The following is a 117,647-nucleotide window of genomic DNA, read 5'->3' on the forward strand; positions in this document are numbered from 1 at the left end:
TATACTCCAGAGCTGTACTCACTATTCTGCTGGTGGAGTCACTGTGTACATACATTACATCACTTATCCTGTACTGATCCTGAGTTACATCCTGTATTATACTCCAGAGCTGCACTCACTATTCTGCTGGTGGAGTCACCGTGTACATATATTACATTACTTATCCTGTACTGATCCTGAGTTATAGCCTGTATTATACTCCAGAGCTGCACTCACTATTCTGCTGGTGGAGTCACTGTGTACATACATTACTTATCCTGTACTGATCCTGAGTTACATTATGTATTATACTCCAGAGCTGCACTCACTATTCTGCTCGTGGAGTCACTGTGTACATACATTATATTACTTATCCGGTACTGATCCTGAGTTATATCCTGTATTATACTCCAGAGCTGCACTCACTATTCTGCTGGTTGAGTCACTGTGTACATACATTACATTACTTATCCTGTACTGATCCTGAGTTACATCCTGTATTATACTCCAGAGCTGCACTCACTATTCTGCTGGTGGAGTCACTGTGCACATACATTACTTATCCTGTACTGATCCTGAGTTATAACCTGTATTATACTCCAGAGCTGCACTCACTATTCTGCTGGTGGAGTCACTGTATACATACATTACATTACTTATCTTGTACTGATCCTGAGTTATATCCTGTATTATACTCCAGAGCTGCACTCACTATTCTGCTGGTGGAGTCACTGTGTACATACATTACATTACTTATCCTGTACTGATCCTGAGTTACATCCTGTATTATACTCCAGAGCTGCACTCACTATTCTGCTGGTGGAGTCACTGTGTACATACATTACATTACTTATCCTGTACTGATCCTGAGTTACATCCTGTATTATACTCCAGAGCTGCACTCACTATTCTGCTGGTGGAGTCACTGTGTACATACATTACTTATCCTGTACTGATCCTGAGTTACATCCTGTATTATACACCAGAGCTGCACTCACTATTCTGCTTGTGGAGTCACTGTGTACATACATTACATTACTTATCTTGTACTGATCCTGAGTTACATCCTGTATTATACTCCAGAGCTGCACTCACTATTCTGCTGGTGGAGTCACTGTGTACATACATTACTTATCCTGTACTGATCCTGAGTTACATCCTGTATCTCTTTATTTTATATAAATTTACAAAACATAAACTGAAAAACAAATACATAACTAATTCCATATAACCAAAAAGTCACAACCAAATTCTTATAAACACATTTTCTTCTATACATCTCTGTATATGAGAAGAGAAATCTATACCAGACCCGGCCACATACACCCCACTCTTATATACTTACATCTACACTTCATCCGAAACAAAACAATAACTAGAATATATACAAACATCATATAAACGTAATCAAAAGTACTAACAGAAAATCCCCCGACCCGCGTCACCCGAGGGCCTAAAGAAACAACATAATAATAGCAAATAAAATAATAATAATAATAATAATAATAATAATAACAAAAACAATCCAAAATATAATAATACTAATCCCAATTATTTTTTTTTTTTATCTTTTTTTTTTTTTAACATTTTTTATTTTTTTTATTTTTTAATCACACTATACACATCCTGACTTTCCCTAACCTTACCCTTCTTACCTAAACTCCACCACCCCAGCCAGCATCTCGCCTCATGTCCTCTCACGTCCGCATAGTCCAGATGCTGGCCCCAACCACCACACCCAACACCCCAGCCCAGCCCCCCGCCCCATGTCCTCCCATGTCCGCATAGTCCGGGGCTGGGTCAGGCAAACCCCCCCCCCCCCGACCCCCTCCCAACCTATCTATTAACCCCCTTAAGTCTATCCCTATTCTAACAACATTTCTACAATATAATACAATACACATCACCAACTTGTCCAAATACCAAACCATATACAAAATACACCGTACCCGAAAGCACCAAGTTCGGTCGCTTGTAAACCTTTTTCCTGCCATTTCAATCCTAAACAAAACAAAAATCTTCCAGTGCTTACCTAGCCCATCACCAGATAGAGAGAAGGGAAAGCCCCCCCCAGCTCCCCCCCAGAGGCCAAGGTACCACGTCCACCGCTGCACCCTCCCTATCGCTTGCCCTATCTCCTTACCCTATTACTAGCCCTTTCTTGACCCTATTGAAAGCTGACCCTATGCTGACCCTCACCTTTCCCTTATTCCGAGCCCTATCGCTATATATTTTTATTTATTTATTTATTTTATTTTTTTTGGTGCCTCAGCGGAACGCAGACCCCCACCCCCAGTTGAGCACCGGTGACGACCCCCCCCTCCCTCATGAAGGCAGACACATTAAGGCACCCAAAAGGAAAAGCCCCTCCAAAGACGAGAGGCTTTGGATGCTCCCAATCTGCCAACCTCCAAAGAATGCACCTTCACCAGGTCACCCATGATATTGCTAACAACCTCATCCACTAGGAGGATTTTCTTCTGGGTAGAAACTAGACATCGTGCATTCCACATAAAGTGCCTGACCACTATACTGACTAGAAACAAGGTGCAATGGTCTCTACCACCGAGGTCTCCGAACACTCCATAGGCCCACCCAGCATAGGAGAGGCTGGTTAGGCCTGGCCAACCAATGGAGGCTCCCACCCTTTTGTATACCTCTGTATTGAAAGGGCAATGAAGCAGGAAATGCTCCATGCTTTCCAGCACTCCGCCGCACTCCTCCCGGGGGCAATCCCGATCATCAGAGCTTCTGCACTTTAGATTGCCCCTCACATACAGTCTCCCATGGAAGCAACGCCAAGCCAGATCCCAAAACTTCTGGGGAATCCTCGCTGAATTTAAAAGTTTTAATCCCACCCCGAGGTCACTACTTGGGCAGTCTTTGAGCGCCAGGGGCTTCTGGAAGTGGGTCATCAGGACCCTCCTGTCAAGAAATTTTCTCGACATGGTCCTGATCTCCCACACCTCCAGACCCCACCGGCGAACAATCTTCAGCGCCAGGGTGGCATAAGCCGGGAGATGTCCGTGAGGTGTACGCAGGTCTTTCACTTGCCCTCCTCTCTCCCATTCCTGGAAGAAAGGCCGAAACCACCCCCTGCAGGAGGATATCCACCAAGGAGCCCTCTCTTGCCAGAGGTTTGCCAGGTTGATCTTAACAAAGGTGTTCACTAGGAACACCACCGGGTTAACCATACCTAACCCGCCTAGTGTCCTTGGTAGGTAAGTAACCTCCCTCTTGATTAGGTTGAGCCTGTTCCCCCATAACAGCTGGAAGAACAGGCTATAGACCCGAGTCCAGAGAGGTTCTGGCAAGATGCACACACTGCCCAGGTAAAGCAACATGGGCACCAGGTAGGCCTTGGCCAAGTGAACCCTTTCCCTCAGGGTTAAGGACCAACCCTTCCATTGGTCGACCTTCTGGGCAACTAGATTCAGCCTATCCTCCCAGTTCTTCTTGGGGTAATCACCCGGGCCAAATTCGACTCCTAAGATCTTAGCAGACTCCTGAGGCTCTGGAAGGGTGTCCGGGAGATCAAAACCAGGATCTCCTCCTCCCAGCCAGAGACTTTTGCACTTATCCCGGTTGATCTTGGACCCAGATGCCAATGAGTAACGCTCCACTTCCGACATCACCCACTCTGCCTCCCCTCTCGAGGAGAAAAAAATGGAGACGTCGTCTGCGTACGCAACCACCCTCTGAGTGGCCTCCGGCCCCTCCAGGCCGGCCCCGACTCCCGCCAATGGCCCACGATCGATCCTTTTAAGAAAAGGATCAATTGCGAACGCATATAGCAAAGGGCTCAAGGGACAACCCTGGCGGACACCAGACCCAACCTCAAAGGGGGTTCCAACCCAACCGTTCACCAGCGCAAAAGTCTCAGCCCCAGTGTATAAGGTCTGTAGCCAATTGACAAACCCCCCCGGTAGGCCGTACCTCGGAAGGACCGACCAGAGGTACTCGTGGTCCACCCGGTCAAAAGCCTTGGCCTGGTCCAAGGACAGGATGTACCCCTCCCACCGACCAGAATTTCCCTGCTCCACTGCCTCTCTGACACTGAGGACAGCACTAAATGTGCTGCGGCCTGGAACAGAGCAATGCTGGACCGGCGAAAGGAGCCGGGATGCAAACTTCACCAGCCGATTAAACAGCACCTTTGCGAGAACCTTTCTGTCCGTATTGAGCAGCGCTATGGGACGCCAATTCTCAATACGGGTCGAGTCTTTACCCTTCGATAAAATGATCAAGGCCGACCTCCTCATTAACATTGGCAAAGTACCCGAGGAAAGGCACTCATTAAACACCTCAGTCAAGAGGGGAACTAGGGTTCCTTTAAAAGTCTTCTAAAACTCGGATGTTAAGCCATCCGGCCCTGGCGATTTTTTGAGGGCAAGCCCATCAATCGCCAATCCAACTTCCTCTTCCTTGATCGAGTCTATCAAAACACCGAGAGAGGGGTCTACCCCTGGCTCAGGGATGGTTTCAGCCAGGAAAGCCGACATCTCGTCTCGGTTTGGATCTTGCTTCCCCAAGAGGTGCGAGTAGAAGGATCTGACGACCTCCAAGATCCCTGATTTGGATCTCTTCAGAGATTCTGTACTATCAATCAGTCCTGTCACAACCTTACGACTCACTGACATCTTACAGTTCCTGTAGGGGTCGGGCGAGCGGTACTTCCCGAAATCCCTCTCAAGAACTAAAGATGTGTGCCTATCATACTGACACCTCCTGAGCAAAGCTTTCACCACGGAGATCTCCTCCCCACTACCCCCGGTTGAGACCAGATGTTCGAGTTTCCTCCTCAGTTCCTGATATAGGCGGTACCTACTCATGGACCTGAGGCTTGAGAGCCTGCGGAAAAATCCTGCCACCCGGACTTTAAACAACTCCCACCACTCAGACTTAGTACCACTGAGATCCAACAAAGGTACCTGGCTCTGAAGAAAATCCTCAAAGGCCTGTCTTATCTCCGCTTCTTCCAAGAGAGTAGAATTCAGCCTCCATATACCTCTTCCCATCTGGAGGGACTCTGCAATGTTCAAAGAGAAAATAATCATACAGTGATCGGAGAACTCCACCTCAACAACGGACACTGGTGAAGAGATGGCTTCCTCCTTCAAAAAAAACCTGTCTATCCTAGACCTACAACTACCTCTACGATAGGTGAAACCTGAGTGGCCTGGGGTATGCCTGATGTGGATATCCACCAGGCGAGCATCGCTAACTATATTTTTTAATGCTACACTATCATAGGTCAATTTTTTATCTCCGGAACCTCCTCTATCTCGGGGCCTCACGACAGTATTGAAGTCCCCTCCAAAGATAACTTGTCGACCTGAAAAAAGGAAAGGTTTAATCCTCATGAAGAGACTTTTACGGTCCCATTTGCTCTGGGGTCCGTATATATTGATTAGTCTTAATTCCTGTCCCCTCATGAGGACATCTAAGATCAAGCACCTCCCCATTTCTAACTCAATCATCCGTCGGCATGTTACCGGTGCGGTGAAAAGGACCGCCACTCCGCTATAGGGCTCAGCCGCAAGAGACCAGTAGGAGGGCCCGCGTCGCCACTCCCTCCTAGATTTAACGACGTCTGCCAAAAGTGACAGCCTGGTCTCCTGCAAAAACAAAATGTCGGCTTCAACTCGGCCAAGAAAATCAAAGGCTGCAAATCTCGCCCTATCTGACTTAATGCTGGCAACGTTAATTGATGCCAGCGTCAACGGAGTGGGTGCCGCCATCATGGATGTTTGAGTTAGACGGCTTTCTTCTTCCCACCCCCCCTCTATCTGATGAGGACCCCCCTTCTTTGCCTCGCTTCTTGCAAACTGAGGAGTCCATACTCACCACCCTATTCCCATCTTCATCCCCAAGTTCCGGGTCAATCTCCCCCTCTGGGGGCAATGGCCCCTGCAGCAGGGGAGGCTCAACGACTCTAGGGTGCCCTACCATGCCCTCCCTCTTAGTATGAGAGGCTGGAATGTCCACGAGAGCATAGTATCGATCAGTAGAGCGCACCAGGGGGGTACAGGATTTACCTTCCTGGGCCAGGGCGGGGCCAGATGTATTTGGCCCTTGGGTTTTGCCCGGTGTCCCTTTTGCTGTAGGCTGAGTCCTCTCTTCCTCTCCCACACTTTCATAGTGGGAGGACTGAGAGTCCTCAGCCCTCTGCTCCCTTTGGATCCTCCTCATCTCCCCGTTCAATTCGGCCTCCCCAGGGGCATCAGCTTCAGGGGGGGCATCCAGATCCGAATCAGAGGTCGTCCCAGTTTCCTGGAGCGCCCTCCAAATCCTCTCCTTCCTTCGCTTCTCCGCCCTTCTCTGGCGAGAAGGGGGACCCTTCTTTGCATTCTTCCCTTGCCCCTGTGCCCCATCGTCCCTGCCCGCACCCTCACCCACGGAGGCCTCCCTCCTTTCATCCTCCGCAGGTTTGGAACAAGCATTGACAACAGAGCGAGGACACCGACTGAACGGGTGACCTAAGTCACCACACAGGTTGCAGCGAATACGGTCACACGATGCGGCTAGATGACCAATCCCCCCACAATGAGCACACTTCTGCACCTTGCAGCCTGCACTCAAATGTGAGGGGTCGCCACACCGGTGACACAACTTCGGCTGCCCCTGGTAGAAGACAAGGATCCGATCTCTTCCCAGGAAAGCAGACGATGGTATGTGGGACACCGTCTGTCCCAGACGCTTTAGTTTAACCATGAACGTCCAGGCCCCTGACCAGATGCCAAACTCATCCATGTTCTTCCGTGGCATCTCAACTACCTCTCCGTACCTTCCCAACCAGGTCATGATATCAATACAAGAGAGTGACTCGTTACGGGTAAGAACGGTCACTCTCTTGGGACCACTTTGGCGAGAAATTGCTTGTGCAGCAAAGTCTCGCCAGCCAGGCTCGTCCTTCATCAGCTCGTAGTTCCCCCAGAAGACCTCAAGGCCCCCTAGGTGAACAAAGCTGATGTCAAACTCGACCGAGCCATGAGGATGTATCAAGGCAAAGATGTCACTCGCCTTGAAGCCCATCCCCAGCAGCAGCTCCACCACCCTCTTTCTGGGAGGGCACGCATCATTGCCACGCCACCGGAGACGGACCACATTCCTCCTGGCTACAGCCTGCCCGGCTGTTGGGAGCGACCACTGATCTCCTTGTTGCTCTCGGAAGGCATTTAGACCATATCTGTCTATCCAGAAAGACAGGTCCTTCTGCACTCCCCCTATGGTTAGGGTTTGCTTTCCCTCTCTTAAAGCGTCCAAGAGACGTTGTTGCAAGTTACCGTCCCCGGACCTTGAGGATGAAGATGGGTGGGCCCGCTGTCCCCCCGCTGCCACACCAGCATAAGACCTGCCAGATGTCACAGCAAGAGGAGCGCCAGGCCCATTGCCCCTGGTTGATACCCCATCCCCACCACCCACAGACACAGCACTCAACACCCCATTACCAGCAGACACTCCAGCAACTTTATTTATAGACACCTGCATACCCCCAGCAGTTTCCACATCCACAGCCGCAACTTTTTCATTTAACCCACCAGGTCCCCCTGCAGTCATCCTTCTGGCCAGGCCTGGTTCTATGTTATGTATTTTTTCTGTACATTTTGTGTGGGTAGACACTGCTTCAGTCTCCGCATCATCAGGCACCTTTGCAGGGACGCCACCAGATGTTATAAGCGGTGTCCCCGCTGTGCCCTCCGCCTCATTAACCTCCATCTGTTCTATGCACGGAACATTTTTGGGAAAGGGGCCACCGTCGCCCCCGACGCCAGCAGCCCCCTTCTCGCCTACACCACTTTTCAGCGATGCGGACGAAGGAGCCACTGACGTCACTGGAGCCGCCTCCGGACCACTCCCCCCTCCCACAGAGGAGTGGCCAACAGAGCCGGAGCCCCCTCTGTGACCGCCCTTGTCCGGAACGTCTGACGGCTTTACTGCGACACCGACAGACTTCCGGCTTTCATTCACCACATCCGGTTTCTGGTTTACCCGTTCTCCCGACCCCTGACTCGCATCAAAGACCAGTTTCCCGGGCTCGCCATTCACCGGACACGGGGACACACCCCCTGGCGTCACCAGGCCACCAGTACCGCCCCCTTTGCAGGGGTTGGCGTCCGGCGCCATTTTGACCACCACGTGTTCTAATGCCGGACCCGTAACACTCTCCCCGCATTCCCGCTCCAGCCCCACTGCAGAGGCTTGAGCTGGGGGTCTTGCGGGACCTGCGCCCTGATCCTGACTTTCATCTGGCTCAGAGCACAGGAAGGATCTTGATGTATACACCATTTTAAATGAACCTTTAGCAGATTTTTTTTCCTTTTCCTTTTTTTTCTTCTTTAATTTTTTTTTCTTTTCCTTTTCCTCCTCTGCGGGTAACTCCGCACCAAAACAAAATCCCTGGAAGGATACCGGCGACTCCACATTACGGATCTGAGTGAGTAATCCTGGAGGCCGCTCACTGTCTGTTTCAAAACACTCCTGATTATTCCCAGCTGTGAGTCCACCCTCCTCCTCCTCACTGCTCCTGGGTGCCTCAGAATCTGTGCCTTCTCTGGACTTTACATTCTCATGCTCCATTGTCTCCACCACATTTTCCTTTGCTGTATCTTCCTCCATACTTTCTATTTTTATAGGTGCTGCCATCTCGGCAAACCTCTCTTCGTTTTTTAACTTTTCTCCAAACACCCCTCCGCCTGCCACAATCTCCTCACGTCTCTCTTCCACTTCTTTTATTTCCTCCAACAAGGATTTCACATTTAAACGGTATCGGGACCTCTTACCTCCTGTGGCTTTTGCAGCCCTTCCTCTGGCGACCGCCAAGTCCGCACGGAGCCGTTGCAGCGACTTCCTGAGGTCCCGATACTCCTCCAACCGCATAGCCAGACGGGAGCTGAAGTTCTCCACCGTCTCTCCGGTCCTCAGCTGTCCCCATTCCTCCACACGACCGTCATCCAAATGTCCGGACAGTGCTGGTCCTTCTCCAGACGACAACACCTCTATCACCATGCCGGACCGCGTCTCCATACCCTTATCCAGGGTTCCAGCCACGGGGGGAGCCAGGATAGCCTTGCCCCGAGATGATCTCCTCACCCCCGCGACCGTTTGCATATTCCCAGCCAGCTGGGATGACCCTCTACCCCCCGCTGGCATGCTCCGGGAGGTAGAGGTCTGAGGCTCCATCCTAGGATGGAACCCCCCTCAGGGTACTTTCCAAGCCCAGGCAGATGGTATGAGGCCTGGGCAGATAGGATAAGGAAAGTCCCTGGATCCAAGGCCTGCACGGAAGTCTCAGCAGCTCTCTCCACACCTCCTACTCCACCCACTCCAGAGCTGCACTGACTATTCTGCTGGTGGAGTCACTGTGTACATACATTACTTATCCTGTACTGATCCTGAGTTACATCCTGTATTATACTCCAGAGCTGCACTCACTATTCTGCTGGTGGAGTCACTGTGTACATACATTATATTACTTATCCGGTACTGATCCTGAGTTATATCCTGTATTATACTCCAGAGCTGCACTCACTATTCTGCTGGTTGAGTCACTGTGTACATACATTACATTACTTATCCTGTACTGATCCTGAGTTACATCCTGTATTATACTCCAGAGCTGCACTCACTATTCTGCTGGTGGAGTCACTGTGTACATACATTACATTACTTATCCTGTACTGATCTTGAGCTACATCCTGTATTATACTCCAGAGCTGCACTCACTATTCTGCTGGTGGAGTCACTGTGTACATACATTACATTACTTATCCTGTACTGATCCTGAGTTACATCCTGTATTATACTCCAGAGCTGCACTCACTATTCTGCTGGTGGAGTCACTGTGTACATACATTACTTATCCTGTACTGATCCTGAGTTATATCCTGTATTATACTCCAGAGCTGCACTCACTATTCTGCTGGTGGAGTCACTGTGTACATACATTACATTACTTATCCTGTACTGATCCTGAGTTACATCCTGTATTATACTCCAGAGCCGCACTCACTATTCTGCTGGTGGAGTCACTGTGTACATACATTACTTATCCTGTGCTGATCCTGAGTTACATCCTGTATTATACTCCAGAGATGCACTCACTATTCTGCTGGTAGAGTCACTGTGTACATACATGACATTACTTATCCAGTACTGATCCTGAGTTATATCCTGTATTATACTCCAGAGCTGCACTCACTATTCTGCTGGTGGAGTCACTGTGCACATACATTACATTACTTATCCTGTACTGATCCTGAGTTACATCCTGTATTATACTCCAGAGCTGTACTCACTATTCTGCTGGTGGAGTCACTGTGTACATACATTACATTACTTATCCAGTACTGATCCTGAGTTATATCCTGTATTATACTCCAGAGCTGCACTCACTATTCTGCTGGTGGAGTCACCGTGTACATATATTACATTACTTATCCTGTACTGATCCTCAGTTACAGCCTGTATTATACTCCAGAGCTGCACTCACTATTCTGCTGGTAGAGTCACTGTGTACATACATTACATTACTTATCCTGTACTGATCCTGAGTTACATCCTGTATTATACTCCAGAGCGGCACTCACTATTCTGCTGGTGGAGTCACTGTGTACATACATTACTTATCCTGTACTGATCCTGAGTTATATCCTGTATTATACTGCAGAGCTGCACTCACTATTCTGCTGGTGGAGTCACTGTGTACATACATGACATTACTTATCCTGTACTGATCCTGAGTTACATCCTGTATTATACTGCAGAGCTGCACTCACTATTCTGCTGGTGGAGTCACGGTGTACATACATTACATTACTTGTCCTGTACTGATCCTGAGTTACATCCTGTATTATATCCCAGAGCTGCACTCACTATTCTGCTGGTGGAGTCACTGTGTACATACATTAGTTATCCTGTACTGATCCTGAGTTATATCCTGTATTACACTCCAGAGCTGCACTCACTATTCTGCTGGTGGAGTCACCATGTACATACATTACTTATCCTGTACTGATCCTGAGTTACATCCTGTATTATACTCCAGAGCTGCACTCACTATTCTGCTGGTGTAGTTAGTCACTGTGTACATACATTACATTACTTATCCTGTACTGATCCTGAGTTACATCCTGTATTATATCCCAGAGCTGCACTCACTATTCTGCTGGTGGAGTCACTGTGTACATACATTACATTACATATCCTGTACTGATCCTGAGTTATATCCTGTATTATACTCCAGAGATACAATGTATTACTAGATGTATCACTAATAAGCCCTGTGTGGCTGAAACATTGCTATTTTCGAATCCACTGCCGTAGTGGATAGATACAGTTGCTGTTTTATTTCCTATACGGTGATTGGATGTCTGGATGTGGGGTGACCTTATCTGCTGCTTAGCCGTGATCCCAGAACTCCATGGCTTGCAGATCGCTACAATGTTTCACTGGACACCAATATGGCTGATCTATTGCTATTTTATGCTATTCTATGGTCTTTGGTGTCATTTCGATGTGGTATTTTTATGGGGGATCAGGTGGAATCACTTTGGATTAGTGGTGCTGAGGATCCAATAAAAGACGAATCTGCAGCCAGGGAAAGGTAATCTACAGTCTGATAAAAAATGAAAACGATGCAACTTTCTCTTAATAAGATATATTACAAAGTTTTATGTATTCGCGTGTACTGCTGATTCATGCAGGAAAAAATATATATGGATTAGAGAACTTTAAAATAGCATTTTAGTTCATAAAAAAATTACATTTAAAAAAAAAACATTTTAATATATTCTGTATTTAGTATATTCAGGACTGTACAGATAAAATAAATGAATGTACAATAACTGGATTGGGTGAATGAGAAAATACCTACAGGCATTGGGAATTTGAGATCATTGAAGTGCTAAACGCCTCTGCTGTTCACTATAACAGGAGTGCGGGGATAAAGAAATCTCTTCAAAATGGTGAGAAATGAATACACAAAGTTTATAGGAAAGTTACAGAACTCTTTGTCATACAATGATTAAAATGATTGCCCACTTTTTAACCCATCCACCACTAGGGGGAGCTTAGGAGCGTTCTGCATACTGATCATACATTGAATACAATAATAACACTGTATACAGGAATTTCCTGAGCTCCCCCTAGTGGTGGTTGCAGGCAGGGAGAATGTATTCATGTAACTCTATGCATGGGATTTGGAGCTCTGGATCAGAAAATTGGAGCTAGGACAGCTACAAAAACATAATAAAAAATTAATCAGCACAGAATTTTTTATCTATTTAGAGTGAAATAACAAAATGTTATTCAAGGATGGACATTCACCTACCGCTTTACTTACATAAAACCTGATGTGTTCAGGCATTGGGGTTACTGCAAGGGTATGTGCACACACACTAATTACGTCCGTAATTGACGGACGTATTTCGGCCGCAAGTCCCGGACCGAACACAGTGCAGGGAGCCGGGCTCCTAGCATCATACTTATGTACGATGCTAGGAGTCCCTGCCTCGCTGCAGGACAACTGTCCCGTACTGTAATCATGTTTTCAGTACGAGACAGTTGTCTTGCAGCGAGGCAGGGACTCCTAGCATCGTACATAACTATGATGCTAGGAGCCCGGCTCCCTGCACTGTGTTCGGTCCGGGACTTGCGGCCGAAATACGTCCGTCAATTACGGACGTAATTAGTGTGTGTGCACATACCCTTGGAGTGAAGCTCTGAGACCCTGAAGTAAAATATATACCAGGGCCCCCCAACCACCACATGCCATATGAATTGCTGCTGTCCACTTATTTGTCAGAGGGGCTATAGATAAGCAAAGGCCCAATGCCTGAGAGCTAAAATAACGTAGTCATCCCACTACAGAGCCTAGTCATGGGTTAATGATCATATGTGTAGCAAATAGCCGGGATAATGCAGTTGAAAAAGAGAAGTCTCTATATGCAAAAATACCCATAAAAATAACATCATAGAATCATTTAGTATACGAAATTTTTTGCAAAAAATTCCAGGTCTGGATTATATTTTATTGTTGTTATGCTCAGTATATTTCATTTTTATAGAAGGTGCAGTGCCTCATAATGCCTATAGATGTCAGTGTTGCAGTTTCTGGATAGAGGCCATATTTTATTTACTTAGCAGTCTTTACATAATCTACGTCCTGATCTTGAGTTCGCTCTTGTCTTCGGGTATGTTCACATGGGCTATTTTCGGCCGTTTTTCGGGCAGTAAACGGTAGCAGAACGCTTCCAAACATCTGCCCATTGATTTCAATGGGAAATACGGCGTTCTGTTCCGATGGGCTGTTTTTTTGCGCGGCCGTTTTGACCGTGCAGGTCACTTCTTGGGACGTTTCTGGAGCCGTTTTTCATAGACTCTATTGAAAACAGCTCCAAAAACGGCCGTAAAAAACGCAGCGAAAAAACGCGAGTAGCTTAAAAACCGTCTGAAAATCAGGAGCTCTTTTCCCTTGAAAACAGCTCCGTATTTTCAGACGTTTTTGAGTTTGCGTGTGAACATACTCTTATACTCCAGTCACATCTAAAACTGCAGTCACAATCCGGGCTCCCAGTAGAATCTCTCTGAACGGTGCTGGCAGCTGCGCACTAAACAGCCGGGCTGTGGTCTGATAATGAGCTGCACTCTTATACATTGCATTCTGGAAGATGTTGTTCTTTCTATATGTTCCTGATCTAAACATCAGATCCCCAGGAGGCATAGCAGCAGAACAGACTCTTCTGTACAGACACTGAAGCAGCAGGGGAGACTCTGAAATGTGAAGTCAGAGGAATGAGGATCAGTACAAGTAATGTATGTGGAGCAGTAACCTGTATAATGATGCTATAATGCTACTTTGTTGTTCGCTATAACCCAGTCTTTACAACGGACGCCATTTTTAGTGCACGTATTTTGTGCCGACAGACAAGAAATAAATAACCAATGACTTTGTGTGACACATCTCCTTAGGAACAGAATTTTAATGAACCGCATGGCAGACATGGTTCTGTACAGATACCTTAAGAAAAAAGTTGCATACTGGATATTTGTAAACAGAATCACAAAAAAAAAAAAGCTAAATTGTGTCAGAATATGAATCTCCAGAGCTCGAGATCAGAGGTAAAAAAATAAAGTGCCTTTAATTAGTATGTGCTTTATATTTGAATATTCCTATATAATGACCCCTAACCTTTCCTGCAGGGTTTGTTGTAACCCTGTATCTCCTCTGCACCACAGTTCAGTATCCGAAATGTACAACATGGCTCCTTCCTTCCTTTATTCAACAGTAACGAAATGTCAGCTGAAACGCACATCCGGTACTCGCCTCTCGCTGTGCCCCTCCGAGAGGACAGGAGACAGACAGAGGAAATCTCTGCTCTGAAGATCCCTCTGATGAGCCGCTGAATCAAAATGACAAACTATGTGAAACAAAGTCCTATTGCAAAGATGGAATATACAACAGCCTCCTGTGATATAAGCCCCGAGAGAGCGGGACGTATGGAGGTGCTACAGGACCCCGGGAGATGGGGGGACAGAAGGGAAGCGGGTAGAGCACCCTACCAAAAAAAGAGAGAGAACAATGAATTACAGGCAAGGAATCGTGTCTGCTTACGAATCTGGGTCAATGCAACTGTACAATTCAGACTTCGACTTGACGGAGCAAGTGCCATACAATCACCTTCACATTCAACTACTGCAGGTGCGGATCCGCATTAAATACACACCCGATATATAGAAGCAGAGGGACAACCAAAGCTCCCAAAAATGGCCCCATGAGATGCCTGCCTCCATTGTTGTAGGTAATGGGCGCCCTGAGGTCTTTGCTCATGGACACCTCAGCTGCGGTTCAGTGAAGGCAACCAACCAATTTATTCATTTCTTCCAATCTACATAGGAACAGGTTATAAATTGCATGTGCAAGTGCATTGCTATTGGTTGCCCTCGGCCGGTCATCGTCGCTTCAGAATTATTCTACCATCCGGTCAAGGATATTTTTGAAATGCCATAGTCGGTGCTGTCCGTAGCAATCAGATTTTAGAGATATTCCTTTAAGTGCAATTATAGAATTAAAAACAGAAATTAAAAAACAAAAGTTTTTTCATTTGCGGCACTTTACGTAAGCGTCCCCCATCGACGTTCATCTCCCACCGATCCAGTTGCTCCTCAACCCTTTGATGGTCACTTTCTAAATGGGCTGGACTTCATGATCCTGGTCGTCTTCTTCTTGTGTATTTGGGCAATTCTCATGGGTATCGTCTCCCATTATACGTTCATGGATCGTCCGACTGAAGTGGTTCAGTCAAGTGTAGAAAACCACAAACAAGTCCCTTATCAGCAGCCGCCTGTAAATTGTACCCTAAACCATAGTCAAAAATGAAAAAAATAAAACAAAAATCCCATTCTGTCTGTTATCGTCTTACAATCACCCTGCACCTAGATCATAACGGGCGATACAATGATGATTGTGCCAACAGGAATCAACACGGCTGCCACCCGGCTCCACGGGTTCCCTGCACTTCTTATGCTCATAACAAAAGACCCTGAGTTTTCAGTGTTCTTTAAATTGATGATATGAAATGGTATCAATGGGCTAACCAGGCATTCTCCTTATTATACGTCCCCCCTCTCCGTGTGGTTCCTAAAAAAAGATCTAGGTACAGTCATTTTTGTATAAGCTCTAGGTATCCTATGAGAACGTTCTAGGTATCCTATGAGAACGTTCTAGGTATCCTATGAGAACGTTCTAGGTATATCATACATCGTAGCCCCTGTAGGAAGCTTTTTACACTCTCTGCAATATATATATATATTTATAGATTATTTTTTCCACTTGGATAATTAAGAACATTCATAACTTAAGGTATTATATAAACATATTGGAGGCTCCAGACTCCATTGTCTCTTTGTAGGCAGGTCACTTTTCACATGAGTCAAGTGGTGACATCGTCCAAAGCCAACATACAGTGCTGGAAGTAGCTGATATAAATGGCATTGTACATGGATCACGTGGCCGGTCATGACTGCAGATGCTTATAAAGGAGGTCCTGTCAATCCCCAAAAACTCTGCTCAATGTCAATGCTAGGATTTGAACCCTGGTTCCCAAATTCTATAAAGATCAAGGTCTTTGCTTCCAAACTACAAACCAGAAATATTTTTCATCCATTGATCCAGAAAGCTAAAATTTATATTCAAATTTCATAAATGCTAAATGTTCATAGAACATCCGGACTTTGGATCCTCAAGATGATCTGCTTAGCATGGAAACATCTCAGGAACGTTCTATTCTATCTATTCATTGACCATAGAAGAGGATTCACCTTCTATAGGAGACCAGGACCTCTTCCCACCGTTCATAGGCTAAAAAAATCGACTCATTGTCCAAGGTGGAAGAGGAATGACCTTCCACAGGCGATCAGGAACTCTTACCGCTATTCATAAATAAGAATAGATCTACTCAATGATAGTTCCACCTCCTGTAGGGTTATAGGAACTCTCTGAAAATTAGAATATTGACTTATTCTCCAAATCATATGTGAACTGACCTTCTGCAAGAGATCAAGCACGTTCCCACCATTCATAAGAACATTAGGGATTGTCTGTAACAATGGATGATCTACCCTTTATATGGGATCAGTAACTCTTCCAACAATCCATAATCAAGATATCTACTCATTGTCCATTTCCAGAAGATCAGAACCTATTCCCACTATCCAGAATGATAAAATGTACTCACTACCTATATAAGATCCATGATATATGATCCATAACATTTCCCACCAATCATAATCATCACCAAAGTGAATGGACCTTTCATAGGAGATCAGGAACTCATCCCATCGTTGGAACATCTACTCATTGTCTATCACAGTATAGGATCCACCTACTTATTATATAGGATCAGGAACGTTCCCAAACATTTATAAACAAGACATCTACTTACTGTAGATAACCGAGGATGACCTATTCCATATATGAGATTGGAAGCTTTTCCAATATTTATAATCTTAATATCTATCATCATACACAATCCAAGAGGATCCACCTCCTATATGAGAACGGGAACTCTTCCCACCATCCATATACTGAATATCTACTCTATATCGACAATCAAAGAGAATCCACCTTCTAGGGAATATCGGGAACTCTTCCCACCTTCCAACTCTGAATCTACTCTTTATTTGCCACCAAAGAGGATCCACCTTCTATAGGAGATTGGGAACTCTGATCACCATCCACAACAGATGAGCCGCCTTCTATAGTAGCTCAGGAACCATTTCCACCACCAACAGTTTATTCATTGTCCATTAACTTTTCCCATAACCAGATTGTCTACTCATTGTGAATAATGGAAGAGGACCTCTAACCCCTCAATCCCTGTCCCCCAAGATGAGAACCTCCCTATATAGTCTAGTATGTGAAAGTTATGGAAACAAAGCACTTATCTGAAAAGAATGAAAAATTCTCACGTGAATCAAAATTTGTCCCTAGTGTAGCCAAAGGGATGGAATGGCCGACACCAAGGTTCTGCTTGACCTGGTCCTAACTTATTGATTACACAGCCCGCTAAAAATAACCTTTCCCCGTGAGAAACCATTTTAGCCTCAACCCCCATGATGGTCTTCTGTGTGTTCAAGACCCGCCATTTCTTTATGGCCATGATGCCTCAGCTGTTGGAAAGTTCAGGACCAGGCATTGCTTTATGGTCAGGACTCCTCAGCTTTGGGCAGGTTCAGGACCAGGCATTGCTTTATGGTCAGGACTCCTCAGCTTTGGGCAGGTTCAGGACCAAGCATCGCTTTATGGTCAGGACTCCTCAGCTTTGGGCAGGTTCAGGACCAGGCATCGCTTTATGGTCATGACTCCTCAGCTTTGGGCAGGTTCAGGACCAGGCATCGCTTTATAGTCATGACTCCTCAGCTTTGGGCAGGTTCAGGACCAGGCATTGCTTTATGGCCATGACGCCTCAGCTTTGGGCAGGTTCAGGACCAGGCATTGCTTTATGGCCATGACGCCTCAGCTTTGGGCAGGTTCAGGACCAGGCATTGCTTTATGGTCAGGACTCCTCAGCTTTGGACAGGTTCAGGACCAGGCATTGCTTTATGGTCATGACTCCTCAGCTTTGGGCAGGTTCAGGACCAAGCATCGCTTTATGGTCAGGACTCCTCAGCTTTGGGCAGGTTCAGGACCAGGCATCGCTTTATGGTCATGACTCCTCAGCTTTGGGCAGGTTCAGGACCAGGCATTGCTTTATGGTCAGGACTCCTCAGCTTTGGGCAGGTTCAGGACCAGGCATTGCTTTATGGTTATGGGCAGGGTCGGTCAGGAGATGTGAAATATAAAGAGACAGCATATAAAATATTCTAGTCCTGGGTCATTGAAGGTGAAGGAGGAGAGAGGAGAGTTGTATGAGACACCTGCAGCATTTTACAGCAAAAAACGTATATATCTACATCATGTTAACCTTAAAAAACTCTATAAAACACTAGATATTAAGAATAAAAAATATGCATATACGGCATGTAAACTGCTTTGGTAACATCATATTCCAGATGTCGTCAGTGCATAAAATCCTCCCCGTAGGGAGAGGAGGAAGCTCAAAAGCTGAGGGCAATCTCAGGATATTCCATAAGGAGCCATCGTCTGTGGAGGATATTCCTGGTCCACCGTCCGAGAGTCAGATGAGAGTCTCTGGGAGTCTTAGAAGCTCGAGGTCATAAGCTGGAGCGTGCCGTGAGGGAGATCATCAAGGTGCTGATGGCGGATAAGGTGCAGGCGTTTGACGTGGAAGCACCGGATCCTTGCGCGTAGGCATCTGGACAAAATAAAAGGGCAAATGGGTGAAGACCCGAAGAGATTGATTACAGGTCTCCCGTGGAAAGAGCTTCTCCCTCTGTATCCCCATGACAACACTTCTGGTTCTTTAATAGTTCACTTCTAATAAAAGTTTACTAAACTTAAGGGCATGACCACACGTGGCGGATTTCCTCCGCAACTGTCCGCATCAATGCCGCACCTAATCCGGGTTGCGGATTACGGCTGCGGATCTGCACAAAATGTGCAGAAAATTGATGCGGACTAGCTGCTGCGGACTGCGGGAAAAGTGCTTCCCTTCTCCCTATCAGTGCAGGATAGAGAGAAGGGACAGCACTTTCCCTAGTGAAAGTAAACGAAATTCATACTTACCGGCCGTTGTCTTGGTGACGCGTCCCTCTTTCGGCATCCAGCCCGACCTCCCTGGATGACGCGCCAGTCCATGTGACCGCTGCTGCCTGTGCTTGGCCTGTGATTGGCTGCAGCCGTCACTTAGACTCAAACGTCATCCTGGGAGGCCGGACTGGAGACAGACGCAGGGAGTTCTCGGTAAGTACGAACTTATATATTTTTTTACAGATACATGTATATTGAGATCGGTAGTCACTGTCCCGGGTGCAGAAACAGTTACTGCCGATCGCTTAACTCTTTCAGCACCCTGGACAGTGACTATTTACAGACGTCTCCTAGCAACGCTCCCGTCATTACGGGAGCCCCATTGACTTCCTCAGTCTGGCTGTAGACCTAGAAATACATAGGTCCAGCCAGAATGAAGAAATGTCAAGTTAAAAAAGCAAGACGCATCCGCAGCACACATGACATGTGCATGACAGCTGCGGACTTCATTGCGGAAATTTGAATCTCCATTGAAGTCAATGGAGAAATTCCGCCATGAGTCCGCCACTGCTCCGCAACAGACAGAGCATGCTGCGGACACCAAATTCCGCTCCGCAGCCTATGCTCCGCAGCGGAATTTTACGCCTCGTCTAAACGAACACTGCTAAATTAAAGTGTAAGTCAATGGACAAACGGCACCGCTGCGGATTAACGCTGCGGAGTGTCCGCAGCGGAATTTAAGTGAAATTCCGCCACGTGTGAACCCAGCCTAATAGTAACCAATCAGGATGTAACTTTTATTTTTATAGCACTAGTAAGTCAATGAAAGGGGAGATCTAATTGGTTGATATGAAGCCTAGTGGCTCTATTGTAACATTGAGCTGCCAGGGCAATGAAGTAGGAAGTGTTGTCATGGGGACACAGGCAGAGAAGCGCTTCTCAGGAGACTGTAAGTTCATCAGTTGAGAACTATGTAGAGAATTTATTAAATACAACACAGAACAGGAGCTTTGATGCTTCTTCTGAGTATTCGCCTTTAACCCCTTCATGACCCAAAGTTTTTATTTATTTTGCCTTCCCACGTCTGACCCTCATAACTTTTACTTTTACTCTGACCTCGCTGGATGAAGCCTTGATTTTTGCAGGATAAGTTGCACCTTTTTAGGGCACAGTTTTGGGTTATTCACATTTTCGTGATACATTTTTATGAATTTATAATACGGTGGAAATGTAGACCAAAAAAAATGTTGCTTTTGAATTTTTTACGCTGCTCATCAATCATCTTCTATAGCGTTCTAAATGTATTGTGCAGGTCATTACAGTTATGGGGATACCAAATCTGTCTTGGCTATACATTACTGGGTCTTACAATTCATATTTAATAAAATGTATTTATTGTAAAAAATGGTCTTTTATGTTTTTCTCTTTTCACTTTTTCATTGATCTTTTTTTTCTTACTTTGGAATATTCCAGTGTAGGACACGTATGTTATATACAGGCAGTTACTATAGAATCCATAACTATGACCTAACAACTGGCTACATTAAGGCCGGGTTCCCGCGGTTCGGATAAGCTGCGTAAAAACCACGCAGCGTATTCGACCTGGATACCGCAGTACATTCCGTCCGAAAACCGTACCACACTGTTGTGCATTTTTTCAGACAGAATTTCCGCTGAGGAAAGCAGCGGTAAAAACTGTTCATACTTACGTAGGTCCCTGTTATGGCGACTCGTCCCTCCATCGCAGTCCAGTCCGGCCTCCCTGGATGACGCTGCAGCCCATCTGATTGGCTGCAGTGGTCACATGGGACGCAACGTCATCCAAGGAGGCCGGACTGCAGGAAGGAGGAGGGCGCTCTGGAAAGGTAGGATTTGTTTTATCTTCCGCAGTTGCGATATTTGCGGGGTAATACGCAGCAAAAGTCGCAACACTGGGCTTCCTGTTGCGGGTTTTGCATCCACATTGAATTTAATGGGGAAAACCCGCAACAGAAGAATCAACAAAAACGCAGCATAAATGGACTTAGAATTAAATTCTGCACCGCAGGTCAATCCTTTAGGCTACGTGCACGCGTTGCGTATTTTGCTGCCGCATCAATATGCAGGGAGTTCGCAGGTACGTTTTGATGCATTTTTTGGTGCGTTTTCATGCCGCGGATTTTGGTGCGATTTTCCTCAGCACTAGCATATACAATTTGCAATCGGAAACGCAAGATACATTGACATGCTGCAGATTTTAAAATCCGCACCGGAGGTCAATTTACTTGTAGAAAAATACTGCAGCGTGTACGTGAGATTTCCTGGAATCTCATTGACTAGGCTCGTACTGCATTATGCTGCAGTTTGGCCACGCGGAAAAAACGGACGTAATACGCATTGTGTGCATTGACCCTAAATGCTGCGGAATTTCCGCACAACATTCCGTTGCGGAAGTTCCGCAGCGTTTACGCTACGTGGGAAACCGGCCTAAAAGACCTTGAATGGACCGTGAGCTGCCTCCCTATACGTTGTATGTGTAGTGACCGCGGCACCGGGAATCCCAGCAATACACATAAAGGACATGATCGCCTTTGATCTACCTCTATCTGCATTGACTGCTACGGCATAGAAGGGGTTAAACGACGGAGGTCAGAGATCTCTATGATCTCTGCTGCTAGAGTGGGAGTGCATATATATATATATATATAATTGGCAGCCACATTCCGCTCCTGATCTCCTGGGCAAAGTTTATTTTCCCACGCGTTATTGGCGCCAGAACCTTATCACCACTGCTCTACGTGCCAACAGGTTGTGTCAATAACCTTAAAAGTAAAGTGGATAAAGATGTAAAGAAAGTTTCATTATTGTAGGATAACAAGTCCTGCAACTTTCTAATATGGTTTGGGTTTCATTTCCACATCATTTTCAAGATCTCTGCTTGCTGTTAGTGAATGGGGACATTATTTTTTTTACGCCCAGGGGCTAAAAACCCATCAAGACCTAGTTCTACTTACACAGTTGAGGGCACAGAAGCTCCTGTGCTACTGTGTACTGATTGTCTAGACTGGATACAATTGTAACAAACCCCCAGCTGTGAGAGGTATTAGGTTAGGACAGGTTTTCACCCTCAGGGTGTAAATAAGAATGTTTCCGTTCACTGACAACAAGCAGAGCTCCTGAAAATGGTGAGGAATTGAAACACAAGGTCTAATAGAAAGTTGCAGACATTTATTTACAGAACGCTGGGCGTATTCTATACATTTTATATAGGGTTGAACATATTATTTTAACGATTAATTGTCAATTCTAGGGATGAGTGGGGGCAGGGATCGGACTCCGGATGATTGAGGGGATTTTCACCTTCAGTTTTAACTTCTCCTAATTTTTATTGGGTTTTAATTCTCACCGACCACTCACTGGATATCCGAGGGATACGGATTGGCTCGCTGCTGCTGCCTTCTCCTCCATCGCTGATTGGTCGGATCTCGATGATGTAATCTTCATCGTACGGCAACGACAGCTCGACGGATGTCTGATTGGTCTCGATCAGGGCGGCGCCTCCCTGTCTGTTCCACCGATAGAAAACCTGCAGGAAAATCGTCTCATGTGATGCATTGAACATCGGCTGAACCCCGGAGTTTGACGGAGAACGTGGCGCCCCGCACAACACTCACTCTGTACCCCTTAACCTCGGACTCGTCCTCCTGCGCCGTCACCTGGTCCCAGTTCAGGATGATTTTGGAGTTTGAGGAGTTCCATGTGATGTTTCCCGGCGGTTGACTTGGGGCTGAAAGGAGAAGACCAGAAGTCGGCGTCAGGTTTAACGGTCCCCATATGGCCGCGGGATCTATAGGCTCCAGAAGCTTTTAATAAATGCTTTTCATCCTTGTTGCTACATGATGGGGCTGCGGGTACTTCTGGCCTCCTCCATACTTTCATGATAACGATAATGAACTCACGCGGTTTCCTGGTGGTCACGTTGACCGTAGAACTGGCGGGGCCGGTGCCGGCGCTGTTGTACGCCCGTACATTCAGGTAATACAGCGTGTGCCCCTGTAGGTGGGTCAGTTTGGTGGACGTTTGATTCCCCAGAGTCCGTAGTTTCCGGGCACTTTGCTCTTTCTCATTTTGTTTCCAGTATCGAACCTAAGACACAAATAATTACAATGTATCTAATGAAAGCTTCATCCTCATCTATGAACAGTTCTAATAGATGAGATCTGATGATTGATGGGTGATAAATACCTCATAACCCTGTATCCTCCCCTTGCTGAGAGTCCCAGGTACCCCAATCCATGAAACCTCAATGTCCCATGCGGTCAGACTCCGAGCAAAGACACCTGCTGGGGCCCGGCCTGGCTCTGCAGTACACAAAGGGTTACTTTGCATCAGTATAAAAAAATGTAACAAAACAATATATTAATGTAATACGAGGCAGTCTAATATAAACTAATGATACACTATAGCAATATAATAAAACATAAGCGCAGAATACAATATAATAATATAATAATACAATATAACATAAGAGTATAATAATTTGGCCCCATGCACACGTATACAAAGTATGGGAGCACGGCCCGCAAAAGAACGGACATGTTCCATAATTCCCGGAACATTTCCACGGCACGGACACCCTTCCGTAGTGCTACGGAAAGGTGTCAGCGTTCAATGAAAGTGAATGGCTCCATTTTTGCGGTCCGCAAAAACGGAGGTTTTTTACGGTCGGGTGCGCATGGGGCCTAAGACATAATGTATCAGTATAACTAAGGCATCATTTACACGAGCGTAATATACGCGCGTGCTTTTCACGCGTGTCGTACGCACCTGTATTACTCTATGGGGCAGTGCAGCGTGTGTCCGCTGCGTAAAACTCACGACATGTTCTATATTTCAGCATTTTTCGCGCATCTCGCACCCATTGAAGTCAATGGGTGCGTGAAAAGCACGCATGCCGCACAGAAGCACTTCCGTGCGAACTGCGTGATTCGCGCAACAGCTGTCAAACTCTGAATGTAAACAGAAAAGCACCATTACAAACATACAGAGTGTCATAATGATGGCGGCCGCGAGAAAATCACTCAGCCGCGCATCATACGCTGATGACACACGGAGCTGGTAAGTGCATTTTGCGCACACAAAACGCCGCGTTTAAATCAGGCCTTACTATGATACATAATATAATATAACAATGCAATAGATTCAGCAGCAGCAGCCGCCATGCGATCACAGATCAGCTCCCCGATCACTGTAGATCCTATGACCGGTCCAGGCTCTTACCTTCCTCCGCAGTGTAGACCACGGTCAGGGGGCTGAAGGGACCCTCTCCTCTGTTGTTGAACACTCCAACCTTCACCTCATAAGGAGAGAAAGATGGCAGACTCTCATTCCGATAAATGTAGCGCGAGGAGTCCGCTGACGCCACCACTGTCTGCATCCAGCTAATTGTTCCAAAAGGCCGGAACGCTACAACGTAACCAAACCCTCCGCCATTCTGGAATTCCTCCGGTGCAGGCTGAAAAGACACAGACATATAATGCACGGAGCAACAACCAGCGGGAGCGCACAGGCTCTACTCCACATCCAAGTCAGGCGGGATAATCCTGCAGTGTATAAATCTGTGCCCCCCAGGGCAATGTGGGAGTAACGTGAAATAGCGGGGCTTTTTTATAGGACTCTCTAACACTTAAAGGAATTGTCCATCCATATCAAACTGCTAATAATCACCCTCCCCCCTCAAGGATCACAGTGATAAGAGTCTACAGGGCCACCTGGAGGGATCCGCACCTATTCATGTGACTCTCCAGCACTTAAAGGAATTGTCCATCCATATCAAACTGCTTATAAATCACTCTCCCTCCTCTGGGATCCCAATGTCAGGGGTCTGGGGGAAGTGGAGGGACCCTCTCATCCCCCTTGCCATTAGTCTCCAGTATAAAACCACGGGACACAGATAAATATGGGGTCACTGCATCTAAACCTCAGGCTATTGAATAACCGCATGGTGAACCCGGAATAGACGGCGGCTCTCACCTCCCAGGTGATGACCAGTTCACTCTTACTCCCGCCACCACCGCTGACGTTAGCCGGCGTCACCTCCGGAACTGCCAAAGAGAAGAGATTAGGACAAGTGAGAGGCGTCAGATACCAGAGACGGATCGTTATGGGACAGCGGTGATGGTCTGGATCATAGGTGAGATTTTATCATCTCCATTATTTATGGGGTTAATTGTATGTTCTGTGGGGTATTAGGATTTATTTCAGCTGCAAACGGATCCCTAACTTATATGTAACCAGTTCAAATACTTTTTCCCAGCACTTTAGAACACTTTGCTTATTAAAGAATTTGAGGGGGTCCCACACTCAGGACCTCCCTTTTTGCCATAATTACTCCCGGGGATGGCTGTTCTATTAAAACCAATTGACAGCGCTTGTTTCCAGCGGGTGCCTTTAGTGCATCATTCTGCAGAGAAAAACTCAATTTGCATTGTGGTTCCTTCGGGAACAGACGTTGATCCCAGGGGGTCCTTATTGTGGGTCACCTTGTCCCTAGGGCTTTCTGGGCCCCTTTCAGTATTATTAAACATGGCTGCCATCTTGTGGTCAGAAGTGATATTGCAGCTTTAGGTTTCTTTATTTAGAAATTGAGGGCAATTGTTTGCGCTGCTTTCCCTTCTCCTTCATCTTCCAGAGTCCCGAGTCCTGTGTACAATGCTCTGGGTATGAGGCTGTTACTTTATAAACACCCCGGTGTCTGGACTTCTGCATTCACAGCCGCTTGTTATTGTATGGGGATAACATTCCTGGGTTTCATCTTGAACAGAATTGATTTCTCGCAGATCTTACGGTTTGCTCTAAGGTTATCTCCGCCATTGTCAAGCTGCATTCAGACAGACATGAAAGGCAGACTCCAGACCGGGCGCACTTAACCTGTGACTGCCATGAATTGACAGGTCCCAGCATGCACTGGCGGTCTTGGCATTATAAAATGTGCGCTCGCTATGTAGCCGTCAATTATATTTCCCTATTAAACCACAATGTCCTCGTTTATTACTCACTTTTTATATTTTGTAATGGAATATTAACATTTGTCCTTTATTCCGCGTTGTACAGACAGAGCGCTACTCACGAGCTTCTTCTGTTCTCCTCTTGTCGGAGGGGGGGCTGGGCTCTCCGATACCAATCTGATTGATGGCGATGACACGGAACTCGTACTCAACCCATGGACTCAGGCCGACCACAGTGGATGTGAAGGATCGTCCATCCACAACCTCAGGCACTAGAATAACATAGATACAAATATACATCTATTCTAGAAGCAGATAATGTATTCTACTGCTCCCTGTTATCAGCCATTTCAGGCTGGGGTAGGCTGACTGTAAAGGTGAGTAGAATATATTGCTTTCTGGTATCAGCTACTTCAGCCTGGGGAGAGGCGGACTGTCGGACAGGTGAATACAATCTATTGCTTCCCGTTATCTGACTTTATCTGCTGACTGTCTGTTGTTCAATGAGAGGAGGGACAGGCAGTATAGAAACCTCCCCTCCCCCATGATCCCCACTTGATGTCACATATCTCCAGTGCGGAGAACCTCCAGATACGTTACATCATATATGTGACTGATATCAGCCGCTCCTCATATAACGATGCTGCACTTTAGGGTTAGTGGCCCTTTAAGTAAACGCACATTATTTTGAAGGGCAGAGGCTCATTATCCAGGGGCACAAGAAATTAAGGGACTGTTCTCACCTGTGCTGACCGCTTGCCAGCCCACCGAGAATGGGGTCCGAGCTTGTACGACATACATGGTGATGGGGCTATGATTGTCCACTCCTGGCATCCAGGATAACTGAGCGGTGGTGTCTGTGATTTCCTCCACAGTGAGAGCATCTGGTGGTCCCGGGGGTCCTGCACAGTACACAGCTCAGGATATTAATCCCACCATAAAGTCTAGTCCCATGTCCTGAACTACAGGCAGAACCTCATAGGTCATAAGAATAACCAACATGCAATTGTTCTTGAGAGGTAACCTGCTTATTCTAACCATAATGTAATAGTCTTAAAGGAGAACTCTATGTAGCTTCAATACCGCCATCGCCCTGGAAGTGACATAGAGCAGGGTGAGGATGGTCCCTGGATCTTAGCCCAGAATGACACAATGATAACTTCTTGACAGTCTAAACATGTCTGTAAAATTCTCCGAGCCCCTTCAGACACAAGCAGTGACAAGGAGCTGCACCGAGGCCTGACAAATGCCCCCATTGCGGTCCCTCTCGTGATTAATAGATAGGATAATGGGATCGGATGCAATCAGTTTGTAGCCACATAGGAGACCACAGACCAAGTCACATTGGGGGAGGGGGCAGGAGATTAATTTTTAGCTTCTGGGTGGAGTTTCCCTTTACAACAATAGTAACATTGACTGTATGATAACTCTGATTGTACCTCTGACGATGAGATCAGCTCCAGCAGACAGTTTATCTACACTCGTATGGACCAGGCAGATGTATTTCCCAGCATGCTTCAGTTGGATGCTCCTGATCATTAAGTCGCCAGCGGAGTCTTGCTGATAATGGAAACATTTAGGATAAGATATAAGGAGAAGAGAGCAGCGGCTCAGACTATACACAAGGTCAGGACACAGAAACGTCTCTGAGGTCACAATATACGCTAACTTTTTTCTACCTCCGTGATAGAAGAAGTGGAAATATTGTGGCCGTACCTAATAACACAACAGCGGAGCGCAGTCTCCTTTTATTGACCATTCCGGGTGGGGTCATACTTACTCCTCCAACTCGCTCAAAATGTTCTCCATCTTTCTGGAAGTCAATCAGTTGTCCATTGAAGACCCAGGAGAAGGAGATGTCCAGGGAATGGTCGTGGGAGACCTGACAGGGCAGGACGATGCTCTCTCCGACGGTGACATCCATGCTTGAAGGAGGCACCAAAACATGTGTGGGATCTGAGAACAGAGACGATGACATCACGCTGGGATCTACCTCACATGGATCTCTACATTATCTTGTACATTTAAAGGAACACTCAAGGCAATACTGACTTCTGACTGGTGCAGGACCTGAGTGGGCGGGGCATGACACAGGGATTCTTTCTTTGGTCGTTTTTGAATCCTTGGGTCATGCCCCGTCCCCTCAGGCCATAACACAGTCCATCAGTTTTGTCTGGAGTGTTCCTTTAAGTAGCTCAGTTGTGAATGGAGGCTTAGCTCAAAGGTCAGGTGACTTATGACTTCACATTTGCAAACAATCGCATTTGTTAATTTTAATCTAAATGTTTATTCTTCTGTCTGATTATTATATTCTGTCCTACCATGAAGACATTATATGCCTCCCTGATGCATTTTACATCTATATGAAAATAATCTCCACTTCTGCTGACATATTCGTGAAAGCATTAAAGGGGCTGTCCATTATCAGAAAAACATGGCTGCAATACCACAAATAACCTGTGGACAGATGTAGCGCTGTTTATGGAAAAAAAGCAGCCATGTTTTTCTTATCCTGGACAGCCCCTTTAGTGGTGACATAGACCATCCAATACCTTATTAGGTAAATCAGTTAGTAAACAGGGGTCCCCCCTTTCCAGACCCTCATCTACTAGGATATGTTCACATTTCCCATATAGATGTGGCTGTATGTTCATAGTGGAAGCCACAACACTTTGCTGAATCCATCGTACAACCGATACGGCCAGCGTCTGACGGACCTCATAATGCGGTACGACGAGTTCTGGTGCGGTGCCCGTCATTACATACAGCGCTAGGATGGCAGACACAGATGTAAACAAAGCAATAGCCAGAGTGGAGAGCAGTTACCAAGAGCGTCTCTCTCTGGAGGACCCAGCATTAGGCCTCATTTACACGAGCGTAATATACGCGCGTGCTTTTCACGCGTGTCGTACGCACCTATATTACTCTATGCGGCAGTGCAGACAATGCGTGAATTTTGCGCAGCGCGAGTGCGTTGCGTAAAACTCACGACATGTTCTATATTTCGCCGTTTTTCGCGCATCAATGAAGTCAATGGGTGCGTGAAAACCACGTATGCCGTACGGAAGCACTTCCGTGCGAACTGCGTGATTCGCGCAAGAGCTGTCAAACTGAATGTAAACAGAAAAGCACCACGTGCTTTTCTGTTTACAAACATCCAAACGGAGTGTCAGAATTTAGAGATGAGCGCACCGAACTTCACCGGGTTCGGCCGAACTCGTTTTGACCGAACCCGGCAAAAAAAATTCCGCTACGCGACGTCAGGAGACAGTCACTGTCCAGGGTGCTGAAAGAGTTAAACTGGTTCAGCACCCTGGACAGTGACTTCCGGTCCCAATATACATGAACGTGTAAAAAAAAAAAGAAGTTCTGACTTACCGATAACTCCCGGCTTCTTCCTCCAGTCTGACCTCCCGGGATGACAATTCAGTCCAAGTGACAGCTGCAGCCAACCACAGGCCAAGCACAGGCTGCAGCCAATCACAGGCTGCAGCGGTCACATGGACTGCCGCGTCATCCAGGGAGGTGGGGCCGGATGTCAAGAGCGGGACGCGTCACCAAGGCAACGGCCGGGAGACCGGACTGGAGGAAGCAGGAAGTTCATGGTAAGTATGAACGTCTTTTTTTTATTCACAGGTTGCTGTATATTGTGTTCGGCATTCACTGTCGAGGGTGCTGAAAGAGTTACTGCCGATCAGTTAGCTCTTTCAGCACCCTGGACAGTGACTGACGTCGACTAGCCTCATCTCTATGATGGCGGCTGCGCAAAAATCACGCAGCCGCGCATCATACACGGATGACACACGGAGCTGTCAAGTGCCTTTTGCGCACGCAAAACGCTGCCTTTTTTTGCGTGCGCAAAACGCACACGCTCGTGTAAATGAGGCCTTATACTGCATTACATTGACAGCTCATTGATTTCAAAGGTAACTGTGTAATGCTTCATTTCTCCTGTGGAGGCGCTGCAGGAGAACTAAACAATTGCTGATAGGATTCTTCTACGGATTACAGCTGATTATTGTGGGTTCCAGCAGCGGGACGCCCTGTGATTGCCTAATCATGGGAGGACCCTTCCAACAAAAAGGTATTTCCATGGTCTACAACCCCTTACAGAAAGAAAACATCTATTTCTGACAGATTATACATTATAATATCAAAACCAATGAGTGAAAATCTCACTTACCCTTCACCACCAGAGTTCCAGTGCTGCTGGCAGTCCCAAAGTGATTGGTGGCCGTACACGTATAGCTCCCGGCGTCTGCTTTGGTGAGGTTAAAAATCTTCAGGCTTCCGTCATCCAAAATTGAAATTCTGCAAAAATAAACAATTGGATCATGAGCCTTAAAGTGAACCTTCACTTTTTAACAAGTCATTTTCTCGACTAATATTCGGTGAGGAATCTCCTAATTTATCTTTATACTGGTGGGAGCTTTGTTTTATTGATACAGAGATCCAAATACCCAGCATAGACTAAGAGTTACATGATAAAATTCTGCTACCTGCAGCCACCACTAGAGGGAGCTCAGATTTATTATTAAGGTTCAATGAAAGATGTATAAATCTGTAGTAAGCACCCCCTACTGGTGGCTGAAGGTAGACTGAATTTTATCATGTAACTAAGGGAGCTGTATACTTCTGTATGTAGTGAGCTCCCTCTAGTGGTGGCTGCATATAGCAAAATGTTATCATGTAACTCCATGGGAGCTGTATATATCTGTATGTAGTGAGCTGTATATATCTGTATGTAGTGAGCTCCCCCTAGTGGTGGCTGCATGCAGCAGAATATTATCATGTAACTATGGGAGCTGTATATATCTGTATGTAGTGAGCTCCCCCTAGTGGTGGCTGCAGGCAGCAGATTATCATGTAACTCTATGGGAGCTGTATATATCTGTATGTATTGAGCTCCCCCTAGTGGTGGCTGCAGGCAGCAGTGTCTTATCATGTAACTGTCTATGCAGGGGATTTGGAGCTCTGTTTCAGAAAAATGGGGATCCGATCATTATCAAGATATATAAAAGAGAGTAATCAGCACAGAATTATAGACCTGAAAATTGAACGGTTTTCACTTTAAATTGTACAATTAACTCCAAATCAGAACGATGTGTTTATTCTTATGTAGCAGAGCCCATTGAGCCCTTTAGGGTAAGAACAGATCGGTGCCCATACGCTTCTATTTTCTACACAGTCTATGAAGATTCAGTCATTTATTGGGTTAATAAGAATTATGGACGGCGTTGGATACGTTTTGGCGAGAACCTTCAGGAAATGCGTTTTAAACAAAAATTCTCTGAGAGCTTCTAATGAGACTGAAATAGCTGGGCTGAAATGACAGACATTCATCCCCGGCCAAATCCCAGCCACGGACTGCGCCGAGTCTTTTCTGTGTCACAGCTGCAGATCGTTTGCAAATAAACGCCATTAACTCCCTGGCTAAAGCGCGCAATTTCTTCCGGAGTCTAAAATCTGTATCAGCCTTGAAAAACACACGTCCCCGTCAGACGCCTCTCATCAGACGGTATTTCTCCTACGGACGATTAATTAGTCTTGCTCTGTTCATGAGTCTCAGCAAAACAACATGAAGGGACTCGTACGGTGATCCACAGCGACAAAACAGATAACGGGCCCCAAAACCGGAGCAGTCGCTATTACAATGACGGGCGTTGGAATCGACACGGATGCAAAATCCCATGAAATTCTGCTTAAAGGTACATTAAATTTGGTCAATCGTTTCCCCTTTTGCTGTGCCTTTTATTACCATCTATTGTTCCCTGTTATCAGCCATTTCAGTATAGGGTAATGTTGACGGTTGGGTTTACTGGGTTTCTTGGCGTCTTAGAGACCGGAATGGCGGTCCTGCTATGGGTGATAGCGCCGATCATATTGGTTGTCACTCAGGTTCCCCTTAGCAGGTTTTATTGTGTATCAGCTTTGACTCCTAGTAGGTTTAATCATTCCTTTAGCTTTAAGGGGGGCTCTGCTCTGGACAATCTGTTTTTGTTAGAAGGGTCCCCCAGTGATAAGTTGGTCACACGTTGTTCTACTGCTGGGTCCCTCAGCGATCATTTGGAATCTGTGGAGAAACTCAGCAAGTGTTTAATTCTCCTGCAGCGCCTCCACAGGTGAAATTAAGCATTACATAGTTCTTATTAAAATCAATGGGCTGTCTGTGTGATGCAGGAGCGGAGAAGTCCTCCAGAGTGAGGGAGACGCTTTTTGTAGCCGCCCTTCGCTCAGTCTAATAAAGGAGATTCCCCGTTCAGGTTCCTTATCTATGAAGGGTACTTGTGGGTTTTATGGGCATCCACTTTAACACTTTAACAAAGAAGAATGAGGAGAAGCGGACAGAGACCAATTCACACATAATCAAGCCGGGAATTACAGCCAAGTGCTGAGTTGGAGGGGTGAAAACTTTTGCATTCTGTTATTTTGTGTTTAATAGTAATATTTGTGATTCTCTGTCGTCCCAAAATAAAACATAAAAAACTCCAAGGGTGTGAATACTTTTTTTTTTTTTAACTAAAAAAACAGCTAAATTGGATTTTGTAAAACTCGACAGAAGAAGGCAACACAAGAGCTCGTAAAGGCTTTATAATCTCCAACACGCAGAGGTCAAACAGCTGAAGGCAGATCACGTCCGGACCTCCGGTGACCTCGGCTCGTGGAGATGACAGCTATTGGACGGGATCCATATTTGAACATGATCCAGGAACGGTGAGGAGAGGAATATTATAAACTGATCAAGCACAAGCTTTCGAGATGCGGTTCCAGTGAAGACATTTGCAGACTTGTTGCAGCAGATGGTCACATTACGGGAGCAGATGGCATAAAACAAGTTACAAGTGAACATCGAGTTTCTGGAAAATGGAGAGACGGTTGAGCAATGACCTCCGAGCTGGAAACCAACACTTCAAAGACATTACATCCAATCATGAGGAGATGAGCGCTCAGTGATCAGGGTCTCTCTCCATGGATGGCTCCCTGTGCACCAAGGTTCTTGGCCAGTGCCCTTGAAGGAACTTATGGAAGTCCACCATAGATATGGCAATGCCAACAGAGGAAGCCAAGTCAATGTAGCATCTCAATCAAGATTGCGGTTGGAAACAAGACATTCCGGAAGTTCGTAAGGTCCATTTCGTACGGCGTCGGCTTCATGGATACAATTCACCAGTCTTTTATACGCAGTCACATTTATGGCAACGTAAACTACAACCTCTTAGTTGAGTCGGGCATTTGGCGGCCAATCATATTTTCATTAGATTCCCACTTGATGCCTCAAACCTCAGCTGTTCCTTGCGACCTGGGGAAAACACATTATCCAACATTATTCGTCTCGCTTCATTACCTACTCACCTAGAGTTCGGCCGCACCAAGTCCCTTCCTTTCTTCCAGTTGATGGTGGGTTTAGGGGAGGCTTTAGGTTTGCACTCAATCAGGACAAACCCGCCGACTTTTCCTAAGGTCACTCTTCTAACAAAGGCCGAAGAAAAGTCCGGACCCACCGCTGAAACAAGGCAAAAATCAAATCCATAACTTTATTATAAATTGAAGAGAGCTCCACTACTCTACACTCACAACCGGCCATGGTTGGAGATTTTAGGACTTTTCCAACCCCAGCATTTTTAACCCCCAATGATTGGAGTTTATTCCTCGCTCTCAGCACCCCTGCTGTCTTTTCGGTTGGGGTTGCCACTGGCTATCCCTGGTGACATGGAGCGTGCTCAGGCCTGACAAATGACCCCATTACGGTCCCTGTTACTTCTTGAGCTGCAGGATAGTAGAAACCAGGCAGCCCATTATATACAGAATATTATGGGATGTTTATTGGGAGATTCAGATACGCAGGGAGACAATTCTTATCTGTAATAGGCTCAGTATTATTCAGACGTCAGATATAAACGACTTCTCACCGATAACCCGCAGCTCAGCGCTGGAGTATACGGTCCCGTGTCTATTTTCTGCCAAGCACTGATACATTCCGGAGTCTGAACTGTTCACAGAGGTGATGGTGAGGCTCCCGTGCTCAATCTGAAGACGTCCCTGAGGAAGGAAGAAGGCGAACGAAGAGTTAACAAAATAAGCAAATAAACTGGGAAGAGACCAATCACGAAAGTGACAAAAGAGCGACCTCCAAACAAACGACTTCCCAGGGACAGTGTGCTGCCCTCATGTGTGATACTGTCTGCTGTGCCTCTGTATCTAATCCTATCATGTGTGATACTGTCTGCTGAGCTGCTGTATCTAATCCGATCATGTGTGATACCGTCTGCTGTGCCTCTCTATCTAATCCTATCATGTGTGATACTGTCTGCTGAGCTGTGTATCTAATCCTATCATGTGTGATACTGTCTGCTGAGCCTGTGTATCTAATCCTATCATGTGTGATACTGTCTGCTGAGCTGTGTATCTAATCCTATCATGTGTGATACTGTCTGCTGAGCTGTGTATCTAATTCTATCATGTGTGATACTGTCTGCTGAGCTGTGTATCTAATCCTATCATGTGTGATACTGTCTGCTGAGCTGCTGTATCTAAATCTATTATGTGTGATACTGTCTGCTGAGCTGTGTATCTAATCCTATCATGTGTGATACTGTCTGCTAAATTGCTGTGTCTAATCCTATCATGTGTGATATGGTCTGCTGATCCGGTGTATCTAATCCTATATGTGTGATACTGTCTGCTAAATCGCTGTATCTAATCCTATCATGTGTGATACTGTCTGCTGAGCTGTGTATCTAATCCTATCATGTGTGATACTGTCTGCAGAGCTGTGTATCTAATTCTATCATGTGTGTATCTAATTCTATCGTGTGATACTGTCTGCTGAGCTGTGTATCTAATCCTATCATGTGTGATACTGTCTGCTGAGCTGCTGTATCTAAATCTATTATGTGTGATACTGTCTGCTGAGCCACTGTATCTAATCCCATCATGTGTGATACTGTCTGCTGAGCTGCTGTATCTAATCCCATCATGTGTGATAATGTTGGCTGAGCTGTGTATCTAATCCCATCATGTGTGATACGGTTTACCACTAATCTCCCCTCAGTCCTTACTTTGCTCTGCAGGCGTTGTCCGTTTTTCAGCCAGGCGTATGTCGGCTTCGGTCGCCCGCTGGCTTTACATTCTAATAAGATGTTTTCTTCGATTGCTATGTGTGCGTCGTTGATTTTCTGGATCCAGGCGGGAGGAGCTGCAATTAAAATGTATTGTCATTTCAATCCTATAATGTATTTACAAGAATACCCAGAATTCCCCTCTGCAGGAACAGTCAGATATATCGCCCATCATTTCTGTACTAGAAAAACTAGAATCCTGGAGTCGTCTATGGCATTAAGAATTCGATTATATCTGCTCCTGAGAAAGCTGGGTGACAACCAATATGGCCGCCATTACACCTCCAGACGGGCTTTCCCGTGCTTCTGAATGTCACATCTGTCTTTTTATTGAGTGATACATTCCTCCTCCTCCAATCGCTGCATACTGATACAATATTTACCATTCAGGATTCTGGGAAAGTTGGGTGACAACTTTTTTGGCGCCATATTGGTAGTCAGCCACTTTTGCAGAAACAAATATCACAAAAAAAGCTCATTGGATTTTTAACCCCTTGATGCCTCCAGGACTGACACACCCCGGGATCCTCATCAGTCAGTGTATAACGGCCCCACATTCTGCTATTATGCCCTAATCATACCAAAGTACGTGAGCTGCCCTCGCACCATGTTCTTCCCCCGCGTATTCTCCGCCACACACTCATAGGGACCGGCGTCTTCCTGCTGGAAGTTTGGAATCTCCAACACTCCGCTGGAGCGATACCGCCGCACTTTACGGGATATGGCTTTACCGTCCGCTCGCCTCCAGGTGATTGTTGGGACTGGACTATGGGGGAAAAGATACAGACAGAAATTTACAGGCGGGGATCATTTTATAATAAATATGAAGCGACACGGATTAATATTATGTCATGGCTGCCATTACGTCATTCAGAAAAGTTGTCACCCAACTTTCCTAGAGTCCTGATTGGAAACCGGCTTAGTGAATTGGAGTGGGCAAAATTAGGTGATTTGCGCTACAAGACTCAGGAATAGTCCTTACGGGGACTGCAAAAGCACCCAAATTGGTTGCCACCCAGCTTTCCCAGGAACAGATAATTATTTTTTGTGATTTCGCAGCTAGACTGCGGAGGACGACCCAAGATCATCTAATTACTAAGGATTTGGAACTTGCGTCTGGTTACTACAACAGTAAATAAAAGGACCCCGACAACAACAGTAATTGGATCCCTAAAAACATGGAAACTATTTATTAGATGTTATTATTATTGTTATTATTGTTATTATTATTGTTATTATTGTTGTTATTATTGTTATTATTATTATTATTATTATTATTGTTATTATTAGACGTTTGGTGACATTTTTGTTGCTTGTGATCGGGGCGATTTCTTCTTACACTTGTAACTTTATTACTCAATTTGGAACGTGCGGCTGAACTAATCAACAGCAAGAATTCATTCTGTTTCCTTAATTTAATGGAACGTTCTTTGTGTAATCCGCCCGGTGAACAGATCTAAACAATGTGTCGCCCGGTATCCGAACGTATCCACGGTCAATACTCTGTAAAGATGCACTGGGAGGGGACTAGAAGATTGTTCATCCAGTGCCTCCTGGTTCATGAATATAATACCAAAAGTGCAGTGAAGACTGACACTTAGACAGAAAATAGCTAATGAAGGTGTGTAATGCTTTACTATGGCATGGATGTAAATACCATGCAGGGTTGATAGAAAGCTGGGTGATAATCTCTATTGGCTCTGTAGCGGCTGCATTAATGGTGGTGACCCAGCACCTGCTAGGGAAATTATCAAAAAAAAGGAGAAGACGTCTCAGGATTACGGCTCATTCTGGGGAAATGCTCTTTAAAATTTAACCCTCACGTTTCCAAATTGCTCAGCTAAAAATGTAAACATCGTTTTGTCTAAATTGAGACTTACTTCCCCAGTGCAAAACATTCCAGTTTGGCGGTGGAGCCCTTCGCCGCGGCCACAGACTCCGGAAAATGTACCTCAATTTTTGGCTCATATTCTCCCATCACTCCTGTAGACAGAAGAGAACAGTGAGCAGATGCTGCGTACCGGAAACGACCATTCAGGGAAAGGACACAATTTATTACAAGATGCCGAAACTTCTCATTTAAAAAGAAAAAGTTTGTCTCACTTTGCGCTGCTCGCCGCTGCTCGCCACGTACCGTCTGTTTTGAGTGTGAGCGGCGTGCTGGGCCCCAGCTCTCGCGTGTTCGTCACTGTGTTTGTCACCACACAGGTGTAGTTTCCGGCATCAGACGGTTCCACTTTGGCGATGTAGAGATTCCCGGTGACTTGTGACACGAATCTGCGGTTGTCTTGTTGCACGAATGGCGGATACTCATTAAAGATCCAGGCATAGACCAGATCTGTGTAAAGACGGGGGGACTGTTACCCAACAATGCAGCCGCCATTGATAACGTGACGCCAACTTAGTGAAGCTACGTTGCACAACTTTTTGTTTTTCATTTTGTCCCCATTTTTAAAATCTCTGCTAGCTGTCAAGGAATGTAAACGTTTACATTCAGAAGTCCGCAGTTAGCTAAACAGCCTGGACTCCAAGATGATACGTATTACCTGCACTGACACATTGTAACAACTCTCTGTATCAGGAGAGGAGAGACAGTTGTCACAGAGGATTGTATAAACTTGATACAATTGTAACAAACCCTCAGATGAGAAGTATTAGGTCAGGATGGGTTTTCAGCCTATGGATGTAAACAAGTTTGTTCCATTTCACTGACAGAAAACAGAGATCTTTAAAATGGTGAGCAATGCTAAGTGTATTGGAAAGATGAATATCAAATGGCACGCTAGTCTCTGTGGAACTACCAGACGTGGACGGAGCCACGGGCTTATTAGAAGACGTGACGAGTGATTGATAAGATTGTCACGAAAGATGGCAGCAACCTCCTCAGCTGCCGGAGTTACACCTTAAAGTGACTATAAGTCATGTGACCAGATATAAAGGAGGCTCAATCTATAGATGAAGCTCTAAATTTGATAGTGGACAATACAGAGAATAAACAGCAGAGGGCGCTCCAACATATGTAATAAATAGAGACACTAAACCAGACTCACCTCCAGAAAAAGCAGGTGGACCACAAAGCAGCACCATCCCCTGTCCCTCCCGTACAAACACCGTATTGCGGGGCCGGGTCTGGAACGAATCGAGATCTGCAGAGAAGAAACATTCAAAGATTATATCGAATCAGAATATAAACTGATGGGAGAAAACCACAGAAAACGTATTCTGCCATTCACTAGACAACGCACAAAATATGAATAGAGGATAGAAGTTTTATAGAAATTATATTCTTGTATATAGGGGGCAGTATTATAGTAGTTATATTCTTGTATATAGGGGGCAGTGTTATAGTAGTTATATTCTTGTATATAGGGGGCAGTGTTATAGTGGTTATATTCTTGTATATAGGGGCAGTATTATAGTAGTTATATTCTTGTATATAGGGGCAGTATTATAGTAGTTATATTCTTGTATATAGGGGCAGTATTATAGTAGTTATATTCTTGTATATAGGGGCAGTATTATAGTAGTTATATTCTTGTATATAGGGGCAGTATTATAGTAGTTATATTCTTGTATATAGGGGCAGTATTATAGTAGTTATATTCTTGTATATAGGAGCAGTATTATAGTAGTTATATTCTTGTATATAGGGGCAGTATTATAGTAGTTATATTCTTGTATATAGGGGCAGTATTATAGTAGTTATATTCTTGTATATAGGGGCAGTATTATAGTAGTTATATTCTTGTATAAAGGGGGCAGTATTATAGTAGTTATATTCTTGTATATAGGGGGCAGTATTATAGTAGTTATATTCTTGTATATAGGGGGCAGTATTATATTAGTTATATTCTTGTATATAGGGGCAGTATTATAGTAGTTATATTCTTGTATATAGGAGGCAGTATTATAGTTGTTATATTCTTGTATATAGGGGGCAGTATTATAGTAGTTATATTCTTGTATATAGGGGCAGTATTATAGTAGTTATATTCTTGTATATAGGAGCAGTATTATAGTAGTTATATTCTTGTATATAGGGGCAGTATTATAGTGGTTATATTCTTGTATATAGGGGCAGTATTATAGTAGTTATATTCTTGTATATAGCGGCAGTATTATAGTAGTTATATTCTTGTATATAGGAGCAGTATTATAGTAGTTATATTCTTGTATATAGGGGCAGTATTATAGTGGTTATATTCTTGTATATAGGGGCAGTATTATAGTAGTTATATTCTTGTATATAGGGGCAGTATTATAGTGGTTATATTCTTGTATATAGCGGCAGTATTATAGTAGTTATATTCTTGTATATAGGGGTAGTGTTATAGTAGTTCTATTCTTGTATATAGGGGGCAGTATTATAGTAGTTATATTCTTGTATATAGCGGCAGTATTATAGTAGTTATATTCTTGTATATAGGAGCAGTATTATAGTAGTTATATTCTTGTATATAGGGGGCAGTATTATAGTAGTTATATTCTTGTATATAGGAGCAGTATTATAGTAGTTATATTCTTGTATATAGGGGCAGTATTATAGTAGTTATATTCTTGTATATAGGGGCAGTATTATAGTGGTTATATTCTTGTATATAGGGGCAGTATTATAGTAGTTATATTCTTGTATATAGGGGCAGTGTTATAGTAGTTATATTCTTGTATATAGGAGCAGTATTATAGTAGTTATATTCTTGTATATAGGAGCAGTATTATAGTAGTTATATTCTTCTATATAGGAGCAGTATTATAGTAGTTATATTCTTGTATATAGGGGGCAGTATTATAGTAGTTATATTCTTGTATATCGGGGCAGTATTATAGTAGTTATATTCTTGTATATAGGGGGCAGTAGTATAGTAGTTATATTCTTGTATATAGGGGGCAGTATTATAGTAGTTATATTCTTGTATATAGCGGCAGTATTATAGTAGTTATATTCTTGTATATAGGAGCAGTATTATAGTAGTTATATTCTTGTATATAGGGGGCAGTATTATAGTAGTTATATTCTTGTATATAGGGGCAGTATTAGGCTGGGTTCACACGTGGCGGAATTTCACTTAAATTCCGCTGCGGACACTCCGCAGCGTTAATCCGCAGCTGAGCCGTTTGTCCATTGACTTACACTTTAATTTAGCAGTGTTCGTTTAGACGAGGCGTAAAATTCCGCTGCGGAGCATAGGCTGCGGAGCGGAATTTGGTGTCCGCAGCATGCTCTGTCTGTTGCGGAGCAGTGGCGGACTCATGGCGGAATTTCTCCATTGACTTCAATGGAGAGTCAAAATTCCGCAATGAAGTCCGCAGATCTTATGTGTGCTGCGGAGCGTATTGGTTTTACTACCATGACATTTCTTCATTCTGGCTGGACCTATGTATTTCTAGGTCTACAGCCAGACTGAGGAAGTCAATGGGGCTCCCGTAATGACGGGAGCGTTGCTAGGAGACGTCTGTAAATAGTCACTGTCCAGGGTGCTGAAAGAGTTAAGCGATCGGCAGTAACTGTTTCTGCACCAGGGACAGTGACTACCGATCCCAATATACATGTATCTGTTAAAAAAAAAGAAGTTCATACTTACCGAGAACTCCCTGCTTCTGTCTCCAGTCCGGCCTCCCAGGATGACGTTTCAGTCTAAGTGACGGCTGCAGCCAATCACAGGCCAAGCACAGGCTGCAGCGGTCACATGGACTGGCGCGTCATCCAGGGAGGTCGGGCTGGATGCCGAAAGAGGGACGCATCACCAAGACAACGGGCGGTAAGTATGAAAATCGTTTTCTTTCACTAGGGAAAGTGCTGTCCCTTCTCTCTATCCTGCACTGATAGGGAGAAGGGAAGCACTTTTCCCGCAGTCCGCAGCAGCTAGTCCGCATCAATGTACTGCACATTTTGTGCAGATCCGCAGCAGAATCTGCAACGCAGATTCTGTGCGGCATTGATGCGGACAGTTGCGGAGGAAATCCGCCACGTGTGGTCATGCCCTTATAGTAGTTATATTCTTGTGTATGGGGGGCAGTATTATAGTAGTTATATTCTTGTATATAGGAGTAGTATTATAGTAGTTATATTCTTGTATATAGGAGCAGTATTATAGTAATTATATTCTTGTATATAGGAGCAGTATTATAGTAGTTATATTCTTGTATATAGGAAGCAGTATTATAGTAGTTATATTCTTGTATATAGGGGGCAGTATTATAGTAGTTATATTCTTGTATATAGGAGCAGTATTATAGTAGTTATATTCTTGTATATAGGGGACAGTATTATAGTAGTTATATTCTTGTATATAGGAGGCAGTATTATAGTAGTTATAATCTTGTATATAGGGGCAGTATTATAGTAGTTATATTCTTGTATATAGGAGCAGTATTATAGTAGTTATATTCTTGTATATAGGGGGCAGTATTATAGTAGTTATATTCTTGTATATAGGGGCAGTATTATAGTAGTTATATTCTTGTATATAGGAGCAGTATTATAGTAGTTATATTCTTGTAAATAGGGGCAGTATTATAGTAGTTATATTCTTGTATATAGGGGGCAGTATTATAGTAGTTATATTCTTGTATATAGGGGGCAGTATTATAGTAGTTATATTCTTGTATATAGGGGCAGTATTATAGTAGTTATATTCTTGTATATAGGGGCAGTATTATAGTAGTTATATTCTTGTATATAGGGGGCAGTATTATAGTAGTTATATTCTTGTATATAGGGAGCAGTATTATAGTAGTTATATTCTTGTATATAGGGGGCAGTATTATAGTAGTTATATTCTTGTATATAGAGGCAGTATTATAGTAGTTATATTCTTATTCTTGTATATAGGAGCAGTATTATAGTAGTTATATTCTAGTATACAGGAGGCAGTATTATAGTAGTTATATTCTTGTATATAGGGGACAGTATTATAATAGTTATATTCTTGTATATATGAGCAGTATTATAGTAGTTATATTCTTGTATATAGGGGGGCAGTATTATAGTAGTTATATTCTTGTATATAGGGGGCAGTATTATAGTAGTTATATTCTTGTATATAGGGAGCAGTATTATAGTAGTTATATTCCTGTATATAGAGGCAGTATTATAGTAGTTATATTCTTGCATATAGGGGGCAGTATTATAGTAGTTATATTCTTGTATATAGGAGGCAGTATTAGGCTGGGTTCACACGTGGCGGAATTTCACTTGAATTCCGCTGCGGACACTCCGCAGCGTTAATCCGCAGCGGAGCCGTTTCTGCATTGACTTCCACTTCTATTTAGAAGTGTTCGTTTAGACGATGCGTAAAATTCCGCTGCGGAGCATAGGCTGCGGAGCGGAATTTGGTGTCCGCAGCATGCTCTGTCTGTTGCGGAGCAGTGGCGGACTCATGGCGGAATTTCTCCATTGACTTCAATGGAGATTCTAAGTTCCGCAATGAAGTCTGCAGCTGTCATGCACATGTTATGTGTGCTGCGGATGCGTCTTGCTTTTTTGGCATGACATTTCTTCATTCTGGCTGGACCTATGTATTTCTAGGTCTACAGCCAGACTGAGGAATTCAATGGGGCTCCCGTAATTACGGGAGCGTTGCTAGGAGACGTCAGTAAATAGTCACTGTCCAGGGTGCTGAAAGAGTTAAGCGATCGGCAGTAACTGTTTCTGCACCCTGGACAGTGACTACCGATCCCAATATACAGCAACCTGTAACAAAAATAGAAGTTCATACTTACCGAGAACTCCCTGCTTCTGTCTCCAGTCCGGCTTCCCAGGATGACGTTTCAGTCTAAGTGACGGCTGCAGCCAATCACAGGCTGCAGCGGTCACATGGACTGCCGCGTCATCCAGGGAGGTCGGGCTGGATGCCGAAAGAGGGACGCGTCACCAAGACAACGGCCGGTAAGTATGAAATTCGTTTATTTTCACTAGGGAAAGTGCTGGCCCTTCTCTCTATCCTGCACTGAATAGAGAGAAGGGAAGCACTTTTCCCGCAGTCCGCAGCAGCTAGTCCACATCAATTTACTGCACATATTGGGCAGATCCGCCGCAGAATCTGCAACGCAGATTCTGTGCGGCATTGATGCGGACAGCTGCGGAGGAAATCCGCCACGTGGGGCCATGCCCTTATAGTAGTTATATTCTTGTATATAGGGGTAGTATTATAGTAGTTATATTTTTGTATATAGGGGGCAGTATTATAGTAGTTATATTCTTGTATATAGGAGCAGTATTATAGTAGTTATATTCTTGTATATAGGGGGCAGTATTATAGTAGTTATATTCTTGTATATAGGGGGCAGTATTATAGTAGTTATATTCTTGTATATAGGGGTAATATTATAGTAGTTATATTCTTGTATATAGGAGCAGTATTATAGTAGTTATATTCTTGTATATAGAGGCAGTATTATAGTAGTTATATTCTTGTATATAGGGGCAGTATTATAGTAGTTATATTCTTGTATATAGGGGCAGTATTATAGTAGTTATATTCTTGTATATAGGGGGCAGTATTATAGTAGTTATATTCTTGTATATAGGAGCAGTATTATAGTAGTTATATTCTTGTATATAGGGGGCAGTATTATAGTAGTTATATTCTTGTATATAGGGGCAGTATTATAGTAGTTATATTCTTGTATATAGGGGCAGTATTATAGTAGTTATATTCTTGTATATAGGGGCAGTATTATAGTAGTTATATTCTCGTATATAGGGGGCAGTATTATAGTAGTTATATTCTTGTATATAGGAGAAGTATTATAGTAGTTATATTCTTGTATATAGGGGGCAGTATTATAGTAGTTATATTCTTGTATATAGAGGGCAGTATTATAGTAGTTATATTCCTGTATATAGGGGGCAGTATTATAGTAGTTATATTCCTGTATATAGGGGGCAGTATTATAGTAGTTATATTCCTGTATATAGGGGGCAGTATTATAGTAGTTATATTCCTGTATATAGGGAGCAGTATTATAGTAGTTATATTCTTGTACATAGAAGCAGTATTATAGTAGTTATATTCTTGTACATAGGGAGCAGTATTATAGTAGTTATATTCTTGTATATAGAGGGCAGTATTATAGTAGTTATATTCTTGTATATAGTAGCAGTATTATAGTAGTTATATTCTTGTATATAGGAGCAGTATTATAGTAGTTATATCCTTGTATATAGGAGCAGTATTATAGTAGTTATATTCTTGTATATAGGAGCAGTATTATAGTAGTTATATTCTTGTATATAGGGGTAGTATTCTAGTAGTTATATTCTTGTATATAGGGGCAGTATTATAGTAGTTATATTCTTGTATATAGGGGGCAGTATTATAGTAGTTATATTCTTGTATATAGGAGCAGTATTATAGTAGTTATATTCTTGTATATAGGGGGCAGTATTATAGTAGTTATATTCTTGTATATAGGAGCAGTATTATAGTAGTTATATTCTTGTATATAGGGGCAGTATTATAGTAGTTATATTCTTGTATATAGGGGGCAGTATTATAGTAGTTATATTCTTGTATATAGGGGGCAGTATTATAGTAGTTATATTCTTGTATATAGGGGCAGTATTCTAGTAGTTATATTCTCGTATATAGGGGCAGTATTATAGTAGTTATATTCTCGTATATAGGGGGCAGTATTATAGTAGTTATATTCTTGTATATAGGGGGCAGTATTATAGTAGTTATATTCTTGTATATAGGTGCATTATTATAGTAGTTATATTCTTGTATATAGAGGGCAGTATTATAGTAGTTATATTCTTGTATATAGTAGCAGTATTATAGTAGTTATATTCTTGTATATAGGAGAAGTATTATAGTAGTTATATCCTTGTATATAGGAGCAGTATTATAGTAGTTATATTCTTGTATATAGGGGTAGTATTATAGTAGTTATATTCTTGTATATAGGGGCAGTATTATAGTAGTTATATTCTTGTATATAGGGGCAGTATTATAGTAGTTATATTCTTGTATATAGGGGCAGTATTATAGTAGTTATATTCTTGTATATAGGGGGCAGTATTATAGTAGTTATATTCTTGTCCATAGGAGAGGATAGATGTGTGCTTGTGAGCTCCCTGTTAGGACTATGCATGGCTTCTGACCCAGGTGGAGGGGAGGGGTCCTGGGCTGATGATCCTGGGAAAGCCCAGAGTCTGGAATTTGGCCTGCAGCATGGAGATGGTGGAGGTGAAGATCTGGAAATGGTGGCTGGTGAGTCAACTGAATCTCATGATGTTGGTGAATTGTGCACAAAAATGACAAAGAAAAATATCTTTAAAATGGAAATGCAAGTTCGCAAATTGAGAACTGAAATTAACCAAGAGACTGATCCAAAGGCAAAGCTGATGAAATGTGAGTGTCTGGATGTTTGCACACGTGAGCTGGTTATATTGAAGGAGAGATTGCAGAAAGAATCATGCACAGTACCCAAAATAAAGAACTGGGCAATGGAGAACAAAAGGGAGACCAGAGCCCAAACTGTGAAGAGAAAAAATATCATTGCAAAAAAAGACACTGACTATAAGACTGTGTATAATATTGTGGAGCAGGGAAACCCTGGAAGATATGAGTGTGCAGTGGCTGGAGGCTCACATCTCTCATCATGTGTGGGGTCTGTGCAATCAGTCAACAAAAATGCTGCTAAATCTACAGAGAAATGTGTGGCAGCTGACGAGGGGTTAACTGCAGTAGACTCTATGTGCAGTACTGATGAAGTGAATGCGAGTGGCACTCCTGGGAGTGAGCAAGAAAGTGCCGCATGTCCTGATATTATAAGTGTGACTTCGCTCAGCGCGGTGATTGACAGTCTGATATCTGATGAACCAGCGGCACAGGCTGAGGCGGACATTGCAGACCCTGTTCTGGAGGTTCAGCCGCCCGCAGTGTCAGTGAATGGAGTGCAGGTTACACAGCGATCAGGAGCAGACACAGGAGGATCTGCAGTACAATCAGCTGAGGAGAGGTCCAGTCCTGACCCACCTGCTGACAGACCTCAGTACAGGAGACTGTTTTCCAGCGTCACAAGACCGACTAACCCCGCACCTCAGAGGAGGAACGCGGTCAGAATCAGGTACTCCGGACCAGAGGAAAACCTCCCCTCCAGACTCCACATTGGGAAAGTTTTATTGAAGGAGTTTATGAAGTTTAAAGCTTCTGAGGTGTTCGCTCTGATCCACGTTCCCTCCAGCAGGAATTATGACATCAGTTTCAAGCTGCAATATAGTCTAGACTTATTCTGGAGTATTTATAACGATACAAAGGAGCACGCGATGTGGGAGCATCTACATGTCATCCAGCTGACTAAACCCCAGGTAGTCACCGCCACCGTCCTGTTCCAGTCTGAGGTGGTGGCTCTGGCAGATTTGCAGCACTGGTTGAGCAGATATTGTGAGGTGAAGAGACTGCCAACAAAGATCTATGATGAGGAGGAGATCTGGAATGGAGGATATTCTGTCAAGATCCAGCTGGTTCAGGAGAATGGAGTGACCAGACATCTGCCGCACTCCTTCTACCTGGGCTCGGAGAGAGGCGTATGTTACTACCCTGGTCAACCGCGACTGTGCCATAGATGTGGGGGCAGGCACCTGGCATTCAACTGTTCCCGTATTAAGTGCTCACTATGTGGTCAGTTTGGGCATGTGAAGGACGATTGTACAGGACCTGTCATCTGTAACCTGTGCTTAGGACCTGGACATACATTCCGGGAGTGTCCACATGCAGAACATAATAAGGAGGAGACCTTTAAAGGAGCCATGGAGGAAGAGCAGGAGGATATCTCCATATGTGTAGATATGACCCCAGAACCTGGAAGTCCCAGCGATGATGTGAGCCGAAGTACCAGAGACCCTGCTCCAGAGACGAATGTCCCATCTGTGGATGCTGCACAAGTGTCACCAGCCACTGAAAATAGAGGTCATGCTAAAAGCAAAATATCCAGTCACTCTGTCACCAAACATCTGCCCGACACCAGTAAGGAACCAGCTGATCCAGCCACAGCGACCAGTAAGGAACCAGCTGATCCAGCCGCAGCGACCAGTAAAAAAGCAGCTGGGCCAGCCGCAGCGGCCAGTAAAAAACCAGCTGATCCAGCCGCAGCGACCAGTAAAAAACCAGCTGGGCCAGCCGCAGCGAACAGTAAGGAACCAGCTGATACAGCCGCAGCGACCAGTAAAAAACCAGCTGATCCAGCCGCAGCGGCCAGTAATAAACCAGCTGATCCAGCCGCAGTGACCAGTAAGGAACCAGCTGATCCAGCCGCAGCGACCAGTATCGATGAGGAGGGATTTCAGACGGTTAAAAGGAGAAGTAAAACAGATGATTCTTCCAAGAAAAAAATCACTGCTGCAAAGAAATCACCGGAGATTCCAGTGCTGGCGATAACTGGGGGACGTTACTGTGCGCTGGGAGAAGATGACCAGGAAGAAGAAGCAGAGATGGAGCAAGTCTCCTCACACATCCCAGACAACGAACCTCAGGATGAAGATGCTGACCCCCCAATGTTCCCCAAAAGATGGGGTGTTACAGGACATAGCAGTGGAAGAAGGAAAAAAAGTAGGAAAGACATGTAACCAGGATGAGGCTGAAAATCACCTCCTATTAATGTGAACAGCGTGAAGAATAGGAGCAGGCGGCGGGCGATATTCCAGCGTCTGTCTGACAACAAAACCAATGTCCTCTTTATACAAGAGACTTATCTACAGAGTAATGTCCCTGCTGTGTCCCTGCAGTCACCACATCTAGTGGGACAGTGAAGCTCTTTGCTGCTGTATGGAGACTTCTACCCCGAACTCCGTTTATATCATAGAGGTTCACTATATGTCATAAATGTGGTGACCGTGTACCCTCTGTGGTGTGCGCGATGCAGCCCGGTCACCAATAAAGAAGAACTCTCCTGTAATACTGCTTAGAATAATATCATGAAAAATAGTTGAAACAATCTATACTGGAGCAATATTCATATATTATGGTTTGTTTAATGATTGTGACGTTATTAAGAGACATACGTTTATTTTCTTTATCTGTTATGAGTGTATTGCAAAGGTATTGTAATATTTTGTTGCAAGTTTTCAAATAAAAAAGATAATTATAGTAGTTCTATTCTTGTATATAGGAGCAGTATTATAGTAGTTATATTCTTGTATATAGGGTCAGTATTATAGTAGTTATATTCTTGTATATAGAGGCCGTATTATAGTAGTTATATTCTTGTATATAGGAGGCAGTATTATAGTAGTTATATTCTTGTATATAGGGGCAGCATTATAGTAGTTATATTCTTGTATATAGGGGCAGTATTATAGTAGGTATATTCTTGTATATAGGGGCAGTATTATAGTAGGTATATTCTTGTATATAGGGAGCAGTATTATAGTAGATATATTCTTGTATATAGGGGGCAGTATTATAGTAGTTATATTCTTGTATATAGGGGCAGTATTATAGCAGTTATATTCTTGTATATAGGAGGCAGTATTATAGCAGTTATATTCTTGTATATAGGGGGCAGTATTATAGTAGTTATATTCCTGTATATAGGGGCAGTATTATAGTAGTTATATTCTTGTATATAGGAGCAGTATAATAGTAGTTATATTCTTGTATATAGGAGCAGTATTATAGTAGCTATATTCTTGTATATAGGAGGCAGTATTATAGTAGTTATATTCTTGTATATAGGAGCAGTATTATAGTAGTTATATTCTTGTATATAGGAGCAGTATTATAGTAGTTATATTCTTGTATATAGAGCAGTATTATAGTAGTTATATTCTTGTATATAGGGGGCAGTATTATAGTGGTTATATTCTTGTACATAGGGGCAGTATTATAGTAGTTATATTCTTGTATATAGGGGGCAGTATTATTGTAGTTATATTCTTGTATATAGGGGCAGTATTATAGTAGTTATATTATTGTATATAGGGGGCAGTATTATAGTAGTTATATTCTTGTATATAGGGGGCAGTATTATAGTAGTTATATTCTTGTATATAGGGGCAGTATTATAGTAGTTATATTCTTGTATATAGGAGCAGTATTATAGTAGTTATATTCTTGTATATAGGGGGCAGTATTATAGTAGTTATATTCTTGTATATAGGGGCAGCATTATAGTAGTTATATTCTTGTATATAGGGGCAGTATTGTAGTAGTTATATTCCTGTATATAGGGGCAGTATTATAGTAGTTATATTCTTGTATATAGGAGCAGTATTATAGTAGTTATATTCTTGTATATAGGAGCAGTATTATAGTAGTTATATTCTTGTATATAGAGCAGTATTATAGTAGTTATATTCTTGTATATAGGGGGCAGTATTATAGTAGTTATATTCTTGTACATAGGGGCAGTATTAGGCTGGGTTCACACGTGGCGGAATTTCACTTAAATTCCGCTGCGGACACTCCGCAGCGTTAATCCGCAGCGGTGCCGTTTGTCCATTGACTTACACTTTAATTTAGCAGTGTTCGTTTAGACGAGGCGTAAAATTCCGCTGCGGAGCATAGGCTGCGGAGCGGAATTTGGTGTCCGCAGCATGCTCTGTCTGTTGCGGAGCAGTGGCGGACTCATGGCGGAATTTCTCCATTGACTTCAATGGAGAGTCAAAATTCCGCAATGAAGTCCGCAGATCTTATGTGTGCTGCGGAGCGTATTGGTTTTACTACCATGACATTTCTTCATTCTGGCTGGACCTATGTATTTCTAGGTCTACAGCCAGACTGAGGAAGTCAATGGGGCTCCCGTAATGACGGGAGCGTTGCTAGGAGACGTCTGTAAATAGTCACTGTCCAGGGTGCTGAAAGAGTTAAGCGATCGGCAGTAACTGTTTCTGCACCCGGGACAGTGACTACCGATCCCAATATACATGTATCTGTTAAAAAAAAAAAGAAGTTCATACTTACCGAGAACTCCCTGTTTCTGTCTCCAGTCCGGCCTCCCAGGATGACGTTTCAGTCTAAGTGACGGCTGCAGCCAATCACAGGCTAATGACAGGCTGCAGCGGTCACATGGACTGGCGCGTCATCCAGGGAGGTCGGGCTGGATGCCGAAAGAGGGACGCGTCACCAAGACAACGGCCGGTAAGTATGAAAATCGTTTACTTTCACTAGGGAAAGCGCTGTCCCTTCTCTCTTTCCTGCACTGATAGGGAGAAGGGAAGCACTTTTCCCGCAGTCCGCAGCAGCTAGTCCGCATCAATGTACTGCACATTTTGTGCAGATCCGCAGCAGAATCTGCAACGCAGATTCTGTGCGGCATTGATGCGGACAGTTGCGGAGGAAATCCGCCACGTGTGGTCATGCCCTTATAGTAGTTATATTCTTGTGTATAGGGGCAGTATTATAGTAGTTATATTCTTGTATATAGGAGGCAGTATTATAGTAGTTATATTCTTGTATATAGGAGCAGTATTATAGTAGTTATATTCTTGTATATAGGAGCAGTATTATAGTAGTTATATTCTTGTATATAGAGCAGTATTATAGTAGTTATATTCTTGTATGTAGGGGGCAGTATTATAGTAGTTATATTCTTGTACATAGGGGCAGTATTATAGTAGTTATATTCTTGTATATAGGGGCAGTATTATAGTAGTTATATTCTTGTATATAGGGGGCAGTATTATAGTAGTTATATTCTTGTATATAGGGGGCAGTATTATAGTAGTTATATTCTTGTATATAGGAACAGTATTATAGTTGTTATATTCTTGTATATAGGGGCAGTATTATAGTAGTTATATTCTTGTATATAGGGGCAGTATTATAGTAGTTATATTCTTGTATATAGGAGAAGTATTATAGTAGTTATATTCTTGTATATAGGGGGCAGTATTATAGTAGTTATATTCTTGTATATAGGAGCAGTATTATAGTTGTTATATTCTTGTATATAGGGGCAGTATTATAGTAGTTATATTCTTGTATATAGGGGCAGTATTATAGTAGTTATATTCTTGTATATAGGAGAAGTATTATAGTAGTTATATTCTTGTATATAGGGGGCAGTATTATAGTAGTTATATTCTTGTATATAGGAGGCAGTATTATAGAAGTTATATTCTTGTATATAGGGGCAGCATTATAGTAGTTATATTCTTGTATATAGGGGCAGTATTATAGTAGGTATATTCTTGTATATAGGGAGCAGTATTATAGTAGATATATTCTTGTATATAGGGGGCAGTATTATAGTAGTTATATTCTTGTATATAGGAGGCAGTATTATAGCAGTTATATTCTTGTATATAGGGGCAGCATTATAGTAGTTATATTCTTGTATATAGGGGGCAGCATTATAGTAGTTATATTCTTGTATATAGGGGCAGCATTATAGTAGTTATATTCTTGTATATAGGAGGCAGTACTATAGTAGTTATATTCTTGTATATAGGAGCAGTATTATAGTAGTTATATTCTTGTATATAGGAGCAGTATTATAGTAGTTATATTCTTGTATATAGAGCAGTATTATAGTAGTTATATTCTTGTATATAGGGGGCAGTATTATAGTAGTTATATTCTTGTACATAGGGGCAGTATTATAGTAGTTATATTCTTGTGTATAGGGGCAGTATTATAGTAGTTATATTCTTGTATATAGGAGGCAGTATTATAGTAGTTATATTCTTGTATATAGGAGCAGTATTATAGTAGTTATATTCTTGTATATAGGAGCAGTATTATAGTAGTTATATTCTTGTATATAGAGCAGTATTATAGTAGTTATATTCTTGTATATAGGGGGCAGTATTATAGTAGTTATATTCTTGTACATAGGGGCAGTATTATAGTAGTTATATTCTTGTATATAGGGGCAGTATTATAGTAGTTATATTCTTGTATATAGGGAGCAGTATTATAGTAGTTATATTCTTGTATATAGGGGGCAGTATTATAGTAGTTATATTCTTGTATATAGGAGCAGTATTATAGTTGTTATATTCTTGTATATAGGGGCAGTATTATAGTAGTTATATTCTTGTATACAGGGGCAGTATTATAGTAGTTATATTCTTGTATATAGGAGAAGTATTATAGTAGTTATATTCTTGTATATAGGGGGCAGTATTATAGTAGTTATATTCTTGTATATAGGAGCAGTATTATAGTGTTATATTCTTGTATATAGGGGCAGTATTATAGTAGTTATATTCTTGTATATAGGGGCAGTATTATAGTAGTTATATTCTTGTATATAGGAGAAGTATTATAGTAGTTATATTCTTGTATATAGGGGGCAGTATTATAGTAGTTATATTCTTGTATATAGGAGCAGTATTATAGTAGTTATATTCTTGTATATAGGGGCAGTATAATAGTAGTTATATTCTTGTATATAGGGGCAGTATTATAGTAGTTATATTCTTGTATATAGGAGCAGTATTATAGCAGTTATATTCTTGTATATAGGAGGCAGTATTATAGTAGTTATATTCTTGTATATAGGGGCAGCATTATAGTAGTTATATTCTTGTATATAGGGGCAGCATTATAGTAGTTTATATTCTTGTATATAGGGGGTAGTATTATAGTAGTTATATTCCTGTATATAGGGGCAGTATTATAGTAGTTATATTCTTGTATATAGAGGCAGTATTATAGTAGTTATATTCTTGTATATAGGAGGCAGTATTATAGCAGTTATATTCTTGTATATAGGGGCAGCATTATAGTAGTTATATTCTTGTATATAGGGGCAGTATTATAGTAGGTATATTCTTGTATATAGGGAGCAGTATTATAGTAGATATATTCTTGTATATAGGGGGCAGTATTATAGTAGTTATATTCCTGTATATAGGGGCAGTATTATAGCAGTTATATTCTTGTATATAGGAGGCAGTATTATAGCAGTTATATTCTTGTATATAGGGGCAGCATTATAGTAGTTATATTCTTGTATATAGGGGGCAGTATTATAGTAGTTATATTCTTGTACATAGGGGCAGTATTATAGTAGTTATATTCTTGTATATAGGGGCAGTATTATAGTAGTTATATTCTTGTGTATAGGGGCAGTATTATAGTAGTTATATTCTTGTATATAGGAGGCAGTATTATAGTAGTTATATTCTTGTATATAGGAGCAGTATTATAGTAGTTATATTCTTGTATATAGGAGCAGTATTATAGTAGTTATATTCTTGTATATAGAGCAGTATTATAGTAGTTATATTCTTGTATATAGGGGGCAGTATTATAGTAGTTATATTCTTGTACATAGGGGCAGTATTATAGTAGTTATATTCTTGTATATAGGGGCAGTATTATAGTAGTTATATTCTTGTATATAGGGGGCAGTATTATAGTAGTTATATTCTTGTATATAGGGGCAGTATTATAGTAGTTATATTCTTCTATATAGGGGGCAGTATTATAGTAGTTATATTCTTGTATATAGGGGGCAGTATTATAGTAGTTATATTCTTGTATATAGGGGCAGTATTATAGTAGTTATATTCTTGTATATAGGAGCAGTATTATAGTAGTTATATTCTTGTATATAGGGGGCAGTATTATAGTAGTTATATTCTTGTATATAGGGGGCGGTATTATAGTAGTTATATTCTTGTATATAGGGGGCAGTATTATAGTAGTTATATTCTTGTATATAGGGGCAGTATTATAGTAGTTATATTCTTGTATATGGGGAGCAGTATTATAGTAGTTATACTTTTGTATATAGGGGGCAGTATTATAGTAGTTATATTCTTGTATATAGGGGCAGTATTATAGTAGTTATATTCTTGTATATAGGAGCAGTATTATGGTAGTTATATTCTTGTATATAGGAGCAGTATTATAGTATATATTCTTGTATATAGGGGGCAGTATTATAGTAGTTATATTCTTGTATATAGGGGGCGGTATTATAGTAGTTATATTCTTGTATATAGGGGGCAGTATTATAGTAGTTATATTCTTGTATATAGGAGCAGTATTATAGTAGTTATATTCTTGTATATAGGAGCAGTATTATAGTAGTTATATTCTTGTATATAGGAGCAGTATTATAGTAGTTATATTCTTGTATATAGGGGGCAGTATTATAGTAGTTATATTCTGTATATAGGGGCAGTATTATAGTAGTTATATTCTTGTATATAGGAGCAGTATTATAGTAGTTATATTCTTGTATATAGGGGGCAGTATTATAGTAGTTATATTCTTGTATATAGGAGGCAGTATTCTAGTAGTTATATTCTTGTATATAGGGGCAGTATTATAGTAGTTATATTGTATATAGCGAACAGTATTATAGTAGTTATATTCTTGTATATAGGAGCAGTATTATAGTAGTTATATTCTTGTATATAGGGGCAGCATTATAGTAGTTATATTCTTGTATATAGGGGTAGTATTATAGTAGTTATATTCTTGTATATAGGGGCAGTATTATAGTAGGTATATTCTTGTATATAGGGGGCAGTATTATAGTAGTTATATTCTTGTATATAGGGGTAGTATTATAGTAGTTATATTCTTGTATATAGGGGGCAGTATTATAGTAGTTATATTCTTGTATATAGGAGCAGTATTATAGTAGTTATATTCTTGTATATAGGGGCAGTATTATAGTAGGTATATTCTTGTATATAGGGGGCAGTATTATAGTAGTTATATTCTTGTATATAGGGGTAGTATTATAGTAGTTATATTCTTGTATATAGGGGGCAGTATTATAGTAGTTATATTCTTGTATATAGGAGCAGTATTATAGTAGTTATATTCTTGTATATAGGAGCAGTATTATAGTAGTTATATTCTTGTATATAGGGGGCAGTATTATAGTAGTTATATTCTTGTATATAGGGGCAGTATTATAGTAGTTATATTCTTGTATATAGGAGCAGTATTATAGTAGTTATATTCTTGTATATAGGGGCGGTATTATAGTAGTTATATTCTTGTATATAGGAGCAGTATTATAGTAGTTATATTCTTGTATATAGGGGGCGGTATTATAGTAGTTATATTCTTGTATATAGGGGCAGTATTATAGTAGTTATATTCTTGTATATAGGGGCAGTATTATAGTAGTTATATTCTTGTATATAGGGGCAGTATTATAGTAGTTATATTCTTGTATATAGGGAGCAGTATTATAGTAGTTATATTCTTGTATATAGGGGGCAGTATTATAGTAGTTATATTCTTGTATATAGGGGCCGTATTATAGTAGTTATATTCTTGTATATAGGGGACAATATTGTAGTAGATATTACTGCATTATTCAGCAGGGGGCGACATTGGACAGAGGTGACGCTGCTTTCAGGTTATGAAATATGCGCACCATCTATTATAACGGATTAGAAGTGAAGCAAAGATGTAGGGTAAAGGAGTTATTATTACACTGCATCTATAGGAGATCATCTATGAGGCTTCTGTGTGGATTATGTATGGACGGGGCTGACAGATATCAGTGATGTGCGTATTCACATAATGGAGACTGGGAATGGAGGATTAATAGGAGGTGGATATATGAGGCAGCGGGGGGGGGGGGGGGCGCAATTCCCGGGACTGGCTCTATGGTGGAGAATCTACGGGAGACATTATTGTGACATATGTAGATCGCCTGAGCCTGGACAAAATAAACTACTGTGAAGACCAATATGAATTATAGCCGGGGGTAATAATACATTATTCTCATGATTTATTCCTGTTATTACATGAGGAGGTCACAGATAACTGCACAATGTGGAGAATCACCCCCCTTGACCTTTACATTTCTTAAATGTATATTTAATGAGGAACAATGCAATGTCAGCGGGATCGCTCTGAACATACATTAGCTCTGGGTTTCACCTTGCACCTGCTGTCTCTATATACATTCTATATACTGTGCTCTATATATAAAGTCATGTCTGCTGTCTCTATATACATTCTATATACTGTGCTCTATATATACAGTCATATGTCTGCTGTCTCTATATACATTCTATATACTGTGCTCTATATATACAGTCATATGTCTGCTGTCTATATATATTGTGTATACTGCGCTCCTCATATATAGTCATGTCTGCTGCCTTTATATACATTCTATATGCTGTGCTTCTCTTATATACAGTGATATGTCTGCTGTCCCTGAATGCATTTAATATACTATGCTCTATATATATATATATATATATATATATATATATATTCTCTTTTTTATGTATATGTGTATATATATATATATATATATACACACACATACATCCCAACTTACAAGTCTCAAAGAGGGAAAGCCGATGTGGCGCATGTAGCACGCCAATTGTTTTGCTTTTAAGGCACGCCATTAACCCCACCCAATACACGCATAACCCCCGCTAATACACATCCAGTTCAGCCCACACAGTATCATGCTCCCATAGTGCCTCCCCGCAGTATAATACCCCAATAGTGCCCCCACACAGTATAATGCCACTATAGCTTCCTCCACCCAGTAAAATGCCCCATAGATACACCCATACAGTATAACGCTCCATAGTGCCACAATGCCGTTCTAGATAGTGGTACAAAGATGGTGCCAGTGCCCTGTAGATGGTGCCACAGTGCCCACATATTAAGTGCCAGTGCCCACATAGTGCCATAGTGCCCTTGTAGATAGTGCCAAACCCCACATGAAGATAGCGCCACCCTGCCTGTAGATAGCGCTAACCCCCCCCCCCCCTTCCTGTAGATAGCGCTATGTGGACTCCCTCTCGAAGCAGAATCCCCAGCCAGAGCATCCACCACACTCTGCCCGGGGATTCCTCTCCAGGAGGAGCACCTGACGTCACTGTTCATATATGGACAGTGACGTCAAGGGCTTTTCCAAGACATGAGTCCTTGGCCAGAGAGCTAGCGCGGCTCTGGCCTGGGATTCCATAGTTGAATGCTGAAGCAGACAGTTCCCTGATTCAGTATTGGTTTCAACTGTATCTCCGGAGGACGTAGATACAGTTGAAACGGGGACATACCCCCGGCCGCCTGGGACAGCAGGACACCGCGCAGAATCCGGGGGGTGGAGGCAGGTAGGTATGTAATATATAGTCAGATGTCTGCTGTCCCTGCATACATTTTATATACTGTGCGCCTTATATATAGTCAGATGTATGCTGTCCCTATATGCATTTTATATACTGTGCTCCTCATATATAGTCAGATGTCTGCTGTCCCTATATGCATTTTATATACTGTGCTCCTCATATATAGTCAGATGTCTGCTGTCCCTGTAGACATTTCATATACTGTGCTCCTCATATATATAGTCAGATATCTGCTGTACCTGCATACATTTTATATACCGTGCTCCTCATATATAGTCAGATAACTACTGTCCCTATATACATTTTATACACTGTGCTCCTCATATATATCGTCAGAGGTCTGCCTTCCCTATATACATTTTATATACTGTGCTCTTCATATATATATATATATATATATATATATAGTCAGATTTTTTCTGTCCCTGTATACATTTTATATACCGTGCTCCTCATAGTCAGATGTCTGCTGTCCCTGCATACATTTTATACACTGTGCTCCTCATATATATAGTGAGATGTCTGCTGTCCCTATATACATTTTACATACTGTGCTCCTCATATATATATATATATATATATAGTCAGATGTCTGCTGTCCCTATATACATTTTACACATTGTGCTCCTCATATATATAGTGAGATGTCTGCTGTCCCTATATACATTTTACATACTGTGCTCCTCATATATATATATATATATAGTCAGATGTCTGCTGTCCCTATATACATTTTACACATTGTGCTCCTCATATATATATATATATATATATATATATATATATAGTCAGATGTCTGCTATCCCTGTATACATTTCATATACTGTGCTCCTCATATAGATATATATATAATCAGATGCCTGCTATCCCTGTATACATTTTATATACTGTGCTCCCCATATATAATCAGATGTCTGCTATCCCTGTATACATTTCATATACTGTGCTCCTCATATATAGTCAGATGTCTGCTGTCCCTATAATACATTTTATACACTGTGCTCTTCATATATATAGTCAGATGTCTGCTGTCCCTATATACGTTTCATATACTGTGCTCCTCATATATATCATCAGATGTCTGCTGTCCCTATATACATTTTATATCCTGTGCTCCTCATATATATAGTCAGATGTCTGCTGTCCCTAAATACATTTTACATATTGTGCTCCTCATATATATATATATATATATATATATATAGTCAGATGTCAGCTATCCCTGTATACATTTTATATACTGTGCTCCTCATATCATCAGATGTCTGCTGTCCCTATATACATATTATATCCTGTGCTCCTCATATATAGTCAGATGTCTGCTATCCCTATATACATTTTATATACTGTGCTCTTTATATAGACAGTGATATGTCTGATGTCCCTGTATACATTTTATATACTGTGCTCCCCATATATATAGTCAGATGTCTGCTGTCCCTGTATACATATTATATACTGTGCTCTTTATATAGACAGTGATATGTCTGATGTCCCGTATACTGTGATCTCTCTCCTATGTGTGTAGCTTTCTGTTTGCTGTCTCTTTATTTTCCTTCCACTCTCCTGCAATCTCTGTTACCTTGGGTCCGGTAGTCTCTCTCTATCTGGCTGTTACCTTGGGTCCGGCAGTCTCTCTCTATCTGGCTGTTACCTTGGGTCCGGCAGTCTCTCTCTATCTGGCTGTTACCTTGGGTCCGGCAGTCTCTCTCTATCTGGCTGTTACCTTGGGTCCGGCAGTCTCTCTCTATCTGGCTGTTACCTTGGGTCCGGCAGTCTCTCTCTATCTGGCTGTTACCTTGGGTCCGGCAGTCTCTCTCTCTATCTGGCTGTTACCTTGGGTCCGGCAGTCTCTCTCTCTCTCTCTATCTGGCTGTTACCTTGGGTCCGGCAGTCTCTCTCTCTATCTGGCTGTTACCTTGGGTCCGGCAGTCTCTCTCTCTCTATCTGGCTGTTACCTTGGGTCCGGCAGTCTCTCTCTATCTGGCTGTTACCTTGGGTCCGGCAGTCTCTCTCTATCTGGCTGTTACCTTGGTCCGGCAGTCTCTCTCTCTCTATCTGGCTGTTACCTTGGGTCCGGCAGTCTCTGTCTATCTGGCTGTTACCTTGGGTCCGGCAGTCTCTCTCTATCTGGCTGTTACCTTGGGTCCGGCAGTCTCTGTCTATCTGGCTGTTACCTTGGGTCCGGCAGTCTCTGTCTCTATCTGGCTGTTACCTTGGGTCCGGCAGTCTCTCTCTATCTGGCTGTTACCTTGGGTCCGGCAGTCTCTCTCTATCTGGCTGTTACCTTGGGTCCGGCAGTCTCTCTCTATCTGGCTGTTACCTTGGGTCCGGCAGTCTCTCTCTATCTGGCTGTTACCTTGGGTCCAGCAGTCTCTCTCTATCTGGCTGTTACCTTGGGTCCGGCAGTCTCTCTCTATTTGGCTGTAACCTTGGTCCGGCAGTCTCTCTCTATCTGGCTGTTACCTTGGGTCCGGCAGTCTCTCTCTGGCTGTTACCTTGGGTCCGGCAGTCTCTCTCTCTCTATCTGGCTGTTACCTTGGTCCGGCAGTCTCTCTCTCTATCTGGCTGTTACCTTGTGTCCGGCAGTCTCTCTCTCTCTATCTGGCTGTTACCTTGGGTCCGGCAGTCTCTCTCTCTCTCTCTCTATCTGGCTGTTACCTTGGGTCCGGCAGTCTCTCTCTCTCTATCTGGCTGTTACCTTGGGTCCGGCAGTCTCTCTCTCTATCTGGCTGTTACTTAGTGCTTTGCTGTTTCAGTCTCTTCCTTGCGCTCTATGTGCTGATGTCTCTTTGGCAGTATCACCAGCTGTCACTCTCTGTGTCCTGCGGTCTACGTCATGTCACATTGCAGTCTCTCCCGCTGTGTGATCTCGCTTCTGACAGACGGGTGTAGGTTGAAATGGACTTATTTTCAGGGGCCTCGGCGCAGTGTCGCAGCGGGCGAGGACAGAGGCCGCCACGTCCTTCTCACTTGATTTGTTGATGTTAAATTACGGCATAATGTAGTGTGATTGTCACTGTAACAAACGATTCCTAATTAATTGACCTGAACACAATAGCACGCTGATTATTTAATTAGCTCCAATCTGGGAGGGGGGGGGAAGGAGCGCAGGAGTGGGGGGGCAGTAATTGCGGACTCCTTATACAGGTCTCCTAGCAACTCCTGTCCCATCAACCAGGGAACATAGCACTGAGAGGACGGATCTGCTGCGACAGCCCGACTCCTCGCCAGTCCTGGATTTACAGCTTATTTCCTGAGCCGCAACGGCTAACGACTTCTACTCCAGTCACATCCAGAGCTGTATTCACAATCTTGCTGGCTGGCACTGTGCATCCAAACCCAAATAACTTAGCTGTGTTCCCATAATGCAATGCATGCTGCTGCACTGTATTGTGGGAAATGTTCTCCAATACCGGTCAGTATACCTCCCAACATTTATATCCCCATTTGTGGCTCATATTATGCCCTGTCCCCGATCAGCCTAGGAATGCCCACAAAACCGCCCAGAAACAAAACCACCCACTTTTTGGAACATTTGCATTAGCTTCGCCCCTAAAGGTCCAATTTATGGGACAATCCCACATTAGAATGAGACAGTTGCAAGGTAAGCCGTTCAGTGCGTGACATAAACACCTCATGTCCCTATATATATATATAACCCATTTAACTGAAGTGCAGCAGAATTATAAATGCAGCTCTGGATGTGACTGGAGTATAAGATATGATTTAAAGATCTGTACAATGTAAGTAAACTTTATTTTGAATGGATGCCCAGTAAGGGAAGAGATAAAAAAATATAAAAATGGAATAATCGATTATTTCCGCGCCACCCTTTCACGCATCCGTGCCGAACGCATTATACACATCTGTCGCCAGTATTTCAATTTAGGACTCACAAGCAAATTGCAGCAAAGCCTCCCGGCTGAGGATGGTCCCGAAAGAGTTGGTGGCTTCACACTGGAAGGTGCCGACATCCCGCACCCGATCCGGGTTACTGATAATTAAACTTCTGTCCAGCACTCGGTATCGGTAATCCTGCGCTTCATCCAGAAGAGTCCCGTTCACTCTCCACCTAGAAAAAGGAGAAGCCGCAAACATCAGACTCCAACATACCGCAGATGTTTCCTTGTAAAAATCATTCTACAAAATTCTACAACTTTCTAATATCCTTTTCCTCACCATTTTCAAGATCTCTGTTTGCTGTCAGAGGCTGAAAACAAATCCTGACCTTCTACTTTTTACAGCTTAGAGTTTGTTACAATTGCACCCAGTCTAGAGAATCCTCTGTGAGATATACACATCAGTGACACAAATCTCACTCCCATTCTAATAGTTTCTTACAAAGTACCGGATAGAAGTGTAACAAACCCTCAGCTGAGAGAAGTATTAGGCTGTGTTCACACTGAGTCTTTTGCAGGCAGAAAATTCTGCCTCAAAATTCCATGTGGAATTTTGAGGCAGATTTTGATCTGCTTGTACGCCATTTTCCGCGTTTTTCGCCCGCATCCAGTGAGCGCCGCGGGCAAAAAACGCCGCGAATTATGCTTTCTCTGCCTCCCATTGATGTCAATGAGAGGTCAGAGGCGTAAACGCCCGAAGATAGGGCATGTCGCTTTTTTTTCTCGCGAGATGGTTTTTACACTCGTTATTTGGCGTGTTTTACGACGCGTTTTCCGCTTCAAAAAATTTATACAAAAAACTCAGTGTGAACTGGCCCTTAGGCCCTGTGCACACGCTGCAGATTTTGTTGCAAATTTTATGCTGGCTGCAGAAATATGATCCATTCAGATATATGGAGCTGATTTTCAGTGGCAGAAACTTCCACAATAAAATCTGCAGCGTGCGCAGGGGCTATAGACCGTTTTAAACAAGAACATTCCGATTCACTGACAACAAGTAGAGATCCTGAATATGATAAGGAAGTGAAACTCAAGGTTTATTAGAAAGTTACAGAACTTTATTTACAGAAGACCTTTAACATAAAGAATGCACGGATATTTTGCCACGATTTCAATGATTTTCTAATGTCTGATTCTGTTGCACAGCTCGGGAGCATCTATAGGAATACGAGTGTCGCCGTTATGGCGCTGTGACATAAAGTGTTGTATTTTGGTGCAAATATGGTCTGAATCACAACAGACTCCACGTGAAGTGAACGAAGACTAAGGCCGTCACATGACCCATTACGTGTAACAGTAGCATCGCCTGATTCACTTCATAACTTCACCTAAAGATTCATCTTCAATGTAAATAATTTGTCATGTGGCTCTGACCTGAATGCTCTGTCCCCGCACACCATGTACGTGCACCTACCGCGTGACCGGCTTAGGGTGACCCTGTGCCTCACAGACTAGCCTCAATGTCCGGTCCTCAGAATCCAAGGGAAAGACCAGATTTGCCGGCTCCTGAGTGAAGAATGGACCCTGCAAAGCCTCATCTGTGGAGACAGTTCAAAACTGGTCATCATTTTTTAAGAACACCCCAAAAAGGTAAAATATAAACATACGTCACTGGGCGTCATACTGATAAACCGTAGAGTCACTGAGCACATACATTACTTATCCTGTACTGATCCGGAGTTATATCATGTATTATACTCCAGAGCTGCACTCACTATTCTGCTGGTGGTGTCACTGTGTACATACATTACATTACTTATCCTGTACTGATCCTGAGTTATATCCTGTATTATACTCCAGAGCTGCACTCAGTATTCTGCTGGTGGAGTCACTGTGTACATACATTACATTACTTATCCTGTACTGATCCTGCATTAAATCCTGTATTATACTCCAGAGCTGCACTCACTATTCTGCTGGTGGAATCACTGTGTACATACATTACATCACTTATCCTGTACTGATCCTGAGATATATCCTGTATTATACTCCAGAGCTGCACTCACTATTCTGCTGGTGGAATCACTGTGTACATACATGACATTACTTATCCTGTACTGATCCTGAGTTACATCCTGTATTATACTCCAGAGCTGCACTCACTATTCTGCTGGTGGAGTCACTGTGTACATACATTACATTACTTATCTTGTACTGATCCTGAGTTACATCCTGTATTATACTCCAGAGCTGCACTCACTATTCTGCTGTAGCAGTCATGTTGTATATATATTAAATGTATAATTCACAGCAGGGTACAACGCTGGAGTATAATACAGGCTATAACTCAGGAATGTTGGGAGTGATCACTAGGTGATCAGAATATTTCACACCTATATAAATGTGTAAAACAATCAATAATTACAGTAATTACGGATATTATATATTTGACCCCCCACCTTCCATTGTTAACAAAATTAAATATTTTGCCCATTTTACCCTGAGGCTCAATCATCTGTAATTCATATATTTATGTTTTTATCATATATCGGTTGCATTTATGGATTTTGAGGGTTAAGAATGGCCGCCCTGACACTCCCGGATGCTACAGTAACAATTTAGAGGCAGCCGTATAAGAGCGCAGATATGGGCGCATGTTCCTTTAAAGTGACAGCACCGTCTAGGAGGTTTTTTTTTCTAAGGGCAGTGAAGAGAATGTAATTTGTCGATTTGATTACTGCTGGGTATGTGGGGTCAGGCGGGCGCACTCCTGGGTGCCATTTACACTACAGTCTCCATGAATAAGTAATAGATGAAAGCGTTTCAGGTAAATAGTTACAGAATATAGCGACGGGCAAGACACTCGCGCCAAAGTGGATTTTCAGTAAGTGGTTTCCGTATTTGGTGCTGTTATCAGCACCATACGAGGCACAGCGTTTCCTCTGGCCTGACCTTTATCTCAAGAAGGCCAAGGCAGCAGCAGAGGATTGCTGAAGAGAGCCAAACGCACAGTAAATATGCAAAATCGCCCGGCTAACAAGACGGCCTGAAGTATGAATAAAGATGGAGTTCAGCGCAGAGCAGGCCTCGCCGGATAGAACTGCATCTGATCCATAGGTTAAAGGGGGAGTCCACCTACAAATTACTTCATCATATTATATAGGACACATCGATGTGAAATAGTGCAGTACAAACAATTCTCTGCTCTGCTACATTGTATGATCTGGTGACTCTCTGTTACATTGTATGATCTGGTGACGCTCTGCTACATTGTATGATCTGGTGACGCTCTGCTAGATTGTATGATCTGGTGACGCTCTGCTACATTGTATGATCTGGTGACTCTCTGTTACATTGTATGATCTGGTGACGCTCTGCTAGATTGTATGATCTGGTGACGCTCTGCTAGATTGTATGATCTGGTGACGCTCTGCTAGATTGTATGATCTGGTGACGCTCTGCTAGATTGTATGATCTAGTGGCGCTCTGCTACATTGTGTGATCTGGAGACGCTCTGCTACATTGTGTGATCTGGTGGTGCTCTGCTACATTGTATGATGATGTGGTGGTGCTCTGCTACATTGTATGATCTGGTGACTCTCCGCTACATTATATGATCTGGAGATGCTCCGCTACATTGTATGATCTGGTGACGCTCTGCTACATTGTGTGATCTGATGACGCTCTGCTACATTGTGTGATCTGATGACGCTCTGCTGCATTGTGTGATCTGGTGACGCTCTGCTACATTGTATGATGTGGTGGTGCTCTGTTACATTGTATGATCTGGCGACGTTCTGCTACATTGTATGATCTGGCGACGCTCTGCTACATTGTATGATCTGGAGACGCTCTGCTACATTGTATGATCTGGAGACGCTCTGCTACATTGTATGATCTGGAGACGCTCTGCTACATTGAATGATCTGGAGACGCTCTGCTACATTGTATGATCTGGAGACACTCTGCTACATTGTATGATCTGGAGACGCTCTGCTACATTGAATGATCTGGAGACACTCTGCTACATTGTATGATCTGGAGACGCTCTGCTACCGTGTATGATCTGGAGACGCTCTGCTACCTTGTATGATCTGGAGACACTCTGCTACATTGTATGATCTGGAGACGCTCTGCTACCTTGTATGATCTGGTGACGCTCTGCTACATTGAATGATCTGGAGACACTCTGCTACCTTGTATGATCTGGAGATGCTCTGCTACATTGAATGATCTGGAGACGCTCTGCTACCTTGTATGATCTGGAGACGCTCTGCTACATTGTATGATCTGGAGACGCTCTGCTACCTTGTATGATCTGGAGACGCTCTGCTACCTTGTATGATCTGGAGACGCTCTGCTACATTGTATGATCTGGAGATGCTCTGCTACATTGAATGATCTGGTGATTCTGTTATATTATAGGATCTGGTGACAATTTACATTGTATGATCTGGTGATGATCTGCTACATTGTATGTGGTGTGTAATGTTCTGGCGTAAGAAAGTAGCCTGGAGACTGATGCAACACTTATGAGAAGTGTCACCTGTGTAAGATGCTGCTCACCCACCTCTCTGGGGTATAAACATAATGTAATTGCACCTCTGGGGTTGCGTTACCTCTGACACCGCTGGGATATGTTGTTTTGATGTGGAAACAGCTTGAACAGGAATAGAAAAATGGAACTGTAACTACATATATTCAAGCAGTCAGTCCTTCACTGGAGAGAGCACAATCCGGAAGAGAGAAGAGGGTGATGCATACAAATGTAGCAGAGCTGAACTTGTCATTTCAATTGATGCCCCAAAAGAACTATATTAGTGGCCACCGTCGTCACTGTATGACCCTCTGAACAGACACTGGGGCCCTTAAGCTCATGAAGGTCACGCGGACAGGCCCATCACCTCGTCGTCCCGCGTTACCTCATACAATCCGATAAGTTGGCATTTGATGAGGATTCTCAAAATAAAACATATTCCGGAAATTTCTGTCTCTTCATAATTTCAATCTTATTTTAAGCGCTAATATAAATTCAACCTCAGCAAATTAGAACAGAAAGAATTAATTGGATATGTAAATGAGATTATCTGCTATATAAATCTAATTACAAACTAATTTTCTCTAACAGCATGAAAAGGAACAACGCGTTCCCTGTAAGCAGCACCTGTACCACGTCTGGCGTCAACCGCGATGGACAAAAGAGGCGCCACCGCCGCAACGACTGGACGCAAGGACCGCCATAGCCGTTACATCCAACAGTTGAAGCCAATTCTCGCAGAACGCAGAAGATTTTTCCCCACGATTGCCGGTGACTATCATTTGTTTTCCTGTTGACCAGTGAATAACAATCATTCGTAAAAACGATCTCCCAAGGGAGGCTCAGATTTTGCCTAGTCTCATTATCGTCGGGTCGTAAGTCAACATCAATGGACAAAACAGACGAAAAATTGCGCAAATACCTCTGAAAATATGACGTATGTAATGTGTCAGTCTTCTTTAAAAGGGGGCGGGGCTAGCCCGTCAGAACATTGCAACAAATGTATCACCGCATGCCATCAGTTATAAGCGCAACAATGTTGTGATTCATACAAACTGCAATGCTGAGGAGTGACCCCCAAAAGTCAGATTTTTTGGGGGGTTGGGCTGGCGTGTGTGTGGGTGGGGAGGTAGCTTGGTACAAATAAGAGAAGTAAAGTGATTGTTCACTTTTTTTTACTCCGTACCCCCACATCCTTTTTGTAGAAAAACAGTTACAATCTTTTGATTTATGTTACAGCAGAAGTTTGTGCTCCAGAGCTGCTCTCCCTACTGAGAACAGGAAGTTGCAGTATAGGCAGACATTTTTGGAGGATATAGCCCTTTGGTCACCCAGTAACTTTCTTGCTCTCCCCCATTTATCTATGTCAGTAAGTCTTGTGTCTGTAGCTCCCATAGCCGTAGCCCCGTGTGCCCGCTCAGATTAATGTATATGAGGACGGCACTCTTAACATGACATCCACATGACAGCCCACATGCGCCCATGTAGCGTAAACACTGGGGAATTTCCGCAACAGAATTCTGTGCGGAAATTCCGCAGGATTTAGGATATGTTCAAATGGAATATTTTGCAGGCAGAAAAATCTGCCTCAAAATTCCTTCAGAATCACACGGCCATTGATCGCCGCGGGCACATACGACCGCAAAAAACGTGATCTCTTGCTCCGATTTATGTCAATGGGAGGTCAGAGACGAAAACATCTGAAGAAAGGGTACGTCGCTTATTAGCGGTTTTTTACTGCTCGCGGGAAAAAAACGCCTTTGCCTCCCATTGAAATCAGTGGGAGGTGATTTGGGGCGTTTTTTGGTGCTATTTCCATGTCAAAAACCGCGCCAAAATACTCTGTGTGAACAGTAAAATAGATGAGATGTAGTAAATCTCGTGGCCACGCTGTGAAACAAACCGCAGTGAAAATCATAATAAATTGACCTGCGGTGCAGAATTTAAATCCGCAGAATGTCAATTTATGCTGCATTTTCGTTGCTTTTCTGTTGCGGGTTTTCCCCATTGAATTTAATATGGATGCAAAGCCCGCAACAAATGGCCAAGTGTTGCTACTTTTTCAGCGAAATCGCAGCCGCAAAAATCGCAACTCAAAAAATAAACAATAAAAAAAAAAATTATACTTACCCAGAACTCCCTGCTTCTTCCTCTAGTCTGACCACCTGGCATGACGTTTGATACCATGTGACCGCTGCAGCCAATCACAGGCTGCAGCGGTCACATGGGCTGTAGCATCATCCAGGGAGGGCGAACCGGACGGCACAGGAGGGACGCGTCACCATGACAACGGCTGGGGTAAGTATGAACGTTTTTTTTTACAGAAAAAGCTGTAAGATATGATAGGAGCAGTATATATATATATATATATGTCACACCCGAGACACAGAAACTTTGGACAAATAACTGGAAATGCCCTTTAAAAAAGAAACTTTTGAAATCTGGCACCAAGTGGGACGAGATGTTTTATTAATCAGCATTTTGATACTTTTGTCGTCCTTCCCCTAATTTTTTCTTGGAACGTCGCGTCGCTCATTAACCGTTAAGTGCATTTTACATCTTAAAGGGCAAATGTTGCGCTGCCATTTCCGAGCGGTAATGGTCAGTTCTCTGCGGCCGGCATTAATAATCATCAGATCTGAACTGCGGCAATCACCCAGAGCGCGGCTATTAAATCAGTAATTCAGATGTTCCAGTCAAAACCTCCGTGACCCTTGAAAACATTTCCCATAATGCATCAGTCCCGTTCTGAGCTCGGCTAATGGTCGAGTATCTTATTAATTCACATCTTCAAAAATTTCTAGGTCACAAAGTAAAAAATAACCTAAAATGGAGTCGTCCTTCCACCCGGCTGAACAGGCAATTTCTTGATTAGAATTTATGTCAAGATGATTATTACCGATCGGATTCCAGGACGCAGCGAAAGGCGGGACGTGACTGAACGCGCTGCAGCGGTCTGAGGGCGACGCAATGATGTGAAATTAATAACGTGAAGAAAAGATACATAAAGTGTACACATCAGGGATTGTCAGTGAATGGAAACATAAAAACTGGTACACACCTAATCCTGCAGGGTGGGGGGAGGGGCACATTTATTAAAGGGCCAGACCAGTATCAGCTGCGAGAAGTATTAGGACAGGATGAAAAGATGTGTTCCCATTCACTAACAGCAAGCAGAGATCTTACAGAATGGAGTTCCCACTGCCTATGGGTGGGGGGAGATGAGACACCCCCATAAGACCCTTGTAATAGTTGTAAAATAGCTGCAAATCTTTAGATCCGAACTTTGAACAGCTGTAGTCGCAGGGGGGGGGGGGGGGCTCTATAACAAAAATACAACCCATTCCTGCCGCTAGTCCACCCTCCCCCACTCCATGACATAAGGGCCCATCTCTAGTAGATAAGGACAGTGTGACCTTGAGCTCAGCACCCCTGTTTGCTGCTGCTGGGGTACCTGTAGGATGAGCCTGTGACATCACTCCACCCATGAGGAAGGGGCCGCCCATAGCTGGAGCCCATAGGCTTTCTATAGTGCATACGTCCTTGATACTATGTAACAGCAGTTCCCTAATAAGAATGAATCTGTATCCGCACCCGGCCGTAATAACGTATATTCCTCGGTTTCCGCTTTTCCTAAGCGGTGATTTTAATCAGCTGTTTAGAATATTTATAATGGTTATCAATTATTCAGACACCTGCCTGATCAATTTGCATACCATTTAAAGGGCTAGACGATGATAAATATTTCATGTGATTTAATCTTGTTTGTTGATTGATGGTCTTAATAATATTTTTCTGTGTTGATTTTCTCCATTTATATACTCATCTATAACCATGTATTTTGATGTATGAGGATTGTTAGATCCATTACCCCAGGAGACATTATGGAAAAAATTAAAAGCGTTTTTAAAGCGATAGTGACACTATTTTGCCATATTTTCCTGAAGTCGTGTAGGCGGAGCTTAGCTACTGCCATTGAACAGAAGGCATATAATGGGTGCATTTAATGTTCCTCTAACAGTCTAGAAATGTCTAACCACACCCACAATGACATTAAATATTTCAAATGAGAGCAGGCCACACCCACATCATATACACTTAAAGAGATATCACACCAAAATGTTTCACAATAATGTCAGCCGACAAGGATGAGTTCTGTTGGTAAAAGCTTTTCTAGTTAGAGTTCTACGACTTTTTATATAAATATCTCTGGAACTGGATTTCCCGCTATGAATTAAAAAAATCCCCAAATTCCTTTAGTTGTCGGCTGCGGTCCAGATATTGAAACCCTATCAGTCATTTCTTGTTATAGTGGATATATATATATATAAAAAAAAAAAAAAGAAAAAATATAAGCAGCCATTGCAGCTCCTATGAGGATGCCCACCCAGCTTTCCCAGGCTCCTGAAAGGTATATATGTATTGATACAGGCGGGGGAGGGTCGTGTTTATTGTATAAGTCCTGTTCACACCATTTATTTTTTTTAACACAAAATTTGGTCAGAAAGGTTTTTCTGTCCAGTGTAAACGGTGTTAATGACTTTGTCGTCCCATCCAACACCGAAGTAGACGGGATGACGGATATGAAGGATGGAAACAACAGACGTCAATTATGACGTTCATTTTTTCCACCTGAGGTTCTGTTGATTACGTTAGAATTGACCGGCGGTGGCGGCGGCGGCGGCTGCTTTAACATGAGGTTCGCATCCATTGAAGTCCATTGGATGACTCTTGGAAAAACGGATACGACTGATGGCGGCTTCTATTATCAGTCACGATTGTGATCGTAAAATATATGATAAATGGGGCCCCGGGTACATGTCAAAGCGGAGCCTACGGAGCCCGTGTGGTGGTTCTGTATCACATGTCAAGTGCCGTAGGTTTATGCCTCCATGAAGCACCATATCCCCCTCTACCTGCATCGCTTCTAGGGGAGAGTGCCTCCATAATATGACATGTGATGGAATATACCAGAATGGTTTTCTCACAGATTTCATATGAAAAAGCCGCAGTGTACGAAATCCGAGGCATCTGGAGGTAGAAAATCCATACATTGCAGAATATAGGACAGGAAACAAGGAAAGCTGGGTGTTAACCCTCATGTGATCTCCAGGGGATGTCACCCAGCTTTCCAAGACTCAGATAAAAATGTAAATGTGGACGATCTAATGACTTCTATTTAGGGCTTGTAGTCCTAGACCGGAGCCGGTGTGCCCTGCCGAACAAGCTCCATGTGATAGTCTCCCCAGAAGAAACGCATCCTCTACCGCCGGACGCACGGGAGACGATGGAACAGCCAAGATTTGTGCTCTATTGCGTTAGTTAAGAATACGACAGAAAAAAGAAGTATAAACTCAGGGGCACTAAGGGGTGCAGTGCAGGCCCATGAACCTTTATAGCAGCCCTATAGGGGCTCGTCCACACGGAGCGGAATTGCTGCATATTTTCCGTCCGGGAATTGCGGATGGAAAACACGCAACAAAATACAGTAGGGGGAGATTGAACAGATCTCATCCGCACGCTGCGTAAATATTCCGAGCTGAAATCGACCTGCGCTGCGTATTTTTCGTTCTGCTGCAAGTCAATTCCCGCTGCGGAAAGTGTCCAGAATTGCTGCGTTTTTCTGCAGTAAAAAAAACCAGGAAACTGTGCCGTTTTTCCGCAGCGGAAATCCTGCTAATGTCTGCGGAATTGCTGCAGAAACGTGTTGAGGCCCTCAGAGGGAATTCACACGCTGCAGATGCGTTACAGAAATTTCTGCAAACCTAATTCAGATAAATGGGACAGTAACAGAAATTCCTGCAACAAATCTGCAGCGTGTGAATTCACCCTTAGGCCAGGCCAGGTTCCCACAACTAAAACTACCCAGCGTGTCCGACCTAAAACTTGCTGCACATTCCATCCGAAAAACCGCATCACATTGTGGTGCAGTTTTTTGGGCGGAATTTCCGCTGTGGAAAGCAGCGCTCGAAAAAGTTTATACTTACCCCGGGCCGTACTAATGGCGACGCGTCCCTCTTCTGTGGTGCAGTGCGGCCTCCTGGGATGAGGCTTCAGCCATGTGACCGCTGCAGATAGTGATTGGCTGCAGCAGTCACAAGGGATCAAACGTCACTCCAAGAGGCCGGACTGATATAAGAACAGAAGAAAGCGTCAGTATGACAATGGCCGGGGGTAAGTATAAGCTCTTTTTATAAATTTTTTACCCCAAAAAGTTGTTTTTTTCTGAGTTGCGATTTTTGCAGCGGAAACGCAGTGTCCACTGCAAAAGTCGCAACACTTGTCTATTTGTTGCGGGTTTTACCTTCGTATTGAATTTAAATAGGAATACCTACAACAAAAAAGCAACGGAAACGTAACATAAATTTCCGCAGTGTTTACGCTACGCGGGAACCCGGCCTCATAACTCCATACAAAATGTAATATCGTTATGTGCATGAGACTTTACTGATTTTTTATTTTGTTTTATTACTTCTTCTATTTACAATTATAAAAAAAGGAGCTGTCCCTTTAAATGGCCCTAAAACTGATACATTGAAATGTAACTTTTCAACAGTCAAGAAAAAAACATGGCAACAAATAAACCCGATTTACAAAATGTAATCCACTAAAGGATAAAATAGAATAAAGCGAGTGGACGAGTCCCCTAATTGTATCCGGCCGTCTCCAGCAGATAATATGTGACAGACAGGATAACAACATATTCTGAAATAGAGGGCACCAGCGCCGTCTGCCAGCAAATTACCGATGAACAATTCGCCAATTTGCTTTGTAGTAGTGGATGGGGGAACTTGTACACGGCTACACGAAGGTCTCCTGCCTCACCCATGTAATATTCACATGAAAGGGAATTATTCATCAAACCCCATTAACTCTAGTGAGATAAACAAAGGGCGCGCTCGGCGCAGAGTGATATTCAGAGACGGCGATTAATTAAGCCCTGAAGGATTCTGCCGTAACATATGTTAAATATTTCCCGTGTCTAATAAATAGGTTTTTTTCTTTTCTCTAAATTCCCTGTAAAGTAAAGCAAACAGGAAAGCAAAAAATTACAGGGCGAAAAAGAGAAAAAAACATATTGAATGTATTAATGGCGAGGACTGAGCTGTGAGGGAACTACAAATACCAGCATGGCCTCGATTCAAAACCTTCAACATATTCAGAGATTTACAATCTCATAGTTTAAATGCATATCCGTGAGAATAAATTGCTCAAATCGTATATATAAAAATAAAAGTTTATACTCCATTCACATCAAAAGCAGCATTCACGACATAAACATGATGGTGCTAATAGAATAATAATATAGCGGAGTGTCTATAATATGATTAAGTTGGCTACAATGCTTTGTAGGAGGTCTAGTCTTTTTTAGTTATAGCATATCTTATACTCTAGTCACATCCAGAGCTGCATTTATTTTTCTGCTTGCTGCCACAATAAGCAAGAATGGCGGCTCTTATGTCAGTCTAAGTAAAAGAGATGGTTGGAGTGATTTGCGGCAAAATTTATTACATTTGCTGAATTTTTAATGTGAACACGGAGCAAGAAGAGAACAGCTCTGGGGTCCGGGTACTATTCAAAGGGAATATCAGGGAAGACGAGGATTGTGTCTCCGCGGCACCGGACATTCCATGATTTTTTGGGATATGAACATCGATGTCGCGCCTCATGTCCGTCCTCGCCGCTGTCACCAGTTATAGATGCCACCAATCACCCCGTCACGTAACCGCAAAATGGAAGAGTCTGCGAGACCTTTAATAGATGTCAAGATGTGGGCTGAAAAATCCTATATAAGGCCTCATGCACGCGACCGTAATGGTTCTTACTGTCCGCAGTTACGGTTCCGACGGCTACAGATACACATCCAAAGCCGTCCGCAAAAATAGGACGTGTTCTATATTTTGCGGATCTTTTCTACAGCCAGAGGAACACGGGGTAAGAGGAACGCGGGGCAGAGGTGTGCGGGGCAGAGGTGCGCGGGGCAGAGGAGCGCGGGGCAGAGGAGCGCGGGGCAGAGGAGCGCGGGGCAGAGGTGCGCGGGGCAGAGGTGCGCGGGGCAGAGGTGTGCAAGGCAGAGGAGCGCGGGGCAGAGGTGCGCGGGGCAGAGGAGCGCGGGGCAGAGGTGCGCGGGGCAGAGGAGCGCGGGGCAGAGGAGCGCGGGGCAGAGGAACACAAGACAGACAGCTCCCAGAATCCGCACTCGGCCCCCCACATGTGGGAACACGTCAGCGGGCGCAGTGCAAGACCAGCAGATCTGTAATTGGTCCCAGCAGTGGACCTGAATTCCCTGTGAAGGACTGAGGGTTATAACACCACGAAACGTGAAGGAGGATAATGTTACCTGCAAGACACACGAACCAGCGGAGCGCCAGCAGTTTCCATAGCAACCTCATCCTCGCTTTGTGGGGTCGCACGTCTCTCGGATCTGCGGTAACTTTACGCCTTTATCTGTGGGAGACAAGCGGCAAGTTTAGAATTCTTCCATTCACACAGGACGCGGTTGTGTCTTATCCTACTGATCCCGTCCTACAACATCCCCAATAATCATCGACCAGGCAGCGGCTGTGACCAGGATCCCCCGCAGATATTCATCCAGCAAGGAGCGCACACACGGCCCCTCCTGGAATATTACATACACCCCCCCCATATCGACGTTACAGGATCCTCAGACTTCCAGACAAGACTCCATCATGTGTGGAAATCTCTGTGGGAGCGCGGGAGCGGCGCTGGGCCTAATGTCACCGACAAGTGCCTGACAAAGACCTTCTGGAATGTCGCCGGCTCAGACAGGAGAGGGGGAGGTATGAGGCACAGGTGAGGGGGAGGTATGAGGCACAGGTGAGAGGGAGGTATGAGGCACAGGGGTGGGGGAGGTATGAGGCAAAGGGGCGAGGAGGAGGAGGTATGAGGCACAAGGGTGAGGGGGAGGCACAGGAGTGAGGGGGCACGAGGCACGGGTGAGGTACAAGGCACTGGTGAGGGGAGGCACAGGGTACGGGAAGGCATGAGGCACAGGGGAGAGGGAGGCACAGGTGAGAGGGAGGTACGGGTGAGGGGGAGGTACGAGGCATGGGTGAGGGGGGAGGTACGAGGCACGGGTGAGGGGGGGGTACGAGGCACGGGTGAGGGGGGGGTACGAGGCACGGGTGAGGGGGGGTACGAGGCACAGGTGAGAGGGAGGCATGAGGCACAGGTGAAAGGTATGAGGCACAGGTAAAGGTAAGTGTGAGGCACAGGTAGGAGTGATGCATGAGGCACAGGTAGGAGTGAGGCACAGGTAGGAGTGAGGCATGAGGCACAGGTGAAAGGTATGAGGCACAGGTAAAGGTAAGTGTGAGGCACAGGTAGGAGTGATGCATGAGGCACAGGTAGGAGTGAGGCATGAGGCACAGGTGAAAGGTATGAGGCACAGGTAAAGGTAAGTGTGAGGCACAGGTAGGAGTAAGGCATGAGGCACAGGTAGGAGTGAGGCATGAGGCACAAGTAGGAGTGAGGCACGGTGTGGAGCTGGGATCTGACTATTCACGTTTTTCTTTCATACAGAGTCACAGACATCAACTGCAATTCATGGAAAACAATCCCTGGACGATGCAAACTACAACAAAGGGTTAAAGGAGGTTTTCCAGTTTGAGGTAAATAAACTTTCTATTAAACTTGTTATATTATAATGGGAAGATTCTTGTTTACATCGAAAACCTGTCCTGATCATCTCCACCTGACACAGCTGCAGTGCTTGTTACAGTGTATCAGTTATTTCTTATAATGAGCTGTACACTGAGGGGCGGACATGGGGGTCTCATAGCAAAGGTATAAATTAGGGCTTTTTCGGGGGCTTCTTGACACCACCACGCTCCAAATCATCTGCCACAGGTCGTCCTGGTGCCTCCTCCCTTCTTCATCACATTTTCCACCTCAGTTTGCTAACATTGCGGCACTAAAATGGGGACAACTTGGAATGGGGCCCCTCTCTCCTGGGGCCCAATAGTTGCTACATTAGGCAGCCCCTTTTGCATGCACCTTTGTGAGAAGGACAGGTTTTCAGCCTTTGAATGTAAACAATGAATTTCCTATTCACTTAAAGGAAGCAGAGATATTGAAAATGGTGAGGACTTGAAACACAAAGCCTATTAGAAAGTTTCAGAACTGGTCAGGATACAATGATTCAGCTTCATTAACAGAAGATTAGAAGAGCCTTTAATTGACTCCCGATGGATGACGGCGCTGCAGGTGCTCGAGTGTCTGAGATACGGAGATGATGGGTGACGCCGGCCGGGGCCCCGTGGAGCCGTCCTGGGGGCAGACACGCTGCACTTTCCATGTGAGTCGCAGTAACGCGAGTGCTTCTTCACCCGTCTGATCCGCCGTTATTTACACTTGGCGGTGACTTGTGGTGCTTTTCTGTGTTTCCCATGTTGCTAATAGTTGCCAGGAAAAACCACAGACGCCGTCTGGCAGCCTGTTCACCGCTTCTCCCGCACCCGTCGTGTCAGGGCAGTGATTGACAGCGCCTATTGATTAATGAATAACTGCGACGGAGCGGAGAATGCCAATCAGGCTGAGAGGGCACAAATGGCAGCGACAGGGCGGGGGAGGGGTTGTGCTATATTCTGTGTGTAGAAATGATAGAACACTACAACCCCCAACATCACATGACATATGATTCTATTATATGCTATACATAGAGCACTACAACCCCCAACATGACCCAACCACTGGACATGACTATAATACAATTCTATTATACTCAATCCATTAAATACTACAACCCCCAGCATCACTCGAACACTAGACATGACCATAATAAAATTATTTTACACTCTATAAATAGCACACTCCAACCCCCAACAAGGCCGGACCACTGGACATGACCATAAACACAATTCTATTATACTGTATTCAAAGAACACTACAACCCCCATCATCACCCAATCACTGGACGTGACCATAACACGGTTTCTCTGGCAGGTTCAGTGCTATACAGGCGTGTGTTTACATCTGAGTTGCGAATCTTCGTGTTTGTAGTCGTGGCTTCTTTATTTACACGGCACTCGCTGCTCCCATTTTCCCTTCCTAATTATTTCTGTTTGATATACGGATGATTATGGGGAATCCCAGAAGTGACGGTCCCCAAAACTTATCACCGCACGCAGACTGCATATAATGAGGGGTTTGAGGGCCGTCTTTTTAGGGCCAATCTTAAAAGAAACAGAACTGCGTGACGGAAGACCAAACAATTCAATGAATGGGATGAAGATCGAGCTGATAACAATCAAGATTCGGATAGAACACTAAAAATCTCACACTTTTTGAGGACTGTAAACACTTTTTTGAGTGATGTTGGAAGCTCCGCGCCCTGTCAATCAAAACCTCAACTTCCCGTATCGAGGCAAAAATATTTGGTAACTGCGTATTATTGTGAAGCTTGGGCAGTGTATGGAGGAGATGACTGGAGCTTAGGGAGACTGCTCAGTGTTTTGGATGCTCTGACTTCCTGCTGTGGGAGGGAGGTAGAGCTGCTTCCTTTACAGTCAGGACACAGAGTGATCTAAGGATTTTACGTGATGCTGGACATATGACGGATATTTATTTCTGGACTATTGTGATTCAACATCTGATGAAGTTCAGGAAATCTGAGTGACTTTTGGGGGAGGTGAAAAAGCAGCCATAATGGTTGTCACCCAGCTTTCCCAGAAAATGATGCATTGAGAACTATAAACTATATGGAATGGCTTTTTCGTATCCTCCATTAAAATCTGCAGATGTAAACAGGAGCGCCGCGCAGCCCATAGGAAACCCCTCCAACAAGTAATAGTTAAAGTCTTGGGAATAAGCTTAGAATTTAATAATCCCGAGACCTCAGACATTCATTTCAGACAACAATATCTTGGTATGAATGGAGTCTCACACACGGTCAGGATACACTTAACATCTCCGTCTCTTACGTCCAGTACAACCATTTGTGGCAATTATATTCATTTTCTGTTTCTTGATCCATAATATATGACATTTACCTCAATGTAACGATATCAGAATTGAACAAGGCATGTGCTTTGTCCTGAGACGGGAGATGTTGCGAGTCTAATAATGCCGGGTTTCTGTTCTGCAAGGCTGTCAGGAGAAGATTCCTTCACTCAACCACTCAAGAGATGGAGAGGAGAAGAGAATTCGAGATGAATAACAGATGATTCCCTGCGGAGAGCATACAAACTACACTGGTCACATGTCCACCTACCAACACACACAGTGTATATATCTCAAGTGGAGTCACTGTGTACATATATCACACTACTGATCCTGTATTATACTCCAGAGCTTCACTCACTATTCTGCTGGTGGAGTCACTGTGTACATACATTACATTACTTATCCTGTACTGATCCTGAGTTACATCCTGTATTATACTCCAGAGCTGCACTCACTATTCTGCTGGTGGAGTCACTGTGTACATACATTACATTACTTATCCTGTACTGATCCTGAGTTACATCCTGTATTATACTCCAGAGCTGCACTCACTATTCTGCTGGTGGAGTCACTGTGTACATACATTACATTACTTATCCTGTACTGATCCTGAGTTACATCCTGTATTATACTCCAGAGCTGCACTCACTATTCTGCTGGTGGAGTCACTGTGTACATACATTACATTACTTATCCTGTACTGATCCTGAGTTACATCCTGTATTATACTCCAGAGCTGCACTCACTATTCTGCTGGTGGAGTCACTGTGTACATACAATACATTACTTATCCTGTACTGATCCGGAGTTACATCCAGTATTATACTCCAGAGCTGCACTCACTATTCTGCTGGTGGAGTCACTGTGTACATACATTACATTACTTATCCTGTACTGATCCTGAGTTACATCCTGTATCTCTTTATTTTATATAAATTTACAAAACATAAACTGAAAAACAAATACATAACTAATTCCATATAACCAAAAAGTCACAACCCAATTCTTATAAACAAATTTTCTTATATACATCTCTGTATATGAGAAGAGAAAACTATACCAGACCCGGCCACATACACCCCACTCTTATATACTTACATCTACACTTCATCCGAAACTAAACAATAACTAGAATATATACAAACATCATATAAACGTAATCCAAAGTACCAACAGAAAATCCCCCGACCCGCGTCAACCAAGGGCCTAAAGAAACAACATAATAATGATGATAATAATAATAAAACAACAACATAATAATAATAAAATAATAATAATAATAACCCCAAAAATCAAAAATATAATAATACTAATCCCAATTTTTTTTTTATTTTTATCCTTTTTTTTTTTTTTTTTTATATATATATATTTTTTAAACACACTATACACATCCTGACTTTCCCTAACCTTACCCTTCTTACCTAAACTCCACCACCCCAGCCAGCATCTCGCCTCATGTCCTCTCACGTCCGCATAGTCCAGATGCTGGCCCCCACCACCACACCCAACACCCCAGCCCAGCCCCCCGCCCCATGTCCTCCCATGTCCGCATAGTCCGGGGCTGGGTCAGGCAAACCCCCCCGACCCCCTCCCAACCTATCTATTAACCCCCTTAAGTCTATCCCTATTCTAACAACATTTCTACATTATAATACAATACACGTCACCAACCTGTCCAAATACCAAACCATATACAAAATACACCGTACCCGAAAGCACCAAGTTCGGTCGCTTGTAAACCTTTTTCCTGCCATTTCAATCCTAAACAAAACAAAAATCTTCCAGTGCTTACCTAGCCCATCACCAGATAGAGAGAAGGGAAAGCCCCCCCCAGCTCCCCCCCAGAGGCCAAGGTACCACGTCCACCGCTGCACCCTCCCTATCGCTTGCCCTATCTCCTTACCCTATTACTAACCCTTTCTTGACCCTATTGAAAGCTGACCCTATGCTGACCCTCACCTTTCCCTTATTCCGAGTCCTATCGCTATATTTTTTATTGGTGCCTCAGCGGAACGCAGACCCCCACCTCCAGTTGAGCACCGGTGACGACTCCCCCTCCCTCATGAAGGCAGACACATTAAGGCACCCAAAAGGAAAAGCCCCTCCAAAGACGAGAGGCTTTGGATGCTCCCAATCTGCCAACCTCCAAAGAATGCACCTTCACCAGGTCACCCATGATATTGCTAACAACCTCATCCACTAGGAGGATTTTCTTCTGGGTAGAAACTAGACATCGTGCATTCCACATAAAGTGCCTGACCACTATACTGACTAGAAACAAGGTGCAATGGTCCCTACCACCGAGGTCTCCGAACACTCCATAGGCCCACCCAGCATAGGAGAGGCTGGTTAGGCCTGGCCAACCAATGGAGGCTCCCACCCTTTTGTATACCTCTGTATTGAAAGGGCAATGAAGCAGGAAATGCTCCATGCTTTCCAGCACTCCGCCACACTCCTCCCGGGGGCAATCCCGATCATCAGAGCTTCTGCACTTTAGATTGTCCCTCACATACAGTCTCCCATGGAAGCAACGCCAAGCCAGATCCCAAAACTTCTGGGGAATCCTCGCTGAATTTAAAAGTTTTAATCCCACCCCGAGGTCACTACTTGGGCAGTCTTTGAGCACCAGGGGCTTCTGGAAGTGGGTCATCAGGACCCTCCTGTCAAGAAATTTTCTCGACATGGTCCTGATCTCCCACACCTCCAGACCCCACCGGCGAACAATCTTCAGCGCCAGGGTGGCATAAGCCGGGAGATGTCCGTGAGGTGTACGCAGGTCTTTCACTTGCCCTCCTCTCTCCCATTCCTGGAAGAAAGGCCGAAACCACCCCCTGCAGGAGGATATCCACCAAGGAGCCCTCTCTTGCCAGAGGTTTGCCAGGTTGATCTTAACAAAGGTGTTCACTAGGAACACCACCGGGTTAACCATACCTAACCCGCCTAGTGTCCTTGGTAGGTAAGTAACCTCCCTCTTGATTAGGTTGAGCCTGTTCCCCCATAACAGCTGGAAGAACAGGCTATAGACCCGAGTCCAGAGAGGTTCTGGCAAGATGCACACACTGCCCAGGTAAAGCAACATGGGCACCAGGTAGGCCTTGGCCAAGTGAACCCTTTCCCTCAGGGTTAAGGACCAACCCTTCCATTGGTCGACCTTCTGGGCAACTAGATTCAGCCTATCCTCCCAGTTCTTCTTGGGGTAATCACCCGGGCCAAATTCGACTCCTAAGATCTTAGCAGACCCCTGAGGCTCTGGAAGGGTGTCCGGGAGATCAAAACCAGGATCTCCTCCTCCCAGCCAGAGACTTTTGCACTTATCCCGGTTGATCTTGGACCCAGATGCCAATGAGTAACGCTCCACTTCCGACATCACCCACTCTGCCTCCCCTCTCGAGGAGACAAAAATGGAGACGTCGTCTGCGTACGCAACCACCCTCTGAGTGGCCTCCGGCCCCTCCAGGCCGGCCCCGACTCCCGCCAATGGCCCACGATCGATCCTTTTAAGAAAAGGATCAATTGCGAACGCATATAGCAAAGGGCTCAAGGGACAACCCTGGCGGACACCAGACCCAACCTCAAAGGGGGTTCCAACCCAACCGTTCACCAGCGCAAAAGTCTCAGCCCCAGTGTATAAGGTCTGTAGCCAATTGACAAACCCCCCCGGTAGGCCGTACCTCAGAAGGACCGACCAGAGGTACTCGTGGTCCACCCGGTCAAAAGCCTTGGCCTGGTCCAAGGACAGGATGTACCCCTCCCACCGACCAGAATTTCCCTGCTCCACTGCCTCTCTGACACTGAGGACAGCACTAAATGTGCTGCGGCCTGGAACAGAGCAATGCTGGACCGGCGAAAGGAGCCGGGATGCAAACTTCACCAGCCGATTAAACAGCACCTTTGCGAGAACCTTTCTGTCCGTATTGAGCAGCGCTATGGGACGCCAATTCTCAATACGGGTCGAGTCTTTACCCTTCGATAAAACGATCAAGGCCGACCTCCTCATTGACATTGGCAAAGTACCCGAGGAAAGGCACTCATTAAACACCTCAGTCAAGAGGGGAACTAGGGTTCCTTTAAAAGTCTTATAAAACTCGGATGTTAAGCCATCCGGCCCTGGCGATTTTTTGAGGGCAAGCCCATCAATCGCCAATCCCACTTCCTCTTCCTTGATCGAATCTATCAAAACACCGAGAGAGGGGTCTACCCCTGGCTCAGGGATGGTTTCAGCCAGGAAAGCCGACATCTCGTCTCGGTTTGGATCTTGCTTCCCCAAGAGGTGCGAGTAGAAGGATCTGACGACCTCCAAGATCCCTGATTTGGATCTCTTCAGAGATCCTGTACTATCAATCAGTCCTGTCACAACCTTACGACTCACTGACATCTTACAGTTCCTGTAGGGGTCGGGCGAGCGGTACCTCCCGAAATCCCTCTCAAGAACTAAAGATGTGTGCCTATCATACTGACACCTCCTGAGCAAAGCTTTCACCACGGAGATCTCCTCCCCACTACCCCCGGTTGAGACCAGATGTTCGAGTTTCCTCCTCAGTTCCTGATATAGGCGGTACCTACTCATGGACCTGAGGCTCGAGAGCCTGCGGAAAAATCCTGCCACCCGGACTTTAAACAACTCCCACCACTCAGACTTAGTACCACTGAGATCCAACAAAGGTACCTGGCTCTGAAGAAAATCCTCAAAGGCCTGTCTTATCTCCGCTTCTTCCAAGAGAGTAGAATTCAGCCTCCATATACCTCTTCCCATCTGGAGGGACTCTGCAATGTTCAAAGAGAAAATAATCATACAGTGATCGGAGAACTCCACCTCAACAACGGACACTGGTGAAGAGATGGCTTCCTCCTTCAAAAAAAACCTGTCTATCCTAGACCTACAACTACCTCTACGATAGGTGAAACCCGAGTGGCCTGGGGTATGCCTGATGTGGATATCCACCAGGCGAGCATCGCTAACTATATTTTTTAATGCTACACTATCGTAGGTCAATTTTTTATCTCCGGAACCTCCTCTATCTCGGGGTCTCATGACAGTATTGAAGTCCCCTCCAAAGATAACTTGTCGACCTGAAAAAAGGAAAGGCTTAATCCTCATGAAGAGACTTTTACGGTCCCATTTGCTCTGGGGTCCGTATATATTGATTAGTCTTAATTCCTGTCCCCTCATGAGGACATCTAAGATCAAGCACCTCCCCATTTCTAACTCAATCATCCGTCGGCATGTTACCGGTGCGGTGAAAAGGACCGCCACTCCGCTATAGGGCTCAGCCGCAAGAGACCAGTAGGAGGGCCCGCGTCGCCACTCCCTCCTAGATTTAACGACGTCTGCCAAAAGTGACAGCCTGGTCTCCTGCAAAAACAAAATGTCGGCTTCAACTCGGCCAAGAAAATCAAAGGCTGCAAATCTCGCCCTATCTGACTTAATGCTGGCAACGTTAATTGATGCCAGCGTCGACGGAGTGGGTGCCGCCATCATGGATGTTTGAGTTAGACGGCTTTCTTCTTCCCACCCCCCCCTCTATCTGATGAGGACCCCCCTTCTTTGCCTCGCTTCTTGCAAACTGAGGAGTCCATATTCACCACCCTATTCCCATCTTCATCCCCAAGTACCGGGTCAACCTCCCCCTCTGGGGGCAACGGCCCCTGCAGCAGGGGAGGCTCAACGACTCTAGGGTGCCCTACCATGCCCTCCCTCTTAGTATGAGAGGCTGGAATGTCCACGAGAGCATGGTATCGATCAGTAGAGCGCACCAGGGGGGTACAGGATTTACCTTCCTGGGCCAGGGCGGGGCCAGATGTATTTGGCCCTTGGGTTTTGCCCGGTGTCCCTTTTGCTGTAGGCTGAGTCCTCTCTTCCTCTCCCACACTTTCATAGTGGGAGGACTGAGAGTCCTCAGCCCTCTGCTCCCTTTGGATCCTCCTCATCTCCCCATTCAATTCGGCCTCCCCAGGGGCATCAGATTCAGGGGGGGCATCCAGATCCGAATCAGAGGTTGTCCCAGTTTCCTGGAGCGCCCTCCAAATCCTCTCCTTCCTTCGCTTCTCCGCCCTTCTCTGGCGAGAAGGGGGACCCTTCTTTGCATTCTTCCCTTGCCCCTGTGCCCCATCGTCCCTGCCCGCACCCTCACCCACGGAGGCCTCCCTCCTTTCATCCTCCGCAGGTTTGGAACAAGCATTGACAACAGAGCGAGGACACCGACTGAACGGGTGACCTAAGTCACCACACAGGTTGCAGCGAATACGGTCACACGATGCGGCTAGATGACCAATCCCCCCACAATGAGCACACTTCTGCACCTTGCAGCCTGCACTCAAATGTGAGGGGTCGCCACACCGGTGACACAACTTCGGCTGCCCCTGGTAGAAGACAAGGATCCGATCTCTTCCCAGGAAAGCAGACGATGGTATGTGGGACACCGTCTGTCCCAGACGCTTTAATTTAACCATGAACGTCCAGGCCCCTGACCAGATGCCAAACTCATCCATGTTCTTCCGTGGCATCTCTACTACCTCTCCGTACCTTCCCAACCAGGTCATGATATCAATACAAGAGAGTGACTCATTACGGGTAAGAACGGTCACTCTCTTGGGACCACTTTGGCGAGAAATTGCTTGTGCAGCAAAGTCTCGCCAGCCAGGCTCGTCCTTCATCAGCTCGTAGTTCCCCCAGAAGACCTCAAGGCCCCCTAGGTGAACAAAGCTGATGTCAAACTCGACCGAGCCATGAGGATGTATCAAGGCAAAGATGTCACTCGCCTTGAAGCCCATCCCCAGCAGCAGCTCCACCACCCTCTTTCTGGGAGGGCACGCATCATTGCCACGCCACCGGAGACGGACCACATTCCTCCTGGCTACAGCCTGCCCGGCTGTTGGGAGCGACCACTGATCTCCTCGTTGCTCTCGGAAGGCATTTAGACCATATCTGTCTATCCAGAAAGACAGGTCCTTCTGCACTCCCCCTATGGTTAGGGTTTGCTTTCCCTCTCTTAAAGCGTCCAAGAGACGTTGTTGCAAGTTACCGTCCCCGGACCTTGAGGATGAAGATGGGTGGGCCCGCTGTCCCCCCGCTGCCACACCAGCATAAGACCTGCCGGATGTCACAGCAAGAGGAGCGCCAGGCCCATTGCCCCTGGTTGATACCCCATCCCCACCACCCACCACCTCACCACCTACAGACACAGCACTCAACACCCCATTACCAGCAGACACTCCAGCAACTTTATTTACAGACACCTGCATACCCCCAGCAGTTCCCACATCCACAGCCGCAACTTTTTTATTTAACCCACCAGGTCCCCCTGCAGTCATCCTTCTGGCCAGGCCTGGTTCTATGTTATGTATTTTTCCTGTACATTTTGTGTGGGTAGACACTGCTTCAGTCTCCGCATCATCAGGCACCTTTGCAGGGACGCCACCAGATGTTATAAGCGGTGTCCCCGCTGTGCCCTCCGCCTCATTAACCTCCATCTTTTCTATGTGCGGAACATTTTTGGGAAAGGGGCCACCGCCGCCCCCGACGCCAGCAGCCCCATTCTCGCCTACACCACTTTTCAGTGATGCGGACGAAGGAGCCACTGATGTCACTGGAGCCGCCTCCGGCGCCGGACCACTCCCCCCTCCCACAGAGGAGTGGCCAACAGAGCCGGAGCCCCCTCTGTGACCGCCCTTGTCCGGAACGTCTGACGGCTTGACACCGACAGACTTCCGGCTTTCAGACACCACATCCGGTTTCTGGTTTACCCGTTCTCCAGACCGCTGACTCGCATCAGAGACCAGTTTCCCGGGCTCGCCATTAACCGGACACGGGGACACACCCCCTGGCGTCACCAGGCCACCAGTACCGCCCCCTTTGCAGGGGTTGGCGTCCGGCGCCATTTTGACCACCACGTGTTCTAATGCCGGACCCGTAACACTCTCCCCGCATTCCCGCTCCAGCCCCACTGCAGAGGCTTGAGCTGGGGGTCTTGCGGGACCTGCGCCCTGATCCTGACTTGCATCTGGCTCAGAGCACAGGAAGGATCTTGCTGTATACACCATTTTAAATGAACCTTCAGCAGATTTTTTTTCCTTTGTCTTTTTTTTCTTCTTAAATTTTTTTTTCTTTTGCTTTTCCTCCTCTGCGGGTAACTCCGCACCGAAACAAAATCCCTGGAAGGATACCGGCGACTCCACGTTACGGATCTGTGTAAGTAATCCTGGAGGCCGCTCACTGTCAGTATCAAAACTCTCCTGATTTCTCCCAGCTGTGAGTCCACCCTCCTCCTCCTCACTGCTCCTGGGTGCCTCAGAATCTGAGCCTTCTCTGGACTTTGCATTCTCATGCTCCATTTTCTCCCCCACAATTTCCTTTGCTGTGTCTGGGGCTCTGCTGTCTTCCTCCACACTTTCTATTTTTATAGGTTCTGCCATCTCGGCAAACCTCTCTTCATTTTTTAATTTTTCTCCAAACACCCCTCCGCCTGCCAAAATCTCATCACGTCTCTCTTCCACTTCTTTTATTTCCTCCAACAAGGATTTCACATTTAAAAGGTATCGGGACCTCTTACCTCCTGAGGCTTTTGCAGCTCTTCCTCTGGCGACCGCCAAGTCCGCACGGAGCCGTTGCAGCGACTTCCTGAGGTCCCGATACTCCTCCAACCGCATAGCCAGACGGGAGCTGAAGTTCTCCACCGTCTCTCCGGTCCTCAGCTGTCCCCATTCCTCCACATGACTGCCATCCAAATGTCCGGACAGCGCGGGTCCTTCTCCAGACGACAAAACCTCTATCACCCTGCCGGACCGCGTCTCCATACCCTTATCCAGGGTTCCAGCCTCAGGGTGAGCCAGGACAGCCTTGCCCCGAGATGATCTCCTCACCCCCGCGACTGTTTTCATATTCCCAGCCAGCTGGGATGACCCTCTACCCCCCGCTGGCATGCTCCGGGAGGTAGAGGTCTGAGGCTCCATCCTAGGATGGAACCCCCCTCAGGGTACTTTCCAAGCCCAGGCAGATGGTATGAGGCCTGGGCAGATAGGATAAGGAAAGTCCCTGGATCCAAGGCCTGCACGGTAGTCTCAGCAGCTCTCTCCACACGTCCTACTCCACCCACTCCAGAGCTGCACTGACTATTCTGCTGGTGGAGTCACTGTGTACATACATTACATTACTTATCCTGTACTGATCCTGAATTACATCCTGTATTATACTCCAGAGCTGCACTCACTATTCTGCTGGTGGAGTCACTGTGTGCATACATTACATTATTTATCCTGTACTGATCCTGAATTACATCCTGTATTATACTCCAGAGCTGCACTCACTATTCTGCTGGTGGAGTCACTGTGTACATACATTACATTACTTATCCTGTACTGATCCTGAGTTACATCCTGTATTATACTCCAGAGCTGCACTCACTATTCTGCTGGTGGAGTCACTGTGTGCATACATTACATTATTTATCCTGTACTGATCCGGAGTTACAGCATGTAATATAGTCCAGAGCTGCATTAACTAGTCTACAGGTTTTAGAGCTGAAATCTCCCAAAATGTCCTGCTTGATCAGTGTCTGCAATGAACTTGCTCTGATGATTTGCATTCTGAGAAGTTTCGTATTCACACCTGGTACTGTACCGTCATCTAATATAAGAAAAACTAACCGCTCTCTTTTACGGAGAATAATTCTATATATAAAGATGCTCACCGCTGAACACATCCACTGAAGCGCAGCTGCTCCCATTTTACAAGATATAGTAAATCCAGCTAAAATGTTGAGCAACTTCACAATTAGTTTGCTCTACGTATCCCATACTGATCTTAAATGACATCATGTCCTCCAGTCACTTCCAGAGCTGCATTAATACTTTTGCTGTCTATATTTTGGCATTGTGATGACAGACCTAGCCCTAAGATCTGACCTATCCCAGAAGTACTGGCACAAGGGTCAATAGCCGCCGTCGCCTGCTGGTTATTTAGCGAGGGACATTGTAAATTTGCAGACTCGTGTAAATAATACCAGCGCGAATGTTCAGCATACGGAGGTTCACATACAGCGACTCAATGTGCTCGTCCAACCGCCAAACCTCATTCTAAACAAAATGCTCCGGGTGACGCAAAAGACCCTGGTGAGCGTAACCACGAGGGGTCTTTGGCCAAACAAGTCCCCTAATAAGAAGGAAGCCGCCGCCGCACACATTTTGGTCCATTATTTTCACTCTTCTGAGCACCGTCCTGGATAAGTTGCCTGTAGATGGTAATGGACGTATGCTGCACGGCTGGCCTTAACAGTTGTGTGTTTTCCCACCTCTCTACCCTATATAAAGCCACTTGTAAGGTGGTCACTATGTTAAAGTTTTCGGTGGCAGGTGTTCCCATCTTTGCTTCCCAAGGCGGTGATCAACAGCCGGCTATACCTGGAGCACTGACGGGAGTTGGGGGACCTCCGCTTATGTCGCCGGGGATCTCATTTGTAGCCCCTGTTACATGGACAAGAAATGGTCTGATTGGAATGGTTGCGAATGGTGAAGGGTAGGGACGTCTCTGCCTCGGAGGATTTCCGTAGGGAGGTTACAATTGAGTGTTTGCTTGCGCTACATACGTCAGGTGCGTCAGGTTTAGCTGCCCAAAGGCGTTTATCGGGGATTTCATTCTACTTCAAATTATTAGGATGGAAAGATGTTACTAAAGGTTTCCTAAAAACTCCAGCATTAAAAGGTTGGAAGAAAACACGTGTAAAAACGGAATGTAGGCGTCCTGTCCCTTATAAATTGCTGTGCCAGTTAGTGACTGCGTGTCCCCTTACGAGATTACGTTATTTTCACTTAGTTTTAGCCTCTCTTTCTCTGGAGCCTTCCGAATCCGTGAACTGCTACCCCCTCTAAGAATAAGATAGGTGGTCACACAGATGTTATGGTAAACACAGAGACAGCCCGTATCCGGGTCCGTCGCTCAAAAACGGACAATTTTGGACATGGTGTTTGGATACCTTTACGAGCAGTCCTAGGCCCAGTTTGCCCCGTGCGTTCACTCATGACCTACTTCGACATTCGCCCTCACCTCCCGCAATTTTCAGTGCATCTGGACGGGAGTCCCCTTACCATCTATCAGTTTAGAGTCATTTTTTCATGGTGCCTAGTACTGTGCGGTGCGTCCCCCAAACAGTTCGGCACTCCTTACTTTAGAATCGGTGCAGCCACTGAGGCGGCTAGAGCGGAGCACACAGATGCAGGGGTTCATTGGATAGGACATTGGCGCTCCGCCTGCTTAGCGAGATATATACGCCCCGACCTGTCATTATAATTGTTTATCAGGATTTTATTACCGCTGTGCTTCTTTTATTTAGATCACCAGAAGCCCACGGTATGGCTACTTGGGCATTCTTACATATTTCGGGAGGCACAGAGAGCTGAATGGAGGCCGGGCTTTGGGTTTCCACGATGTCAACGTGTCCTGGAGGGGAATCAGGGGTTTGAGGTGGTCTCAGAAGAGGGGTCATTCTGGTTATCCACACGGCGGGGGGCAATGATCTCGGTTTCCTACGAATGGCGGAGCTAATGACCTTGATGCGCTCTGACATGGAGAGATTTGCTTCATTTTTTCTAGAAATGATCATAGTGTAGTCAGAGATTGTCCCGCGTGTGGCATGGCACGGTGCACCGGATGCAGACGCGGAGGAGAGGGCTAGACGTACCGTTAACAACCGTATCTCCAGATTTGTACGATCTCGCTCTGGGATGGTTATACGTCATCGCCGGCTAGAGGGCGGCAACAGCAAATTGATGAGGAATGACGGCGTGCACCTTAATGAAATTGGCGTTGACATTTTTCTTTCCGGTATACAGGATGGTGTAGAACAAGCGCTCTTTTTGCTGGGTGGGGGTCGGAACCCTGTGTGGGCGTACAAGGCCTCCTTCGTGGCGGTTTTGAGAGTTCGGTGGTGTGAGGAGGAGCTACGAGGGTGGACTTGCCCGTCGGGAGTCTGGCGGCCGGCATAACGCTTCATAGCCATGCAGAGATTATTGGTTTGCCGCTAAGTTCTGAGGTGGGTCTGGCGAACAGGAATACTACCCCCATGGTGATTGTCTGAGAACCTTCCAGACTATAAATGGTTAACATATCCAGTGTAATATCGCAGCCTCTATAATGTCTCAGGAATTCCACATCCTCATCTGGACAATATAGAAAGACTGAAGATTACATCAATATTTCCAGCGCTGAGTGCAGAGAAGAGAAGAGAGGGACAGCGGCACAATACCAGCCCGACATTGCATCATGACAGGATGATACATAAACACTGCAAAGGCACTGGAGGATAATTCACCGATCACAAGAAGCATAATACCGGAGGAACAACTATCATCACATGTCAGGTCTATGTCCCCCTATAATCACCATGTCACAGGTCACATAGAATTATTCTACATTTGTACAAACATGACATTACTTATCCAGTACTGATCCTGAATTACATGTATTATACTCCAGAGCTGCACTCACTATTCTGCTGGTGGAATCACTGTGTACATACATTACATTACTGATCCTGTACTGATCCTGAGTTACATCCTGTATTATACTCGAGAGCTGCACTCACTATTCTGCTTGTGGAGTCACCGTGTACATACATTACATTACTTATCCTGTACTGATCCTGAGTTACATCCTGTATTATACTCCAGAGCTGCACTCACTATTCTGCTGGTGGAGTCACTGTGTACATACATTACATTACTTATCCTGTACTGATCCTGAGTTACATCCTGTATTATACTCCAGAGCTGCACTCACTATTCTGCTGGTGGAGTCACTGTGTACATACATTACATTACTTATCCTGTACTGATCCTGAGTTACATCCTGTATTATACTCCAGAGCTGCACTCACTATTCTGCTGGTGGAGTCACTGTGTACATACATTACATTACTTATCCTGTACTGATCCTGAGTTACATCCTGTATTATACTCCAGAGCTGCACTCACTATTCTGCTGGTGGAGTCACTGTCTACATACATTACATTACTTATCCTGTACTGATCCTGAGTTACATCCTGTATTATACTCCAGAGCTGCACTCACTATTCTGCTGGTGAGGTCACCGTGTACATACATTACATTACTTATCCTGTACTGATCCTGAGTTACATCCTGTATTATACTCCAGAGCTGCACTCACTATTCTGCTGGTGGAGTCACTGTGTACATACATTACATATCCTGTACTGATCCTGAGTTACATCCTGTATTATACTCCAGGGCTGTACTCACTATTCTGCTGGTGGAGTCACTGTGTACATACATTACATTACTTACCCTGTACTGATCCTGAATTACATGTATTATACTCCAGAGCTGCACTCACTATTCTGCTGGTGGAGTCACTGTGTACATACATTACATTACTGATCCTGTACTGATCCTGAGTTACATCCTGTGTTATACTCGAGAGCTGCACTCACTATTCTGCTGGTGGAGTCACTGTGTACATACATTACATTACTTATCCTGTACTGATCCTGAGTTATATCCTGTATTATACTCCAGAGCTGCACTCACTATTCTGCTGGTGGAGTCACTGTGTACATACATTACATTACTTATCCTGTACTGATCCTGAATTACATGTATTATACTCCAGAGCTGCACTCACTATTCTGCTGGTGGAGTCACTGTGTACATACATTACATTACTTATCCTGCACTGATCCTGAGTTATATCCTGTATTATACTCCAGAGCTGCACTCACTATTCTGCTGGTGGAGTCACTGTGTAAATACATTACATTACTTATCCTGTACTGATCCTGAGTTACATCCTGTATTATACTCCAGAGCTGCACTCACTATTCTGCTGGTGGAGTCACTGTGTAAATACATTACATTACTTATCCTGTACTGATCCTGAGTTACATCCTGTATTATACCCCAGAGTTGCACTCACTATTCTGCTGGTGGAGTCACTGTGTACATACATTACTTATCTTGTACTGATCCTGAGTTACATCCTGTATTATACTCCAGAGCTGCACTCACTATTCTGGTGGAGTCACTGTGTACATACATTATATTACTTATCCTGTACTGATCCTGAGTTACATCCTGTATTATACTCCAGAGCTGCAGTCACTATTCTGCTGGTGGAGTCACTGTGTACATACATTACTTATCCTGTACTGATCCTGAGTTACATCCTGTATTATACTCCAGAGCTGCACTCACTATTCTGCTGGTGGAGTCACTGTGTACATACATTACATTACTTATCCTGTACTGATCCTGAGTTATATCCTGTATTATACTCCAGAGCTGCACTCACTATTCTGCTGGTGGAGTCACTGTGTACATACATTACATTAGTTCTCCTGTACTGACCGAGTTACAGCCTGAATTATACTCCGGAGCTGCACTCACAATTCTGCAGATTCAGGGCTGAAATCTCTAAGCAATCGCTGCCTGTTCAGTGTCTGCCCACAGCTTTCTTTGGTGATTTGCATTCTGGGAAGTGTGATCTTTACACCAAGCCCTGTACAGACATGTGATGTAGGAAAATCTTACTGCCCCTCTGCATTTAAGGAGACATCAAAACGGTCATTATCTCAGTGTGTCTTCACCATTATTAGAGCATCATATTTATCAATATTTCAATGTATCCAATATAACTCCAGTATCTAATGGACATCACAACTTTCAATGTCCTAACATATCATTAACCCGACCGGACTCCAACATCCCATGGAGATCATAATAACCAATTTCTCAGTTCTTCTTCCACTTCACCCCAACATGTGATGAAAATGATAATGAAGTAAAGTATTTGCCTCCAGCATCCCATAAATATCATCTTTCTAATCAGTAATGTCTTCATTTGTATATGGATAGAATACCAGAACCAAGGCCGCAAGTACAGGAGAGAATCAACATAACTAGAGTACGACCCAAACATACAAGAAATGTCACCATAAGAAATGATTCTCCGCACCATGAAACCAACACAATCTACAGACCCAGGAATGACCAGAAAAACTGCAATCATGGGTGCGAAGACCACACGAAGGCTACAAGAACAAGCCGGCCATCGATTATTTCCCTGCACAATGTAGAAGCCGTGTTTCCCTGTGTAACAGTAAAGTTTCTACACGGTAACAACCAGGGCTATGTTTATAATGGACAGCGTTCTGTGCGGTATCCCCTGTTGGTGCCCCAGCCTCACCCATATAATATACTGTCATACAGCGCACATGTAACCATACAGTGCCTGATTGTAAGTGCCGTACATGATGGTAGCCAAATAATAGTGCCATATGTTGGTCAAATAACATTTCCCTAAATAACTTTACTAGCCAGAATATGCTGAAAAAATAATCTACTGTAAAGTGGTGAATAACAGTGCCACACAATGCCCACGTAACAGACATTGACCACATAACAGCTCCATATATAAAGCGATCTGATAACTGCGCTAAACAATGTCTAAATAATACCGCCATACGTATAATAATATCAAGATTCACGGGGGGCAGAGCATCCGAGGTGCCCCCTTCAGCATGGGATCGCACACCGCTGACTTGCCCTAACTGTTATTTCATGAGATACTATGCACTGGCGTAACTACCGCTATAGCAGCCATAGGGGCCTGCGGCATGAGGGGGCCTGTGCCACCTGCCGTCACGGCCCCCCCATGCCTGGTGGTGCCACTAGCAACCGCTATGGCTCATACAGCGGTAGCGACGCCACATTCAATAGTATCTGCATCCTTAGGAGGCGTCACAGATTCTATTGAACACTACGGTATCACCCCGCTCTGCCATTAGAGGTGTTTTCCCACAGCTCCATAGAAATCAAAGGAGCGCAAGTCGCGCTTGTGCGCATGCGTGTCCGGCACTCCATTCATTTATTTCCTGTGGATAGGGGATACATGTGTTTGGGGGACAACCCCTTTAAATAGGCTACAGGCTGTTTTTAATTTGGGGGGGGGGGGGGGGTTGGGGCTGTATGGCGCTATCTACAGGAGGGCGGTTGTATGGCGCTATCTACAGGAGGGCGGTTGTATGGCGCTATCTACAGGAGGGGGCTGTATGGTGCTGTCTACAGGAGGGGGCTGTATGGTGCTGTCTACAGGAGGTGGGCTGTATGGCGCTATCTACAGGAGGAGGGCTGTATGGCGCTATCTACAGGAGGGGGCTGTATGGTGCTGTCTACAGGAGGGGGCTGTATGGTGCTGTCTACAGGAGGGGGCTGTATGGCGCTATCTACAGGAGGAGGGCTGTATGGCGCTATCTACAGGAGGAGGGCTGTATGGCGCTATCTACAGGAGGGGGCTGTATGGTGCTGTCTACAGGAGGTGGGCTGTATGGCGCTGTCTACAGGAGGTGGGCTGTATGGCGCTGTCTACAGGAGGAGGGCTGTATGGCGCTATCTACAGGAGGAGGGCTGTATGGCGATATCTACAGGAGGAGGGCTGTATGGCGATATCTACAGGAGGTGGGCTGTATGGCGCTGTCTACAGGAGGAGGGCTGTATGGCGCTGTCTACAGGAGGAGGGCTGTATGGCGCTATCTACAGGAGGTGGGCTGTATGGCGCTGTCTACAGGAGGAGGGCTGTATGGCGCTGTCTACAGGAGGAGGGCTGTATGGCGCTGTCTACAGGAGGAGGGCTGTATGGCGCTGTCTACAGGGGGGCTTTATGGCACTATCTACAAGGGGGAGATGGGGGGGACTATCTACAAGTGGCTGTGACTATCTACAGGGGGGCTGTATGGCACTATTTACAGGGGGCACTATCTGCAAGGGGGCGAGGTGTGGCAGAATCTACAGGGGGCACTATTTACAAAGGGGGCTGTGTGTGGCACCCACGGGAGGAAGGGGCATAAAAAATTTGCTATGGGGCCCAGTCTTTCCTAGTTACGCCCCTGATTCTATGCCAAGTTTTTTCTCTATCCCTATCCAGGCACAAGTTCTCGGTTGCACACAGTCATGTAACGACTAAGCTCCACCCACCATGAAAAAAAAAACCGGACAATAGAAACAATGTATCATCTAACCCAACAACAACAACAACAAAAAGCAACAAAGTCTCTATACATTTCCATTCTACAATTTTCACGCCTAATTCTTGGTCTCCATCATCAATAGAACATTATGAGTTGTCTGGACTTTTCCTTTCATGATAATCCAGAGGTGACCGCCAGAAGACGTCTCCACAGCAGCACAGAACGCCTGTCGGAGCATGATTGCAAAATCATTGCAACCGTTTCATCTCAGCACGTCTTCATCAGGACAATGGCCGACCCATCACGTTACACATCATCTCTCCGATGTGATCTCCGCAAGAGCCAATTATTGTGGGAACATCTGGAGAACATCATGGCAGCCTCATCCCACTAAACCATCACAAATCCCACATTATCCTATTAGGATCCCAACACCTGGATACCGGCGCGCCTCGGAGGCTGCATGAGGACGGTTCATTGCGCCGGCGCTTGTATCGCGGGTCTAACACGGGCCTTTTCTTCTCCAGCCTGTACGGCAGTCTCATCTCCTTGTCTCTTAGGGTATGTTCACACGGCCTATTTACGGACGTAATTCGGGCGTTTTTGCCCCGAATTACGTCTGAAAATAGCGCCTCAATAGCGCTGACAAACATCTGCCCATTGAAAGCAATGGGCAGACGTTTGTCTGTTCACACGAGGCGTATATTTACGCGCCGCTGTCAAATGACGGCGCGTAACTAGACGCCCGCGTCAAAGAAGTGACCTGTCACTTCTTTGGCCGTAATTGGAGCCGCTATTCATTGACTCCAATGAATAGCAGCGCTAATTACGCCCGTAATTGACGCGGCGTTCAAGCGCCTGCACATGCCGGTACGGCTGAAATTACGGGGATGTTTTCAGGCTGAAACATCCCCGTAATTTCAGCCGTTACGGACCCCCGCCGTGTGAACATACCCTTATTCCTTTATCCTTTCATCGCGTCTCTATCCATTACCACTCTCCCTCCTCCCTCTCTCTCCCTCTAAGGGTATGTTCACACGGCGGGGGTCCGTAACGGCTGAAATTACGGGGATGTTTCAGCCTGAAAACATCCCCGTAATTTCAGCCGTACCGGCATGTGCAGGCGCTTGAACGCCGCGTCAATTACGGGCGTAATTAGCGCTGCTATTCATTGGAGTCAATGAATAGCGGCTCCAATTACGGCCAAAGAAGTGACAGGTCACTTCTTTGACGCGGGCGTCTATTTGCGCGCCGTCATTTGACAGCGGCGCGTAAATATACGCCTCGTGTGAACAGACAAACGTCTGCCCATTGCTTTCAATGGGCAGATGTTTGTCAGCGCTATTGAGGCGCTATTTTCGGGCGTAATTCGGGGCAAAAACGCCCGATTTACGTCCGTAAATAGGCCGTGTGAACATACCCTAAAGATTAAGGAGCCGTGTTTTTGCTTCTGCAGACGTTTCATGTTTTTCCTTGGAAAAAAAAAAAATTGGTTCGAGCTGTGATTTAATTGCAATTTCTGATAAAACAGATTGGCTGGAATATTCCTCGGCAGCGCGGACCCCAAAGTTACAGACATAGAGGTTAATGTGCGAACTTGGGATTGAATACCTATGACCGATAAGATGCTCCGGACTACCGGACACACATTAGGCCTCCAGAACCCAGGGATAGAAGTGAAACCTATATCCACAGTAACCCCCAGAGATATCCGCGGCATATGGAGGCAGCAGAAGCAAAATCTATATTTACACTGTGCATTAAGCCCGTGGCGGACCCCAAAGCTACAGACGACAGATAGGGCCAGCAAAACACATTTCCCGTCACATTGAGACTACCGATGAGTTAAACCGTTCCGCCTGATTTTTTTCTCAGTTTGTCGCTGATTCAGGGCTCTTGAGAAAAGTTGTGAAATGACGAACGGCACGGGCTGACGTTCTGCTCTAACCGTTATCGTTAACTATTTATTCTGAAGGGTTTAGCGCTAGACCGTGGCGGATGAAGTCACTTACAAATCCAAATCCAACCGATCCATCAGCATAAGTAGAACGATGGAAACGTGGGTCAGATTTAGTAATACGGTCCAAAATTATGTCACCATCAGCTTAGATACGACCGTCAGAAGATGCGCCAAATTTATCAGAGTGGTGCACGCGGTGTGATAGATCTGGCACATATTGCTGGAAGCTATAGGTCTCTTCTTTATTCCAAATCTTGGCTGGCTTAGTTGACATCAGTATTTTGCGCAAAAAATGTTTTGCACACCATGAATAAATCTGATGCATTTTACAAAAGTGTCTAGTTAGGAGCAAAAAGTGTAAAAAAAAAAAAACACTTAATAAATGTGGGGGAAAGGATATGCGCGCCAGTTTTTGGCCTCAATTTGATTTGTAAATCTGCCCCATTGTATTTAATGACTATGAATGATGACATCATCATGTGATGACATCATCAGCTGGTGTAAGTCTATTATAAGGCATTTGTCTAACTTCCTTTATAATATTGATGGCTAGAAGGCAGAGTTAATGGCTGCTGGGCCCCTCTGCAAGAGCTATAATGGGGCCCACCATCTTGCCACCAGTGACCTCACAAACTACTGTATATGATGACATCATGATTATTTCTTTGGACATGTAGCATGATAGGTCATTGAGCCTCTTCAGTCACTGGTTATAGCTCTGCTGCTCTCCTGCCAAATAGCGGGCTGCTTGAAGACCCTGATGCAAAATCTTATGTGCGGGAGAATTATTTGGACCCCAATGAGCACCAGGAACTTGGTGTGACTAACCTCTGTAGACCCTATGGACCCTATAGCTCCGCATCACTGGCCCCGTGGACCTCACCGTCATAGATGACCAGTTGCAACTGAACCCTTTGTAACCACAAATACTATGCCCCTCTCCTGTGCTCTACCTGCAATACTATTCCTAACAATAAAGACCCCCCACCAATTTAAGTTAATTTTTCAAATCACTAGGGGGCAGCAGAGATTGAAACACTGCACTCCTATCTGCTGATCAATGCCCACTGCAGATCTCCATGACCACTTCTGTACAATGTGGTGACTCCAACCGTCCTCCACTACTCCCAAAACTGACCAACTAGATCAGCCTCGTGAGCCCCATGAATCCCCGCAGCACAGAGGATATCAGGACAAACAGGAATCAATATTATGACTGAAAGAGGAAGGTAAAGATTTTACTGTCAGGAAATAAACAAATTCTTCATTGTTGTGCAAAATATCTGCGTTGTGTTTTATGCAAAAATTGAGACAATGTGGCGCGTAGATCTAATGCAATGAAGCTCAACATTTTGGTAAGTTTTGCGCAATTTTCCCAAATTAGAAGATTCTCTTGTCTTGTTGTAAAGTGTTTATCTTATGACACTACTGATGAATGTACCCCATGTTATGTTAGGGGTGCACATACAAGACAGTGGGGGCCCCATAGTAAACATTAAGACAGAGCTCATGCCACCACTGTCCCTTCCCCTAAAGAAGCTTTTTTGCCCTCCCACTTTCCACCCTTTATAGGATATCAGGTTGGCATGACCCCCCAGAGGCGAAACATGAAACTCCTGGACCCCAGTGCAAATTCTGTACCAGGGCCCCCCAGCTACCATGTGTCTCCTATGTGGCAGAGGGGTATTTGGGCATCCACGACTGTTACCTCTGCACCCCCTACTGCTACGTCCCTGCATGACCCTAAAGCCAGTCCTGTTTAATGATGCAGCAGTGGTGGAAAGTGCTTAGTTTATGGCTAGGAATGGTGGGGCTGCGGGCACTCCCCATCTACAGGCCAGATCGCATTGTCAGGGGCTGCCCTCGGTTTGTTGCACTCCCAATTGCCTTGTCAAGCTGTTGAATTAGGGTATGTTCACACGGCCTATTTACGGACGTAATTCGGGCGTTTTGGCCCCGAATTACGTCTGAAAATAGCGCCTCAATAGCGCTGACAAACATCTGCCCATTGAAAGCAATGGGCAGACGTTTGTCTGTTCACACGAGGCGTATATTTACGCGCCGCTGTCAAATGACGGCGCGTAACTAGACGCCCGCGTCAAAGAAGTGACCTGTCACTTCTTTGGCCGTAATTGGAGCCGCTATTCATTGACTCCAATGAATAGCAGCGCTAATTACGGCCGTAATTGACGCGGCGTTCAAGCGCCTGCACATGCCGGTACGGCTGAAATTACGGGGATGTTTTCAGGCTGAAACATCCCCGTAATTTCAGCCGTTACGGACCCCCGCCGTGTGAACATACCCTTAGATGCCCCACAGATTACAGGGAGTTGCCCTTTAAAGGGGGTTTAACACGGGGCGATTATCGGGCAGTTCATGTAACGCTCGTTGGCGATAATTGCCCTGTGTAAACGGGGGAACGATCAGCAGATGATTAGCAAACGCTCGATCATCTGCCGGTCGTATCGTTTTAAAAAAGTGAAATATTCTGGTTGTCGGCAGCGCATCTTGGTTTGTAAACCGGAGACGCGCTGTCGACATGATAACAACGTATGGGGACGAGCGATCGGAGTAACGACTGCTCCTCCCCATCCATAGCTACGTGTGACAAGAGCAAGTGAGCGCCGATCAACCATGTCTCGTTGATCGGCGCTTGCTGCACTGGCCGCTTATCGGCCAGTGTACAAGGGGCCCCATGCACATGACTGAAAAATCTCTGTAATGACGTACCCGCCCGGTTCTATTGGCCGCGGACACATTTCCGTATCGCTGCGGAAGGGTGTCCATGCCGTAGAACCGTGCCGGGAATTATGGAGCATGTCCTACTTTTTGTTTTTTACGGGCCATACTCCCATACTTTGTATGGGAGCACGGCACAAAAATGCAGCCCACGGCCATGCCCACAATCAATTGTGGGCCGTGATTACGGGCATGGCCGTGTGCATGAGGCCTAAGTATGTGTCAGCAGAATCCCCGGCTGTTTGCAGATCTTGCTTTTCTCCTTGCCACAACCTGGGAGAGCCCTTCACGGGGTGATACTCGGGCAGTGGGGCATGGCAACAACGGGAGTGACCAGTGGCGTAACTATTGTGGACGCAGGGGATGCAACTACGAGTGGAAAAGGAAGGGGGCCTGCCGGAGACCTGTTTCGGTTCCCCACAAGCTGCAACATCAGGCCCGGTCTGTGCCGTGCCGCATATGATGCTACCCGGGCCGCCTCACAGACCGGGCCTGATGTGCAGCCTCAGGGGATCCGTGCCGGACCCTCTGTGGACAAGAGAAGACGGAGGAGCGGAGAGTAAAGGCTTTTTAAAACTAAATAAAATAATATATATATATGTGTGTGTGTCTGATATGTGGGGGCCCAGGACTCCTTGGTTATGCCCCTGGGAGTGGCTTTTGAGGGGCACGGCTTATATAAAAGGGTGTGGTTAAATATATTCATAATATCAAAACCCAGACCAGACCCCTAAATTAATATCAGACCCCCTAAATATATTCAGACCCCTTATAATATCAGATGCTGCACACCCTCCCCGGCAACCTGGTGAAAACGAAATATTACCGGGTGATTGGGGCTAAAAATAGGGCAACTTGTGGTAAAACTGGGAGAGTTGACGCTCTAAGTTCCAGCAGCTGCAATGTGCGACAAGTCAGCGCAGTCCGCGGAAGAGACGCCTCTCACTTGCAGCTGCTTCGGTGCCCCCGGGCGAGCTCTGCGCCGGTGTTCGGCCACTTCGCGGCGACGTTGCAATCAGCGATCCTTATTCAAGTGAAAAGGACACAAACGCTTGATCAAACGGACAGGGCCACGAGGCAACACGGGAGCAGATCCCCCAACAAGCCACTGGGCGGAAATCTGTCTATTTCACTTCTATTTCTTTTGCAGAATGACATCGCAAATCCCTGAAACCTCCGCTCGCCATCTCCGGGGACGCAGCGCTGTAAAAGCTGCTAACAGGCCCTTAGCCCCTGGGAAAATGGGACTTGTTAAACGGTCGGCCGGGAGAGAACATGATCCGCATGTGCGTTTGACACTTTCAGTTGGAAAGGATAATCGGAAAGCGGTGATTGGTCGCTGGCATTGGCGATATTAGGGGGAGGAGGGGGGGTCTGTGTCCGTTTTGAAGCCTTCCAGCTGTCTCGCTTGATACGTTCCGGTAGGGATCCAGATTATTTATTGGGGCTTGTCCTCGGGGACGGTTCGGTGTCATTATGCTGTTAGGATCGTGTTACCGCCCGCGGTTTATTGCGTTATTGGCTTGTAATGGAGCGGAGGATCTGAACTCTCTCTCTCTCTTGTTAGGGCTTTGTGACTGGTTTCATTACCTTGTTACCTCCGTATTGGATCCGTCCCCTGTTGGCTTGTAATGGAGCTCTGAGGATTGTATCCTGCACTTTCTACATGGCGGCCGGGCTCGTATAATAACATTACCCGGGGGGAGCCGACATGCAGAGAAGGAGCTCCTTCCATTTCACCTGCAAATCCCCAGCCCAGACGTACAGAAGTGATCCAATATAAACGCCTGCTCCCGGCCGGTGTAATCCTCGCCCCTGATCCGGCCCCGCAGCCCTCGCTCTCCCCTCTTATCTACAACATGTCGCTCCCTCACCCACTCGTTCACCAAATTGTGGAGGGTCGTGTGGAGGGATTGTCCGGGATTGACACATTGTAAATTCGATCCTCGCTTCTTGATGAATGGAAATGGGGCAGACGGAGCCTCCACATTGACAGCACCAGCACCAGCCCCTCCGCTGTCATTACCCCCTGCAGCGTTATAATCCTCTATTGTATAATCCAGCGTCAATTTATTATAATATGTCAGGATGAGAATCGCCGGCGCGGGGGGCACAGGGGGCGTGGAAGGAATGAGTGGGCTACGTTTAACGTGATGCATGAAGGTGACACATTAGTTTCTGTGGGTGTAAGAGAATAAGATTGTAGCACTGGGGTCCCGGGTTCATATATCCAACCTACTGAGGCTGCGCCCCCAACTCTGGATGGAGATTGTACGTTCTGCCCGTGGGTTTCCATGAACACTCCAGATACAAACTCATAGGTGATGAGAGGGAGATTAGATTGCGAGCTCCTGGGGACAGGGATGATGGGTGTGATGCATTGTGTGTGGGATAAGGAAATTAGATTGCGAGCTCCTGTAGGGTCAGGTGGTAGTGAAATATTAGCGCCTTTATTCAGGCCCAGATGATATAATCAAAAATAGAGATTAATTAATGGGGTGCAGTGATTCCAGTTATTCTGGGGGTGCAGTGATTCCAGTTATTCTGGGGGTGCAGTGATTCCAGTTATACTGGGGGTGCAGTGATTCCAGTTATACTGGGGGTGCAGTGATTCCAGTTGTACTGGGGGTGCAGTGATTCCAGTTGTACTGGGGGTGCAGTGATTCCAGTTGTACTGGGTGTGCAGTGATTCCAGTTGTACCGGGGGTGCAGTGATTCCAGTTATACCGGGGGTGCAGTGATTCCAGCTATACCGGGGGTGCAGTGATTCCAGTTATTCTGGGTGTGCAGTGATTCCAGTTGTTCTGGGGGCGCAGTGATTCCAGTTGTACTGGGGGCGCAGTGATTCCAGTTGTACTGGTGGCGCAGTGATTCCAGTTGTTCTGGGGGCGCAGTGATTCCAGTTGTACGGGGGGCGCAGTGATTCCAGTTGTACCGGGGGCGCAGTGATTCCAGTTGTACCGGGGGCGCAGTGATTCCAGTTGTACCGGGGGCGCAGTGATTCCAGTTGTACCGGGGGCGCAGTGATTCCAGTTGTACCGGGGGCGCAGTGATTCCAGTTGTACCGGGGGCGCAGTGATTCCAGTTGTACCGGGGGCGCAGTGATTCCAGTTGTACCGGGGGCGCAGTGATTCCAGTTGTACCGGGGGCGCAGTGATTCCAGTTGTACCGGGGGTGCAGTGATTCCAGTTGTACCGGGGGTGCAGTGATTCCAGTTGTACCGGGGGCGCAGTGATTCCAGTTATACTGGGGGTGCAGTGATTCCAGTTGTACCGGGGGTGCAGTGATTCCAGTTGTACCGGGGGTGCAGTGATTCCAGTTGTACCGGGGGTGCAGTGATTCCAGTTGTACCGGGGGTGCAGTGATTCCAGTTATTCTGGGGGTGAAGTGATTCCAGTTATTCTGGGGGGTGCAGTTATTCCAGTTAGTCTAATATGCCCATTGTAGCACAGGCAGTGAAATCTAACATTTTGGATAGAAGTTGCTATAACCTGTTAGGGCAGCCGCCATATAACACTGGGGAATTACTGGTGGATACTGGATCTGCGAGGGGCACAAGACGCAGCTTTATCACGCTCAGACAGGGACAGTTGGTCACAGCAGGAGCGACTAAATGACAATCAGTTGCAATAAGTCGATGCAAAACTCTTCAGATAACAAGCAGCGCAGCCTCAGCTGTATCAATCAATGTCTGTTAGATCAAATTGTATCCCAGTCGTCTCCAGATAGTTCTAGGCAATACCCAACAAATCACTTTTTATCATTTCCTCATCCTGCCCATGGGCCCAAGTTAGGATCCTTGCTACAATGTATCTCTGTATGTGACATTTACCGACATAGGACACGTATTATATATCACAACAAGCTAGATACCAGAACATGGGCATTTATGGAAGGAAAGAACCGAGTGTCAGCTCTGTGGGCTATACTATTATATATGACTTTCTCATCGCGGCTGGGACTTAGATATTTATCTCTTCATTTACATTAGACCTCAAATGGCACAATGACATTATATACATGCAGGTTATTCTGCATGTGGGAGACCCCAAAATAAATCTTGTTAAACCCTCCTAGGAGTCTCAAGCAAACAGACTGCAGATTTCTGCTGTAGAACACATCACGTGTATATTACCAGCTCATAATATATATATATATATATATATAAATGTATATATCACCCATTATAATATGTATACAGTAAACATCAAAGCACCTTCAATGGATAGTAACCCAGACAATTAACCCAAACCTATCATTAACCACACCCCAATAATACACACCTTACTGAGGCTGCACACCCCCAACACTGCGATATTCACCTCTGCTATATATTATATAACCTATGATCATGGTAAATCAGCGTAGTATATATTCATAGTGGAAGCCCATGACCTGTAGAGAGACCTGAGCCCCAATGAAATACAAGAAAACACCCACAAATAATATTCACCCTGTATTCAGTCTATAAAACACCCAAAAATAATATTCATCCTGTATTCCGTCTATAAAACACCCACAAATAATATTCACCCTGCACTCAGTCAATAGCTCTGATCACAATTTGACAATAGGCAAAAAACATGACACCGGCTGATAACACAACTGGCTGCACACATTGATCATATAGAGTGACACACTCATCCCCTATGACACAGGCGTATAACACCCCCCCCACACACACATGTACTGATCACATAGAGACACATATACTCACCCCACTGTCACACACTTATCCCACCAACATCCACATGCAACCTGCAAAATACAACTCCAGCACACAAACACAATAACATCTTGTCAGGGTTAAACACCCACTTGCCTATTAATGATATAACATTATATAACAGCCCTAGGAGCTTCGAGTAATAATCTACAGACCAATCTCAGCGGTGGTTATATGCGGCAGACAATATACAAAGTATTCCAAGCATATATATATATATATATATATATATATAGATAGAGGTACTGGAGGAAAGGGTGGGTGCAGATCATACCAGGATCCCCCATATAGCAATTATATAATCAATTTCTATGATTCCAACCTGCCATCTATCAACACACATGATATATATCTAATATACTGCCAAGTCCTTTATATAACCCATTCAGAACATGGGCTGCATACAGGAAGAGCGACCTGCACAGGTAACTGGTAGGAGCCGCGTTCACCTGCACAGCATCTTGTCATTCTGCACACATTTTCCTATAGAGCTTGTGTCACCGCTATTGACAGAGACAATACATTTACTACAGGGTCCCGGTTTTGCCCATTTGTAATTATAATCTTATTTGCACTCATAGTCCAGAGTCTCAGTAAATACACAGCACACAACCTCCAACTCCACAAACCTTGACACAATGTAGCAGGGCTGGACACAAGCCCTCAATGGAAACCATATATATCTATAGCAGAGTATAAATGACACATTGAGACAATGCATAGCTGATCCACACCATATATAAGTCCGAAAGGGATAAAATGTATAGGTTCTAGGCACAATATATGAGCATTAAATGGATACCATGTATTAGGGACACCTGGATACAAGCTATTAGTGTCAGATATAATGTATAAGTGACACATTGATAATGTATAAGCGGCTGGATATAAGATCCTACCTTAATACATTGTATAATTGCTATCAATCACACCTGGATACAATGTACACATTTTACATGGATGAAATGCATGTTATACACCTGGACACAGTACATGATTACTTCATACAATGTATACATTCTATATGGCTATACATAAAACATACACCTAGCTAGAATACATGAGTGCTGGAGATCATTTCAAAGTCCTACTTTGGTATTTATGGAATTGCTGGATGTATTGTGCAAATAACAGCTGGATACAATGTGTACATCTTATATGAATAACAAATACATAACACACCCCTGATACAATGTAGACATGACACCTGGATAAAGTGTATACATCTTATATGAATAACAAATACATAACACACCCCTGATACAATGTAGACATGACACCTGGATAAGTGCTGGATAGAATGTATACAGTAAGTCCTACCTTGATACAATGCATAAGTCCTGCCTGGATACAATGTATAAGTGACACCTGGGTACAATGTATCCTACTGGCTCCCTATAGCACTAACAATAGGAACAAAGTATCCATCCTCTATACAAAGAACTCCTGAGCGGATAATCCCAGCACACAGCAGCCACTGAGCCGTCGCCCCTGGACAGATCCCACCATGTACATACACTGTGTGAGGCTCCATCCACTGTATCCAGAATCCAGCTGGTCACATCCCATCCGCCCTGGTCACAGGAGCTGCTGATCTGGTCCCTGAGATGCTCTGCTGTTCTGTGAGCTTCTCTCCCTCCACCAGGCAACCCCCCAGGACTCACATAATTAGCACAGAAACCCAGGAGAAGAAGAGCAGAGATCTACAGCTGTGACAGAGGAGAGAGATGGAGAGAGGAAGGGAGGGAGGGTAAAGGGAGAGAAAGGCTGAACAGAGGAGGGGAAGGAGAGAGGGGGGTGTAAGGAGGGGGCACAGAGGAGGAGACACAAATAAGAATTACAATGAAGAGGATTGAGGCTGAACACACAGGAGCCCAGCACACAGAATAAAACATGATCCTGAGCTGCAGGTGACAGGTACATCCACAGACAGGCAGCGACTGTCATTACAGAGAAGCTGCAGATCATGGGGAGATCAGGCGTGGGGGAGGGGTTACTAAATATTTCAATATTAATGGTCATTATAGCGTATGCAATGAAGAAAAAAAATTCTAAATAGGAAATATTCACCTGAACGTGCTCAGATAATGGGGTGTCTGCTGTATAATGAGGATGGGGCTGTCAGCTGCGCAGACAGTGAAGATCAGGGCTCCCTGTAAGGCAAGTTCTAATCTAATCCCAAAAGAAGGGGAGTCATCAAGGCGTCAATATACGACTGTCGCTGCTGACAGCATGAGCATAGAAGTGTGCGGAGTATGGCATCAATTAAGAACAGGGGGTAATGGGGGGCAAAGACACAAACTTATCAGAATATTAGGATGATCATGTCTGGCACATTGCCCCAACCAGGATGATTTCCAAGTATTTACATTGCCCAGAATAAAAAAAAATCATTGGCCGATATACAATATAATGGTGAACATGCCATAGGGGTAGGCCATGGCGTAGCACTGAACTGTGACTAACCCACATGTAGGTTTTTGAGGCTGAAATGGGCACATGAGTGATGGGTATACAGTCCCTGGGCCTCTCCATTGACCTCCGTGGTGCGGGGGGGGGGGGCAGTGTATCACTACTGTTCTGCAGACGGGGTGAGATGGGTGGCAGGGGTTAGGTGTTTGCTGTGATTGTTGGCTCCTCATATTTTTTTTATTTTATGATCTAAAGGAATACATTGTCAGCATATTGATTTATTGGCATCTTCAGCGATATTGGACTTACTATGCGTAGTTATCAAGCAGCTATGAGAGTTAATCCCTTGTATAGACCTGGAATCTGACTTAAAGGGCTCGTCCAGTGTTTTTTTTTTAAAATAAATAGTAAAATGAAAAGTTAGTCAACTCTCTAATATACTTAGTATATAAATTTCTCACCATTTTCAAGATCTCTGCTTGATGTCAGTAAATATTTGCATATTCAGAAGCTGAAAACCTGTACAGACCTAATATTTCTGACAATCACTCACTACTACCTTAAAAATAATAATAGTAATAATAATAAAAAATATATATGAGGGAAGGTTCTCACTCTCTTATTGGTTCATGCCATCATCTTCCCCAGTTCACTCCCTTTATTATTCCCTAATATTATTCTGCCTGTCCAGGGGTAGGCAATGCACAGGTTTACACTCCCCATTTGGAAGAGGGATAGGGTCAATCTGAGCTGCCCCCCTCCTCCTTGACTCCAGAGAAAGAGGCTTCTCTGTGGCACCTCTACCCCTGATGAAACTTCTCTCTGTGATAATACAATACTTAAAATTATCAGAAAAAAAACCTACAAATAAATAAAAAGTTACATAGGAAAAAGCTGACAAATTATGTAACGTTTATCAATGTATAAATTAAAAACAGAAATCTGCTCTGATCTCTCTGTGAAACCTTAGAATATTATTATTATTATTTCAGTCTCAAAGCTGCTCCCCCAGTTTATGGGGTTCAGGGGAATTGTGATATAAAACAATGGAACGTTACCAGTTGTAGCTTATTGATACATAAACCTCCAGATCCTCCGAGAGTTATCAAATGTCAGAACATTTATTGTCAATCAGTAAAAAAGAACTTAAACTATTCAAACAGTAAAAGTTATCATCATGGGGAAACAAAAAATCACACACAAGAGCCCAGACAAGATGAAGAAGGAAAAATAGGTTTATTACCAGCAAATATATACAGTATATAGACGTAATCACAGCGCAATCCCCACATAACTGTGTTATAGAGCCGGGCTGTATATGAGACAGTCGGGGCTAAATGAAGACAGCTTCAATAATACTGCCCCCTACAGACAAGAATATAACTACTATAATACTGCCCCCTACAGACAAGAATATAACTACTATAATACTGCCCTTATATACAAGAATATAACTACTATAATACTGCCCCCTATATACAAGAATATAACTACTATAACACTGCCCCCTATATACAAGAATATAACTACTATAATACTGCCCCTATATACAAGAATATAACTACTATAATACTGCTCCTATATACAAGAATATAACTACTATAATACTGCCCCCTATATACAAGAATATAACTATTATAATACTACCCCTATATACAAGAATATAACTACTATAATAGTGCCCCCTATGTACAAGAATATAACTACTATAATACTGCTCCTATATACAAGAATATAACTACTATAATGCTGCCTCCTATATACAAGAATATAACTACTATAATACTGCTCCTATATACAAGAATATAACTACTATAATACTGCTCCTATATACAAGAATATAACTACTTTAATACTGCCCCCTATATACAAGAATATAACTACTATAATACTGCCCCCTATATACAAGAATATAACTACTATAATACTGCCCCTATATACAAGAATATAACTACTATAATACTGCCCCTATATACAAGAATATAACTACTATAATACTGCCCCTATATACAAGAATATAACTACTGTAATACTTCCCCCTATGTACAAGAATATAACTACTATAATACTGCTCCTATATACAAGAATATAACTACTATAATACTGCCCCCTATATACAAGAATATAACTACTATAATACTGCCCCTATATACAAGAATATAACGACTATAATACTGCCCCTATATACAAGAATATAACTACTATAACACTGCTCCCTATATACAAGAATATAACTACTATAATACTGCCCCCTATATACAAGAATATAACTACTATAATACTGCCTCCTATATACAAGAATAGAACTACTATAATACTGCTCCTATATACAAGAATATAACTACTATAATACTGCCCCCTATATACAAGAATATAACTACTATAATACTGCCCCTATATACAAGAATATAACTACTATAACACTGCTCCCTATATACAAGAATATAACTACTATAATACTGCCCCCTATATACAAGAATATAACTACTATACTACTGCCCCTATATACAAGAATACAACTGCTATAATACTGCTCCTATATACAGGAATATAACTACTATAATACTGCTCCTATATACAAGAATAGAACTATTATAATACTGCCCCCTATATACAAGAATATAACTACTATAATACTGCCCCTATATACAAGAATATAACTACTATAATACTGCCTCCTATGTACAAGAATATAACTACTATAATACTGCCCCCTATATACAAGCATATAACTACTATAAAACTGCCCCCTATATACAAGCATATAACTACTATAATACTGCCTCCTATATACAAGAATAGAACTATTATAATACTGCCCCCTATATACAAGAATATAACTACTATAATACTGCCTCCTATATACAAGAATATAACTACTATAATACTGCTCCTATGTACAAGAATATAACTACTATAATACTGCTCCTATGTACAAGAATATAACTACTATAATACTGCCTCCTATATACAAGAATATAACTACTATAATACTGCCCCTATATACAAGAATAGAAAAATTATAATACTGCTCCCTATATACAAGAATATAACTACTATAATACTGCTCCTATTTACAAGAATATAACTACTATAATACTGCTCCCTATATACAAGAATATAACTACTATAATACTGCCCCCTATATACAAGAATATACCTACTATAATACTGCCCCCTATATACAAGAATATAACTACTATAATACTGCTCCTATATACAAGAATATAACTACTATAATACTGCCCCCTATATACAAGAATATAACTACTATAATACTGCCCCCTATATACAAGAATATAACTACTATAATACTGCCCCCTATATACAAGAATATAACTACTATAATACTGCCCCCTATATACAAGAATATAACTACTATAATACTGCTCCTATATACAAGAATATAACTACTATAATACTGCCCCTATATACAAGAATATAACTACTATAATACTGCCCGCTATATACAAGAATATAACTACTATAATACTGCCCCCTATATACAAGAATATAATTACTATAATACTGCTCCCATATACAAGAATATAACTACTATAATACTGCCCCCTATATACAAGAATATAACTTGGGATGGAGAATTTGTTATACCTTGCTCTGACCTTTTTGCACAAAACCAACTTTTCTTGTAAATATTTTTTGCACCTGTTTTCTATAATGTAATGAATTTTCCATTCTCATGTTTGCCCATTAGCCTCTGGTGATGCCACTTTCTTGCCCATTACACCAGTCGTACATATCTGGTTACACGTAGGTTTATGATTCACATAAGAACATCTGCTCTGAGCTTTTGCCTTTGACTTGGGCCTGCGGCTTCATGGAGAGGCGGCTCTGGGGCACGCGCTTTATGGATTTGTAGATGAAGGGTAAAGGATGGGAGTAAAACAGGTTAATTGGCGCAATATGTATATTGGAAATGAGAACACGCGTATCTCCCGTATATCACAGCCACCGTCACATCCGGCCAGAACAGTTGCATGGCTGCGGGCTACAGTCTGGTGCTCTGGGCCTGGGTTTTCCGGCATGTTGAACCCCTCGTGTAGCCGCAGAGACACCAGATTTGTGTCAGGAATGCACTCAGAAGCATATAGAGACTGGCAGGACCAATGTCTGGGGAGATGAAGGGGCAGTGATGGACGGGTGCAGGCCTGGTTAGATGGCTTGTTCACATCCATATTCACTGCTGAAGATGGCACATCCTTAAAGGGCCACTAACCTTATAAGAGGAGCGGCTAATATCAGTCCCATATTGATGTGTCTCTGGAGGTTTTCCGCATTGGAGATTTGGAGATATGCGGGTGGCAGGGAGGTTTTACATTGAAGAACATTACAGTCAGCCTCCCCGTGCCTGAAATGGCTGATAAAAGGGAACAATAGATTGCACATCAAATGAAGAGGTCATACTGCAGGTGCAGCGTCTCTTTAAATTATAGTTTGTACAAGAAAAGAACCATTTTATTACAATAATCCTCCCTCAGAAGCAAAGGGAGGAGCGGCGTTTATTATATTAACAGGTTTTATATGAAAGGTCAGGAAATGAAAAGAAACATAAAAGGAGGAAGGTTCAGTAAGGGCGGGTTCACACATGGCGGAATTGCACTTAAATTCCGCTGCGGACACTCCGCAGCGTTAATCCGCAGCGGAGCCGTTTCTACATTGACTTTCACTTTAATTTCGCAGTGTTCGTTTACACGATGCGTACAATTCCGCTGCGGAGCATAGGCTGCGGAGCGGAATTTGGTGTCCGCAGCATGCTCTGTCTGTTGCGGAGCAGTGGCGGACTCATGGCGGAATTTCTCCATTGACTTCAATGGAGATTCAAAGTTCCGCAATGAAGTCCGCAGCTGTCATGCACATGTCATGTGTGCTGCGGATGCGTCTTGCTTTTTTTACTTGACATTTCTTCATTCTGGCTGGACCTATGTATTTCTAGGTCTACAGCCAGACTGAGGAAGTCAATGGGGCTCCCGTAATGACGGGAGCGTTGCTAGGAGACGTCAGTAAATAGTCACTGTCCAGGGTGCTGAAAGAGTTAAGCGATCGGCAGTAACTGTTTCTGCACCCGGGACAGTGACTACCGATCTCAATATACATGTATCTGTAAAAAAAAATGAAGTTCGTACTTACCGAGAACTCCCTGTTTCTGTCTCCAGTCCGGCCTCCCAGGATGACGTTTCAGAGTAAGTGACGGCTGCAGCCAATCACAGGCCAAGCACAGGCTGCAGCGGTCACATGGACTGGAGCGTCATCCAGGGAGGTCGGGCTGGATGCCGAAGGAGGGACGCGTCATAAAGACAACGGCCGGTAAGTATGAATTTCTTTTCCTTTCACTAGGGAAAGTGCTGTCCCTTCTCTCTATCCTGCACTGATAGGGAGAAGGGAAGCACTTTTCCCGCAGTCCGCAGCAGCTAGTCCGCATCAATTTTCTGCACATTTTGTGCAGATCCGCAGCCGTAATCCGCAACCCGGATTAGGTGCGGCATTGATGCGGACAGTTGCGGAGGAATTCCGCCATGTGTGGTCATGCCCTAAGAAAGAAGTGATTGTATAATGATGCTGCACCGGTGGGAGAACTACAAGTACCACCATGACCTATCCGCAGCTCGTCACAGCAAATAACATGAAAAGCTGAATCCAATATACATCTCATAATGTACTGCTGCCAGGTCACAAGACCGTATCACACATGATGGGATTAGATACACAGCTCAGCAGACAGTATCACACATGATGGGATTAGATACACAGCTCAGCAGACAGTGTCACACATGATGGGATTAGATACACAGCTCAGCAGACAGTGTCACACATGATGGGATTAGATACACAGCTCAGCAGACAGTATCACACAGGATAGGATTAGATACAGCGGCTCAGCAGACAGTATCACACATGATGGGATTAGATACACAGCTCAGCAGACAGTATCACACATGATAGGATTAGATACACAGCCAAGCAGACAGTATCACACATGATAGGATTAGATACACAGCTCAGCAGACAGTATCACACATGCTAGGATTAGATACACATCTCAGCAGGCAGTATCACACATGATAGGATTAGATACGCCGCTCAGCAGACAGTATCACACATGATTAGCTTAGATACACCGCTCAGCAGACAGTATCACACATGATAGGATTAGATACAGTGGCTCAGCAGACAGTATCACACATGATAGGATTAGATACAGTGGCTCAGCAGACAGTATCACACATGATAGGATTAGGTACACGGCTCAGCAGACAGTATCACACATGATGGGATTAGATACACAGTTCAGCAGACAGTATCACACATGATAGGATTAGATAAAGAGGCTCAGCAGACAGTGTCACACATGATGGGATTAGATACAGCAGCTCAGCAGACAGTATCACACATGATGGGATTAGATACACAGCTCAGTAGACAGTATCACACATGATGGGATTAGATACAGCAGCTCAGCAGACAGTATCACACATGATGGGATTAGATACAGCAGCTCAGCAGACAATATCACACATGATAATATTAGATACAGCCGATCAGCAGACAGTATCACACATGATGGGATTAGATATATGGCTCAGCAGACAGTATCACACATGATAGGATTAGATACACAGCTCAGCAGACAGTATCACACATGATAAGATTAGATACATAGCTCAGGAGACCGTATCACACATGATGGGATTAGATACAGGGCTCAGCAGACAGTATCACACATGATAGGATTAGATACAGTGGCTCAGCAGACAGTATCACACATGGTTAGCTTAGATACACCGCTCAGCAGACAGTATCACACATGATTAGCTTAGATACACCGCTCAGCAGACAGTATCACACATGATAGGATTAGATACAGTGGCTCAGCAGACAGTATCACACATGATAGGATTAGATACAGTGGCTCAGCAGACAGTATCACACATTATAGGATTAGATACAGTGGCTCAGCAGACAGTATCACACATTATAGGATTAGATACAGTGGCTCAGCAGACAGTATCACACATGATAGGATTAGATACACGGTTCAGCAGACAGTATCACATGATAGGATTAGATACAGTGGATCAGCAGACAGTATCACACATGATAGGATTAGATACACAGCTCAGCAGACAGTATCACACATGATGGGATTAGATACACCGCTCAGCAGACAGTATCACACATGATAGGATTAGATACATAGCTCAGGAGACCGTATCACACATGATGGGATTAGATACAGGGCTCAGCAGACAGTATCACACATGATAGGATTAGATACAGTGGCTCAGCAGACAGTATCACACATGGTTAGCTTAGATACACCGCTCAGCAGACAGTATCACACATGATTAGCTTAGATACACCGCTCAGCAGCACACGGTCCCTGACTCCTGTACACAACACAGATTTTCTCAGATTACATCTCAGCACTTTGATACCTCAGAGAAGATACTAACAAGATCCCGGGTCCCTGCACAGAGGTCGGCAGATGAGGCACCGCCTGTAATTGGGGAGTCAATGACTCTCACTTCAGTGCCTCTAATAAGGCTTCCTCCAGCCAATCAGCTTCTACAGAACAGCGAGCTGATTAATTGTGCGCAGAATGTCTCCGCTATTTATATCCTCAGCGCTGAGATCTCAACAGGTTTGTACAGCGCTGCACACAATCACACAGAAATAGGTTAATTAAACACGATTCAGGGAAAAGCAGGAAACTGCGCAAGAGGAAGAAAGAAAAAAAGCTCCTTTCATACGAATCAACACATAAAACTCCGTTCACATCTGCGTCGTCAATTCCATTTTTCTGGTCCGTCATAGAAGCAAGAAAACAAAATGGCAGAGTCCCGGATCCGTCGCACTTCTAATGGGCCAATTGGGTTCAGTTGTGCTGTCCATAGTATTTATGGAGAGAACAGCGATACATGCTTCTCTCTACTTCCCATCAAATATGATGGAGTCTGCAAAGAAAGCTTCTTACTGAACCTCTGAAGCAGATGTAAACCTAGACTAATATTTCTATAACTGCATGTCAAGCACTGTCAGATGTGAGAAAGCAGGAAATGCTAAAAGATTTCAGCTCTGAAGCCTGCAGAATGTGAGGGCTGCTCGAGAGTATAATACAGGACGTAACTCAGGATCAGTACAGGATAAGTAATGTAATATATGTACAATGTGACTCCACCAGCAGAATAGTGAGTGCAGCTCTGAAGTATAATACAGGATATAACACAGGATCAGTACAGGATAAGTAATGTAATGTATGTACACAGTGACCACCAGCAGAATAGTGAGTGCAGCTCTGGAGTATAATACAGGATGTAACTCAGGATCAGTACAGGATAAGTAATGTAATGTATGTACACAGTGACTCCACCAGCAGAATAGTGAGTGCAGCTCTGGAGTATAATACAGGATGTAACTCAGGATCAGTACAGGATAAGGAATGTAGTGTATGTACACAGTGACTCCACCAGCAGAATAGTGAGTGCAGCTCTGGAGTATAATACAGGATGTATCTCAGGATCAGTACAGGATAAGTAATGTAATGTATGTATACAGTAACTCCACCAGCAGAATAGTGAGTGCAGCTCTGGAGTATAATACAGGATGTAACTCAGGATCAGTACAGGATAAGTAATGTAATGTATGTATACAGTAACTCCACCAGCAGAATAGTGAGTGCAGCTCTGGAGTATAATACAGGATGTAACTCAGGATCAGTACAGGATAAGGAATGTAGTGTATGTACACAGTAACTCCACCAGCAGAATAGTGAGTGCAGCTCTGGAGTATAATACTGGATATAACTCAGGATCAGTACAGGATAAGTAATGTAATGTACACAGTGACTCCACCAGCAGAATAGTGAGTGCAGCTCTGGAGTATAATACAGGATATAACTCAGGATCAGTACAGGATAAGTAATGTAATATATGTACACAGTGACTCCACCAGCAGAATAGTGAGTGCAGCTCTGGAGTATAATACAGGATGTAACAGGATCAGTACAGGATAAGTAATGTAATGTATGTACACAGTGACTCCACCAGCAGAATAGTGAGTGCAGCTCTGGAGTATAATACAGGATGTAACTCAGGATCAGTACAGGATAAGTAATGTAATGTATGTACACAGTGACTCCACCAGCAGAATAGTGAGTGCAGCTCTGGAGTATAATACAGGATCTTTTGACATTTCACAAAATAAGTACAGGAAAAATTCTCCTTTAAGGGGTTGCACTTTGGGTGGATTGGTCCTTTAAGGGCAGTTACCTCTAAAGTAATTATGTAATGTATGTTGGACTACTTATTAGTGTCTATTTCTTTCCAGATCCATCAGGATTCTGTCTCAGAAGATTTGATGCTGTAGATCCCTCTGTATATAACAGCCTTGGATCAGGCCGCCCTCTGCACCGTCACCGTTATTAAAGAGCTGCAATTTGCTTGCAATTATTTTATAGACTGCAAAGTATTAAAAGCTGCATGTAGCTCTGTGCATAGGAGTTAATGTATATGCAAAGCGAAGACAACCCTCAATCAAGCAGCGCGGGATTCTCAGCCCCGAGGGTAATCAATTTTTTATGTTCACACAATTAAAAATTTTAAACTGGCAAAATTATTTTCCACATTGCTTTTTTCCTGTAAATGACTTATTGTTAATGATCCCCATTACAGAGATCCCAGCTGAGCAGCGGCGCCCCCTCCTATTGTCACTGGCATGGGGGGAGCAGAATCTCTCTTCTTCTTAATGACTTTAGAAATGATCACCTCCCCGGAAATGGTCACCCCCATTAATACTAGAAATAAGAACTCCCTCATGTATTTTCCTAGTCAAGACCAGGGACCCTAGACCTGAAAGAAGTAGATTTTCTCTAAATAACCCCAAATCATCTCAAACCCTTAAATCCACCTTTTATCATCTACACACCCATCATCTACACCCCTCATCACCTCCAACCCTCATCAGCTCCACACCTTGTCATCCCCACCCCTTTAGCTCTACTCCTCATCATCTCCACCTCTCGTCATCTCCACCCTTTATCATCCCCACTTCTCATCATATCCATCCCTCATCATTCGTATCCATCCCTCATCCTCTCCACCTCTCACCATCTCCAACCCTCATCATTCCCACTTCTCTTCATCTCCACCCTTCATCATCCCAACTTCATCATCTCCATTCCTCATCATCTCCACCTGTCATCATCCACAGCTCTCATTATCCCCACCCCTCGTCGTCTCCATCCTTCGTCGTCTCCATCCCTCGTCGTCTCCATCCCTCGTCGTCTCCATCCCTCGTCGTCTCCATCCCTCGTCGTCTCCATCCCTCGTCGTCTCCATCCCTCGTCGTCTCCATCCCTCGTCGTCTCCATCCCTCGTCGTCTCCACCCCTTATCATTTCTCATCATATCCATTCCTCATTATCTCCATTCCTCATCATTCCTCATCATCTCCATTCCTCATCATTTCTCATCATGTCCATTCCTCATCATCTCCATTCCTCATCATCCATGAGGTGACAACAGCTGAATGTAGGGGGTTCCAGACGCACTCCCCTCTCAAAACAGATAGTTACTGGGGGGACCTGGCTAATGAAGAGCATGTCTGATGAATTTCCAGGTCAGATTTCCATTGGACTCAAACCATTGGATCATCACCATCAGACCTGAAATCTCTCCATTGGCTAAATCCAAAGAACCTTGGCCCCAACATTGTCAAATCTGGACCTTCCCCTCTTCCAGCGTCGAGAGCGGCACCTTAATCTAGAAGAGATCTTCCCATATTAGACACCAACACTTCTATTATTTCCGCAGTGCCACTGCTTATACAAACCTATTCCTCCATTAAGTGTGTGTCGCCCGCAGTGAGGCGTGACCCGTTTAATTGACGGCTGGATCCACCTCCTACTCTGCAAAATCTAGATAGAAAGTTTAATAACACCACAGTAATAACAGCCGCAGCATAGAAAACCCCCCATAGAGAACTGTATCCCAATTATGTTCCAACTGAAACGTAAATGTAATAGACACTTTACAGTCATTCACACACACAATTACCCGACTCGTCTATAAACACATTACCGGGATCTCCCGAAATCCTCTACAACTAAGATTCCAATTTAGGATTCTTCCTAATAATGATCTCTGTACTAAAGGCCGTTAATAAGACGTTGTTCTCACAGTCAACCACATTAACCTGCCGTAACGAGTGGGCCACTGCCATG

General features: G+C 44.4%; 1 protein-coding gene across 1 annotated transcript; it reads right to left on the reverse strand.

Moving 5' to 3' along the window:
- Positions 1–18,693: 18,693 nt before the first annotated feature.
- LOC142656904 (contactin-4-like) lies at positions 18,694–105,894 on the reverse strand. Its single transcript, XM_075831889.1, has 23 exons — positions 105,515–105,894; positions 73,979–74,085; positions 62,575–62,698; positions 61,158–61,333; positions 38,285–38,380; positions 37,369–37,572; positions 37,115–37,217; positions 35,816–36,000; positions 35,175–35,311; positions 34,026–34,155; positions 33,469–33,619; positions 30,299–30,426; positions 27,896–28,071; positions 27,555–27,675; positions 26,859–27,017; positions 26,238–26,387; positions 25,142–25,212; positions 24,389–24,623; positions 23,354–23,469; positions 23,068–23,254; positions 22,783–22,895; positions 22,526–22,694; positions 18,694–18,794 (listed from the first exon to the last, which is right to left on the reverse strand). The coding sequence occupies exons 2-23, from the start codon at positions 74,028–74,030 to the stop codon at positions 18,694–18,696; spliced, it is 3,084 nt and encodes a 1,027-aa protein (XP_075688004.1). The 5' UTR covers positions 74,031–74,085; positions 105,515–105,894.
- Between the last annotated feature and the right edge of the window lie 11,753 nt (positions 105,895–117,647).

Source organism: Rhinoderma darwinii, chromosome 7 (assembly GCF_050947455.1).
Source record: "Rhinoderma darwinii isolate aRhiDar2 chromosome 7, aRhiDar2.hap1, whole genome shotgun sequence".
NCBI classification, from domain to species: domain Eukaryota; kingdom Metazoa; phylum Chordata; class Amphibia; order Anura; family Rhinodermatidae; genus Rhinoderma; species Rhinoderma darwinii.

Bases quoted from the DNA above. Each gene is read 5' to 3' on its own strand.
- LOC142656904 (XM_075831889.1), bottom strand. From the start codon at position 74,030: ATGAGGTTGCTATGGAAACTGCTGGCGCTCCGCTGGTTCGTGTGTCTT. The intron at 37,218-37,368 runs GTACGTGGCGAG...TTCTGTCTACAG, and splicing joins GCTCACACTCAAAACAGACG to GAGTGATGGGAGAATATGAG. The intron at 28,072-30,298 runs GTAAGTGAGATT...CTCTGTTCTCAG, and splicing joins TGGAACTCTGGTGGTGAAGG to ATCCCACACATGTTTTGGTG.